This window comes from Bos indicus, chromosome 9 (genome assembly GCF_029378745.1).
Source record: "Bos indicus isolate NIAB-ARS_2022 breed Sahiwal x Tharparkar chromosome 9, NIAB-ARS_B.indTharparkar_mat_pri_1.0, whole genome shotgun sequence".
In the NCBI taxonomy this organism is placed as follows: Eukaryota; Metazoa; Chordata; class Mammalia; order Artiodactyla; family Bovidae; genus Bos; species Bos indicus.
In genome coordinates this window covers 83,296,952-83,414,341 of record NC_091768.1, presented here as the reverse complement: position 1 = coordinate 83,414,341, position 117,390 = coordinate 83,296,952, and the positions used below count along the sequence as shown (strand labels likewise).

At 37.9% G+C, this 117,390-nt stretch overlaps 1 protein-coding gene and 1 long non-coding RNA gene across 7 annotated transcripts; one reads left to right on the top strand and one right to left on the bottom strand.

Moving 5' to 3' along the window:
* Positions 1-10,322: 10,322 nt before the first annotated feature.
* LOC139184842 (uncharacterized) lies at positions 10,323-24,608 on the bottom strand. Its single transcript, XR_011568354.1, has 3 exons — positions 23,490-24,608; positions 19,880-20,053; positions 10,323-11,568 (listed from the first exon to the last, which is right to left on the bottom strand). It is a non-coding gene; the product is annotated as an uncharacterized lncRNA (long non-coding RNA).
* Positions 24,609-24,762: 154 nt separating this feature from the next.
* SHPRH (SNF2 histone linker PHD RING helicase) lies at positions 24,763-116,450 on the top strand. Of its 6 annotated transcripts, XM_070796311.1 has the most exons (31): positions 24,763-24,975; positions 32,765-33,431; positions 36,265-36,394; positions 38,235-38,453; positions 41,209-41,287; positions 41,939-42,089; positions 44,539-44,647; positions 45,090-45,346; positions 47,352-48,011; positions 49,236-49,487; positions 50,261-50,339; positions 55,584-55,747; positions 55,862-56,118; positions 57,600-57,721; positions 61,566-61,654; positions 63,325-63,417; positions 69,154-69,261; positions 71,880-72,022; positions 79,943-80,116; positions 80,439-80,501; positions 81,496-81,721; positions 83,850-83,993; positions 85,370-85,471; positions 88,590-88,661; positions 90,358-90,546; positions 103,747-103,839; positions 104,753-104,839; positions 105,610-105,788; positions 112,755-112,835; positions 114,228-114,325; positions 114,563-114,723. In XM_070796311.1, the coding sequence occupies exons 2-30, from the start codon at positions 32,793-32,795 to the stop codon at positions 114,322-114,324; spliced, it is 5,058 nt and encodes a 1,685-aa protein (XP_070652412.1). In that variant the 5' UTR covers positions 24,763-24,975; positions 32,765-32,792; the 3' UTR covers position 114,325; positions 114,563-114,723. The 6 variants fall into 6 exon arrangements, 5 of the variants coding, with proteins under 5 accessions (XP_070652412.1, XP_070652410.1, XP_019823112.1 ...); XM_070796309.1 differs by lacking the exon at positions 114,228-114,325 and having other exon boundaries at positions 114,563-116,450; XM_019967553.2 differs by lacking the exon at positions 114,563-114,723 and having other exon boundaries at positions 114,228-114,402.
* Positions 116,451-117,390: the final 940 nt, after the last annotated feature.

Here is a 117,390-nt window from a genome sequence, read left to right as displayed (position 1 = left end):
CAACAGAAAGTAAAGCAACAATATAAATCAAATATAATTCAATTTTTAAAACATTATGTTTTCGAGTTTCCCACACAGTAACCTTCAAGGAACCTCTGGAGCTCCCAGTATTGCTGGTCAGGATCCACTGCTCTAATAAACCCTCAGGAGCATACTTTGCAAAATCAAATCATTTTAGTGTTAACCAACTGATAGAACAATTCTAAAACTCCAAAAATCTTAAGTGATACATCACTTTTAAAAACTACTTTTGGTGTTTTCTATTCAAAAACAGGTAAAGAGCCCTAATTTTGGAAGGTAAGAAATGTATAAGAACAATGTGATGTAACATCACCATGGATGACAATGTTTCATTAAACCCATAAGAGCTGAGATGACACCCAGCGGTGGGTCATGGTCAAGAATCAGAGACTACTTGATAGATGCAGCAAATATTGACCTTGGTTTTAAAGGAGAAAAGGAACATAAATGACTGAGTAAAAAGTAAAAAGGTAAAAGGTACAATATCGGTTCTGTCTGTTTATTCTGTTTTTTTAGGATTTCCAAATTAGAAATTTTACTAAGTCCTGGTAGCCTGTTCCAGGATATATAACCAAAAAAGGGAGCGAAAGTCTCTAAGGTACAAAAGAGTTTCAGTTGGCTTACTATTTTCCCTGTGCCTGTAATTTTGTTCTGCTTTGTTTTTGCCAATTACAGATTTCAACATAGAAACAGCCGGCTAAAGAAAACAGTTTCTAGATGTATGTTGTTCTTAATGACTGGTTACTGAGTATTTTCAGATCTTAATTTTGGGTCAGGTCCTTATTGTAATTATTGATTTCACTTTGAAGTTTAAAAATAAAAGAGTTACTGTGCACTCATATATCCATTCCCTTATTCAAGTTATTAAAAATCCTGTCATTTTACAAGCCATGTTATAGACCACTCTAATAATATTGCTCAGTGTCTTTATTTTAACAGAAAGCGCTCAGATTCTGTCTAAGATATAATAAGGCATAATACCAGAAAGTTCAGGAGTTAGTCCATTGAATGACTAAAAGCAGTATACTCAACCATCCTCTCATTTACTCAACAAATATTTATTAAAGATCAAAGCATACACGCGCACACACAGACTCACTCCAAACTCTTTTTGCAGTGATCAATGACTATCAAAACACATATTTTCAGTTCTAATGTGTTGAGCTTTAAAAACTAGAAATAACAAGTGGGTATTTAACTCAATAAAAGCCAATTGAGCTTCATTTCTTCCCAATTTAGATTATACATAATATAAACAGCACACATTGCTCCTCTTCAACAGAGGAAACTACATGAAAATGTCAAATTTACTTGTGGTTTCAATAATCTCAGATAACCCTGACATTCAAACATAAAATTTGAAGCCACAAGAAAAATCCTTCTGAAAAATAGTATATATATATATTTTTTTTTTAGGTGATACACTTATTTTTGTAATAAAAATTGTTATTGCTACTCTATCTCATCCATGTTTTCATTTTTTTATAGCACCTTAGGAAACTCATCATCGGCTCTTCAGTGAAGATATTGAGGATATTGTTTTTGTAGTACATAGTGTTCTTTTGAGACATTCAGGTGACATCTCTTTCTGGTCTTAGTATAAGTGATGTCTATATTTTAAGCAACTAATTAACTTCTACATTATGTTGCCTTGAATTACATATTAAAATATGCTTTTGCTTTGCACTGACTTCTAGAAAACTCAAAGTAATATATTTAATTGATTCCCAGCAAGCATTAATAAGGGCTTCCCAGGTGTTGCTAGTAATAAAGAACCTACCTGTCAGTGCAGGAGATGTAAGAGACCCAGGTTCGATCCTTGGGTTGGGAAGATCTCCTGGAGAAAGGCATGGCAACCCACTCTAGTCTTCCTACCTAGAGAATCCCATGGACAGAGGAGCCTGGCGAGCTACAGTCCATGGGGTTGCAGAGAGTCGGACACAACCAAAGCAACTTAGCATGTACAAGTATTAAATAAACAGAATATAAGTTCCATAAGAATAATTCTTACTCCATGAGTAAAATTCCTGAATTGTATCAGTGTAATACTGATATCCTATTAACTGGGCTTCCCTGACAGGTCAGTTGGTAAAGAATCTGCTATAATGCAGGAGACCCCGGCTGGATTCCTGAATCAGGAAGATTCGCCTGAGAAGGGATAGGCTACCCACTTCAATATTCTTTGGCTTCCTTTATGGCTTAGCTGGTAAAGAATCTGCCTACAATCTGGGAGACCTGGGTTTGATCCCTGGGTTGGGAAGATCCCCTGGAGAAGAGAAAGGCTACCCGCTTCAGTATTCTAGCCTGGAGAGTTCCATGGATTGTATAGTCCATGGATCACAAAGAGTCAGACATGAGTGATTTTCACTTTCATTAACTGCACCAATTTTCCACGTAGTTATATTCCTTGATGCTGAACTTTTAATACTAACCTTCACTTGTTTAAAATACCTTTTCTCCTTTAATATACATTTTCTATTTTCTGTCTTGAGTTTATAGCTAATAACAATTTGTACACACCTCTTTACTTATATAAATACACACTACAGCACAGGTATGAACACAACCGTGTACTTGATATACAAACACAATAACATTTCCATGAGACTGATTTATTAGAGAGTTCACTGGGTTATAAAGATGAAATAATTGGTTTTGTTTTGCTTTCCAAAAAGCTATACAAAACCCCCACCCCCTTGTATTTCATTTTCTTCCTGAGAAACTATTCTGTCATCATGATATCTATATAATTTATTAACCATTTTAACATTTAGAACTGTCTGATTCATTTTTTAAATTTAGTTATTCATTTAAAAGTTTAATTCCATATCTGATTCAAAGACCTTTTTATACTTTCATTCTAACTTAGCTACAATTATCACCCTAGAGGCTGAGATCTGGGACCAGGCTATCTGCTTACCTCTCTCATTTCTCTTGTCCTCTTCACTCTGACTGATTCCTCCATCATTGAGCATACCTGAACCAGTTGAGAAGTGGGGCTGAATAAAATAGTGTCACAGCTCGGAACTTGAGTCTAAGATGCATTTCTCAGTTCTACTTTACTATGGGGTTACTAGAAGCTTGCATGATCATTAATGATGTTGTTCTTGGATGTCTATTCTATTTTTTCTTAGATTGTGGACCTTGCACAGAAACCTAAGTGGAGAGGGGAGAAGAAATAATCTGGATATTCTTGGGACCATAGCTGAAATAGCATCAGAGTAGTACCAAAATAGATCACCATTAACCTCTAAAAACTATGCCTCACAAAACTATTCAGAATCTTTGGGCACATGAGTCAACAAAACCATTTTACATGATAAGCATCTATGCGAAAAGAGCAGAGAAAAGTAGCTAATGTCACAAGTAGTTTTACAAGTTCTCTTGGTTACTTGTGTCTATGTAACCAAATGATTTGAGAATTCACAGGCAGATGTGAGTGGATATTAGGAAACAAAATGCCAATTCCCTTCTTGCAGTCATCACAATCTTCTTGGGAGTTCAAGCTAAGAAGAGAGACAGAACAGCTTCTTTCTGTAAACAAAGCCCACTTACAATGACTTCCCTTATAATGACTACAAGTGACAGGATAGGTGGTGTCAGAGTCTCTTCTTGGAACTGGCAAATCTCAGCAGGTTCTAAAGGATGATGGTCAGCTCCAACTGCTGGTAGGTATAGACTGCAACTGGAGAAGGAAATGGAGACCCACTTCAGCATTTTGCCTGGAAAGTTCCATGGACAGAGGAGCCTGGTGAGCTATAGCCCACAGAGTTGCAAAAGAGTCAGACACGACTTAGCAACTAAACAGTAACACAGGCTATAACAAGTGTAATACTTTCTGCTTTTAATACTAGCTTTGGGTGTTAGCCTTAATTCCAGAACATCAGAAAAAATCCTATTTTATCTCTTGTCAAGCCTTCCATAACAGAATCTTAGTTATATTCAGCTAGCTGGCTAAGATTCCTTGATCTCAGGGAAGGTAAGTCTTTTGCCTAGAAAATGACTCATGGTTAATAAAAACTAGTCGTAGAAATCCCACTATCCCACTTTCCTTCATTAAATATTTTCCCAAATTTCTTGGAGATAGAGGTGCCCATATGACAAGTTATACTCAATGAGACATAAGAGAAAGTCTGCTAGGAGGCTCTGGGGAAAATTTGTGTTCCTATATAAAAAGATAGACTTTGCAAGAAGAAACTTTTATGTCCCAGCCCTTCCTATTCAGGATACTGGTTATGTGGTTTTGGTGGCTGCAAATGCTGCAACTATCTTGAGACAATGTCTAGAGGGCCACTGAGAGCATGGAGATGCTAACAAAGTGAAATGTTATCCTCGAGGTGCTATACACAACCTGCAATCGCCCTCTTTCAGATTTCTTGCCTTTGTTATATAAGCCAAAATCCATAAGGAATTCTTCTAACTGCATATAGATTTCTTCTCAACCGATGATGTTTTAAAAATGCACAGTTAAATTATCAACAATCACGCATTTTTCATTAAAAAATTATATTTACCTCCAGATAATTTCCTCCCAGATATCAGGACATGCAAGCGCACTCTATCTTGATGACAATCTCTCTATCGGTATGAAAGGCTAAATATTGCTTTCAGGAACAATTAATCATTGGTCTCATTATCTTCAATAACTGTAATTTTGAGGGACTGGAAATAAAGAACAATTTTTCTTTAAAAATAACTAAACATTTCCTTGGACTTCCTTGGTAGCTCACATGGTAAAGAATCTGCCTGCAATGCAGGAGACCCAGGTTCCATCCCTGGGTCCAGAAGATCCCCTGGAAAAGGGAATGGCAACCCACTCCAGTATTCTTGCCAGGAGAATCCCATGCACAGAGGAGCCTGACGGGCTACAGTACATGGGGTCGCAAAGAGTTGTACATAACTCAGCAACTAACACTTTCTTTCACTTTAAACAGTCCTATCAAGTTAATGAACCTCTAATTCCTGCAGTTGGAGCTAGAGAGTCAATAAAAAATGAAATAAAGTTCTAAAGAGTGTCACAAATGGAAAAATTAGAGATAGATTAACTTTTAAAGTAAATACGACACAAAAGAATCCCTGTAATTTAAACATCTGTCTTGGCAGAGATATAGATAGTTAAACTTGGGAGAAACCCCTATGTGAGTTTAATACCTACTATTATCTGATGAACAGGTAATTTCAACAAAGTCTTTTAGAATAACTTACAAGAACCATTTTATATCATACATTTTTGCAAGGAAAGCTTTTTAAAAATTAAATTTAGTCTATCATGTATATGACGAGAACAATAGAGTTGGTAATTCATTATATTAATACTTCAGCTTATTTAAATACATAATTAATATCTTTCCGGACAACTATACAACTTTTCATTCCAGATTTACTTTAGAAAGGGAGTTGTATATTCCTATATCCTGAAATTTATTTTTTATATATAAACTTCCTTTCACAACATATGTTCGAGTTACAAAATCATGCTTATTTAATTTTAATAACTGACTAAATGTGATAGATAACTGAAAGAAGATTTACAAACACAGGCCTCCCTCTCTTTCTGCCCGAGAGAGTGATACCATCACTCTTTCAGTTGTCTTAGTGTCTAGTTACTGTAGCTAAAAGTAAATGCCTATCTTCTGGTTAGAGATTTGATATTTCAGGGAGAAACAAAATATTCGCGTGCTTATGCCAGTTAAAGCAGCTTTGCTTCCCACAAGTTATGGAAGACAGATTATTTTTCATGCTACTATTCTCCAGCTAAATTTGCTTATATTTCAACAACAAAACTCATTTGGAATTTTCTTATGCTACCACTAAGGAATCATTAAGTTGTGTATCACAAGCTAAATGTGCACATTTCAAAAAAAAAAAAAAGGGCCCTAGTCTTCCAGTATATCTGTTCTCACTGCTTGCATGGCATTTATCCCTATTGTATTCTCAATGCATAAACCACATACACACAAATCTGGGCATAATTTGAAAAGTAAATAATATTTTCTGTTTCTTAACTGGTGTGTTAACCAACCAAACACACTATTCTCTGATTACAATATTCTAAAAGAGACAGATACAGATGGAATTGTGACTTAGGCAGTGCTCATTCTCTAATGGCTTTTTAATCTCATGTCTGGAACAATTCTTCCTATTTTTCTGTAGCCCTAACCAACAAATCATTAATTCAGCTGGCCACTCTCACAAAAGCAGTTGAGCACGACAGACTCAGCTGGGTTACTGCTTATCATAAGTGTTGTATACACCTTCTTTCCCAGTCCCTGAAGGCTCTACTTTTCCTAGCAAATGTAATACTAATCTAGTTGACTAGGTTTTATTAGGAGAGTCCCCATGCCATTTTCATATTTATTATAATCTGTGAAAACAAATATATTTTTAAAACTCTAACTTGCTATGTAAATATAAGTGGCCATTGTCTTAGTCTATTCAGGCTGCTATAATAAAACACAAGAGAATGGGTGATTTATAAACAACAGGAATTTATTTCTCAAAGTTCTGGAGGCTGGAAGTCTGAAGTTAGGGAATCAGCACTGACAGGTGAGGACCCTCTCCTAGCTTACAAGCTTGTTCTTATCCTTACATGCCATGAGCAGCAAGAGATCTAAGAGCAGTCTCTTTCATAAGAGAAATAATTCCATTCACAAAGCCTCTGCCCTTAGGACCTAATCGTGTCCCAAAGACCCCGTCTCCCAATACCATCACCTTAGGGGGTGGGTTTCAACATATAAATCTGGGGGACACATGAACATTTGGACTTCCCTGGTGGCTCAGTGGTAAAGAACCCACCTACCAATGCAAGAGACGTGGATTTGATCCCTGGGTCAGGAAGATCCGCTGGAGAAGGAAATGGCAACCCACTCCAGTATTTTTGCTTGGGAAGTCACACGGACAGAGAAGCCTGGTGGGCTACAGTCCATGAGGTCGCAAACAGGTCGGACATGACTTTGTCACCAAAACAACATAAACATTTAGACCAAAAGAGCCACCTATGTCCAAAATCCTGCAATTTCTTCAAATAATCCAGTCTGTATTATACCTCTTGGCTTTCATATTCAAGAGGCTCTTTTTACTGAGGATACCTTATCTCTTTGTCTACCTGGTTTGGTTCAGTTCAATCACTCAGTCGTGTCTGACTCTTTACGACCCCATGACAAGCAGCACGCCAGGCCTCCCTGTCCATCACCAACTCCTGGAGTTGACCCAAACCCATGTCCATTGAGTCGGTGATGCCATCCAACCATCTCATCCTCTATCGTATCCTTCTCCTCCTGCTCTCAATCTTTCCCAGCATCAGGGTCTTTTCAAATGAGTCAGCTCTTCACATCAGGTGGCCAAAGTATTGGAGTTTCAGCTTCAAAATCAGCCCTACCAATGAACACCCAGGACTGATATCCTTTAGGATGGGCTGGTTGGATCTCCTTGCAGTCCAAGGGACTCTCAAGACTCTCCTCCAACACCACAGTTCAAAAGCATCAATTCTTCGGCGCTCAGCTTTCTTTATAGTCCAACTCTCACATCCATACATGACCACTGGAAAAACCATAGCCTTGACTAGATGGACCTTTGTTGCAAAGGAACGTCTCTGCTTTTTAATATGCTGTCTAGGTTGGTCATAACTCTTGCTCCTTGGAAGCAAGCAGATGGTGATTTCATGGCTGCAATCACCATCTGCAGTGATTTTGGATCCCCTCAAAATAAAGTCTGATACTGTTTCCACTGTTTCCCCATCTATTTCCCATGAAGTGATGGGACCAGATGCCATGATCTTCGTTTTCAGAATGTTGAGCTTTAAGCCAACTTTTTCACTCTTCTCTTTCACTTTTATCAAGAGGTTCTTTAGTTCTTCTTCACTTTCTGCCATAGGGTGGTGTCATCTGCATATCTGAGGTTATTGATATTTCTCCCAGCAATCTTCATTCCAGCTCGTGCTTCTTCCAGCCCAGCATTTCTCATGATGTTAAATAAGCAGGGTGACAATATACAGCCTTGACGTACTCCTTTTCCTACTTGGAACCAGTCTGTTGTTCCATGTCCAGTTCTAACTGTTGCTTCCTGACCTGCACACAGGTTTCTCAAGAGGCAGTTCAGGTGGTCTGGTATACCCATATCTTTCAGAATTTTCCACAGTTTATTGTGATCCACACAGTCAAAGGCTTTGGCATAGTCCGTAAAGCAGAAATAGATGTTTTTCTGGAACTTTCTTGCTTTTTCAATGATCCAGCAGATGTTGGCAATTTGATCTCTGGTTCCTCTGCCTTTTCTAAAACCAGCTTGAACATCTGGAAGTTCACGGTTCATGTATTGCTGAAGCCTGGCTTGGAGAATTTTGAGCCTTAGTTTACTAGCGTGTGAGATGAGTGCAATTGTGCAGTAGTTTGAGCATTTTTTGGCATTGCCTTTCTTTGGGATTGGAATGAAAACTGACTTTTTCCAGTCCTGTGGCCACTGTTGAGTTTTCCAAATTTGCTGGCATATTGAGTGCAGCACTTTCACAGCATCATCTTTCAGGATTTATAATAGCTCAACTGGAATTCCATCAGCTCCACTAGCTTTGTTCATAGTGATGCTTCCTAAGGCACACTTGACTACCTGGTACATACCTATTAATCCTTCAACACTCAATTACCCTCAGAAAATTCTAACCATTCCAATAGTTTTTCATTTGTACATTTATGCCCTCACAATAATCAGCACTCTACCACAGCACATACAAAAGTTCATTATACTAATTTTAACACAGCTATCTTTTCTTAATAGGCAGTGATAAAAATTGACAAGGATTCTATCTCATTCAACTTTATATTCCCACAACTTGTAAAGAACTTGGCATCTAATTCTGCAAAATATTTACTGAACAGAATATATCATATGTAAAGTAAAAAAAAAAAAAATTGCTGCATGTGATATCTTTATCCAAAGAAATAAATATCTGGTGGCTCAGATGGTAAAGCATCTGCCTGCAACGCAGGAGACCTGGGTTTGATCCCTGGGTCAGGAAGATCCCCTGGAGAAGGAAATGGCAACCCACTCCAGTACTCTTGCTTGGAAAATCCCATGGATGGGGAAGCCTGGTAGGCTATGATCCATGGGGTTGCAAAGAGTCAGACACAGTTGAGTGACTCCACTTTCTTTCACTTATATACTATCAAGTACCAAAGCAGCTGTGAGGGGGATATTTTACTGATAGAGGAGTGGGAAGTTGGTTTTTATATCCTTTAGTGTTAGTCACTCATGTCCGACTCTTTGCCCACCAGGCTCCTCTGTCCATGGGATTCTCCAGGCAAGAATACTGGAGTGGGTTGCCATTCCCTTCTCCAGGGGATCTTTCCAACCCAGGGATCGAACCCAGGTCTTCTGTATTGCAGGCAGATTCTTTACCGCCTGAGCCAGGAAAGCTCTCCTTTAACTATATTCATATTGCTAGTGTCTGCCTAGGGTATATCTGCCTCATGGACTTCATAAATTTTCCTTTGTATTATATAGTAATAATGTAGCAGAGAAGTCAGCTCTACAGAATTGAGCCTGTGTTTTTACCTTGTCTGTGCACTATTTGAAACTTTATTCAAACTAGTAGAGCTTCCTATAATTTTCAGGCAGTTTCTCTACCAAGTCATAGCATTTTCCTTCAAAAGGTGGGTGATGATCATTTTCCTAAAATTTGGTCCTACGTAGAAAAACTCTCATGTTTCCCCAAGAAATGAAAAGATATTAAATTATAAAGAGAAATTCAGACTAAGTTAGGAAATCTGCTTAAACTGATATTTTGATGCTTGCCACAAATGAGTTTAACATACCAGGTTAAAAAAAAAAAAAAACTTCCCTGAAATAGCAAAGAGACCCATATGACATAACATTAATGAAACAATTTTTGTGACTTCCACATAATCATATTTATCTCTAATTAAAAAATAAAGCATATGATACAAGGAACCTAAATTCATTTATATCTACAAACACATTTTTCCATCATTCATTTCACTATTTCGAATTTTCTAATGACTATACAGTCAGCAGTCACTATAAAAATAGTATACCTCTTTTAAGCTCCACTGTAAAGTGGATGAGAATGATGAAAAACTTAACTAAAACTGCTTCTAATTTAGGGCAGAGGAACTTTAATAAATCTGAAGAGTTTTCCAAATACATACCTGTATTCTAGATGACTGAAAATACACAATCATAAATATTCTATTTTACATAAGAAGATGCTTTTTTTGTAATCAGGGTAATAATCACTGATAATTTGGATTTTTTTTTAGTGTTTGATTAAATATTCCATTTCTGCCAGTATATCCACTATGAACTACCCTCCTTAATGACACAAATTTATGCATTTCAAATTGATTTTCATATACTACATTTAACTGGAACAAAATTGAACAAATATTCTGCACAGGAGAAATAGTCATTAAAGCAACAGGACTCCTTTATTGGTTTCTGGTAGAACAGGTGAAATTCCTCCCACCTCTTATCAAACAAAATATAGAAAACACACATTTGTTAAAAATATTTGGTACAGGCAAAGCATTCTAGCTACTGTAATATCGTTTGGTTAAGAATTTCTTCTACATGGATAATTACCTTTCAAAGGATCAAAATACAATGAGATATATAATACCTATTTGATTACAAATGAATCATTTTATGATGAGGGCAGTTCAAACTGTTGAAATTTCTCAGTTACCATTTTTTCAGCTTCATTGAGATATCGACAAATATTACTTGTATATATTTAAAGCGTACAACTTGATGGTTTAATATATATGTACACTGTGACACGATTACTACAATCAAGTTAATCAGCATATCCATAACCACACATTGCTATCACAGTTTTTGTAGTGAGAACACTCAAGATCAACTCTTGCAGCAAATTGCAGGTATACCATACAATATTATTAAGTATAGTCACAGAGAACTGTTGTAGCTCAATCATAAAGAGTCTGTCAGTGGTATAGGAGACCTAGATTCAATCCCTGGGTTGGGAAGATCCCCTGGAGAAGGAAACAGCAACCCACTCCAGTATTCTTCCTGGAAAATTCCATGAACAGAGGCACCTGGTGGGCTACAGTCCATGAGGTCGCAAGAGTCAGACATGACTTAGTGACTAAACCACCATTGTCACACGCTGTTCATTAAATCTCCAGAAGTGATTCATCCTGCATAACTGAATGTGTATACTCTTTGAACAACATCTCCCCGTTTCTCCCATCCCCAAGTCCCTGGAAAACACCTTTTTATTTTCTGCTTTTATGAGTTCAAATGCTTTAGAATCCATATATAAATTACATCATGTAGTAATTTGTTTTTCTGTGTCTGGCTTATTTCACTTGTCCTCCAGGTTTGTCCATTGATGCTTTCGAATTGTGGTGCTGGCAAAGACTCTTGAGAGTCTCTTGGACAGCCAGGAGATCAAACCAGTCAATCCTAAACAAAATCAAGTCTTAACATTTATTGGAAGTATTGATGCTGAAGTTGAAGCTCCAATATTTTGGCCACCTGATGTGAAGAGCTGGCTCATTGGAAAAGATCTTGATGCTGGAAAAGATTGAAGGCAAAAGGAGAAGGGGAAAACAGAGGATGGTTAAATAGCATCACCAACTCAATGACATGAGTTTGAGCAAACCCCAGGAGATAGTGAAAGACAAGGAAGCCTGGCAGGCTTCAGTCCATGGAGTCGCATAGTGTCAAACATGACTTAGTGACTGAACAACAATAACATATATGTACTCACATCATCTTTATCCATTAATCCATTGATGAACACTTTAGATTGTTTCTATATATTGAATATTGTGCATAGTGCTTCAGTGAACACAGGGGTACAGATTTCTTCAAGATATTGATTTTATTTCCTTTGGTTACCTACCTAGATATGAGATTGCTAAATCATATGGCAGCTGTATTTTTCATTTTTTGAGGAAAACCTATGCCGTTTTCCATAATGGTTGTACTAGTTTACATTCTCATCAAAAGTGTACCGGAGTTTATTTTTCCCTATAGCCTTGTCAGCATCTCTTTTGCCTTTTTGTAATAGCTATTCTAACAAGTTTAAAGTAATAGCTCATTGTAGGTTTGATTTCCACTTCTCTGATGATTAGGGATGTTGTGCACCCTTACCTTCATATACCTGTTGGCCATTTGAATGTGCTCTTTTGACAAGTGTGTATTCAGGCCCTTAGTCCACTTTTTAATCAGGTTTGTTTTGTTTTTATTGTTTGTTTTTGCTGTTTGACTGGCCCAATTATCTATATATTTCATATTAAACCACATACCAATTATATGGTTTGCAAATATTTTATCCCATTCTGTAGGTTGCTTTTCCTTGCAATCTCATTGAAAAATAGACAAAATTCATTGTCTGTTTTTGCTTTTGCTCCTGTGATTTGGCATCATATCCAACAAATTATTGCCCAGATTAATGTCAAGAAGCTTTTCCCCTATATTTTAGTCTAGTAGTTTTACAGTTTCAGGAATTATGTTTATTCCTTTAATCTGCTTTGAGGTGATTTTTGTAGATGATGGAAGAGAAGGGTCAAATTTCATTCTTCTCCATGGGGATATCCAGTTTTCCCAATATTGAGAAGAGATTAACTTTTCCTTATTATGGGTAATTAGCATTCTTGTCAAAGATCAGTTGACTACAGTTGTGTGGATTTATTTCTGGGCTCTCTATTCTGTTACACTGGCCTATATGTCTTTTTTTGCAAGGATACTGTTTTGATATAGCTTTGTAATATAATTTGAAATCAGGAAGTATGATACCTCCAACTTTGTTTTCCTTTCTCAAGATTCTTTTGGGGTTCCATATGAATACTAGAATTGTTATACTACTTCTGTAAAGAATGTCATTGGGACTTTGATAGGGCTTACATTGAACCTATGCACTGAATCTATGCAATCTTCCATTGAATCTTTGGGTAATATGGATATTTTATGAATTCTTCCAATCCACAAACAAAAGATGTCTTTCCGTTTATCTGTGTCTCTTGATCTCTTTTACCAATGCTTTGTAATTTTCAGTGTATGTCTTTTGTGTATTATGTCAAATTACATCTAATATTTTATTATTTTTGTTGCTACTGTGAACTAAATTGTTTCCTTAATTTCCTTTTCAGCCAGTTTCTGTATTTTGTGTTGTTTGTGTATAGAAACATGACTGATTTTTGTATGTTGATTTTGTACCCTTCAACTTTACTGAATTCATTTATTAATTCTAACAGGTTTTGTTACTTGAGTCTTTAGAGTTTTCTACATATATAATTATGTCATCTGCAAATAGAGAAAAATTTACTTCTCCCTTTCCAATTTGGATCCTTTTTATTTCTCTTTTCTTAACTCATTACCTTGGCTAAGACTTCCAGTACCATATTGAATAGAAGTGGTAAGAGTGAGCATTACTGCCTTGCACCAGTTATTGAAGGGAATGTTTTCATTTTTTCCTCACTGAATATGATGTTAGCTGTGAGCTTTTCATAAATGTCCTTTGTTGTGAACTTTGGAAGAATGTATTCTGCTTTTGGATGGAATGTTCTGTGTATATTTGTTACATAAAACATATGATCTGATGTTTCCTTAATGATATTCTGTCTAGACGATCTACCCATTGATATAAATTATTACATTTCTATTTCTCACTTTTGTCTGTTAATACATGCTTTATGTATTTAGGTGCCCCTATGTTGGGTGTATAAAAATTTACAAATGTTAGATCCCTGATGTTGGATTGACCCCTTTATGATTATAGAATGTCCTTTTTTGTCTCTTATTATAGTCTTTGTTTTAAAGTCTATTTTGTCTGATATGAGTATAGCTACCCCATCTTTCTTTTGGTTTCCATTTGCATAGAACAGCTTTTTCCATCCTTTCATTTTCAGTCTGTGCATTTCTGAAGTGAGTCTTTGGTAGAAGCATAAAGATGAGTCTTATTTTTTACCCATTAAGCCACTCGATGTCTTTCGATTGAGGAATTTAGTACATTTACATTTAAAGTAATTATTGATATGTATTTATTTACAGCTATGTTGTTAATTATTTTCTAGTTGTTTCACAGCTCCTCTCTGTTTCTTTCTTTTCTTTCTCTCCTCCTTTGTAATTTGCTAACTTTGCTTATTGGTATTTTTTAATTCCTTTCTCTTTAACTTTTGTACATCTGCTTTTTGCTTTGCAGTTACCATTAGGCTTACATATAACAACTTATAAGAACTTAAGTTTGATAACATTCTAAGGCTCTATATTTCTGCTCTCTACCTCCACCAGGTTTTATATTTTAGAAGCTGCATCTTATATCTTTTTATCTTGTATGAAAGTATTAGTCCTTCAGTCGTGTCCACCTCTCTGTGATCTCATGGACCTCTGTCCATGGAATTCTCCAGGCAAGAATACTGGAGTGGGTAGCCATTCTGTTATCCACAGGATCTTCCCAGACCAGTGATTGAATGTGGGTCTCCCACATTGCAGGCAGATTATTTACCATCTGAGCCACCAGGGAAGTCTTATGTATCCCTTAACTAATGATTGCAGTTATAGTCCTTTATCATATGATTCTTTTGCATTATTCTCTAGTACTCTGTATCTCATCTTCTAATTCTCATGAGATTGTCTTTGTACAGCAGATTATTTCAATTTTAAAGAACTAAATCTAATAAATTTAATAAATAATTTATTGTTTTATTGAAAAAAATTAATAAAATAATAACTGCCCAGCTTATCAGTTATTTTTCTTCACAGATTATGCTTTTGGTGTACTATCTAAAAGTACCCCCATCATCACCATACCCAAAGTCTTCTAGGTTTTCTTCCATGCTATCTTTTAAGAGTTTTATACTTTTACATTTTATATTTATAGGGTTGACCAAAAAGTTTGTTCTGGTTTTTTCATAAGACATTATTGAAAGACCCAAACAAACTTTTTGGCTAACCCAATATCTGTCATCTATTTTTAGTTAATTCTTGTGAAGGTGATTTTGGCATTTTTGAAGTATGAAAAGATTTCCAGGATTGGTACCCCAGTTTATAACATTATAGCTATGGAAAATGAGGATTTGGTTTACATGAGCTTGTTTTTTAACCATCAAAGAATCAATTAGTTTTTAAGTTGGAAATCACTTGCTCTAGTGGTTTCTAAATATCTGTGTTTACGTTGGTTTCACTAGAGTTACCTGGATGGTTGGATGGATTTGGTTTATTTTTTTAAAGTTAATTCTTAGGATCTAATAATCAAGAAGGGACTTTAATGCATATGAACATAATTGACGATTATATGCTACTACTGTGTGTAAGTGCCCAATATGCTACTGGAGATCAGTGGAGAAGTAACTCCAGAAAGAATGAAGGGATGGAGCCAAAGCAAAAACAATACCCAGCTGTGGATGTGACTGGTGATAGAAGCAAGGTCCGATGCTGTAAAGAGTAATATTGCATAGGAACCTGGAATGTCAGGTCCATGAATCAAGGCAAATTGAAAGCAGTCAAACAGGAGATAGCAAGAGTGAATGTCGACATTCTAGGAATCAGCGAACTAAAATGGACTGGAATGGGTGAATTTAACTCAGATGACCATTATATCTACTACTGTGGGCACAAATCCCTTAGAAGAAATGGAGTAGCCATCATGGTCAACAAAAGAGCCCAAAATGCAGTACTTGGATGCAATCTCAAAAACGACAGAATGATCTCCGTTCGTTTCCAAGGAAACCATTCAATATGCTGGTAATCCAAGCCTAGGCCTCAACCAGTAATGCTGAAGAAGCTGAAGCTGAACGGTTCTATGAAGATCTATAACACCTTTTAGAACTAACACCCCCCCCACCCCCGCAAAAACAACACACAAAAAAATGTCCTTTTCGTTATAGGGGACTGGAATGCAAAAGTAGGAAGTCAAGAAACACCTGGAGTAACAGGCAAATTTGGCCTTAGAGTACGGAATGAAGCAGAGCAAAGGCTAATAGAGTTTTGCCAAGAGAATGCACTGGTCATAGCAAACACCCTCTTCCAACAACACTAGAGAGGACTCTAAACATGGACATCACCAGATGGTGAACACTGAAATCAGACTGATTATATTATTTGCAGCCAAAGATGGAGAAGCTCTATACAGTCAGCAAAAACAAGACCGGGAGCTGACTGTGGCTCAGATAATGAACTCCTTATTGCCAAATTCAGACTGAAATTGAAGAAAGTGGGGAAAACCACTAGACCATTCAGGTATGACCTAAATCAAATCCCTTATGATTATGCAGTGGAAGTGAGAAATAGATTTAAGGGAAAAGATCTTATAGAGTGCCTGATGAACTATGGACGGAGGTCCGTGACATTGTACAGGAGACAGGGATCAAGACCACCCCCATGGAAAAGAAATGCAAGAAAGCAAAATGGCTGCCTAAGGAGGCCTTACAAATAACTGTGAAAAGAAGAGAAGTGAAAAGCAAAGAAGAAAAGGAAAGATATAAGCATCTGAATGTAGAGTTCCAAAGAATAGCAAGGAGAAAGTGCTGCACTCAATATGCCAGCAAATTTGGAAGACTCAGCAGTGGCCACAGGACTAGAAAAGGTCAGTTTTCATTTCAATCCCAAAGAAAGGCAATGCCAAAGAACGCTCAAACTACTGCACAATTGCACTCATCTCACACGCTAGTAAAGTAATGCTCAAAATTCTCCAAGCCAGGCTTCAGCAATATGTGAACCGTGAACTTCCTGATGTTCAAGCTGGTTTTAGAAAAGGCAGAGGAACCAGAGATCAAATTGCCAACATCCACTGGATCATGGAAAAAGCAAGAGAGTTCCAGAAAAACATCTATTTCTGCTTTATTGACTATGCCAAAGCCTTTGACTGTGTGGATCACAATAAACTGTGGAAAATTCTGAGAGAGATGGGAATACCAGACTACCTGACCTGCCTCTTGAGAAACCTATATGCAGGTCAGGAAGCAACAGTTAGAACTGGACACGGAACAACAGACTGGTTCCAAACAGGAGAAGGAGTACTTCAAGGCTGTATATCGTCACCCTGCTTATTTAACATATATGCAGAATACACCATGAGAAATGCTGGGCTGGAAGAAGCACAAGCTGGAATCAAGATTGCCGAGAGAAATATCAATAACCTCAGATATGCAGATGACACCACCCTTATGGCAGAAAGTGGAGAGGAACTGAAAAGCCTCTTGATGAAAGTGAAAGTGGAGAGTGAAAAAGTTGGCTTAAAGCTCAACATTCAGAAAATAAAGATCATGGCATCCGGTCCCATCACTTCATGGGAAATAGATGGGGAAACAGTGGAAACAGTGTCAGACTTTATTTTGGGGGGCTCCAAAATCACTGCAGATGGTTATTGCAGCCATGAAATTAAAAGACATTTACTCCTTGGAAGGAAAGTTACAACCAACCTAGATAGCATATTAGAAAGCAGAGACATTACTTTGCCAACAAAGGTCTGTCTAGTGAAGGCTATGGTTTTTCCAGTGGTCATGTATGGATGTGAGAGTTGGGACTGTGAAGAAAGCTGAGCGCTGAGGAATTGATGCTTTTCAACTGTGGTGTTGGGAGAAGACTCTTGAGAGTCCCTTGGACTGCAGGGAGATCCAACCAGTCCATCCTAAAGATCAGTCCTGGGTGTTCATTGGAAGGACTGGTGCTGAAGCTGAAACTCCAATACTTTGGCCATCTCATGCAAAGAGTTGACTCATTGGAAAAGACCCTGATGCTGGGAGGGATTTGGTGCAGGAGGAGAAGGGGATGACAGAGGATGAGATGGCTGCATGGCATCATTGACTTGATGCACATGAGTTTGGGTGAACTCCGGGAGTTGGTAATGGACAGGGAGGACTGGCGTGCTGTGATTCATGGGGTCGCAAAGAGTCGGACACGACTAAGCAACTTAACTGAACTGAATGCTACCACTGTGCAGTAGGTAAGGTATTTAAGTTTATTTAAGGAGGATGGCTCAGCTGGTAGAGAATCCACCTGCAATGTGGGATATCTGGGTTTGATCCCTGGGTTGGGAAGATCCCCTGGAGAAGGAAATTGCTTACCATTTCAGTATTCTGGCCTGGAGAATTCCTTGGACTGTATAGTCCATGGGTCACAAATGGTCAGACACGGCTGACTGAATTTCACTTCACATAGGGCCCGGAGGGCCAAAGAATGTTCAAACAACTGTACAAGTGCACTCATTTCACCTGCTGGCAAAGTAATGCTCAAAATCCTTCGAGCTAGGCTTTAGCAGTACCTAAACTAAGAACCTTCAGATTACAAGCTGGGTTTAGAAAAGGCAGAGGTCCCAGAGTACATTGTCACCCTGCTTATTTAATTTATATGCAGAATACCTCATGCAAAATACTGGGCTGGATGGATCACAAGCTAGAATCAAGATTGCTGGGAGAAATATCCACAACCTCAGATATGCAGATGATACCACCCTAATGGCAGAAAGTGAAGAGGAACTAAAGAGACTCTTGATGACCGTGAAAGAGGAAAGTGAAAAAGCTGGCTTAAAATTCAATATTCAAAAAACTAAGGTCATAGCATCCAATCCCACCACTTCATGGAAAATAGAAAGGAAAAATGTGCAGACAGTGAAAGATTTTTATTTTCTTGGTGATTTTTTTCCAAAATCACTGCAGATGGTGACTACAGCCATGAAGTTAAAAGACATTTGCTCCTTGGAAAAGCTATGAAAAATCAAAAAAAAAGAAAAGCTATGAAAAATCTAGACAGCATATTAAAAGGCAGAAACTTTGCTGACAAAGGTTCATATATTCAAAGCTATGGTTTTTCCAGTTGTCTTGTACAGATATGAGAGTTGGACCATAAAGAAGACTGAGTGCCAGTGAATTTATGCTTTTGAATTACAGTGCTGAAGAAGACTCTTGAGAGTTTCTTGGACTGAAGAAAATCAAAAACAGTCAATCCTAAAGGAAATCAACCCTGAATATTCATTGGAAGGACTGATGCTGAAGCTCCAATCCTTTGGCCACCTGATGTGAAGAGCTGACCCATTGGAGAAGACCCTGAAGCTTGGAAAGATTGAGGGCTGGAGGAGAAGAGGACAACAGAGGATCAGATGGTTGGATAGTGTCACTGAGTCAATGGAGATAAGTCTGAGGAAATTCCAGTTGATAGTGAAGGACAAAGAAGCCTGGCATGGTGGAAAAGAAGCCATAGCAGGCCACGGAGTCACAAAGGGTTGGACATGACTTAGTGACTAAACAACAATAATAAAGCAAAAGGGGAATTTAATATGATTTAAAGAAAAGTGGAAACTCAAACCTAATTTTACCATTGTCACCAATATTCACCTAAACAATACACCAATGGTCAAACCTGAGCACAGTGCTGACCTTCTAGTGGATGGAAGCTTTAGAAAGGTACTTTATCCTTTGACAAGCATCATTTTATGCTAACACTACTATGACTAAGTTTCCATGAGAATGTAGACTCTTTCTGAAAGTGCCACATCATGTGTATATTTTAAAATGACACATGATAGTGGCTCTTGAAATATTCAAAAATATTTCAGTTCTGTATTTCTCAAAATTGCATAGTAAATACTACTTAAGTCTAAGCATCAAGAGATTTATCTACAATGTCCCTATTCCTTAATGCTGAGAGGCCATATAGACAGAACCAGTTGGGGGAAACAATATGCCACTGGAAAAAGTAACAACAGGGAATGGAGGTGAGGAGTAACTGAGAAGGGTATCAAGGATACAGGTTATCTTATCTTCATTGATAAAAACTGTATATAATCTCACATCTTTCCTTACCCATCAGACCCAACTTCAGCTTTCTCCTTGAGTTTACCTAATTTACAAGCATTGCTTTATTAACATCCAAAATAAGTACTTACAAAGAAATGGTGAATTCCATTCTCCTTATGTCATAAATCCATGTCCTGTGCAGCATTTGGGGTATAGATTACACGTTTTGCTTTATAAATTATGAGAGGTACAGTTGGCAGTTTACAGGTTGAGCTTGCAGCAGTGGAGACAGAACAAACCTTGGACTTTGAAATAAATTTGACCTGCAAATTATCAAGGAAAAATTAAATTGACAGTTAACAGTTAAACCTATCCATGGTTAGCCAAACAAAATCTTTGAAGTTCTAAATAGGAAGATTTGTGTTCAAGTCACATACTCCTGTCTCCTAATGTATCAGTCATGCTACAGCAAAGCATGCCCAATCTGATACTGTTTCTTATTTGTTTGACCTGGTACACACTCACTTCAACACAGCTGATCACCTCAACCAGCACCAGTTTCCCAAAACAATGCTTCTTCCCTCCACTGTCTGTTATACTGCTGCTAAGTCACTTCAGTCGTGTCCGACTCTGTGCGACCCCATAGACAGCAGCCCACCAGGCTCCCCTATCCCTGGGATTCTCCAGGCAAGAACACTGGAGTGGGTTGCCATTTCCTTCTCCAATGCATTAAAGTGAAAAGTGAAAGTGAAGTCGCTCAGTCGTGTCCGACTCTTAGCGACCCCATGGACTGCAGCCTACCAGGCTCCTCCATCCATGGGATTTTCCAGGCAAGAGTACTGGAGTGGGGTGCCATCACCTTCTCCCTGTTAATACTAGACACATTTTAACAATAGTTTTGGACATTGTAATTCATTCTGAAATAGTGATTTTTGACCCAGATATTTTCACTTTGTCAGAAAGAGGAAAAACAGTCCTAAGGCAGATAGGTAGCCAAGAAAATGGAAACAAAGAGTCCTCTTTGCCTAGCCTTAATAACACTGAGTGGCCATTGGCTTCACTTCCACAGAGTAGGCAAATCTAAGTAGAATATGGAATAAACTTCTCAAGGAATTTTATTAATGATCTTTCTATAAAGGAGAGCTGGGTCTGAATGATCCTCACTGTTGATACACTGTGTCATCACACCTCCTGTCTTTTTTTTTTTTTTTTTTGACAATCTATAAAGTTTGGTGAAAAATTATTTCTTTTTACTTGATAGGCAACACAATTAGTAATAAAGAGGAAACAGCCTAGACAGAGGAGTCAAGAGTTCTAGATCCTCTTATTCCGTTAGAGCTAACCTGTGGCACGTCACTTTTCTAAGTCTCAGGTTCCTCTTCTGTAAGATGAAAAATTAAAATATCTCATATTATCATTACAAGAATCAAAATGGGAAAATGTACATGAATGGGCTTTGCAAGAATAAGGTTCTACTCATAAAGCATCAGTTATGCTGTTTCTGCCTGCAAAGGGATTTAAATTTGCATTTACTCATTTACTCCCTCTCAATCAGTCCTCCTTGAGAAAAACTTGTAACAATCTTTCTAAAACAGAAGACCAGAGTTAGGGGCAAGATTAGAATAAATCTAGTCCCCAAAAGGAATTGTAACTATAAATTTGGCCTAGTGAGACCACACAGGGAAGCAAGTAGTCTGACTTTGACCACATTTACAGTTTCAAGAAGAGGCAGTTGAACTCTATGAACACTGAGTGATACCCTGATCGGCTGATGTCCAATCAATTGATTTCCACTTGAGAATGCTATTACATCTTTAGCATCTAGATGGGTGGATGAATTGAATTCTGCCAGGAGTGAACTGCACAAATGCACTCATCTCACACGCTAGCAAAGTAATGCTCAAAATTCGCCAAGCCAGGCTTCAGTAGTACGTGAACCATGAATTTCCAGATGTTCAAGCTGGATTTAGAAAAGGCAGAGGAACCAGAGATCAAAATGCCAATATCCACTGGATCATTGTAAAAGCAAGAGAGTTCTGGAACATCATCTACTTCTACTTTATTGACTACGCCAAAGTCTTTGTGTGGATCACAATAAACTTTGGAAAATTCTTCAAGAGATGGGAATACCAGACCACCTTACCTGCCTCTTGAGAAATCTGTATGCAGGTCAAGAAGCAACAATTCGAACTGGACATGGAACAACAGACTGGTTCTAAATCAGGAAAGGAGTACGTCAAGGCTGTATATTGTCACCCTGCTTATTTAATTTATATGCAGAGTACATTGTGCAAAATGCTGGGCTGGATGAAGCACAAGCTGGAATCAAAACTGTAGGGAGAAATATCAATAACCTCAGATATGCAGATGACACCACCCTTACGGCAGAAAGTGAAGAGGAACTAAAAAGCCTCTTGATGAAAGTGAAAGAGGAGAGTGAAAAAGTTGGCTTAAAGCTCAACATTCAGAAAACGAAGACCATGGCATCTGGTCCCATCACTTCATGGCAAATAGATGGGGGAACAGTGGAAACAGTGGCAGACTTTATTCTGGGGGGCTCCAAAATCACTGCAGATGGTGATTGCAGCCATTAAACTAAAAGACACTTGCTCCTTGGAAGAAAAGCTATGACCAACCTAGACAGCATATTAAAAACCAGAGACATTACTTTACCAACAAAGGTCCATCTAGCCAAGGCTATGGTCTTTCCACTAGTCATCTATGGATGTGAGAGTTAGACTACAAAGAGGGCTGAGCACCAAAGAATTGATGTTTTTAAACTGTGGTGTTGGAGAAGACATTTGAGAGTCTCTTGGACTGCAAGGAGATCCAACCAGTCAATCCTAAAGGAGATGAGTCCTGAGTTTTCATTGGAAGGACTGTTGTTGAAGCTGAAACTCCAATACTTTGGCCACCTGATGTGAAGAACTGACTCATTTGAAAGGACCCCGATCCTGGGAAAGATTGAAGGCAGGAGGAGAAGGGGACGGCAGAGGATGAAATGGTTGGATGGCATCACTGACTCAATGGACATGAGTTTGGGTAAACTCCTGGAGTTGGTAATGGACAGGAAGGCCTGGTGTGCTGTAGTCCATGAGGTCGCAAAGAGTTGGACACGACTGAGGGACTAAACTGAACTGAACTGATGTGAAGAACTGACTCACTGGGAAAGATCCTGATGCTGGGAAAGATTGAAGGCAGGAGGAGAAGGGGATGAGATAGGATGAAATGGTTGGATGACATCACTGACTTGATGGACATGAGTTCGAGTTGGTCCGGGAGTTGGTGATGATGGACAGGGAAGCCTGGCATGCTACAGTCCATGCGGTAGCAAAGAGCCGGACATGACTGAGCAACTGAACTTAACTGAACTGAGGCGTGAACAGCTGCTTCACAGCTGGGAGCTTCCAGAATGCTAAGGTGCAAAAATGAGTCACGTTTTCTGAAATTAGCTCTGGTGATTCTATATTGAAAAACACGTTACTCCATAGAGAACTATTCAAAGGCTATACTTTGAAAATACAGGACTGAACATATATACCATTGTAAAAACTGTTAAAATCTTGATTGTAAGCATATGCTACTGTATTAGAATTCTCTGTATTACATAAGAGAGTTGAAATAACATCTCTAGATATATAACTGGATCCCTAGTTTACAATTTTTGTACAGGTTAACAATAATGTCTGTAGAGACTAATTACTCGATAACATTGAACAAAAATGAAATGAGGCTGGGCTTATTTTAAAATATCTCTACCTGGCACCAGCAGGACTTGGTAAAATTATGAGCTTGATTTTCTATTCCATTGGTGAAGTGTGACATAAAACTATCAAAGACCACCTGTCGTAGCGCCATATACATTTAAGTATGGAGTTTCAAATTACACTTCCAAAAGAAAAACTCCATTATATCCTGCACTTAATAAAAGGCTTAGTTCTCCAATGAAGGGGGATTCTGCTTGCCTACTCTTCCAGCACTAGGACTACTTTTTTAGCTTGCCTCCGGAAACTCTGGATAAGGTCACTGATTTCCACTGTATTCTAAGTGGTTTTGTTTACGGAAATAGCTTCTCTTAGATTTAGAGGTTTGTCATGAAGTTCGGTACTAAGAATATCGACCACTCTGGACTGTCTCCAAAGCTAACGGATCCTCCTATAGGCAAGAACTTATTTTTGTGCTTCTGTGATCACACAGGCCAAGACGCCCTTCCGCAGCATAATTCAAAGTCCTCATTAGGTACTCAGTCATCGAGTGCCCCATGTCTGGAAGTGTTAGTCGCTTAGCCGAGTCCGACTCTTTGAGATTCCATGGACTGTAGCCCACCAGGCTCCTCCGTCCGTGGGATTCTCCAGGAAAGAATACTGGAGTGGGTTACCATTTCCTTCTCCTGGGGATCTTCCCGACCCAGGGATCGAACTGGGGTCTCCCGTATTGCAGGCAGATTCTTTACTCTCTGAGCCGTTATTTTCCATGCTCTTGGTTCTGAAGCTGCTCAGTGATTTCGGAGTTTACCTAGGCATAAGCCTACCTCCAAGAGAAAAGACTACCACCCAGTGAAGAAAAGGGGAAAAAAAAAAAATAGCTTAAGATATTGGAAGTCCAGCTTCGTCACAATACGTGTAGTTTTTTCCTCATCTTAAAATATTTACTCACATCTCCCTGGAGAGTCTTTTAAAATAACTTCTGAGACAAACTTCAACCGTAACTGATTAGTGGCTGCTTTCTAGAAACAATTTACAAAGTGTACCTGCAGAATTCTCGTCTTTTTATTAAAGACACAGCTCTTAATATCTGTTTCTAGTAGGACCCATAACCTTCAGCCAGCAGCCCCGCCCACTTCTAAATCCGCTTAGAGTGCCACCTCCTCCTTTGACGTTCAGCCTATCACATATTCTCTAATGGCTCAGTGTAGCTATCGCGAGACTCTAACGGTATCTTTCGAGAGTCTTTAACCGTGTGGGCTTGCGCAGAAGAGACTCATGAAGCTAGGGTTGGAGAAAAGGGGCGGGGCGTCCCGACGTGCGCGTTCACCTTGACCCCACGCTCCAGCGCGCGCCCGGCATCTAGGCGCTGTGGTTTCTGGGCCCCCCGGGAACCCCAACACAAACCAGCATAAAGCGCGCGTGCCCACCTCAGGCCGATGTTCAGTGGATAGCGAATGCGTGCCCGGGACCTGCAGGGGCATCAGAGGGCCCTGGGCCTTGGTGCAGAGAGGCTCTAGGGGCTTGGAGAAACAGTCTAGGTAGGCGCTTGGGTGATAGAGGGTCAGGGGTCAGAGGTCGGGGGCGGAAGGCGTTTCTGGACGCATACAGAGGTCTGAGAGAGGGACGACTCCGTTGTTTTGAAGCCTGGGAAACTAAAAGGCTGAGGGGGAGCCGCAGCGCGAGTCTCCCCGACCCTTCCCCATCCCAGACGTGCGGGCCTGGGGACCGCCGCGGCTTGCCCGGGACGAAGAGGAGCCGCGGAAGGGAGGCTTGCTTTCCCCCCGCGGACTGGGGCCTGCGGAGTCTCGTTCGAGCGTCCTAGGGCCCTTGGTCTCGCTCCTCTGCCTCCAGGGAGCTTGTTTGCCCGGCCTGCTGGGAGCGATCGGCGCTGACAGCCTTGCTCAGACTCCTCAAACCGCTTTTGAGTCTTTGGGAAGAAAACTGAGTGGGTATCACCATTCTCCTCAGATATGCCCCTGGAGAGTGGAACTGGGCAGCTGCCTAGCTTATTGGTGTGCGGGATTGTAAATGTAGTAAAGGGGAGGCCGGGGCCTCTGAGTTAAAGTTCTCAGGTACCTCAGGAATCAGGTTAATTACATTCGCATTCAAAACCAGCCTTGCATTTTGTGCCTTTTGACTCCGTGATAGTTTCTACTTTTCTGAACCAGGATATGTTTTCTGATGGTTGACGGTCACTGTCAGATAAACAGGATTAGTAAACAGTGATTTTGTGCCTTTTTTCTAAGAGATTTGACCTTAGCAATGAAGTAAAAACCCTACATGTTTGGTGTTTTCCTTTTTCCGCCTGCATTGTGGAAGACCTGGTTCGATCCCTGGGTTGGGAAGATCCTCTGGAGAAGGGAACGGCTACCCACTCCAGTATTCTGCCTTGGAGGATTCCATGGACTGTGTATATAGTCCATGCTCGCAAAGAGTCGTACATGACTGAGCGAGTTTCACTACTTCTGTTTGAATTAACTTGTGACTTTAATAAACAAAAATACTTGTATTAGAGCTATTTTCAATTATTCTTTTGGGTGATAGCAAGAATGATGAAACTCCCATGAATCGAAATGATCCATGATACCGGTACCGTCACCAGAAAGGCTAGTTGGTTTATGATGAGAAATCATGCTGGAAGCAAGATACAAGTGAGCAGTAGTGGGATAAATGTTCTGTATTGCAAAACATGGCACTTCCTAGAGTTTACAGAATCCACTTAGCCAATAAGCTGGCAGTTGAGAATAAAATGGTTTGAAGGATGCTGGTTATATATATCCTCTTCTTGTCCGGCCTAAAGAACTGTACTTACAGGATTATTAAATCTGTTATTAAGAGTTCAGGCTAGAAAGATTTGGGGGAATAGAATCTGCTGGTGAAAAGGCCTTTTATAAGTATCTGTGACTAACTATATTTTAGAGTTCTGCAGAGGAAAATACTGTCAACCTGCTGGGGTTATCACTAAGAAAAAGGTTGTGGTAATGCTAGGTCATTGAGAACTTCTCAGTCATCAGTAATGATTGAGTTTCACTTGCATAAGACTTACCTTGCAGTGCGATATCTCAAGTGTATATACTCTCTATTTTCCTGGATAGCCTAAATCAGGACCTACCACGGGTTTGTTCTATATCATTCAGTATTGGCAATTATCTTTTAATGAAGAGATAGTAATTTGGAGGGGGGGAAATCTGAATAAGTTTAATTGATATCCATTTGTTGTATTGTCTTAGTAACTTAACATTTTATGTTTGTTTTTCCAGCAGTCTATCTTTGTTTTCTGTTAAAGACACGGATCAGTCAGTTTTCTCTGTTTCACTCTGGGCCAGAAATTGTAAGGAGTAGTTTCACACTACCTGTAGTCTGTTTGAATGTGTTTGAGTGAGATTTCGTCCAAAAAGAAATTTGAGTAAAAGTACTTCTGAGTCCTTGAGAAGAGAGAGAATATTCACAGAGTTAGAGATCTTTATTTCACATTACTTTGTATATCATTTCCATTCTGGCCCTGACCCGGCATTGGGAGTACAGTGCTGAATAGGGTACTGTTCCTGCCCAGCTTTCGAGTAGTTCAGAGTCAAACAGCTGAGAACACTGCAGCAGTTGGAATCAAGAAGGAGAGGCCCTTAACTCAGCATACCTGGTCGTGGAACATTTTGTGGGAGATTAGGATATTGATAGGCCGAAAAGCATGAAAGGGCATTTCAAGCAAAAGGTATTTAAAGGAATGAGAGTGAAAGTGTGGTTCATGTAGGAAACTGTGATATATAATCATGTTACACCCAAACACTGGTATTTAAGGAGGGGAAGAAGAAGATTCATCTGGTATGAGGAAAATAAGGAGAAGGATTTAGAATTGGAATATGATTAGAGATACATGGAATTTTACTGGGACTTGACATTAGCTGCCAGTTAACATTATGGTTTTGAGTAGCTTTGATCAAATAATTTAATCTTCTTTGGTTCAAGAATTATCCCTAGATAAAAGTCTCCTAAAAAAAAAAAAAAAGCGCGTTAACCAAAACAGGGTAGTGGGGCAAAGAGAAGGCAGATCATGAATGTTGGCTCAGTAGAGAACTGACTGAAAGGAGAGCCTGCTAGAAACTGTGGTATTTATTTTTCTTGAACTTATCATTGTAATTGATAAATACTTTGATAATACTGTGACATTGGAAGAATCAAGTTAGAAGCAAACATCGAGTGAATGTGCAGATTATAGTGGTATATATAATTTAGAAGATACTGCATGAGGATGAGTGTTACCAGAGAAAAGAACAAAGAGTAAAAGGAAAGTGTTCTGGTTCAACAATATGTCTATTACAAGACCGTCGTAATAGAAAGGGCACGTATTAACCTCTGTTTGCAATTGATGGCCTCAGACTGGTCGTGGGACTACCACTGATGCACCACCAGATGAGCAGACATTTCCCATCTATGCTGTACTTTGCCGGGAAAGAAATGGATTTCTGTAGGCAGCTAGCTATCCATAACAAGGTTTCTCAAACTTGACTGGATGCTAGAATCACCAAGTGAGAGTGAAAGTGTTAGTCGCTCAGCTGTGTCCAGCTCTTTGTGACCCCTTGGACTATAGCCTGCCAGTCTCTTCTGTCCATGGAATTCTCCAGGCAAGAATACTGGAGTGGGTGGCCATCCCCTTCTCCAGGGGATCTTCCCAGCTCAGGGATTGAACCCAGGTCCCCTGCATTACAGGCAGACTCTACTGTCTGAGCCACCAGGGAAGAATCACCAAGGGAACCTAAAAAAATAATGGAGGTAGTGCCTGGGCCCTGCCCCAGAGATGATAATTTAATTGGCTGGGCTAGCACCAGGGCATCAGGATTTTGAAAATTTCCCCCAGGTGGTTCTAGTGTTCAGTCAAGTTTGAAACACACTGATCTATAGTTCCCCATCCTGCCACTTTGAAGTTTGGTTATTGTAAAGTGTAGTTTATAGTGTTCTCGGGGTGATGATAATAGCAACTACCACTTACTGAATATATGCTAAATTTCAGTTGCTGTGCTCTTGTACATACACAGAGAAGCTAGATAATTTCTAAGTGCCAAAGCTAGAATTAGAATTTAGGACCCCCAAACTCACATTCTCTCATATAAGCCACATTGCTTTGCCAGATGTGAGATTCTATAGCCAGTTGCTTTGGGGGCCATTAGAGTTAATGATTCCATCATCACCATGTTACTAATATGATGGTGGTTAGTGAGCTAGATTGTGTAACTGGCCCAGTTCCCTCCCCATGTCCCCATCTCTTGACTGAGTCCATCTGTGTGAATTTGCTTTGGCCCATGGAACCTTAGTGTTTTTTTTACCCTGACCAAATGCCAAAAAGTACTTGTGTGATTGGATTTGCACTCTTACTCCTCAGTCACTGTCATAATACCATTCTTGGGTTTTCTTGCTGGTACGAGGAGAAGGATGATTATACTTAGGAGAGCCAAGTGGCTTTTCCTGAGACCTAGCCTATATCAGCCAATCCTAAGCTAATCTGCAGATCTGTGAAAATAAATGATTGCTGTCCCCAGGCAGAGCTTTGGGTGATATGTTATACACCATATTTATGATGGTGGCTGACTGATAAACTGGTGTAGACTGACTCAATTCTCATATTCCAACCTGTGCTCTGAGGAGAACTGGACGCAGGCAAGCACTTAGGTTATTAGGGACTTTGTATATCATTCTGATCTCTTATCCAAGGTAATAGAGGAGATAAGATGCTTGAAAAGTAGTTAACTATAGTCAGAGGTTGATTGTAGACCGCCACCGCCATATTCATAAACCAAGCACTGATTAAGGGAATGGAATTCTCGTGATTAACTTAGAACAGCAGTTTTTGATAGACATTTTGCAGTTATGAAAATGTTCGATTATTGTCAGTCCATTACGGTAGCTTCTGGTCACAGTGCTTTTGAGCACTTGAACTATGGCTAGGGAGAATGAAGAGCTGAGTTTAAATCTTTTTGTTTTTAACATAAATACTACCTCTTAAAGTTAAATGCAGCTGTCGGCATCCTTATGGGACTACACAAACAACTTCTTTGGGGCTGTTGAGGAAACCACTCTCCTTTTAAGTCACAAAGCTAACATGTTCCTCAGTAAGAGAAAGGTTCTGTCAACAGGAAATGAGGTAGATCTTAGGTAGATAAATAATACTATTTGTTTGTTTCATGGTTATTGTCCTATTCAGATTTTTCTATTTATTGGGCCAACTTTACTCATTACAATTTGTTAGTAAATTATGTATTGTATCAATACATTTCAAGTTTATTAAAATAAAGCTATTAAGAGTTTTTAATTCCCTTCTATACGTGCTTTTTGTTTTTACCTTTTAAATCAGTTTTATTAAGATAAATTACGTACAATAAAATTCAACAACTTTATATAAACAATTTGATGAATTTTGACAAGCATGTGATCACCTGTGGAACATTTCTGTTACCCCAAAGGTTTCCCTTCTGCTTCTTTGCTGTCAGTCACACCTCTTACCACTTCCTGACCCCTGGAAACCATAATCTGCTTTCTAACGCTAGATTCTTACTTTCTTTAGAATTTCATATAAATGGAATCAGGCACTATATAGTCTTTGACATCTGGCTTCCTTCACTTAGTATAATGTGTTAAAAATTCATCCATGTTATATGTAACAATAGTTAAGTTTATTATGAGTAACATTCTGTTTGTTTATCCATTCATCAGGTGATGAACATTTGGGTTGTTTCCAGGTTTAGGCATTTATTAACAAAATTGGTATTAAATTCAAGTTTAGGTTTTTTATGATTCTGTGTTCTTTATTTCTCTTAGGTAAACACCTGTGAGTGGGATTAATAGGCTGTGCAGAAAATATATATTTAATTTGTAAGAAGTTGACAAACTTTTCCTATTGGAATGTTTGAGAATTCAGTTCTAGTTATTCTGTGTCCTCGGTCTTTAACGTTTTAACTATTCTACTAGATATGTAGTTTCTCACTGTGGTTTATGAGTTGAATTTGCAATGCCTGAATGACTGACATGGGACTTCCCTGGTGGCTCAGACGGTAAGGCATCTGCCTACAACGCAGGAGACCCGGGTTCGATCCCTGGGTCAGGAAGATCCCCTGGAGAAGGAAATGGCAACCCACTCCAGTACTCTTGCCTGAAAATCCCATGAATGGAGGAGCCTGGTGGGCTATAGTCCATGGGGTTGCAAAGAGTCGAACACGACTGAGCAACTTCACTAAATGACTGACAATGGTAAGGATATTTTCATGTGTTTATTTGGCACTTAGAGATCATCTTCTGTGAAATGACAGCAATTTTGTTCATTTTTTAAATAAGGTGTTTCTTAAATACTGGTTTGCAAGAGTTATTTATATATTTCACATATAAATCTTTCATCAGATCTCTGCTATTTTCTCTTTTTATGAAGACTTGACAGTTTTAAGAATAAGAAGTTTGCAACTTTGTTTAAAGTTAATTATCTTTTAAAGGAGTGTAAAAACAAGAGAAAAAGAATATTTTTATGCGGATATTTTTCATTCATCATGCTTTTTTTCTTTGTGTAGGTCCAAATTTCCATCTAATATCATTTTCCTCTGCCTTGAGTACTTCATTTAACATTTCTTGTGCTGTGGGTCTCCACTTTAGGTTCCACTACCAGGTCCCACCACTACCAGCCCCACCACTAAACATGGCAGCCCCCTTGGTGATGCTCTCATGTCTTGTGCTAACACATTCATGCTGTCACTTAGCTTTCCATTCTGATCCCTTCTGTGTCATTCTTCACAAAGACCTAAAAGTTTCTGGACAGCTGAAATGTCCCATCATTTTATATTATCTTAGACAGGGGTAGATTCAGGGCAGAATAATTGAGAATGGGTTGTTAGCAGGGGTAGAGGAGCGTAGACTGCTCTGTGTGCTGATTTTGTCTCCACAAAACCAAACGCAGCTTGATGTTTGTACTGAATTAAATACCGTGGTTTGATCTATACTACTTTTATATCCTCTCCTCAAATACAGAATGGTATTGAATACTTACTGGGGACTCATCCAGTACCTGGCTGGATTTTATTTAAAAAGTGAGATTACTGAGAATATTAAACTGCACTTGAAGCCAAATTTTATTTATACATTCCTTTCTCTTTTTTTTCAGCTACATGCTTGGAATACATTGAATTAGGCACCAACCATCATTGTGACTGTATGATTTAACTTCTCTGAGTTCTGTGTTACATATAGAAATTGGCTATTCTTTTGGGAAAAGGGAAAGGCTACCCACTCCAGTATTCTTGGCTGGAGAATTCCATGGACTGTATAGTCTATGGGGTCACAAAGAGTCGGACATGACTAAGTGACTTAAAAAAAAAAAAAAATATATATATATATATATATATATATATAGTTTAGGGCCTGCCTTATATAGGCTACTTTGAACTTAATTGAAAAGCTTTCTTTTCTTTTTTCCTGTATTTTTAAATTCTTTTCTTTTATTGTCTCTGCCTTATTTCCCCTCATTACTATCTTGCACCATCTTATTTCTTGTCTACTACTACTACTATTAAGTCACTTCAGTCATGTCTGACTCTGTGCAACCCCATAGACCGCAGCCCACCAGGCTCCCCCGTCCCTGGGATTCTCCAGGCAAGAACACTGGAGTGGGTTGCCATTTCCTTCTCCAATGCATGAAAGTGAAAAGTGAAAGTGAGGTCGCTCAGTCGTGTCCGACTCTTAGCGACCCCATGGACTGCAGCGCACCAGGCTCCCCCGTCCATGGGATTTTCCAGGCAAGAGTACTGGAGTGGGGTGCCATTGCCTTCTCCATCTAGCTATCCTCTTACTCTTTTTATCGGCTAATTCACAAAAAGAAATACATTTCCATATTTTCATCTTCCTCTTTTGAAAAAGAATATATGTTTAGAGAAGTGAAGTTTTGTTAACCCTTTGGAATTATAAAACAAAATTAAATCCTGTAGTGATTATATGGGTTTAAGTGTTACTAAAAGTTTTCAAATAAGCATTTCCAGAATATTTGAGAGATTTACCTATATGTATTTAAAACTCATTAAATGTATTTTTAGAATTTATTATAAACAAAAATTTGTCTATATTAAATTTCTCTAAAAAGACCGTTAAAATCATTAGGATTTGTGTCATACAAGAGATTATAGTCAATGTGTTCCATAACTGTATTTGACTTATTATAAACAATTATCCATTGCTTTATGTATCTCTTTAAAGATTTCATGTTATGTGTGGGATTATTATTCTATGTTGAATTGCTCATCTGGGACTATTTTAATACTAAAATCCTCTCTTGGAATGTCTGCTGTTGTGTTTATCTTCTAGGGTTCACATTTACCAAGAGAACTTGAGAATGAGCAGCCGACGGAAACGTGCTCCCCCAGTGAGGGTAGATGAGGAAACGCAACAGCAGCTTTGCTGGAATATGCATGAGGACAGGAGGAATGAACCTCTCACCTTAACTGATGACGAGCAATCCTACCCAGGTCTGGACCCCTCTCCTGCTCACCGCATCATCCTAGATGACAGTCTAAAGGAAGAAGTGGCTCACAGAGAAAAGAAGAGATGTTCCAAAGCCGTGAGCATCTCAAAATCAATTGATAAAGAAGAGACTGGTGGCATTTTTTCCCCTTTGTCTGTAAAGCTGAATATTGTAATTTCTCCCTATAACTTTGATAATTCCTGGAAAGCATTTCTAGGAGAATTCACTCTTCAGCTTCTTCCTGAACAGTGTTTAATTGAAAATTTTTCTGAAAAGAGTTTTACACTGATGAGTCCCAAGTTGAGCAATCAGTTCCTGATCTATGTTCATTCAGGATGTGAAAATATAGAGAAAAAAGAAAGAGGACTCAATGAGCCAGTCAGTATCTGTGACAAGGGAATTCAAGTGGAGTCGTCCTTCAGCAGTGAAATGTTAGAAGATTTGGAATGGCTGCAAAAGAAGAAAAGAATAAAACTTTACCAAAAACCAGAAGAAAATAACATTATCAAGGTATCAATTTATGTGGTGTCCTTTAAGTCTCTTCTGCATTGGATACCCCATTTTGAAATTAACTTAGAAGGAAGCCCTATAAAGCCGGTGTCCTTTAAGTCTCTTCTGCATTGGATACCCCATTTTGAAATTAACTTAGAAGGAAGCCCTATAAAGCCAGCAATAAGCATTTCATTATTAAGTGTCAAAGTACACTTCACTGGGGGCATTCAATAACTATAAAAATATATATACATATATATTTTATATATCATAGCCAGTCATTTCCAGGCTGTACTTCTTTGGGGTCTTCCTGATTCATCCTTTCCAGCTCTACTCTCATCGACTTGTTTGGATCTTCATTATCTCTTTCTTTTCCAGTAGCAATCCTTTAGTCACTGCCTTTTCAGTTCTTTCATTTCGTTTGTCTCTGGGCTGGTATGATACGAATGCAAATGGAATTCTAGTCTATTTATGCCTACAGAATTAACTATAATCTGGAGAAGGCAATGGCAACCCACTCCAGTACTCTTGCCTGGAAAATCCCCTGGGTGGAGGAGCCTGGTGGGCTGCAGTCCGTGGGGTCGCTAACAGTCGGACACGACTGAGCGACTTCACTTTACTTTTCACTTTCATGCATTGGAGAAGGAAATGGCAACCCACTCCAGTGTTCTTGCCTGGAGAATCCCAGGGATGGGGGAGCCCGGTGGACTGCCATCTATGGGGTCTCGCAGAGTCAGACACAACTGAAGTGACTTAGCAGGCATATAAGTCTCTCCTTTGATAGGCCTTTATCTCCTCCAGCTTTATCTGTCTCCTTCTCAACTCTTTATCACTCTGCTTTTTATTCTGTCCCAGAAGCTACAAATTGATTTGTTTCCTGCATACACTCTGATGTCTTTCTGCATCTGTGCTTTCGCTCTCATACGTCCCTCTGCCTGGGTTGTTGCTTCCTCATCCCTCAGAACTCCTGGTCATTCCTCAATGTGCAGCTCAGGGTTTACTTCATCTGGGGAGATCTTTTCTTAAACTCCATGGATGGTGTTACGTGCTCTTCCCCCATAATACCTGATGCACATGCTTATTTTTGCCTTGATCGCTTGTGGTATACTTCCATTTTAGACCTTCCCCCCCGTCACTCAACTATGAAGTTTTTTTAATCTTCACAGCCCAGTAGAATACCAAATACTAAACAGATTTCTAGCAAATGGATGAATAAATTTATGATTCATTTCAGGCTCTGCTATTCACTAGCCAAGTAACTTTTTGCGACTCGTTTAAAGACTCTAATTTCAGCTTCTTTCCATATGAAATGTAAATAATACTCATTCCTTTTACCTCATACAACTGTGCTGAAAATCAGGGGAGGTAATGTAAATGTACTTCAAAAACTATAAAGCAAGTTAATATGTCTTCATGCTAATACTTGAAATATACTTGAATATACTTGATTCAATACTTGAATTCTAAAATGTTAAATTCACTTTTGTTCAGTTGAAAACATCATACATGTGTGTTATACATTTCTCACACTAAAAAGCAGTTATATCAATAGCCCTACTTATAGCTTCAGAATTGACTGAAGGAAAGGAGAAAATTTAGAAGCATTAGATTGTAATTAATTCTTCCCTGTACAGTTAAACTCTGCAACCTAGCATCCCCTCTCTGGTGATTGTGAGTGCCACAAATTGTGGCTCAAGTTAAAAATAGATTTAAGAATTTGTGGTTTGTATGCCTGTGTTCTATCCACTTCTCACCCACATCAAGTCTTGATCTCTTCTGTCTTCCCTAACCCTACTTTTATAAATATTTAAACACTTACTGCTGCAATAGCAAGGCATCTCTAAGCAAACACAGAGCAGAATATAAATAATAATGAAAAGTACTCTTTGCCACTTATTCCAGTTTAATGCTGATTGAATTTTGTTCTTTACTGAAAGAATATGAGACTCTCAGTGATCATGGATCAGGCCCAGCATAATACAGGGAAATGAAGGAAACTGTGTTTGTTGATTATCTACCATTAGGAACTTTTAAAATTATACTAGGTGGGCTATCTCATATAGTTGTCTCTCCATTTTGCAAATGACAACATTTGGGTTAAAATCAATCATTTCGTTTGTTCTTTTAGCTCTTAAATATCAATGCCAGTATTAAAATTCAAGTATTTTGACTGGAAAGCTTCATACTACATTGTTTCACCAAAGTCAAGCTGTACAACCTTAATCAGGGCCTATTTTCCTGAACATTTTAGTGTTTGATCTAGTAGTGAAGTGAAGTCACTCATTCGTGTCCGACTCTTTGCGACCCCATGGACTGTAGCCTACCAGGCTCCTCCGTCCCTGGGATTCTCCGGGCAGGAATACTAGAATGGGTTGCCGTTTCCTTCTCCAGGGGATCTTCCCAACCCAGGGATCAAACCTGGGTCTCCCGTATTGCAGGCAGATGCTTTACCATCTAGTAAAACCTATCTATGCTTAAGAATCTTCTTGGGGAATCTGTATTTTTAACCAGCGTCACTGATTATTCTGATGATCATCTAGCTGGGAAATCATTGACTTGGTAGGTAGAATTGGTGTTCTCATCACAAGCCTGCAGGTTTGGTTCCAGTAGGGAAATATTTTTTTCTAGCTACTTAAATGGTGCATCATACATAGTAAGCACTCAAATTGCAAAATAAATTTGTTATTGAAAGTGGAAATATCTGAGATTTGGTAGGTGTGTATTTAGAGTTTGTGGGGTAAATACTCAGAATACCTTTAAAACTGATGGTGTTAAAAATGTGTTTCTTATATGGTCATAAAAAATGGTGTAGTACAGTCAAAACTTTTTAATGTTGATTAATTATTTGTAGGTTGGAATTTATCTTTTGGAAGCTGGCCTAGCAAAACCAGATTTTCTGAGTGATGCAAGTTCAAGAATGAAAAAGTTCAATCAACTCATGAAGAGAGTGATGGAAAAACTATACAATTTTATTATTCCAGGTAATTTTTAAAGTAAACTTTAAAACTGCTGCTACTGAAGAGCTGTGGATTTCTCCCAAATCCTGTATATAACAACCAGAAAAACAGCTGATAAAACCATAATAAAATTGAACAACCAACATAACATTGCTATATGACAAAATTATATTTATCTTAAATGCCCCCACTACTATACTTTTTGTCTTTTTTTTTTTGCTTAATAATATGCTTAGCTTATAGTGTGTACTCAAGAAATGTTGATGGCATCAATAGGCAGAATATAAAGGGATCTGAGCTGATTGGAATTTTTGCATTATTGCTGTGTTTTTTTGTTTTTTTTGTTTTTTTATTTTGTCATGGCCAGAGATTCTTGGCCGGCCTTTACTCCACCTCTCCTTTGCAGTCTGACAAATAATCTCAAGAGCCTGCTTCCCATAAAGACCAGTTAACTTTGCTACTGTTTCTTGGCAAGAAGTTGCATCCTTGGTCAGGACTGCAGTTTCAGAGTTGTCTGCCATTGGTTCCCAAGGGAGAGTGTGGATGGCTTGCTGCAGCCCATCAGCACGACTGGAAAAACGGCTCAGATTCTCCAAGTCCTGCTCATGGTGGGTCAGCCTTATTTCTGGTGCAAATCAGAACAGTTTTATACTGGGATATCTGGGAAATCAGTTTCTAAGCTTGGTTATTGAGTTGTTTTTCTGCAGTACATTCTTTGCAAAGCTTCATAATACTAATAATAGTAAATCATTTGCATGGTAAAGACATAAAAAAAGGAAAATCACTGGTTTCAGAATTGGAAGGAATGCTTTGAAGTACATCTAGAACTTTTTCAGAGTTATGATAAGAGTCCATTATTCTGCCTTTTAAAAATAATAAAATTGGAACTTTTCAAAGGAAAACTTCAAATTTAATTACTAATAATATGCACCTGCACTAACAGAAATAGCCAAGCATGTAAAGTTTATTGTAAACTTTTGAAAATCTTAAAAGGACATAATTTTTATTGAAAAAAGTTAATTGTGTATTTTGTGGTACAGTCTCTATTTTAAGGCATGTGAGGTACATCCTACAAATGTGTGTAGGCCTGTTTGAAACCATTCAGTAATAAATCATTGGCAGTAGGGGCCTTTTAAATTTTTCAAGAGTTTGAGGGTTTGTTTTTTTTTTTTTTCACATTGTAGGCATGAATCTTTTTCCACAGGGCAATTGTGCCCAACAAATGAATCTGAAATTCTTATGAATTTGTATTGGTGGCGTAAGCCCTTGGTCTCCTAATTGGCTGCTGCTGCTGTTACCAAATACCTATCCTTTTTTAGCATAAGAAATAGAATGGGAAACTTTGTCTTATTAGATGTAGGAAAATTGTCTGCCTGTGGATTTTTTTAATGTTGTAAAAGTAAAATAAATTATTCTTTTACAAACTGCAATAGATATTCACATTCAGTTCCTCAGAGGTTTAAACATCTGCGATGTGCATAGCACATGCTGGCTGCTCTGAGGAGCTATAAAAACAAAAGACAGCCTTTGCTTTCAAAGAGCATTACAGTTCAGTGGGGAAGGGATGAATGAGCACAAACGATTATACTACGAGAAAGATTGCGATGTATTGTTATATCCAATGTATAAGAGTGTTGCATAATACAGAGGAGAGTATTCTGATCAGGGAAAACAAAATGTCATGAAAAAAGTATCAATTATATTATCTTGAAGGGTGGAAGCATAGATTTTTGATCAGTCAAAAGGCACACTAAGCAAAGCCCCAAAGTCAGGAGAGTACATGGTATGTTCTGGGAATAAGAATTGCCTATAGTTATAAATGTAGATCTTGTTGTTCTGAGTACACTTGTTCTTGGATATACAGATGTGTTGGAAGAGGATGAGGAAGGTTCCGATAGTGAGCCAGAGGGACAGGACATTGATGAACTCTATCACTTTGTGAAGCAGACACATCAGCAAGAAACTCGGTCCATCCAAGTGGATGTCCAGCATCCTGCGCTGACGCCTGTGTTGAGACCATACCAAAGAGAGGCTGTCAACTGGATGCTACAACAGGAGCATTTCAAAAGCACCCCTGCTAGTGGCAAGTATAAGATACTTAAAGAAAGGCAAATTGATCAGAGGGATTAGATGAGAGAGTTAGGGTGGAGGAAATCGGTCAGTAAACAAATCATATTGAAAGCATGGGATAGAATAAGTGTGTTACTGTGAACAAAATTATTTTCTAAGACATCCTTCAAAATTGACACCTAGAGAAATTCATTTATGAGTTCCCTCATCCATAAAAGTTTGAGCTGGTTTTTCCAACTAGAGTAAAGGCTGCCTTGATGGAATTTTTAAAAACCAAGAAATTTTTTTTACATGCCTTTCCAACTAAGAATTGCTTTTGTAACCTGATCAGATGGGAATTGTGCTAATACATGAAAGAAACTATACCATTTAATCATGAATGTTAGGGACAGAAAGCAAGTTTATAAAAGTGGGAGACTAACGTGTGACTAATCTCAGCTTCCTAGTTATACTTATTTTCTTTACTCCACAAAATAAATAATAAAATGAAATGTCATCTAGTGTTTTTGTAAAAGTAATCGATTTATGAGAATCATTTGTGTCACTGCTTTATCATTGTCTTTAAAGGGATGGGCACTAGATGAGATTTTTACAGGACCCTAGGAAGTGAAGTGCTAACCATTTCTCCTTTTTCCTATATAGATTTATTTTAATTAGTGATGAATAGCTCTTCCGTATTTCTCCCACTTTTTTATCCAACAAACTTTTTTAAACTTTTTATTTTGGAAATATCAGTTCATAGCCAATATTATTTCTTACTCTTGCTTCTCCCATATTCTGAATTATTTTGAAGTAGTAACCCCTCATGGAGAAGGAAATGGCAACCTACTCCAGTATTCTTGCCTGGAAAACCCCATGGACATAGGAGCCTGGTGGGTACAGTCCATAGGGTCGCAAAGAATCGGACACAACTGAGTGACTGAACAGCAACAATAACCCCACATATTATATCATTTCATCTGTTAATATTTCAGTTTATTTCATTAAAAGATACAGGTTCTTTTAAACAAATATATATATATATATAAAAGGAATTTTGAAAATTAACCTTCCAAATTTTTGAAAATTTGGGTTAATTTTGAAAATTAACCCAAAAATTAACCTCCTTTCTGTTTCTCTCTCTTTAGTTTGTTCAAATATGAAACCAAATAACATCCATATAGTATTGGAATTACTTGGTATCTCCTAAGTTTCTTTTAGTCCATAGGTTTTATTTCCTCTCCTATTTTTTTCTTACATTTGTTGAAGAAATCTTATAGCTCTATAGAATTTCCTACGGGTTATTTTTTTCTCTAAAATAAAATAATTTTTTTTTAACTAAGGAATTTGATTAAGGTGTAACATATACAGTAAATGCATAGATCTTAAGGGCACAGTTTGATAAGTTTTGATAAATCTCTGCATCTATGTAACTAGCAATTCAGTTAAGACATAGAACCAGACTTTCCCAAAAGTAGACACTGGCCCATGCCTCTTTGAGACTTGAAATGTGACTGTCCAAATTATGTGGTGTAAGTTTAAAATACACACTGATTTCCAATAGTGCAAAAAGAAAAGAATGTGAAATATCTCACTACTACTTTTTATATTGATTACATATTGAAATGATAATATATTTGATTAAATTAGACAAAAAGATTAAAATTAATTTTACCTGTTATATATATATTTATATATAAATATATATATATATATATTTGTATCACACAGTGCTGACATAAAATATTTCCCAGCACTTTCCATCATTGCCTAGTCAGTTTTCCTACTTCAGTCCCTTCAGGAGGCAACCACTATCATCATAAATTAGTTTTGCCTGTTTTTGAAACAGACAATGATAAAATATGTCCACTCAGGTGGAGGGAGTTGCCTTCTTTCAACATAATGTTTTTGAGATTCATCCATGCTGCATGTATCAGTAATCCATTGTTTTTTGTCCCCAGGCTAGATTTTGTTGATTAAATCACATGCGTCATATAGTGGTTTTTCAGTTCTCTGTGGTTCCCATAAATTAAAACTTTCTATCTTTTAATTTTTTTCATTTTATAAAACCTATATGTCTGTATTCCTACTTCATCTATTAATCACTGAAGAAGGTAAAAAATGACTAACCGTTTCACTGGAAGTAGAGACATATTTACAACTTGTTGTTTACAACTAAGTTGTTCAAACAGCTTAAAATATTGAGAAGGGATAGTGGAAGATGCTGGTTGACACATACTCAGTACTTCATTGCTGTAGTTTTAGATATTTTTTTCCTCAGTTAACCCTTTCCTCTCCTCAGACCCATATGAAAAGTTAGATCTAAATTAATGCATTAGCCCAGTTTCATTTATCTGTGAAGTTATTTAACGATATAAGGTAACTTCTTTAAGCATGTATAAAAGACAGGCTGCTTTCATTTATTTGGTAAGCCTTGATATGTATTGGTTTTCTTTTCCTGTTAATCCTCTATACTAGTATAATTTGTACATTTTGCTATACTTTGCATAATTAAAATACAATTAATAAGTTAAATTATAAAGTATCCAATAAAATATAATTGCAAGTATAATTTGCTTTAGTTTTTCTGTCTTATCACTTGCTTCTATGGAAAATATTTGTGTGCTAAACACGCAAAAGAATAATATCTGAAGAATGAGAGCGGGGTCCTGGCCTTTTACCCACATGTATGTGTCTTCGCAGGGTATCCTGATTGTGACTGACTTTTATTTTAATGTAATTATCTGGCAGAACGGAAAATAAACAGAAAATGGTTTATTTTTTTTTAGAAAATGCCTTACACTTTCTGTGGCGAGAAATTGTTACATCTGAGGGTTTGAAACTCTACTACAATCCATACACAGGCTGGTAAGGCAAAACTTTGCTTATGTGCTTGATATTGAAAACAAATATTATGAAAACCTGTATGAGATTGATGGCCTATATCTTCAGCCTCGGCAGTACCTCAAAAAGGCATACTAAATTAAAGTCTCATTAGACAGTTTTATAGATAGGATAGACATGGAACTAATAGCACTTGTAAATTTTTGGTAGATAAATGCAGTAGGATAGACTTAAGATGTGTAGTTATTGATATTTAAAGAGATTATAATTTTAAGTAAAAATATCACCTTATTATGGGCCAGTTCATTAAATTTGTTAATTTTATTATAAAAGAGTTTTAGGAATCATTAAATATGATTAGTGAATCAGTAGTTACTGCCATTTTTATTCACAGATTCATAAAGGTCACAGAAGGTAGACATGCTTCCCTTTATTTATGGGAGAAAAACAAATGATGATAGTACCAGTTCTGTTTCTGCACGCTTAAGTTGTCAGCTCAGGCAGCTTTTTATTCTCATAGTTCTTATATTCATGATCTAGGGACTATAATTGTTGCAACTGAAAGTAGAGTTTTAAAAAGCATAAGACTTTTCTGCATTTCTCCCAGTTCTCTTTAGGAACAGTGTGATTTATATTTGCATTCCTATGATGTGTTTTTCTTATATTTTCCTTTAGCATCATTCGTGAGTACCCAAATGCTGGACCACAGTTGCTTGGTGGGATCTTAGCAGATGAGATGGGTCTTGGAAAGACAGTGGAGGTTTTGGCTCTGATTCTGACACATACTCGACAAGATGTCAAACAAGATGCTCTCACTCTTCCTGAGGTAGGAGGAGTACTACAGGGCTTGGGAAAGCAGAGCATATGTTCTCCAGAAAGCATCGTATGTTGAACATTTGGTTGGCACTTAAGTCAACACTTGCAATTTATTCTGTAGCTTATGATTTGTATTAGTTGTTAACTTCACATAGGCACAGAAAATGGGATATTTGTGACCTGGCAAAGTTTTTTAAAGTGATATTGGCCAACCAGGAAGGGGATAGATACGCTGTTAATTTATCAAGCTTCCTTCTAGTTGGCAGAGAAATTCTCTTAGGAAAGTTTGACTACTTCCTCAAATGTTTTGTCACTTCTTCAGATCTCCATATTAATGCTACATATTTTTGAGAGCTATTTTTCAAAAATTGTGCAAATCTCAGATACATAAATCTTGGGGTCAAATAATTAGAACTTTATTAAAGGGTAAATAGCTTAGTAAGTCGGAGAAGGCAATGGCACCCCACTCCAGTACTCTTGCCTGGGAAATCCCATGGACAGAGGAGCCTGGTAGGCTGCAGTCCATGGGATCACGAAGACTTGGACATGACTTCACTTTCACTTTTCACTTTCATGCATTGGAGAAGGAAATGGCAGCCCACTCCAGTGTTCTTGCCTGGAGAATCCCAGGGATGGCGGAGCCTGGTAGGCTGCCTTCTATGGGGTCACAGAGAGTCAGACATGACTGAAGTAACTTAGCATCAGCAGCAGCTTAGTAAGTAGATTTCTCAATGAAATGAACAAATGAAACAAACAAAATTTCTCAATAAACAAAGTCTTTATTCTAAAATGTATGTGTGTTAGTCGCTCAGTCATGTCTAACTCTTTGCAGCCTCAGGGATTGTAGCCTCCCAGGCTTCTCTGTCCATGAGATTCTCCAGGCAAGAATAGTGGAGTGGGTAGCCATTCTCTTCTCCAGAGGATCTTCCCAACCCAGGGATTGAACCTGGGTGTCCTGCGTTGCAGGTGGATTTCTTTACCATCTGAACCCCTGGGGAAACCCTCTAAAATGTATAGTTGTGTTTAAAAATATAGAGTTTATAAGAAAAAAAAACTTCACTGAGACTCATAGCTTATAGCTTATATTTTCAGATAATGAAATTGTCAATTAGCACATTAAATCCTGCCGAAATGAGGCCACTAGTTAAAGACATAACGATAATTACCTGGAGGGTCCATCATGCTCGAAACCTTAGTGGTTATATGATCTTTTGATAGGATAAAGTTTGCAAAATTACCCTTTCAGATTTTTTTTTTTTTACTGTTTCAGAAATAAATTTTAATTAACTGTGGTACAAAAATGGAGTTAAACAGATTTATGTTTATTTTATCAGAAAATGAATATAAAATATTGACCATATATTTATATCTAAAAAAGACTATTTTTCTGTGTGATTTGTGTAGATGTGTATAAATACTCTTTTTGCATTTGTAAATATTTTAATATGTACACATTTTCAGCATAACATTATTTGAATTTGTCATTATTTTCCAGTGTGACTGAAAAGTCACTTTAAAAGAAAAATGCTGTTGACCTTTGTTTTTCTACTTTAGATTTTTAATTTTTCCTTGCATGATATTCAGACTTCATAAGTGATAAAGTTAAAGAATTATTAGTTTCAAACTTCCTGTATTCAATGAATTTTAAATCTAAAATATCTATTATAAAAACTCAGTCTTTAACAATGCTATGTACAAACAAAATTGTAAGATTTCTAAAAAGTAACTTTACCAACTCTCAGAGTTTTCTTGCTGCTGCTGCTGCTGGTAAGTCGCTTCAGTCGTGTTCGACTCTGTGCGACCCCAGAGATGGCAGCCCACGAGGCTCCCCCGTCCCTGGGATTCTCCAGGCAAGAACACTGGAGTGGGTTGCCATTTCCTTCTCCAGTGCATGAAAGGGAAAAGTGAAAGTGAAGTCGTTTAGTCATGTCCGACTCCTAGTGACCCCATGGACTGCAGCCTACCAGGCTCCTCCGTCCATGGGATTTGCCAGGCAAAAGTACTGGAGTGGGTTGCCATTGCCTTCTCCCTTTTCAGATTTGAGTACAGGATAGAGTAGGGAATGTCTGTTTCCTTTGTAGAAAAATGAGTTGGCATGTACAGTTTTAACTATCAGTAACTTCCTTTTGAGGGTTTTCTTCTCATTAGCTGTGTTAATTTTAACTTATTTTGATTGCTATTACAAATTCAGTGGGCTAATACAATTTTAAACAAGCCTTAACATGTTAATTTCAGAAGTTTCACACTTTAATATGCATAATTTTTTAAAATGATGGCTAGCTTTTAACTCTGAAATAAAAAATAAGGTTTATATGTGTGAATAACTTACTTAGCCCTTTCTTTCATAATTTGTTACAACTCTTTTGTATCTTCTTAATAGAAGGAGGGCTAATTTTGTGAAGCAACTCAGAATACTGAAAGCAAAACACTGTGTAACTGCTAAACGTTGTTTATATCAGGGAGAAGTGGTAAATTATTTCATTCCATCACATTATTCTGGCGGAAATGTAAAAAAGACAGAAACCCAGAATATGGAATTTGAACCAAAAGAAAAAGTTCAGTGCCCCCGTAAGTATGAAATCTCTTAAAGATAACACCTTTTGCAGTGATATTTGTTCTAGTTCTTATAATCCTTAATAACAATATATTATAATTGTTATAAATAATTGTTTTTACAGTTGTTTATACTTTGCATAAAAGTTTGGTTACAAGGCATATTATCTTAACAAAAATAAAGATTTATTCTTTGGTTTGACTTGATCCAGATAATTTGTTGCTTAATTTGTAGATTAGCAAATTAATGTAATTCTTCTTAAATAATTTTCATTGCTGTAATTTATTTCTTAATTGAGATAAGCTATTACATATTCTTCAAAATGATATACAGACAGCATGTCTTTAATAAATCTTTATTTTTTACTTAACATGGTTCTTAATGCACATTAACTGAGTTTTATTTTCTTTTCACTTTAATTGTTTTGACTGAGTTAGCATATCCTTTTGCATTTAGCTACACGTGTGATGATCCTGACAGCTGTTAAAGAAATGAATGGAAAAAAAGGAGTTTCTATTCTTTCCATCTACAAATATGTCAGTTCTATATATAGATATGATGTTCAGCGGAACAGGAGTCTTCTGAAACGGATGCTCAAATGTTTAATTTTTGAAGGCCTTGTGAAACAGATCAAAGGCCATGGTTTTTCTGGTACTTTTACACTGGGAAAGAATTACAAAGAAGAGGATATATATGATAAAACGAGAAAGCAGGTAACAGCATTTATCGAGTAGTTGTATGTGATCCTTTACAAAGTAAGTTGACAGATCCCACCTGTCTAAAGCTCTTAGAGCCAGATGATAAAAAAGAAGCATTAGGAAAAGCACTAATGGTTATGACTTCCGTCTTCTACTTTCTGAATAAAAGTTCCAGCAGAGTAGAAACTAAAGTATTAATTGAGTGGATTATACAGTTAGTTTGTAAAGCATAATATAGGTTAAAATAAGTTTTCTTCACCCTCATGCTATTGTCAGCACTCAAAAAGCATGTTCCATACTTTAAAAATGTTAATACATTACATCTGCATAACTCTTTACATACAATTTGAATCTTTTATGTAAGTTCTCATTTTCCCTCGTCATCACCTTTTAAAATATTTACATTTTGTTATAAAACTTCTTCTGGGCCAATACTACAATTTGCTTTCAAGAAAATAGTAAAAAATTTGTGAATATAAATCAAGAAAAAACTGATGACAACAATTCAAAATGTGGAGTTACTAGCTTAGCTACTGTGAAAGAAATGGCAGACCAAGAAGTTCTCTTCCAAGAGTAGTGAGTCTCCAGCATTTTCTCCCCAGCCAGGTTAGAAGACTGCAATGAACTTCTGTGCTTTTAATAATCCTTCTGCTACCAAAAAAGGAAAATCTTCTTCAGTTAATGCCAATCATTCCATGTTAATATCATTCATTCCTCATTCGCCCTTGACTGTGACATCACTTCTAGGAAGGTGCAGCTGGCATCTGCCTCCCCAACACAGCCCTTGTCTGTTATATAACCCCCTTATGCAGTCCTGTAGCATCATTTTAAAGGGTCGTGCTCAGTTGTGTCCTACTCTTTTGCAACACCATGAATTGTAGCCCACCAGGCTTTTCTGTCCATAGGATTCCCCAGGCAAGAATACTGGAGTGGGTTGCCTTTTACTGTTCTCTCTTTTCCAACAGACTCCTTTGAGACCAGGAGCTAAATATACCTCATACTTATATCCCCAGCATCTGACATGTTGCCTGGCAACATTTATTGGCATTCAGTAAATAATTGCAAGAGGGTACACCAGTAGAAGGCAATGGCACCCCACTCCAGTACTCTTGCCTGGAAAATCCCATGGATGGAGGAGCCTGGTAGGCTGCAGTCCATGGGGTCACTAAGAGTCGGACACGACTGAGCGACTTCACTTTCACTTTTCACTTTCATGCATTGGAAAAGGAAATGGCAACCCACTCCAGTGTTCTTGCCTGGAGAATCCCAGGGACGGGGGAGCCTGGTGGGCTGCTGTCTGTGGGGTCACACAGAGTCGGACACGACTGAAGTGAATTAGCAGCAGCACCACCACCAATAGAAAGGAGAAAGAAAGAATGAATTTATCTGTTTATTGCAGTAACTAGTAGATTAATTTTTACTTTGGTTAAAAGCTATATTTTAATACTTGATGTTTTTATAATTGCCCCTGTTGTTGTTTAGTCAGTAAGTCATGTCCAACTCTTTTGTGACCCCATGAACTGTAGCCCATGGACAGGCCCCTGTGTCCGTGGGATTTCCCAGGCAAGAATACTGGAGTGGGTTGCCATTTCCTTCTCCAGGGGATCTTTATAGCCCTGGGATTCAACCCACATCTCCTGCACTACCGCTGGATTCTTTACCGCTGAGCCACTAGGGAAGCCCATAATTGCCCTAGTTTGTATTATAAACTACCAGTCTTTTATTGATTTAGACAGACTGTAAATTATAAGAGGTTGATAGCAAAATTAGTAGCTCCCTTTATTTCTAAGTTTTGTTCCTTCCAAATATTAATTAAACAACAGTAGAGTTTTCTTTTCCTTTTGGGCCTGTGGGAGGAGGAGTTCATAGAGCAATTTGAAAACCACTGATCAGGAGTGATTCTCCTCAGGGAAAGAGTGACAAAGACTGCCTATGAGATTTTTATGTAAAGCACATGAAGTTGGGTGTTTAATTTTAGCTATGTCACTCCATTAAGATAAATAAATAATGTTTTTCATAGGCAGTGGGGAGTCCAAGGAAAACTCAGAAAGAATCCAGAAAATCAGGAAACAAGGACACAGACTCTGAATATTTGCCATCAAACACCTCTGATGATGATGATGATCCTTACTATTATTACTGCAAGCCCAGGAGAAATCGTAGTAAATGGAGGAAGAAACCTGTTCCGTCCACAAAAAGGGAAAAAAGCCAGCTGAACATCAGTCTCAACCCACAGGATCACTGTCCACCTACTGGTAACTCTGAAATTACTGATGTTACTACATCTGAAAGTACATGTGTCTTTGAAGTCAATCAAGAACATTCAGCAAAGGACCAAGCTGAATCTCTAAATCCTGTTGGTGATGACATGCCACATTCTAATATCATGGGTTCCTATAATTCTTCCAGTTATCGCTTTGGGTGCATATGTGGTGAACTTGACCAGGTAGACTGTAAGCCTCGTGTTCAGTGCCTGAAATGCCACTTGTGGCAACATGCAAAATGTGTGAATTATGAAGAGAAGAATCTGAAGATTAAACCTTTCTACTGCCCCCACTGCCTTGTTGCAATGGAGCCAGTATCCACAAGAGCAACTCTGATCATCTCCCCCAGTTCCATCTGTCATCAGTGGGTGGATGAAATCAACAGGCATGTGAGGTCATCATCTCTTCGAGTCTTGGTAAGACAGTTTGCACTCTTTAAAGGGATAGGAAAATGTAAGTGTTTGCTTATGATAATTTTTATAATCTTTGTCACCTTGTTTTTATCCCGAAAATTAACTTAATGAGATAATGATATTAAGTCAGAACTCAAAGAGGAAATTGAGAATAAGAAAAAGTACAGTAGACTGTTTATTCTTTTCTGACATCAGAAGTTAAAGCACTTTGAGTGGAAAGTTATGAAAGTTTTTGAAGAAGTCCTTAATCATATAAGGGAAAAACATCTTTGTATTCAGAAAGAAATGCAGTTCAAAGGCAGCATTGTTTAATAGTTATCTGCTTGTGTGATCCTACATCTTTTAGCTCCAGAATCTTCCTCTGAAGCCTCAGTTACCCCTTCTGTAAAATAAGAATTTACTCATTCAACAAATATTTAGTGAACACCTATTGTGTGCCAGGAATTGTGCTAAGTTCTAAAAATTGTACCCCCCACACACTTTTTGTGAAGATTGAATGATTTGATAAACTGCTGGCACATGGTGAGTGTTCATTTAATGTTATTGTTCACTACTGTTAGTATTTTTTACCCTTTGTGTTCTTCTTTTCTTCTTTCCACACAAATGTTACTGGAGATTTTCTGTATTTCGGCCACTATGATAGGCATGTATAATACAGTAGTTTATAAAACACCAACTTTGCCACTGAGGAGCTCTGTTCTGTAGAGGAGGCAAACCTTGGTTTGTATCTTGACTCTACTAGTTTTGAGTAAGTCCCTTCATGTTTTCTATGTGTGACATAGGACTAATAACAACTAACAGAATTGTTGTTAAAGGTGGGAGATAAAACTCTGCAGTGCTAAAACATAAAAGGCATTCAGTAAATAATAGCTCTTGTTTTACTTTCTCATACCATTGTGCTTTCGCACAAACTATTGATTCCATCTACCCACCTACCTTTTCCCCTTTCTTCCACCCATGAAAGCTCTTGAATGTACTTCAAGATCTACTGCAAATTTGAATTCCTCTCTGAATTTACCTTCTTAGCCATAAAATTGGTCTCCATTGTGATGCTTTCGCATTTACTTCTATTCCAGTGCCTTTCACATTGCTTATGTTTTTAGTCTTCCACAGTAAAATGCATCTTTCTCTAAACAGGTCTGGGATGTATCTTATAGGATGTTTGGTTATAAACAAATAGAAAGTGCTTGGTAAGGGTATAAATGAATGTCTGTGATTATATCCTAGGTATATCAAGGAGTGAAGAAAGATGGTTTTTTACAGCCTCATTTTTTGGCAGAACAGGATATAGTCATCATTACTTATGATGTCCTCCGTTCAGAACTAAACTATGTAGACATCCCACACAGCAACAGTGAGGATGGGCGTCGCTTAAGGAACCAGAAGCGCTACATGGCTATTCCCAGTCCTCTTGTAGCTGTGGAGTGGTGGAGGATCTGCCTTGATGAAGCTCAGATGGTCGAATGTCCTGCTGTAAAAGTGAGAATTTCTGCAGAATTGCTTGAGGGCTGGGGAAGAGCTGGAGGAAACTGTTCATAGGAAATTTAATAGTTTACATGTAGTTTAACCCACAGTATTGACATTCGCCAAAAGTTTGCCTTTGGACACTTTGCATTTGCTTTCTCTTGTGCATGAGCTGTATAATCCTTAAAAATTATTTGGTACTTGGAATCATTGTTCTGTATGAAAAGTTCATGTATATTTGAACAAGATGGTAGTTTTTATGTGATGTAGATCTAAGTAAACTCTACTTAGGTACTTTAATCAGCATTTCTGCCACATGGAGTGCTCACCATACAAGCTCTGGTAACTGACAGCTTTTTATCAGAGACCAAATGGTAATGGGAAAATGCTAGAGGAAAAACTTTTATTCAGACTTCATTGTATGTCTTTATTCTGTCTTCTTTGCCCAGTCTGTGACCTGAACTGAATTAATAAGTCATGCCTGTTAGCACAGTGGTTCTCATCTGGAGGATGGCGTGGTCTAGGAAATGTATCAGTCAGCTGGGGCATTTTCATTCTACCCATACATGAATTTCCTTTCCTCTTTGAAAGGACACATTGCAGCCTCCTGCTAATAAGAGCCCCATACTAGAAGACAGCCCATTGAATATGATGTTCAGTATCTAGTGTGATAACTATTCTGTAAGGGAAAATGCATCTGACCTGAAGCCTGGGCTTGAGAGCTGTTTTCATAAGTAAACGCAATCCTGCATTTTTCTTGTGTCTCTCTTCTCATTCTCTCCCATCAGGCTGCAGAAATGGCTCAGCGCTTGAGTGGGATTAACCGCTGGTGCATCAGTGGCACTCCAGTACAGAGAGGACTGGAAGGTAATGGATGGTTTCCTCACATATCGCATTTATTTGAAAAACTTAAAATTTTTGAGCAAAAAATATTGCTTAACTTTTGCTGAAATCCTTAGGTGATTATGCATATATTAAAATATATTTATATTTGATCCTAATAGTTTCAGACATCTACCTTTTTAAAAGGAATCAAGTGCTTTTTGTTTATATATATGTGAAGACAGATATGTAGTTGAGTAGTCCTCCTGTCCTGACTTGAGCAGGTGTTGTGCCTGCCTGAACACTGTAGACACAGGTCTGAATTGGACTCAAAGATCCAAAATGGTGAGTAGAAAACAGGGAGAACCTGACAAGAAAGAAAGAGGGAAACAGAGAAGAAAAAGGAATTAGTTTCACTTGGCTGTGTCTATAAAGATAAGGACTTCCCCTCACACATTTTAACTGATGCTTCTACATCAGTCTCATTCATATAACTAATTTTTTCCATAGAACATAGACAACATTTTTAAAACTTTTGTCAAAGTTGCAAATATTTGAGACTAAAAGTTTAAATAAGTAAATGTTGGTTTACATAATAAATTTCTGCAAAAACTGTCACTAAAATGTGGTTTAATTATAACAATATAAATATCCTTAGTCCTATGGCAGATGTTTATCTTCAAAACCTATCATTCTTGAAAGTTCAGGTTTTCATGTATCAATTGTTCTTAGCAGGATAACTTACTATTCTGCTAAAGTAAAAATATCAACATCTATTACACTGAACTGAGAAACACTATTTTTTGATGACTATTTTTAGGGGAAAAGAGTTTTTTAGGAAGATGTTTAAGTATATATTTAAATATCTCTGTAATTTTAGTAAGTTACATTAAGCTACATATTTGTAGAATGCTGCTGCTGCCGCCGCTAAGTCACTTCAGTTGTGTCCGACCATGTGCGACCCCATAGATGGCAGCCCACCAGAATCCCCTGTCCCTGGGGTTCTCCAACACTGGAGTGGGTTGCCATTTACTTCTCCAGTCCATGAAAGTGAAACATCAAAGTGAAGTTGATCAGTCGTCTCCAACGCTTAGTGACCCCATGGACTGCAGCCGACCAGGCTCCTCCATTCATGGGATTTTGCACACAAGAGTACTGGAGTGGGGTGCCATTCCCTTCTCCAATTTGTAGAATAATATCAGGCTAATTAAAAGGCCAAATTTAGTAGTCTGCTGTTACATTGGAAACTGTCCAATACGTTAATATTTAGGTGTTAATAACATAATCACGATGGTGTGATCACTCACCGAGAGCCAGACATCCTGGAATGCGAAGTCAAGTAGGCCTTAGAAAGCATCACTACGAACAAAGCTAGTGGAGGTGATGGAATCCCAGTTGAGCTATTTCAAATCCTAAAAGATGATGCTGTGAAAGTGCTGCACTCAATATGCCAGCAAATTTGGAAAACTCAGCATTGGCCAGAGGACTGGAAAAGGTCAGTTTTCATTTCAATCCCAAAGAAAGGCAATGCCAAAGAATGCTCAAACTACCGCACAATTGCACTCATCTCACATTATAGTAAAGTAATGCCAGAGCCAGCCGGCAAAGTCGATCAGGTCCCGAGAATGTGCACGGCGGGGCTAAGAAAGAAACTAAAGCAAGAGACTACAAAGATGGGGTCGAGAGGTTCAGACACGTCACCACGAAGGGACGCAGTCTGACACCAACTTTATTCAACATCTCATATTTATACAGAAAAGCGTGAGAGAGACAAAACAGTTGACCTTTTTTTCTTGGTTAGCCTATACATCTTACAAACAGTCACAAGAAATCTTGAGAGCATGGGAATGGCTCCCTGTTATTATTTCTTACACCAGATAACATTTCTCTGTGCGTGAGAAGTTTGCACAGAACTCCAGGTGCCTGCAGTAAATAAGCGCCTAATCTCTGGGGTGGCGGGACAGAGAGCTATGTTTGCAAGCAAACCCTCAAGGACTGAGGCAGCTCCCAGAGCTGTGTCCTTCGGACAAAGGACCCCGTTCTCACGGGCAGCTCCCCGCAAAGTAATGCTCAAAATTCTCCAAGCCAGGCTTCAGCAATACATGAATCGTCAACTTCCAGATGTTCAAGCTGGTTTTAGAAAAGGCAGAAGAACCAGAGATCAAATTGCCAACATCCACTGGGTCATCGAAAAAGCAAGAGAGTTCCAAAAAAACATCTATTTCTGCTTTATTGACTATGCCAAGCCTTTGACTGCGTGGATCACAATAAACTGTGGAAAATTCTGAAAGAGATGGGAATACCAGACCACCTGACCTGCCTCTTGAGAAACCTGTATGCAGGTCAGGAAGCAACAGTTAGAACTGGACATGGAACAACAGACTGGTTCCAAATAGGAAAAGGAGTTATGTCAAGGCTGTATATTGTCACCCTGTTTACTTAACTTATATGCAGAGTACATCATGAGAAACACTGCGCTGGAGGAAGCACAAGCTGGAATCTAGATTGCTGGGAGAAATATCAATAACCTCAGATATGCAGATGACACCACTCTTAACAGCAGAAAGTGAAGAGTAACTAAAAAGCCTCTTGTTGAAAGTGAAAGAGGAGAGTCAAAAAGTTGGCTTAAAGCTCAACACTCAGAAAACGAAGATCATGGCATCTGGTCCCATCACTTCATGGGAAATAGATGGGGAAACAGTGGAAACAGTGTCAGACTTTATTTTTCGGGGCTCCAAAATCACTGCAGATGGTGATTGCAGCCATGAAATTAAAAGACATTTACTCCTTGGAAGGAAAGTTATGACCAACCAAGATAGCATATTCAAAAGCAGAGACATTACTTTGCCAACAAAGGTCCATCTAGTCAAGGCTATGGTTTTTCCAGTAGTCATGTATGGATGTGAGAGTTGGACTGTGAAGAAAGCTGAGCGCCGAAGAATTGATGCTTTTGAACTGTGGTGTTGGAGAAGACTCTTGAGAGTCCCTTGGACTGCAAGGAGATCGAACCAGTCCATCTGGAGGAGATCAGTCCTGGGTGTTCATTGGAAGAAATGAAGCTGAAGCTGAAACTCCAGTACTTTGGCCACCTCATGTGAAGAGTTGACTCATTGGAAAAGACCCTGATGCTGGGAGGGATTGGGGGCAGGAAGAGAAGGGGACGACAGAGGATGAGACATCTGGATGGCATCATCGACTCGATGGACATGAGTTTGAGTAAACTCCGAGAGTTGGTGATGGACAGGGAGGCCTGGCGTGCTGCGATTCATGGGGTTGCAAAGAGTCGAATGTGACTGAGCGACTGAACTGAACTGAACTGAAGATCTCATTGAACTCCAGAGTTAGCTAAGAAGGTGTAGAGAAAATGCCTATCACAGTTACTTTATTCTCATTTTAATGTTAAAGGAATATGAGCAGTAATTCTGCAGTTCTCTGGGTACTTAATTTGGAATAAATAAGATGTTGGCAGGTGTTTTGAGCATCTGGCACCCTTTAACAAATTTTTGATTAATTTTTTAAACAGCTTTATTGAGGTATGAATGACATATAATGAAACTATAAATATTTAAAATACAAAATTTGTAAACTTTTGACATATGTATTTACCAGGGAGTTTATTTCCACAATCAACATAATGACGCCAAAAGTTTTCTCATGTCCAAGTTACCATAAAAAATAGCATTTCCCGAATGTCTGGAAATTTAGTTTATTTTTCATCTTTGCTTCCGTGATTCTCTGATATCTTTAATGCTATCACGCTTACAATGTATCAGGGTTTTGGGGGGTTTTTTGCGTTAATAGTAACTATGGTGGGAATGTTAGCCTGATGTGACTTCAGTTCAGTTCAGTCAGTGTCACGAATCTCGGTCCATACTTCTTCAGGCACTCTGTCTATCAGATCTAGTCCCTTATACCTATTTCTCACTTCCACTGTATAATCATAAGGGATTTGATTTAGGTCATACCATTCATGGTCTAGTGGTTTTCCCCACTTTCTTCAATTTAAGTCTGAATTTGGCAATAAGGAGTTCATGATCTGAGCCACAGTCAGCTCCCGGTCTTGTTTTTGCTGACCGTATAGAGCTTCTCCATCTTTGGCTGCAAAGAATATAATCAGTCTGATTTTAGTGTTGACTATCTGGTGTGTAGAGTCTTCTCTTGTGTTGTTGGAAGAGGGTGTTTGCTATTCCCCGAAAAAAGAATATGAGGGATGGCCAGATGGGCCTCCTAGGAAATGCTTATCATGCGTTGCATAAGACCCCTAAAGGCCACAGGCCTACTGCTGGGCACCGGGTGGACAGGTACCACTGGGTCAACACACACTGATATGCAGCAGCTGGGCCCTCATGGGCGAGAGCTCAGTGGAGCCACTTTTATATTCTCTGAAATGAAAATGTGTCTAAGCTGGAGAGGCCCAGGAAACAGAAAAAATAACTGCATTAGGGACTAGGGTACATGATGGTGAATCCTCTCATGCAGATCAACTATGTTCTTAACTGTACTTTTAATTGTTTAATTTTACTTGAAATTTTATGTAACACTAATGAATGTACCCTATAAGGTAATAGAATGAAGATACTGACCTGTCATAAGAGTCAATGAATTATCAAAAGTAACAGTTTAAATAAATGTGCTGTGTTTTTAATTTAAAAAAAAAAAAAAAATGCTATGACCAGTGTGTTTCCTTGGCAAAACTCTGTTAGCCTTTGCCTTGCTTCATTCAGTACTCCAAGGCCAAATTTGCCTGTTATTCCAGGTGCTTTTTGACTTCCTACTTTTGCATTCCAGTCCTCTATAATGAAAAGGACATCTTTTGGGGGTGTTAGTTCTAAAAGGTCTTATAGGTCTTCATAGAACCATTCAACTTCTTCAACTAACTTACTATGTTGTATTTGGAAGTAGAAGTCTCATTTGTTTTCTTTTTGTGTTAGACCAGGGTTTCTCTACCTTAGCCCCATTAACATTTTGAGTCAGATAATTCATTTTCATTAGGGGCTGTTCTGGTTATTTTGTATATTGAGCTTTTACACTCCTTATACTGGTAGTGTTCTTGCAGTTGTGACACCCATAATTGTCTCCAGTCATTGCCAAATGTCCCCAGTGGGCAAAATCACACCCTTCCACCCCAGTTAATAGTCACTCTGCTAGAGTGATAGAGATAAATCAGGTTGATGATTTATTAATTAATAACATTTGTTTTTGCTCCATGGTAAAGTCAAAAATTTTAAGTCAAACCATCCTAAGTCAGACTATCTGTATTCTCAACATGCTTTTTTTCTTTCTTTTCAGATCTATTCGGGTTGGTGGTATTTCTCGGTGTTGAACCTTACTGTGTCAGACACTGGTGGGTTCGACTTCTCTATCGTCCTTATTGCAAGAAGAATCCTCATTTCCTCTACAGCTTTATTGCCAAGATAATGTGGAGGTCTGCGAAGAAAGATGTGATTGACCAAGTCAGTAGCATAAGTATTTATTGATTAAGGGTATTAGGAAAAAATTTAAGAAGAAGCAGAGTTGGGATGAAAAGTTAAATTTCCAGGTGACTTTTTTTTTTCTCCTCTGTTTAGATCCAGATACCCCCTCAGACAGAAGAAACCCACTGGCTTCACTTTTCTCCAGTGGAAAGGCATTTCTATCACCGTCAACATGAGGTGTGCTGCCAGGATGCAGTGGTAAAACTCAGGAAGATTTCTGACTGGGCTTTGAAGCTCAGCAGCCTGGACAGAAGGACCGTCACCTCCATCCTATATCCATTGCTGAGGCTCCGACAGGCCTGCTGCCACCCACAGGCTGTTCGTGGCGAGTTCTTGCCACTCCAAAAAAGGTTTTATTATCAGTTTTCTTATACTGTAAGAGATAATAGAGCAGTGATCGACAGTATTGGGGGAAGGAAATGGCAACCCACTCCTGTATTCTTGCCTAGAGAATCCCGTGGACAGAGGAGCCTGGTGGGCTGCTGTCCATAGGGTCGCACAGAGTCGGTCACAACTGAAGAGACTTAGCATGCATTCATGCATAGACAGTATTAAAGCAATTAGCTTCCTAGCCCACAGTTTCATTCAGGGTCTTAGAACTGAGTTGTCATCTGTTTTTAGCAGTGTGGTGATTTCTCTTCAATATGGAGCCCCATTTGTGAAAGAGAACCACATCAAAATTATTTTCATGGTTTTGAACATTTTTTTAGGACTGTTGAAGGGTTTTGTTGTTTTTTTGGGTTTCTGTTTGTCTTCTGCTGCACTCCAGATATGAAACGCTTTTGTTCATTTTGCGTTATATTTTTTGGTTCTGACATCAGGTAATTAGGTAAATTAGATTCCTATTAAATATTTTCCTTATAATTATACTAGCTATATTCTTTGATTATTCCTTTCAATACTCTGTTGTCCCCAAAAATTTGTTGGTTCATCAACTGTGATAGGAACTAGCCTCTTTTTTTTTTTTTTTTAGCACTTGATATTAAAAAGATATCCTTTCAGGCGCTATAAGAAATATAAAGAGGAATTTGACTCTTATCCTTGCCTTTGAGCAGTTTGTAGATAACTAAAGGCAAAGACAAAGATTAGTGAAAGTGTTAGTTGCAAAGTCGAGTCTGACTCTGCAACCCCATGGACTGTAGCCTGATAGGCTCCTCTGTCCATGGGATCCTCCAGGCAAGAATACTAGAGTGGGTTGCCATTCTCTTCTCCAGGGGATCTTCCTGTCACAGGGATCAAACCCAGGTCTCCTGCACTGTAGGCAGATTCTTTACCATCCGAGCCATCAGACAAAGTTTATCGATCTCTATAATGTAAAGAAAACATTGTGTATTTCACAAGAGGTATATATGAATTGCTGTGGGGCTCCCCTGGTAGCTCAGACAGTAAAGAATTTGCCTGCAATGCAGGAGACCTGCCTTCAATCCCTGGGTTGGAAAGATAATCCTGGAGAATGGAACGAATGCCCACTCCAGTATTCTTGCCTGGAGAAGTCCATGGACAGAGGAGCCTGGCAGGCTACAGTCCTTGGGGTCGCAAGAGTCAGACATGACTGAGCGACTTAACCACCACAACCACCACTTTGCACTTTAGGAAGATTTTTCTAGTTCTGCTCTTCACTGACTGAAATGAGAAAAAGTTAAAGAATGAGAGGATCGAAAGAAAGCTTGCTAGAATAGTAAACTAATAATGATAGTGATGAAAATGGAGGTAAACAGATATCAAAGATCACAAAGACTCTATAAGAGACTGGTACTCTTGATCTTATGTAATATTATTCTCTCACTTGGAATCTTCTTTCTAGTTCTGAACAACCTGCCTTTTCTTTTAGCACCATGACAATGGAGGAACTGCTGACATCCCTGCAGAAGAAGTGTGGCACTGAATGTGAAGAGGCGCATCGGCAGCTAGTCTGTGCCCTCAATGGCTTAGCAGGCATCCACATCATTAAAGGTAGAAGGTGATGCTTTGTTATCTTTGATTCTTCTAAATACTTATAATGTAAATCAAAATTATAATTATAGTTATAATGTAAATCAAAGTCTCCCCAGAAAGACACTTTAACACAGTATTAATCATAATTTAAATAGGTCCAACTTAATGGAGAGCAGTTATACAGAACATTTCCAAAAAAAAAGTTTCAATATGCTTTCACCAAACATTTCCACTTCTAAAAGTTTTTCATGTGAACAATTGAAACAACCAAAATAGTGAACAACTGAAACAACCAAAATGCCTAGAAACAGAATGGTTAAATTGTGACACATTCAAGTGGATGTTGGTCATTGACTTACAGAGTAGTATCACTTGTAAGTTCAGTCTCCCAACAAATATTGGAGTATTTGCTATGTGCTGGTTATGATTTAGGTACTAAAAATAATGTAGTAAATAAGTGTCAATCTAGCCTCATATCTGAAAAATTCATTTTTCTATAAGCATTTTATAGTATATATAATACTATTATATTTATATATATTGTTTTATCCTCATGATTACCCAATAGTTTAGCCATTACCATCCCTATTTTATTTGAGAAAATGGGTTCAAAGGGCTTAGTTGCTTTCTCAAGATTACAGCTAGAAAGTGACAAAGAATTTGCCCTGGATCTCTTGATTTCACATCAGATATTTAATTTTTTTATAATCCTGTGTCCTCTTTATCAAATAGGCATTTGTAAACCTCAGTATTATACTATATAGTAGGTTGCAACTCACCATTAAAAATTTCTGATGTTGAGTGATATGTCACTTGTAAATGATCACAATAATAAATTTCAGATTTCCCAACTTGATTATGAACTGCATTTCTCATTTTATTCTGTGTTGTTATGACTCAGAAGCTTAGACAGTAAATGAATTTCTTCACTTAGCCTTTTTTCTAGTCTCCTTGTCAGACTTGTCTCTTTTCCCCTGCTGTGAAATTATGCACAGTATGGGAATTGGGAGGGTTATTCATCTGATCATTGTCCAAACACTGTAGCACTCTAACAGGATCAGCATTTGACTGGCTCCTGTGTGGCAAAATACCATGCTATGATGTAGCAAGAGGTGCATCACTGCTCTTTTCAGGTAGTTCCCACTGCTTTCTCACTGTAGTTATTCGTCTGTGGCTGGAAACTATTGCTGATTGTTAAGAAGAATTCCTATTAGAAAGTCCGTTAATAAGTGGTATGTCTAGTCTCATTTAATTGTAATTATAAACTGAACTGTGGGGGATTAACTACTTTTAGTTTCTAGTTTAATTCATAGTAGTATATTAAATAATCTACATTTTTAAAAGTAACATTACATATTTAACTTATATAATTTAAACTCTTCTAATATTAGAGACCAGATAGTACAGATATGACTTCTAAATGAAATCTAAAATTAATATTAAACACTAAAGGGATTCACATATTACATGCGAATATACATATATATGATATACAGTGTATATTTTAAGGTCCTCACTGATTATGGTGTTAAAAACATGTTATTTCAATTTTGTGTACTATATACATGAAATATATATGTGTGTGTGTATCTACACACACATACACACATACATATATATATATAGAAGTGTTTTAGGTTCAGTTTTCTGAGAAAGAAAGATTTTTTTCCTGATCATCACATACATTTTTCATTTCTACATGTGTTTTTTTGGAAAAAATTAGTTTGGCAGTATCAAACCAGTACAATTTGTCTAGTTGTTAATTTGTTTAGTGCCATCAAGTGGCAAAGAATGGGTATTTCCATATTTGGCTTATATTTGCATAGCTTATTGAATATGGATATTTTATCCATATTGGTCTGGGAAAGACATAAAAATATTTTTTTTCACTATAAAAAATCTTTTTTTTTCACTAAGTAGTGAAAAGAAAACAGATATTATAATGAATAGCTCAGTTTCATCTGCTTTTATTATAGTCTAGTCATTGTACCTTCTTTAAAAGGTATAATAATTATGAAGAGAAAGTTGTTAAATGAATTGTTCTTTATAAATGACAGTATAAATATTAATGGAATCCATATGTCTTTTGAAAAGCTAAAGAGAGCTCATTGTGTGAAGATAATTGTTACTCCTACATTATAATGCAACTTTATTATTGTGAAAGTAATCTGCTTTATAAAAATGAATAGAGATTAGAGGACTTGGCAAGTACTGTGAAAATGTGTGCTTTAGAAAGCTTTATATTAAATAACTGGTAGAACTAGATATAAAACAGTGGTATAAAAGCAAGTGTTTTGTGCAACAATATGAATGTACTTAATGCTGTTGGACTACACTCTTAAAAATGGTTGAAATCGTAAATTTTATTTTATGTATACTTTACCACAATAAAATATACATATATGGAATCAGCTTTAACAGAGAGAAAGTGTGTGTGTTAGTCACTCAGTCATGTCCGACTCTGCAACCCCGTGGACTGTTCTTCTGTCCATGGAATTCTCCAGGCAAGAATACTAGAGTGGGTTGCCATTCCCTTCTCCAGGGGATCTTCCTGACTCAGGGATTGAACCCGGGTATTCCGCATTGCGGGCAGATTCTTTACTGTCTGAACCACCAGGCGCATATATATGTATATAGAATATTCATTATGGCTATGAGCAAAATTCTAAATCCATGATATTAATGAAACTGGTTTACAGTTTAAAATAAGCAAGTGTATGCAACGATCAGGATAAAAGCTTTTTCCTCAGCAAACTGAAATTAGAACATCTCTTTATCTTTTTCTCCCTTGTGTTTCATGATTTTGCTACTGTTAGATTTTCATTTTATTGTATGTATAAATTACTGGTTTCGAGTTTTTCCCCAGGCAGAAAAAAAGATAGGTTGCATTAGTCAGAGCCATTAAAAATGTTTCACCTCTCCTTCACTGAAGTCTAATGAAACTTTCTGAAAGAATCAGGTAGTAAATATTTTAGGCTTTGTGAGCCATAAGATTTGTGACAACTATTCAGCTGTTGTAATACAAAAGCAGCCACAGATAGTACGTAAAGTCCTCATGACTGGGTTCCACTAAAACTTTATTCATGGACCCTGAGATTTAATATCATGTAATTTTCACATGTCGCAAAATAGTTTTATCTTAGTTTTTATTTCAACTATTAAAATTTAAAAATAAATTCTTAGTGTGTAGACCCTACAAAAATACAGTCAGATAAGACCCATGGGCCATAGTTTATCAGCTTGTGCTTTTGTACTTTTTTATGACTTTATTTGTATGAGCTACTTTTTAGGTATAACAAAAAAAAAGCGTAAATCTCTTAGACTAACTGTGAATTATATAACCAGAAATAGAAAGAATTCTAAATTTTTGAAATGTAGTTATAAACTAAATCCTTCTGGCCTAATACCAACAGAAACAATACCTGTCAAGAAGAGTGCATTATTTTTCTGAAAAGTACGTGTACATTGGTCATAGTGTTTTGAATATTTGTTTATAAACACATGTAAGTACCCTAAATTTGTCCTTAATTTCAAACATCCTAATAACTACTGCTTGGAAGTCATTAACTTGAAAAAGAAGAAAAAAACACTAGTTTGTTTGTTTTTTAGCATACTTTTAAAACATTAAATTATTTTATTGGTGTTCTAGTTCTGTGGAATTTTAACCCCCAAGAAAGGGTGCCATCATCAACTTTTTTTACTGGGGCAGTCATATTAATACCAACTCAAATTCCTTTTCGTAAAAAATAAATAAATTAGGGAGTTCTAATCAATGCTGTATTTTTACAGTAGGTGTTTTTAGATGACTTTGAGAGCTAAATACGTGATTTTCTTATTCTTTAAACATATTTTGATTATCCAGGCGAGTATGCTTTGGCAGCAGAACTATATAGAGAAGTGTTGCGTTCATCTGAGGAACACAAGGAAAAACTCAAAACAGATTCACTGCAAGTAAGTAAAACTAAACAGTTTCAAACTGTTTGATCTTTGTAAAATAAATTTTCTGAATATTTAAGAGGACGAAAGGTAACAAGTGGAGTGAGTCACAGTCCCTGGGGATAAAACTTAAAATCCATGTTCTCTTAACAAGCACCCAAGATGTCTTTTTGTATAGACCCAAAAGTTTGAGAAACACTAATATTCTGTCTACTCAGGCCAGTATTGGCCACAAGGCTGACTAGATAAGCCTAACCTACATTAGAAAAGTAGCTCAAAACATTCGTATTTCAAAGAATGGCATCAGTTTTATCACTTTTGCATATTTATATCAGCATATTTATTTACATGATATTCAACAAAAAAAGAAATTGAGTTTCACTCAGCAGTGGAACTAAGTAACAATAATACTTATCCAATGGTCTTCTAATTTAGTTTTTGTAGGTCTCTTAGGGAGATTTGGATATTTGAATTGTAACACTTAAATGTGAAATTTCTTCTTGCTTCTATCAGTGGATCATATAGACAAGACTCTAGCTAAATGGTAAATAAGATCCGTTTTATGAATCCTGGTAAGTTTAGGCTTGAGTCCCAAGTGAGGCTTCTTTTTTACTGTTCAGAACCTAGGCCTTGGAACCTCATGTTCACCTGTGTCTGAGCAGGTGTTAGGAGGAGTGTATGGGGGAGGGGGAAGAGGAGAGAAAATTAAATACTGGTATCCTTATATTATGTATGCATGGATGAGGATTACAGAAGGCTTTGGACCTTAAGCAAATGTGTTTACCTTACGAGAGAAGGAGCAAGTTGGAAGATACTGTGCTCCTGAATAAAGGAAACAGAAGTGGGCAGGTGAGTCCAGTGCGCCTGAGCTCCAGTGAAGAGTAAACCATCAGGCAGCCTGGTTCTTGCTTTGAGTCACAGCAGCTTAGCCTGCTGACCAGGCATAACCCAAGGAATATCTAACTCTGTCCAGTCAAATTAGCCACTCTGCTCTGTTGGGATAAAGGTGTAAACGAACAGAGAGAGAGGTGTTCCTCCCAGTCCATTCCACTAGTTTGTGCAGAATGCAACAGAAGCCTCAGTACAGTCACAGACCCAATATCACAGTGAGATGTCTGGCTTATATTAATATTTAATACAGAGATTTAAGATGGAGTTTTCTCCTTTATTCTACACCATCTGCACCTCCAGCCCCTCCTCTTTTCAGCCCTTAAATTCAACAGATCCAGGTCACAGCCCTGTTTTCTTATGTATTTCATTATCTTTGGTTTTATAATGTCATAAATTGCTAGGCTCATCCAGACTCATTTTCCAGAAGAGGAATAAGTCTATCCAGTCAACCTTTCTGCTTTACTGGACTTACTGGACATATTCATATTTCCCCATATAGACAAGTGCATGTATAAGAGAAGAAGTTACCTATTTAACATACTTTGTTAAATACATAGACATGTTTCATAAGACCATATATTTTAACTGAAAATTTACATCATTATGAATTAAGATAATTACAGTAAAACTGACTCTGAAGAAAGTTGGTATCTAAGTTATTTTTAAAGGAAAAGAATCCGATGATTTGGCCTTAAATGCATTATTAGTGTTCTGTATGCCTTAGTGATAGTAGATTCTCCCCTTAGAGTCCACTGCATTGGCTGTCATAATTGCTGCCTTTTGTGTGTTTGTAGAGACTTCATGCTACCCATAACTTGATGGAATTGTTGACAGCCAAGCACCCAGGGATACCTCCTACCCTGAGAGATGGCAGACTTGAGGAAGAGGTAATTTTTTTTTTTTTTTTCATTCTGCCTATAAAAGAATTTTTTCTCAGAGTTCATGTTCTGGCTAATTGATACATCCTAGGAAATCAAAAGGTAATCATGTTTCTTTGCTGCTTTGATGTTCCAAACTTTGCTTTGATGATTTTGGGTGGCATAGAATAGCAACATTCCATATTATTTTGTTTCTTTGATAATCTTGCAGCTGTGTGGCAACTGCTTGTTGTAGACATGGCTGCTGGTAGCCAACAGCACAGGATGTAAATAAACAACAAATTAAAGGAAATCATGTTGATTTGATGACAGACCTGCCAAAGGTTTAGTTTAGTAAAAATAAAGTTTTCTACCTTTTCCACCCTTCAGTGTATTATTTGAAGCAATAAATAAACTCAAATTTTCACTATTACTTATGTCCTCAAAGAAATTCCTTCTGCAATGAATATTGCCTCTCGTTAGAAACAATGACGTAAAATAGTTTTAATACACTTATGCCAATTCCCCAGTGAATTTTTGCCTCATTAAAGATCAGAAAGATGGCAAACCTAAAAGCAAAAGAGTAGTAGATGTGTTTGAAAACTACTGAACCTGTAAATGGAACCTTTATGTAAATTAAGAGGATAAAAAAATGAGATTTTGTAAGTATGTACTTGTAAGTAAGTATGTAGGTATTTTTTAAGTATGAATCTAGCTAGATGCTAGATAGTAATCTAGCATCAAGTGTATGAAATTTTCAAGTGAAAAAGTATATGAAAACTTGCAAGTGAAATTTTATTCCCAGTGCAGGTGTCTAATCTTTATATGTAATCAGGCACTCTGTTAAATGCTTTCAGTGACAGGAAGCTCTCTGGGAGACAGTCCTATCTACTAGTAGACAGCTCTAATGACCAGCTAATTACAACCAAGGAATTGTAATGGATATTAATTGGAAGGTTGTGACAGGAAGAGGAAAATTGCATCATGAGGTGGAGGGTTCATACTATGTAGATGTATTTCCAAGGAAATCACTTTATCACTTTGGCCTAACTCTTACATGATATGAAGCCTTGATATTTTAAAGCTGGACAAAATTCTAGAAATCATTTCCACCACCTCTTTTTGTAGATGAAGTAACTAAAGCCTAGGAAAATGAATGACTTCATGAAATTGCTGTTGTTGTAAGTCAGGAGTGGTCTACTGTTGGCAATTTCTTATGGCTCGTCCCACTACTGAGTGGAGTATTGGGATTTTCAGTTCAGTAGTCTTTCCAGTTTTTCTCCCACTGTCCACATAGCCTCTGATCATCCCCTTTCTTCATTCATAAAATAGTTTCCAGAGTCAGTTAAGTATTTCAATTAAATGGACAAAAGTGAATTTCCCTAAGTTTCCTAGTGGAAACTTACAGGAATAAAGTTTTTCAGTGTTTCTGTTGCTTTGCAAATAACATGATCCTTTTTGTTTTGAGAAGTTGAAAGGGCCCCAATTTTTTAATCCTTTTTGTATTAATCTTCTAGGACTGCCATAACAAAATACAGACTAGGTGACTTAATAGAAGTTTCATTTCTCACACTCATGGACTGGAAGAATTACTGTTGTTAAAATGTTTATGCAGCCCAAGCCAGTATACACTTTCAGTTTAATTCCTATTAAAATTCCAATGGTATTTTTCACAGAAATAGAATAAACAATCCAAAAATCTGTGTGGAACTCGAAAAGATCCTGAATAACCAAAGTCATCTTGAAAAAGAAGAACAAAGCTGTAGGCATTATGCACCCTGATTTTAAGCTATATTATAAAACTATAGTATTTAAAAGAGTATGATGTTGATATAAAAGCAGATACATAGATCAATGGGAAAGAACAGAAAGAGCCCAGAAAGAAACCCACCCACATATGGTCAGTTAATTTATAAAAAAGAACCAAGATTCAGTTCAGTTCAGTCACTCAGTTGTGTCCAACTCTTTGCAACCCCATGGACTGCAGCACACCAGGCCTCCCTGTCCATCATCAACTCCCGGAGTTTACTCAAACTCATGTCCATAGAGTCGGTGATGCCATCCAATCATCTCATCTTCTGTCGTCCCTTCTCCTCCTGCCTTCAAGCTTTCCCAGCATCAGGGTCTTTTCCATTGAGTCAGTTCTTCACATCAGGTGGCCAAAGCTGGAGTTTCAGCTTCAGCATCAGTCCTTCCAGTGAATATTGGGGACTGATTTCCTTTAGGATGGACTGGTTGGATCTCCTTGCTGTCCAAGGGACTCTCAAGAGTCCAACACCACAGTTCAAAAGGATCAATTCTTCGGCACTCAGCTTTCTTTATAGTCCAACTTCCACACCCATACATGACTACTGGAAAAACTGTAGCTTTGACTAGATGGACCTTTGTTGGCAAAGTAATGTCTCTGCTTTTTAATATGCTGTCTTGCGTGGTCTTAACTTTTCTTCCAAGGAGCAAACGTCTTTTAATGTCATGGCTGCAGTCAGCATCTGCAGTGGTTTTGGAGCCCAGAAAAATAAAGTCTGTCACTGTTTCCCCTATTTACCCATCTGTTTGCCATGAAGTGATGGGACCAGATGCCATGATCCTAGTTTTCTGAATGTTTAGTTTTAAACCAACTTTTTCACTCTCCACTTTCACTTTCATCAAGAGGCTCTTTAGTTCTTCACTTTCTGCCATAAGGGTGGTGTCATCTGTGTATCTGAGGTTATTGATATTTCTCCTGGTAATCTTGATTCCAGCTTGTGCTTCATCCAGTCCAGCATTTCTTATGATGTACTCTGCATATAAATTAAATGAGCATAGTGACAAAATACAGCCTTGACGTACTCCTTTCCCACTTTGGGACCAGTCTGTTGTTCCATGTCCAGTTCTAACTGTTGCTTCTTGACCTGCATACACATTTCTCAGGAGGCAGGTTTGGTTGTCTGGTATTTCCATCTCTTTCAGAATTTTTCACAGTTTGTTGTGATCCACACAGTCAAAGGCTTTGGTATAGTCAATAAAACAGATATTTTTCTGGAATTCTCTTGCTTTTTCAGTGATCCAGTGGACGTTGGCAATTTGATCTCTGGTTCCTCTGCCTTTTCTAAAACCAGCTTGAACATCTGGAATTTTGCAGTTCACGTATTGCTGAAGCTTGGCTTAGAGAATTTTGAGCATTATTTTAATAGCATGTGAGATGAGTGCCATTGTGCAGTAGTTTGAGTATTCTTTGGCATTGCCTTTCTTTGGGGTTGGAATGAAAACTGACCTTTTCCAGTCCTGTGGCCACTGCTGAATTTTCCAAATTTGCTAGCTTATTGAGTGCAGCAATCATCTTTTAGGATTTGAGATAGCTCAACTGGAATTCCATCACCTCTACTATCTTTGTACATAGTAATGCTTCCTGAGGCCCACTTAACTTCACATTCCAGGGTGTCTGACTCGAGGTGAGTGATCACACCATCGTGATTATCTGGGTCGTGAAGATCTTTTTTATATAGTTCTTATTCAGTAGGGAAAGGACAATCTCTCCTTTTTTTTAATTGAAGTATGGTTGATTTGATATGGGGCTTCCTTGATGGCTCAGATGGTAATGAATATGCCTGCAGTGCAGGAGATCCAGATTCAGTCCCTGGGTCGGGAAGATCCCCTGGAGAAGGGAATGGCTACCCACTCCAGTATTCTTGCCTGAAGAATTCCATGGGCAGAGGAACCTGGGAAGCTACAGTCCATGGGGCTGTGAAGAGTTGGACACAACTGAACAAACTAACACTACTACTACTACTATAGTTAGTTTATGAGACAGTATACAGCATAGTGATTCAGTATTTTTATAGATTATACTTCATTATAAGCTATTGCAAGATAATGGCTATAATTCCCTGTACTATACAATATATGCTTGTTGCTCTTCTGTTTTATATGTCGTGGTAGTTTGTATCTCATCCCCAGATTTGTCCTGTCCCCTTTCATCTCCCCAGTGGCAACCAGTAGTAGTTTGTTTTCTATATCTATGAGCCTATTTTTGTTTTGCATATATATTCATTTTATTTTTTAGATTCCAAGTGTAAGTAATATGATAAAATATTTGTGTTTCTCTTTCTGCCTTGTTCACTGAGCATGATATTCTCTGCGTCCATCCATGTTTCTGCAAATGGCAGAATTTCTTTCTTTGATTATAGCTGAATAATATTCCACTATAAATATTTACAGCAGCTTCTTTATCCATTCATCTCTGTTGATGGGCACTTGGGTTTTATCGTGTTAATTGTAAATAGTGCTGCTCTGAACATCAGAGTATATGTATCTTTTTGAACTAGTGTTTTCATTGTTTTTCCATCTGTATACTCAGGAGTGGAATTGCTGAGTCATATGGTACAATATATAGTTTTTTTGAGGAATGTCCATACGGTTTTCCTTAGTAGCTATACCAGTTTACATTCCCACCAACAGTATGCAAGGGTTCTTTTCTCTCCATGTTATCCCCAACACTTGTTATTTGTAAACTTTTTGATATAGTCATTCTGACATGTGCGAGGTGATACCTCATTGCTGTTGTAATTCATATTTCTCTAATAATTAGTGGTTTTGAGCATCTTTTCGTGTGCCTTATTAGCCATCTCTGTGTCTTCTTTGAGAAAATGTCTGTTCAGGTCTTCTGCCCATTTTTTAATTAGGTTTTTTTTTGATATTGAGTTTTATGTGTTGTCTATATACTTTAGATGCTGACCTCTTATCAGGGATTTAGATATTAACCCCTTATCAGGCAGTTAAAAAATAGGCACAGGATAGGAATAGATATTATTTCGAAGAAGACATACATATGGCCAACATGCACATGAAAAGATGCTCAACACCATTAATCATCAGGGAAGGCTAGAAGTCTAATACCAAGGTATCATCAGGGTTGGTTGCTCCTAAAGATTCTCTCCTTGGCTGGTAGACGGCTGCCTTCTAACTGTGTTCTCATATGGCCTTTTCTCTGTGCACTTGCATCCCTGGTGTGTCTTCCTTTTCTTTTAAGGACACTAGTCATTTTGGATTAGGGCTCCACCCTTATCATCTCATGTATGTGCATTTACTCAATCACTTTCTTAAAGACCCTGTATGTAAATATAGTCACATTGGGGGTTCAAGCTTCATCATACAGATTTTGAGGGAACACAGTTCAGTTCACAAAACCTGTGTTAGTGTATATTCTCAAGTGTTCTAAACTAAAGTAATTCCAAGGAATTATGATAACTGAATGAGACAAGAAATTCTAAAATGTATTCCTGCTTTGCCTTATAGTTTAAAATGTTACTGTTCTTCCTCCTCCCATTTTTTTTTTTAATTAAAAAATTAGAATTTGGAGAGCAAATCCTTGGAATTTTTTATATTATATGACTTACAGGTAAATGTAAGTCAAGGTGGCCTCCAGATAAATTCTCTTCAACATACATATTAGGAACTTCTAGCATGGGTTTTTTTAAATTTTTTTGATTTCATGGCATCACTGACTCGATGGACATGAGTCTGAGTGAACTCCGGAAGTTGGTGATGGACAGGGAGGCCTGGCGTGCTGCGGTTCATGGGGTTGCAAAGAGGTTGGACACAACTGAGCGACTGAACTGAACTGAACTGAGCATGGGTTTTACATTCTCTACAGTATACTTGAGTTTAATGCTTAAGTTAAATTAAACAGATTTAAATAAATAAAATAAGCACACTGTTCTAGAATCATACTAGATTATTTTCTTGACCTGGAGCGAAAGTTTATACTTGTTTCATGTTTCAACACAGGCCAAACAGCTACGAGAGCATTATATGAGCAAGTGTAACACAGAGGTTGCAGAAGCCCAGCAGGCTTTGTTGCCTGTGCAGCAGACTATCCGTGATCTTCAGAGAAAGGTATGTATATAATTTTCCTTACTTACATTTTTCTCCACATAACGTGTGAAGACCTTCCGGAGTGCGAAGTCAATTGGGCCTTAAAAAGCACTACTGTTAATAAAGTTAGTGGATGCAATGAAATTCTAGCAGAACTATTCAAATCCCTAAAAGATGATGCCATCAAGGATTTGCATTCATTATGCCAGAAAATCTGGAAGACCCAGCAGTGGCCACAGGACTGGAAAAGGTCAGTCCTCATCCCAGTTCCCAAGAAGGGTACCACCAAAGAATGTGCTAACCATCAAACAGTTGCAGTCATCTCTCAAGCTAGTATGGTCTTACTTAAAATCTTGCACACTAGGCTTCAGCATTATGCGAACCAAGAACTTCCAGATGTCTAGCTGGGTTTCAAAAAGGAAGAGGAACTAGAGATCACATTGCCAACATTCAGTGAATTATAGAGAAAGCAAGGGAATTTCAGAAAAACATCTCTCTCTGTTCATCAACTACGCTAAAGCCTTTAACTGTGTGGATCATGACAAACTGTGGAAAGCTCTTACCTGTCTCCTGAGAAACCTGTGTGCAGGTCAAGAAGCAACAGTTAGAACCCTGTATGAAACAACTGTTTAGTTCAAGATTAAGAAAGGAGTACGACAGGGCTATCTGCTCTCACCCTGTTTCTTTCATCTGTATGCTGAGCACATCATGAGAAATGCCAGACCGACGAGTTACAGGCTGGAATCAAGATAGGCAGGAAAAACAACAACCTCAGATATGCAGATGATACCACTCTAATGGCAGAAAGCAAAGAAGAACTAAAGAGCACCTTGATGAGGGTGAAGGAGGAGAGTGAAAGAGCCAGCATAAAACTAAATATTAAAAAACTAAGGTCATAGCATCCAGCCCCATTACTTCATGGCAAATAGAGGGGGAGAAGGTGGAAGTAGGGACAGATTTTCTCTTCTTGGGCTTCAAAATCACAGTGGATGGTGACTGCAGCCATGAAATGAAAGACGAATGCCTCTTGGCAGGAAAGGGATGACAAATATAGACTGTGTTGAAAAGCAGAGACATTACCCTGTCAACAAAGGCCCACATAGTCAAGGCTATGGTCTTCCCTCTGGTCACGTATGGTTATGAAAGCTGGACTGTAAAGAAGGCAGAACACCAAAGAATTGAGGCCTTCCAACTGTGGTCCTGGAGAAGACTCCTGAAAGTCCCTTGGACAGCAAGGAGATCAAACCAGTCAGTCTTAAGAGAGATCAACCCTGAATATTCACTGGAAGGACTGATGCTGAAGCTGAAGCTCCAGTATTTTGGTCATCTGATGCGAACAGACAACTCATTGGAAAAGTCCCTGATGCTGGGAAAGATTGAGGGCAGAAGGAGAAGAGGGCGTTAGAGGATGAGATGGCTGGACAGCATCACCGATGCAATAAGCATGGACTTAGGCAAACTCCAGGAGATGGTGAGGGACAGGGAGGCCTGGCCTGCTGCAGTCCATGTAGTCTCAAAGAGTCGGACACGACTGGGACACTGAACAACAACAACATTTTGGTTTATGTTCTTATCTGGGGAGAAACTTGAGCTTTCTTATTATCTTGGAATTCTTAGCACCTAGTATAGTGAAGTGAAAGTCGCTCAGTCGTGCCTGACTCTTTGCAACGCCATGGACGATACAGTCCATCAAATTCTCCAGGCCAGAATACTGGAGTGGGTAGCCTTTCCCTTCTGCAGGGGATCTTCCCAACCCAGGGATCGAACCCAGGTCTCCCGCATTGCAGGCGCTTCTTTACAGCTGAGCCACAAGGGAAGCCCATATAGTACCTGGGCCACAATAAAGGTTTATTTGCTGTTAACAGTGTTTATTGATTAAATGAACAGATACAGAGATAAATCACCTATTTTTAGGTTATTCTCTTTGATTTCTTAAGGTATAATGGGGTTTCCTCTACCCTTGGTATATAACAAGTTGTCTTTTGAAGAAATTAGACGTCCACAACCTTCTTTTGATCTTAGATGTGCGTGTTTCCAAAATCTTTCAAGGTTTGGAATATTAGAACTATAAGTATTTTTCTTATGAAATATGTGCCATTTGTCATTTCTAAAATTTCTCTTTCATGAAGTCAATCGCAAAGTTTAAAGAGGAGGCTACACAAATACACTTTTAGTCTTTGATTTCAATCAGTTACACCACGTGTTATTCTTCCTAATTCATTAATTAATTAGTATTCAGGCATATAATTTTATTAATTACCATAGATTATTCATTGAGTAGAATCTTGTTCAATTAGTTGAGGATAAGCATGAAGTCTTTATTATGCTGAGAAATAAACCTGTTACCTTTTCAGATATATAGAGTGAATACTGAATTTTAAAGTATTTTTTTTAGCACAGCTTTGTTATACATGTATGTACAATAAATTCTCACTCATTTAGAGTAATCATGAAATAGGTGTTCTATTTAATTATATATGCAGATGTTGTATTCATTCATTGTATAGCCAACATGTCTATTTGTCTCCCTACTACTATTGTGATTTTCCTGAGAGTGGCATTTATTGTTCCTTTTAGAACCCTTTTCAGTGATAGAAATATAGTGAGTACTGAAAAGATATTAATTATCTTGTTTACAGATTCATTCTAATTCTCCTTGGTGGCTGAATGTGATACAAAGAGCAATAGAATTTGGTATTGAAGAGGAACTTGCTCAAAGAGTGAGAAATGAAATAACCAGCAACTACAAGCAACAAACTGGCAAGCTTTCTATGTCGGAGAAGTAAGAGAGTAGCACAAAACAGGATAATTATATTAGTAGTCATCCCAAATATTCAGATCATTTGGTATTAAGAGTTCCAGTTAAAGATCATAACATACTGCAGTTATGAACATCTGAATTTTATATTTTGTTAAGTGTATATTTCAAATCAAAATATGAGGTATAAATCTAAAAGATAAACCTTTTTTCCTTTATATTAGTCATTTTTAAATGTTTTCTTTTTTAGTGTGCTTTTTTTTTTCTATTTTTTTAATCTGCTTGAAGTATTTTTTTGTATCTTTGTTGGATAAAGTTGCTTAAAACCAAGTTGAAGCAGAGTTTTGAAATAGGTTCTGTCTTGGAGATTTTTGCCCTTGGGGTAAGCCATTCCCATTTCCCTATGTCATTCATTCCCTGAGAGCTAAGCTCATAGTGCCACAGTGAGCAGTTTTATATTTTAGAGTCTTTGTCTTCCCGTCTTTCTTCTTATCAACACTTAAAATTCTTTAAGATAGATATATTGGATTATTGCTCTTGATGTATGAATGGCGAATAATTCTTTCCAAAGAACAGATATACTCTGTCAAAAGTACCTTCAGTGGTTTAACCGAAAGGGATGTCAGCCTAGTGTGGGGAACTTAGGTGTTGTGGCAGAACTGGATTCTGGGTGGAAGGATGTCCGCCTCTCAGATCACATCCCAGTCAGAGGTCAGCCTTGGCATTAAAGCTGGTTTTCAGTGAAAAATTCAGTAAGAATGTCTGTTAAATATTCAAAGCATTTTCCTTTGCTCTTCTAAAAACTTTTCCAAATGTCTACTACCACCCTAAAAAGATATGCTCCATTTTCCATTTGTCACTATTAACTTGGATGTACCTTAGTATAATCATTTTTTTCATCATATAGAATCTGATATACTTCTCATTTCTAAAGTACATGCAGTATTCAGTTCAGTTCATTCACTCAGTCGTGTCTAACTCTGCAATCCCATGGAATGCAGCACACCAGGCCTCCTTGTCAATCACCAACTCCCGGAGTTTACCCAAACTCATGACCCTTGAGTCAGTGGTGCCATCCAACCATCTCATCCTCTGTCACCCACTTCTCCCACCTTCAATCTTTTCCAGCATCAGGGTCTTTTCAAATGAGTCAGCTCTTTGTATCAGGTGGCCAAAGTATTGGAGTTTCACCTTCAACATCAGTCCATCCAATGAACACCCAGGACTGATCTACTTTAGGATGGACTGGTTGGATCTCCTTGGAGTCAAGGGACTCTTAAGAGTCTTCTCCAACACCACAGTTCAAAAGCATCAATTCTTTACAGTCCAACTCTCACATCCATACATGACCACTGGAAAAACAATAGCCTTGACTAGATGGACCACTGTTGGCAAAGTAATGTCTCTGCTTTTCAATATGCTGTCTAGGTTGGTCATAGCTTTTCTTCCAAGGAGCAAGCATCTTTTAATTTCATGGCTGCAGTCACCATCTGCTGTGATTTTGGAGCCCCCCAAAATAGTCTGCCACTGTTCCCCCATCTATTTCCCATGAAGTTTGGGACCAGATGCCATGATCTTCGTTTTCTGAATGTTGAGTTTTAAGCCAACCTTTTCACTCTCCTCTTTGATTTTCATCAAAAGGCTCTTTAGTTCTTCACTTTCTGCCACAAGGGTGGTGTCCTCAGCATATCTGACATTATTAATATTTCTCCCAGCACCCTTGATTCCAGCCTGTGCTTCCTCCAGTCCAGCATTTCTCATGATGTACTCTGCATATAAGTTAAATAAGCAGGGTGACAATATACAGCCTTGACATAATCCTTTTCCTATTTGGAACCAGTCTGTTGTTCCATGTCCAGTTCTAACTGTTGCTTCCTGACCTGCATACAGGTTTCTCAAGAGGCAGGTCAGGTGGTCTGGTATTCCCATCTCTTTCAGAATTTTCCACAGTTTATTGTGATCCACATAGTCAAAGGCTTTGGCATAGTCAATAAAGCGGAAATATATGTTTTTTTCTGGAAGTCTCTTGCTTTTTCGAGGGTGCAGCGGATGTTGGCAATTTGATCTCTGGTTCCTCTGCCTTTTCTAAATCCAACTTGAACATTGGGAAGTTCACAGTTCACATACTACTGAAGCCTGGCTTGGAGAATTTTGAGCATTACTTGACTAGCATGTGCTACTGCTGCTAAGTTGCTTCAGTCGTGTCCGACTCTGTGCGACCCCATAGACAGCAGCCCATCAGGCTCCACCGTCCCTGGGATTCTCCAGGCAAGAACACTGGAGCAGGTTGCCATTTTCTTCTGCAGTGCATGAAAGTGAAAAGTGAAAGTGAAATCGCTCAGTCATGTCCAACTCTTAACAACCCCATGGACCACAGCCTACCAGGACTTCCGTCCATGGGATTTTCCAGGCAAGAGTACTGGAGTGGGGTGCCATTGCCTTCTGTGGACTAGCGCGTGAGATGAGTGCAATTGTGCGGTAGTTTGAACATTCTTTGACACTACCTTTCTTTGGGATTGGAATGAAAACTGACCTTTTCCAGTCCTGTGGCCACTGCTGAGTTTTCCAAATTTGCTGGCATATTGCATGCAGCACTTTCACAGCATCATCTTTTAGGATTTGAAATAGCTCAATTGGAATTCCATCACCTCCACTAGCTTTGTTTGTAGTAATGCTTCCTAAGACCCACTGGACTTCACATCCCAGGATGTCTGACTCGAGGTGAGTGATCACACCATCGTGATTATCTGGGTCATGAAGATTTTTTTTGTACAGTTCTGTGTATTCTTGCCACCTCTTCTTAATATCTTCTGCTTCTGTTAGGTCCATACCATTTCTGTCCTTTATTGAGCCCATCTTTGCCTGAAATGTTCCCTTGGTATCTCTAATTTGCTTGAAGAGATCTCTAGTCTTTACCATTCTGTTGTGTTCCTCTATTTCATTGCATTGATCACTGAGGAAAGCTTTCTTATTTCTCCTTGGAACTCTGCATTCAAATGGTATATCTCTCCTTTTCTCCTTTGCTTTTGGCTTCTCTTCTTTTCTCAGCTATTTGTAAGGCCTCCTCAGACAGCCATTTTGCTTTTTTTGCATTTATTTTCCATGGGGATGGTCTTGATCCCTGTCTCCTGTACAGTGTCATGAATCTCCATCCATAGTTCATCAGGCACTCTATCAGATCTAATCCCTTAAATCTATTTCTCACTTCCACTGTTTAATCATAAGGGATTTGATTTAGGTTATACCTGAATGATCTAGTGGTTTTCCCTACTTTCTTGAATTTAAGTCTGAATTTGGCAATAAGGAGTTTATGATCTGAGCCACAGTCAGCTCCCATCTTGTTTTTGCTGACTATGTAGAACTTCTCCATCTTTGGCTACAAAGAATATAGTCAATCTGATTTTGGTGTTGACCATCTGGTAGTGATCATGTCTACAGTTTTCTCTTGTGTTGTTGGAAAAGGGTGTTTGCTATGACCAGTGCATTCTCTTGGCAAATATTAACTGCTTTTGAGTGCAGTCCCTTTTTCCTGTTAAGCCCAAGAATCACCATCCCCGGACAAGTTATTTACGTCACAATGTTTTACCTCGTGTTAAAGCTATGTCCTAAAGTGTTCTGCCGGCATTGTGGAATCAGCTGATAAAGAAAAGATATTTTTATATGTGTTGAATTTGTTTTTCTTAAATCACACAGAAACTACTTTTAGAAGTTGTAAATCTCCATATTAGAATATACCCCCTATTAAATATTTTGAGGTCTCATGGCTATAAAAGGACCAATCAGTTCAGTTCAGTCGTTCAGTTGTGTCTGACTCTTTGCGACCCCATGAATTGCAGCACGCCAGGCCTCCCTGTCCATCACCAGCTCCCGGAGTTCACTCAGACTCACGTCCATCGAGTCAGTGATGCCATCCAGATGTCTCATCCTCTGTCATCCCCTTCTCCTCTTGCCCCCAATCCCTCCCAGCATCAGAGTCTTTTCCAATGAGTCAACTCTTCACATGAGGTGGCCAAAGTACTGGAGTTTCAGCTTCAGCATCATTCCCTCCAAAGAAATCCCAGGGCTGATCTTCAGAATGGACTGGTTGGATCTCCTTGCAGTCCAAAGGACTATCAAGAGTCTTCTCCAACACCACAGTTCAAAAGCATCAATTCTTCGGTGCTCAGCCTTCTTCACAGTCCAACTCTGACATCCATACATGACCACTGGAAAAACCATAGCCTTGACGGACCTTTGTTGGCAAAGTAATGTCTCTGCTTTTCAATATGCTATCTAGGTTGATCATAACTTTCCTTCCAAGGAGGAAGCATCTTTTAATTTCATGGCTGCAGTCACCATCTGCAGTGATTTTCGAGCCCCCCAAAATAAAGTCTGACACTGTTTCCACTGTTTCCCCATCTATTTCCCATGGAGTGATGGGACCAAGTGCCATGATCTTCGTTTTCTGAATGTTGAGCTTTAAGCCAACGTTTTCACTCTCCACTTTCACTTTCATCAAGATACTTTTAGTTCCTCTTCACTTTCTGCCATAAGGGTGGTGTCATCTGCCTATCTGAGGTTATTGATATTTCTCCCGGCAATTCCGATTCCAGCTTGTGCTTCTTCCCGCCCAACGTTTCTCATGATGTACTCTGCATATAAGTTAAATAAGCAGGGTGACAATATACAGCCTTGACGTACTCCTTTTCCTATTTGGAACCAGTCTGTTGTTCCATGTCCAGTTCTAACTGTTGCTTCCTGACCTGCATATAGGAAACATTAAATGTATAATTCATTACACAAACATGAATTTTAAAAGCACTAGATGTAAATAAAAAGTAAGAAAACACATTTTTGAAGTTAATATTGTTTTAGATTATATGTATTCAGACATCATCTTAACACAGCTGCTCTGGTTTTTAATGAAATTTTTATCTCAGAAACAAAAGTACTCCTGTTTACTTGTTAGTGATTCTTAAGGAATGCTGTTTAGCTTGGTAATTAAGAGTGCAAGTAGGTTCTTGAGTCAAACTGCCAATGTTCATACCTCAGTTCCACCCCTTATTATCTCTGTGTTCTTAGGAGAGTTATATAAGCTCTCTCTGCCTTGGTTTCTTCATCTATAAACCCACAAAGCATTGTTGTTAAGATCAGAAAAAAGTGCTTACTTACAATACTACCTACCATTAGTATGGTGTTTAAGAGTTACCATCTATTATTATCTTTTTTTCTTCATTTAAGACTTGCAAGAGAGAGCATCACTAAGACTTGTAAATGCTAATTTGTAAGGATATTTTTCAGTCCTTACTTACGTGCTCAGATCTGAGTCAGTAAAGAGAATTTTTCCAAACCCACTTCTTCCTGTTGGTTCAAAAGTTAGTTTTTGAAGAGCAATTTAAATTTTTAATGTTACAAATAAAAAACTTTGTTTTCTTTTTGTGAATAGTATTCATAACTAACCTAATTTTAAGTATCTCTATGTAATTTTTTTTTAGCAATACTGAGAAGCTATTCTGTCTATTATACATGTTTTTTAAAAGGAGATATAACCTAATTCTTACCTTCTAACCGTTAGTTTAATGAGAAGACAAGAGTTAGAAGTAATTTGAGAAATATAAGCATGCATAAACAATGTACTGGGACTTCCCAGGTGGCTCAGACTGTAAAGAATCTGCCTGCAACGCAGGAGACCTGGGTTCGATCCCTGGGTTGGGAAGTTCCCCTGGAGGAGAGCATGACAGCTCACTCCAGTATTCTTGCCTGGAGAATCCCCATGGACAGAGGGGTCTGGTGGGCTATAGTTCATGGGGTCACAAAGAGTCAGACACAACTGAGCAACTAAGAATAGCATACCAGTACAGGAGATCTGGATTTGATCCCTGGATCAGGAAGATCTGCTGAGGAGGAAATAGCAGCCCACTCCAGTATTCTTGACTGGGAAATCCCATGGACAGAGGAGCCTAGTGGCTACAGTCCATAGGGTCACAGAAGAGTCAAACATGACTTAGCAACTAACACAGCAACAAAGTACAAAAATGAATAATGTTGTAATAAACTCCATGAACAGAAAGAAACAGACTAATGTGAAATATTGGGAAAGCCTTTTAGGAACAAGAGTAGTCTCTTATGAACAATTTGGAGAATGGTACATGGATTTTAGGAAGAAGGATATCAGTCAGTTCAGTCGCTCAGTCGTTTCCAACTGTTTGCGACCCCGTGAACCGCAGCACGCCAGGCTTCCCTGTCTATCACCAACTTCCAGAGTTCAGCTAAATCAATGTCCATTGAGTCGGTGATGCCATCCAACCATCTCATCCTCTGTCATCCCCTTCTCTTCCTGCTCTCAATCTTTCCCAGCATCAGGGTCTTTTCAAATGAGTCAGTTCTTCACATCAGGTGGCCAAACTGTTGGAGTTTCACCTTCAACATCAGTCCTTCCAATGAACACCCAGGACTGGTGGAAAAAGGAGTTTAGGATGGACTGGTTTGATCTCCTTGCAGTCCAAGGGACCCTCAAGAGTCTTCTCCAATACCACAGTTCAAAAGCATCAATTCTTCGACGCTCAGCTTTCTTCACAGTCCAACTCTCACATCCATACATGACCACTGGAAAAACCATAGCCTTGAGTAGATGGACCTTTGTGGGCAAAGTAATGTCTCTGCTTTTGAATATGCTGTCTAGGTTGTTCATAACTTTCCTTCCAAGGAGTAAGCATCTTTTAATTTCATGGCTGCAGTCACCATCTGCTGTGATTTTGGAGCCCCCAAAAATAGTCTGCCACTGTTTCCCCATCTATTTCCCATGAAGTTTGGGACCAGATGTCGTGATCTTAGTTTTCTGAATGTTGAGCTTTAAGCCAACTTTTTCACTCTCTTTCACTTTCATCAAGAGGCTCTTTAGTTCTTCACTTTCTGCCATAAGAGTGGTGTCATTTGCATATCTGAGGTTATTGATATTTCTCCCAGCAATCTTGATTCCAGCTTGTGCTTCTTCCAGCCCAGCGTTTCTCATGATGTTCTCTGTATATAAGTTAAATAAGCAGGGTGACAATATACAGCCTTGACGTACTCTTTTTCCTATTTGGAACCAGTCTGTTGTTCCATGTCCAGTTCTCACTGTTGCTTCCTGACCTGCATACAGGTTTCTCAAGAGGCAGGTCAGGTATAGTCTTAACCTAAAAATCAAACAAATCCCATTTATATTTTTTTTACTTTTTAATTTCTTATTATTCTAGGCTTTGTTTTTCCTTTCAGAAATGCATACACACACAACCACAAATTTTTTGTCTTAACCTGGTTCATTTACAGTTTATCAGATTGGTTAACAGCTTTTGAATTTAACTCTTAGTTCTGCCACGTAGCTTTCTAACTTTAAATTGCTTTGATTCATTAAGCTTTATCTACATCGTGGGGACCGTGATGTCTTTTGAGGTTAACAGGAGAAGTGCTTGGCAAAGTGGCTGGCATTTAGTAAATGGTTAATTAAAATACATGTGGATATGTACAAGTTCCTGGTAATATGGAAAATAACTGTTGGCCATTTTTCTTCTTTCTTCTCACTTTTCTGTCTTTACTTTTCATCCTGCAGTCACCACCTCTCCACAAAGAGCATCGATGTCAGGTAGCATCAGTCAGAGTTAAAAAGAAAAAAATGTGACAATTCTGATCTTTCACAGACATCAGAGGCAGATGTCTGCCTCTGAGGCAGAACATAGGTTTTGCTTACTGTTTTTTGGTTCTGAGGCCAGCAACTATCAGATGTTTTTGTTATCTTTTATAGTGGACTACCCAATGTTATTATTCTTTGTTTACCAGCTGCATACATGCCTAAGTTAAACTCACCCAGGTGTGACTTGGTAAAACGTTGCAATTTCTTTAACACGTTGCCAACCACTTTTTGAATTTTCAAGAAATTGACCTACTATTCTTTTCTTTGTTGTGTGTGGTGCTGGTGATGGGAATCAGATTCCATGACTGCCGAGGACTTCAGTTCTTACTGACAACACATATGGAAGAGCTCAGTAAGTTCCAGAAGCAAGTGAGAGAGGCTGTAAAAAACCTGGAGGGACCTCCATCTCGGCATGTTATTGAGTCTGCAACAATCTGCCATCTCCGACCAGTCAGACTTCCTCTCAACTGGTGGGTAATAGCAGAAATCACCTGGTGGACAGTGTCATTCCTTTGAGCTAGCTTTCTTCTGAGAGAAGAAACAGTGGCTCACATAAAACTTGTTTTCATTTGAATTCAGATAGAAATAGATATGTGTTGTTAATCTAACTTAAAAAATAAAAACCTCTCTAAGACCACATACCAGAGGACTATGTACTTTTTTTTTTTTCTCTAAAATGGCATATTTTTTTGTAACGAAAATGTGAAGTATAAAATACTCAGCCTCTTTTAGAGATTACCTGATTGCCAGATATGTCTGTGACTCTTTTTCTCATAATTTTTTCTTTTCCAGCTGTGTCTTTTGTAAGGCTGATGAATTGTTCACAGAGTATGAGTCAAAACTATTTTCTCACACGTAAGTTCTCTGATAGAGTAAAATGAACATTTTACAAGAGTTGGCATATTTTGTGGGGTTTTTTTAATATTTATTTTTATTTATTTACTTACTTGGCTGCCCTGGGTCTTAGTTGTAACAGACAGGATCTTTTTAGTTGTGGCATGTGGGACCTAGTTCCCTGACAGGAATCGAGCCTGGGCCCTCTGCGTTGGGAGCTCAGTCTTAGCCACTGCACCACTAGGGATGCCCTAAGACTTGGTACTTTAATGTATAGGATTCATATTTTCCTCAAAGTATTATTTTTTCTCTCTTTTTCGATCAATTTATAAACGTTAGCATTTGACCATGTAACATGCTCAGTTTCCCCTTTGCTGAAGTTTACCCTGTAAATGTTCATGTCTTGTGTTAATAGTAGTATGTGTTAACTTGAAGGGAGGACACAGACTGTCCAGACAACAGATTTGAACTCAGATCCCTGCTCACTAATGCACGTAGTGGACTTCTCTCAGTCTCAAGATCCTCATTTGTAAACTGAAGATATGTATAACCATGACATTAGCAAAATTATCCTGATTTTACAAACATGGAAATTGAGAAAAGGCTAAGTTCTGATTGCCTCAAAAAAAAAAAAAAAAAAAGAAAGTAAGAAGAAAATAGTGTACTTTCAGGTCATCTTATGGCCTTTTCTGTTTGTATGGTTGATAAGTGGTAATTTGTGTTTTGTATTTTAATTCTCAGAGTAAAATTTTAGCCTGGAATTTATAGCCAATTTTTACTGTGCCAGATTGCTCTTAAAAGAACACTGGTCAAATGTGTGATGCCTCAAGGCTCTGTGGTTTTTGCAAAGGCTTGCTAGCGTGATCTTGTAGACATGACATTGAAAGTTGTCAATATTGTTGATGAAATAATTGTTTTTGACCTTGCTTTTCTGTTGATTCTGCCAATATCATTTTTACGGTACTTGCTACCCACTGACAGTAGTTATTGTGGTTTTCTTCTCAAACATCTTCAGAGTCAAAGGCCAGACTGCAATATTTGAGGAGATGATAGAAGATGAAGAGGGACTGGTAGATGATCGAATAACTACCACCAACCGTGGCCTGTGGGCAATAAGTGAGACAGAGCGATCTATGAAAGCACTACTGTCATTTGCAAAATCTCACAGATTTGATGTTGAATTCATTGATGAGGGAAGTAATTCAATGGATCTCTTTGAAGCTTGGAAGAAGGAATATAAGGTAACAGTTATTTAAATCTTCCTTCCACCTCTACATTAATTTTAATTGCTACTTTCCTTTTTCTCTCTTCAATTTTTAAAAATCTGCTTCAGAAAGTTGAGGTGTCATAATTTATCTTTCCATGAAATGTAATGATTGTACTAATTAATAATAAATATACTAAAGAAATAAGCAATTTCTATTTATTAAATTGCTAAAAATAATAACTAAAATGAAATTTAAATGAAACCTTCTATTTAGCCTTGAAAGTATGTTATTCTTGTTTTAGCTTGACCTTACACTGCTATTCTTTGAAATCAGAGTATTACTTTGTTTCCTTTTTTGTTTTGTTTTGCTTTTGTTCTGTAAATAACAACCAAACATCAGCAACCTTGAAGACTGAACTTAGTAAATAGTTCTCAACATACAAGACTAGAAACCATTGCAATTAATAATGCATAAAGGGACCCTTCATATTCATACTTTAATAACTTCATGAAATTCTGTACTTGAGATTCTAGAATTTATTAATTTTGAATTTTCCTTTATATCAATTCAGTTCATGTCCGACTTTGTAACCCTATGGACTGCCCTACACCAGGCTTCCCTGTCCATCACCAACTCCCACAGCTTGCTCATACTCATGTCCATCGAGTCGGTGACGCCATCCAACTCTCTCATCCACTGTTGTCCCCTTCTCCTGCCTTCAATCTTTCCTGGCATCAGGGTCTTTTGTAATGAGTCAATTCTTTGCATCAGGTGGCCAAAGTATTGGAGTTTCAGCTTCAGTGTCAGTCCTTCCAATGAATATTCAGGACTGATTTCCTTTAGGATTGACTGGTTGGATCTCCTTGCAGTCCAGTGGACTCTCAAGAGTCTTCTCCAACACCATAGTTCAAAAGCATTGATGCTTCAGCTCTCAGCTTTCTTTATCTTGATGATCCAAGTCTCAAATTCATACGTGACTACTGGAATTCTTTTTATGTAGATTTGTTAATCCCTTGTCCTATTTTGCAAGTGAGATGGGGAAGGAAATAAATAGGTTTTTGTTTAATTTATGCCATTATAATTCCATTTGATATCTTTTATTCATTTAAAGTTCTTCCTTTTAAAGCAGAATAAAAATTTCTCTCAAGAAAGAGAAGCTGTCTATCAGTTCATGTGTTTAATAGTTTAGGGAATGATACTTCTGTAGAGTCCAAAGTGTTGGTTTGTAGTAATTTTTTTCTCTTCACATTACTCTTCTAAAAGCAAAAGCATATTAACACCACTAATCACAGCAGGTCATGGAAGAAGACAGTACTGTATACAGTTTTCACTTGCCCCTGCAGTCTTCCTTTGAGCTCACATTAGCCACATATTCTGTGTCAGAGGAATGCTTATCACGCATTCACCCGGATCTTCGTACATTTTTTTCTCTGTGACATTGCAGAGTAAACCCTTTTAGACTGTGTAAATGAATGAGATACTGTTTCACACGTCAGGATCTAACTTAGAGCATAATGTTATTGAAGACAGCATATCAAAAAATTTTATAATGACTGATACCATTTTTACAAATTTCAGAAACTTATAAAACCAGATTGTTAAGTATGTGTAGATTAATATAACTCCAGTGAAAAGTACAGAATAATAAGTCCAGCTCAGAATAGTGGTTACCTCATCATTGGGGGTTGAAGGAACAATGTGTGAGGCAAGAGATCAAAGCAGTTGAGAAGGAACACAGAGGCTTTCTAAGGAGCTGACATTCTCTTTCCTGATTTAGATGATGCAGACTCAGTTGTGTATTTTAATATTTTCATTATCCTATATACATATTAAAATTGAGAATGTGAAATATTTTATAATAAAAAGTATTTCTTTAGAAAATAAAGCAGAGATTCCACCAGTCTAGTATTGAGCTCTAAAAATCTTTGATCCTACCAAGAAATCTTGGGATGTGCTGTTCCTTAGATTCTGAAGAAGCAATATACTCTAGTGTCCTGTGAAGATTATCCAGTCACACTTCATCCCCCTAATGGCCCAAGATTGCTTGCACCTTAGACCCTAATGAAAAAACTATTTATGTCTTAAGACCTCACTGAAGATTCTAAGTGATATTAACCAGTTTTAATTATGTGCTCTACCACTGTCTTTTCTGTTCCTTCAGTTGCTTCATGAATACTGGATGGCTCTGAGGAATCGTGTGTCTGCTGTTGATGAACTTGCAATGGCTACAGAACGACTGAGAGTCCGTGATCCTCGGGAGCCAAAGCCCAACCCACCAGTTCTTCATATCATTGAACCACATGAGGTAATCTACAAGTGAATCACAGAAAAGAGCACAGCAAATAGATAGTCACAAAAATCTGAGACACATAGAAGAGATCAGGACAGTGATGTTTTCAATAAATGTTCCCTGACTTCTCTTAGTTTGAGCCCTATGATGTTTCTGTTTTTGTAGGTCAAAGATGAGCAATTTCACATCTATTGTGTGCTTAGCATCACTGATTTGGTACATTTGCACGTTTATGTGTTTCTCTTTCATATTGCATATTCATCTATTCTTGAGCATTTTCTGTGTGCAAAAACCTGAAGATATTCTTGGTCAGTTTTTAGACATGTGTCCTGTTACCCCAGCATTTTCAGAACTGGAAAAGTCTTCCCCAAAGAGTGGCCAAGAACCTACCTTGCCCTGTTTTCCTTTGCTAAATGATGAACAGATATAGACAGGTTCAGTTCAGTTCAGTTGTGTCCAACTCTTGGCGACCCCATGAACCGCAGCACACCAGGCCTCCCTGTCCATCACCAGCTCCCAGAGTTCACCCAAACCCATGTCTATCGAGGCGATGATGCCATTCAACCATCTCATCCTCTGTCATCCCCTTCTCCTCCTGCCCTCAATCTTTCCCAGCATCAGGGTCTTTTCAAGTGAGTCAGCTCTTCACATCAGGTGGCCAAACTATTGGAGTTTCAGCTTCAACATCAGTCTTTCCAATGAACACCCAGGATTCATCTCCTTTAGGAAGAACTAGTTGGATTTCCTTATAATCCAAGGGACTCTCAAGAGTCTTCTCCAACACCATAGTTCAAAAGCATCAATTCTTTGGCACTCAGCTTTCTTTATAGTCCAACTCTCACATCCATACATGACCATAGCCTTGACTAGACGAACCTTTGTTGGCAAAGTAAGATCTCTGCTTTTTAATATGCTGTCTAGGTTTGTCATAACTTTCCTTCCAAGGAGTAAGCGTCTTTTAATTTCATGGCTGCAGTCACCATCTGCAGTGATTTTGGAGCCCAGAAAACTTGACAGGTTACTATCTGTAAAATCCCTCTTTATATCTCAGAATTTAAAAAATAACTTCACCAAACTTTCCTCTTCCTATTAAAAATATAATTTTCTTTATTACTTGTTTTTGTTCCTTATATTTTTAAATCTTGTTTCTGTAAAGCTTGGAGACTGTAACTTAGAAAAACTTAGAAATGTTCATTATATACTATTTCTTCTATACAGCAAAATATATGTATTTTTTAAAATATATTCTCTAGTATCCATTTTGCACATTTGAGTTTTCACACTTAAATATGCTTCTTAAATGTTGAAAGGATGAATTAAAATAGAAGAATTGTGTGTGTTTAGTATAATGTTACCATCTTAGAATAAAGATGTTTTATTTTACTTTTTAGGTAGAACAGAATCGTATAAAACTACTAAATGATAAAGCTGTTGCTACATCCCAGCTGCAGAAAAAGCTTGGGCAGCTTCTTTACCTAACTAACTTGGAAAAGGTATTGTTTTTAAAAGATGTTACTTTTTCCCATATTACACCATCAATAAACCACTTTATTGACTCATTTTATTTAATCTGTTTGTCCCATAATTAATGCTATAGGTGTTTTTTTCATCATTTTTTGTTTGTGTTAGTTACATGTCAGAACACTAGCTATGTCTGCAGTACCTGTGCAGATCAGAAAAGAAGATGACGTCTATAGAAAATATGTTATACAGATAATGTAAAGGGTATGAGTATATACCATGGCACAATGTAAACAGACTAGTTCAAAACCTTGAACAGCGATAGATAGTATTACAGCATACCTCTGGTGAAGATTGCACTGTGTAATACATACACCTGCCTCCATTAATGCATTACAGCATACCTCTGGTGAAGATTGCACTGTGTAATACATACACCTGCCTCCATTAATGCATTACAGCATACCTCTGGTGAAGATTGCACTGTGTAATACGTACACCTGTCTCCATTAATGCATTACAGCATACCTCTGGTGAAGATTGCACTGTATAATACATACACCTGCCTCCATTAATGCATGCACAGATTTTTTTAATTTGTTATCTGAAATTGTGCAGTGTGTTTGGAAACCTACTAAATAAGAGGACATGACAATGAAGTATTTAATGTAATTCACAGCATATTTTCTGAGTAGTAAGCAAAGTACTCTATCAGACATGGATGAATGTAATTCAGCTTTCTGGCAAGCATAAATGTGACAGTTAACAAAATAACTTATCAGAGAAGTTACTTATCAGAGAACTTATCAGAGTAGAAGATTTTTGGATAGGAAAAATGAAGCAAAGAGTAGACTACAATTGGTCCTGAAAAACTGGTGCAAAATAACATTTGAGTGAATGTCATTAAATCTCAGTGATGACAAAATGAAAAACATTCATTATCAGTAAAATAGCATGTCATTCAGAAGGTAGACTCTTGACCTAGACAGTGCAAGCTGGATCATGAAGCCACTATTTTCTAAATATAGGACTTTTTTCAAGTTATTTTCTTCTCTTTGTCCCTTCTGTAAAATAAGAATAGTAATACTCTTGTCAGACTCCTTGTAAGATTAAATGAATTAATATATGTAAATGTTTAAAGTGTTTCCTGGCTTATTAAACCATTTCTAGGTATTTGCTATTAATATTTTTATATTACAATACTATGATTGCTATTTTGGCAGGGGAAAAACAAAAGAGAAAAATTTGAGGTCAGTCTCATGCAAAAATCCAGATGACATAAGATTTCTGTACTTTAAATATGAGGGTCAAAATTAAGAGACAGTTGATCGTTTTTTTTAGTTATAGAATAAGTTGATATCCTCTATATGTTGAATTATTTTTTAAAAGGTTAAAATCCCAAAGATATAATCTATATGGGAAAACCCATTTGACTAAAAATAGAAATAAATAGTTTATAAATGAAGGAAAATAGGAATCCATAAACTACTACACATAGGACAAATCCAACCCATCACCAGTTTTTTTTAATTTTAAAGATTTATTGAAACACAGCTATTGTCATTCATTAAGTATTGTCTGCAGCTGCTTTTGTGCTATGTAATAGCAGAGTTGAGTTGTTGCAACAGAGATCATATGGCCCACAAAGCCTAAAATATTTACTACCAGGCCCTTTATGGAAAAAATGCTAATTCTTATGTTAAGCAAATTAGAAGAGAAAACAAATAGTAGACTGTTTATAAAATAACATAGTAATGCCTTCTCTTCTGTGCATGCTCTTAGTTACTCTGCTCCCACACTGACTCTGGGCTTAGCAGGATGATTTGCTTTTGGCCTTGTGTCATAGCAGAGATTTGAAAAGTCTACGCACTTTGGGGACTTCCCAGGTAGCTCAGTGGTAAAGGATCCTCCTACCAATGCTGGCCACACAGGTTCATTCCCTGGGTCCGGAAGATCCCCTGGAAAAGGAAATGGCAACCCACTCCAAATCCCATGGACAGAGGAGCCTGGCAGGCTACAGCCCATGGTGTTGCAAAAGAAACACAGCTTAGGGACTAAACAACAGTAATGCACTTTGGCATTCTCCCAGTTGTGTTGTTTTTTTGGACTCTCAGACTAAGTGAAGAAGCCCAGGTTCCATTCTTGAGGAGCAAATACCTCAACTTAGCCCTCTCCCCAGACCAACTCTTACCAACTGCTAGACATAAGTGTGGGGCCAGCCCGAGGCAAATCAGCCCATCCCAGAATTACCCAGGTGACCGGTAGAATCAGAAGAAATAAATGTTTTTTTTTAGCCACTAAGGTTTGAGGTGGTTTGTTACATATTACCTGAAATAAATCATTAATTAAAAAGGGAAAGGATAATTCAGTTCAACTTTTTTAAATGCTTGCATACTTACATTATAGTTAATGGAGTTGTTTTAACCATTAGAACTGCTGAATCCATGCACAATTTACTTTTTTTTTCCTGCTTATAAAAGTCAAAGGGTAATCAAGAACAGTTTAGTAATACTATGAGTCTAATTTATTTTCCTTTATCTTGTTGTCCTCAGTTTTAAAACTTGTTCATTTTGATGAGTTTGTTTTGGAAGTCTTCCAGTTTTTAAGGAGATTTTGAAAAGCTATTTTGACATGATTTCCAGGCGTAGATAGCTCTCAAATTAATAGTATTTCTGCTTAGTGAAATTAGAGAAAGGGTCCTGAGAAGAAATCAGCATTAATAAGGAATTATGTGAATAAATGCTGCCTCTTCCCATGTCTGTGATCCTGTGCCAACTGGATATGCAGAATACCTATTTCTTTATCAAAAAAAAAATCTAGCATGAAAGTAAAATTTGAGAATTTAGCTAAATTGTATCAATATTTTGCTTTTTATTTTGCCTTCTATAATCACAAAAAATCATAAATATAGTAATATGACAACTTTCACAAGTGATATTAAAAATTGTGTCCATGTTTTTGTTCACTCCTTAAATAAATTTATTTGTACATCTCAGGATTGATAATATTAGGTAATATATGAATTATTAGGTCATCTCAATTATTATTTTAATTCAATTGCCCATATTTACCTTTATAAATGAGTTGTAAAACATGTATGAGCTTTTAAAATGTAACTAATACATGTTTTATTTCTTCTTTTTTGGACAGTCTCAGGACAAAACATCAGGAGGTATTAATCCAGAACCTTGTCCAATCTGTGCTCGGCAACTGGGAAAACAGGTGAAATTATAATAAATACTGCATACATTTATAAAATACTGTACAGTTTTCAAAGGCTTCTACATACAAATTCCCCTGCTCCACCCTCAAACCTTGCATGCAAGGCGAATATTATCTCTGTCTTAAAGATAGGGCCAGAGGTTAACTAACATGCTTAATGTCAAATATGTTTGAGCAGTGTTTTTTCTCTTAAGTGATGGATCAAACATGTTTCTAGAATAACCCCATCTTTTTCATTAAAGATGAATAATTTTAAGCATTGTTTTCAGTCACTTGACTGTCAGTTTATCATGGATATTTGGGAATTGTACAGAAAATACAATACAATACAACATACACAGATTTATATATGGTATTACAAATTTATAGTAACATAGTTCTTACTTAATATTATTAATATCTAATAGTACCAGAATTTAAAGCACAAATAACAGTAATCCTAAAGGAATTTATGTGTTTGAATATTAGTGTACAAATGTCTAAAATAAATGGTACTGTATTAGTTCTCCTCAAAAAGATTATTTTTATTTTATAAAATGTGATTTATGATACTCTAAGTTCCTACTTTGTGTGATAAATAAATATGTAATAGCGGAGAAGGCAATGGCACCCTACTCCAATACTCTTGCCTGGAAAATACCATGGATGGAGGAGCCTGGTGGGCTGCAGTCCATGGCGTCGCTAAGAGTCGGACACGACTGAGCGACTTCACTTTCACTTTTCACTTTCATGCATTGGAGAAGGAAATGGCAACCCACTCCAGTGTTCTTGCCTGGAGAATCCCAGGGACGGCGGAACCTGGTGGGCTGCTGTCTATGGGGTCGCACAGAGTCGGACACGACTGAAGCGACTTAGCAGCAGCAGTAGCATGTAATAGAATATTCTTTTTTTTTTTTTAATATGAAAAAGTCTTTTTTCTTTTTTTTAAAATGAGTGTCTCTGGCATTTTTTTTCCTATGAACTAAGAGTAAAAGTTCAAATATATGAATTCTGCACTCTGACCATCAGTAACCAGAAAGCACATACCTTTTAGTCTCCATGATTTATGGAGAATATTTAAAGGATATTTTATTGATAATAAATCTTAAAAGGATAGATTGGAAACTGAGCAAAAGAATATTAATCAAGGTAATACTGGAGATTACTGATAAAAAATAAGTGATAAAAACATTTTGACAAAAATTACTATAATAATGGAAAGGATCATAGTGTAAGTAGTTTATTTTAGTTTTGATGAGATTCATGCAACTAGTTTGAGAAATGTTATCATCTTTACCATTTGCATCTCATTTTCTGTATAATAAATGCTTTAATATATAAAAATTAAATCTGTTTAATAAGTTGTATAGAATGTATTGAATATGATATCTCAGTTAATATTGTAGTCAATCTATTACTCTATTAGAGTAATTTGCATTTTTCGTAAATACTGAAATGAGAACACCAACATCTTATGAAATATTGATGACTATTAGTCCTCCTATTAGTGTGAGCAGAACTAAAAACTATGGTTCACTAAAAAATAGTTTAAAAGTATAATTTAGTTTTTATGACTTAAAGGTTTTTTATTATATATCATGAAATATTTAGGAAATGAAATGATGGCACTCTTCCTCTCCTTTTAATAGATTTATAGATTGGAAGGCATCTTTGATAGCATCTTGCTGAGGCATATTCTGTGTGTTTTCTTCTTTAGTGGGCAGTACTGACCTGCGGGCACTGTTTCTGTAATGAGTGCATTTCAATTATTATCGAACAGTACAGCGTGGGGTCTCACAGGAGCTCCATCAGGTGTGCCATCTGCCGCCAGACCACATCTCACAAAGAAATCTCCTATGTCTTCACCTCAGAGAAAGCCAGCCAGGAAGAGGACATCCCTGTGAAGGTAAAGTCGGTTAAGAACATGCATAGTCTGAGCAGTGTAATAGAAGTTAGTATCTGGCAGTGAGAGCATCAGAATCAGAGCAAGGCTGGCTCAGTGACTATGAAGCAACTACTGTTGACGGTAGATACACTGCCTGAAAGCCTCAGTACATCTACTCATTCCTCACGGTAGGAACACAGGAATGCTTTTTCAAACACAGTAATAATTATGCCCACTACAGCAAAAAAGTGACATCTTAGAATTCCAGTCCTGTTTTTTTAAATAGTGTTTCTGAGCACTACAGCTATTAGATAGAGCTCTGATTCACATCCAGGTTTCTTTTCTTCATTCTTCCATTCAGCCCAGTGTATCAGGAAAAAGAAGATATGCCCCACCAAATTGAGGGATAAAATAAATTGATTCCTGAAGTTATTAGTGAAGACTGTCACAAGGAGATAGTGCATTTTTAGATGGCATGGATTGATATTTCAGACTAGCCAAAACTTTGCTTTGTTTTCCTAATTTTTTTTCCCATGCTTCATTCAGAACTTTAAGAAAGAAGACTATAATTTAAAATGCAAATGAAATAAATTCCAGATTTGTTGTTTAGTTGCTAAGTTGTGTCCAACTCTTTTGTGACCCCCATGGACTGTGGCCCACCAGGCTCCTCTGTCCATAGAACTTCTCAGGCAAGAATACTGGAGTGGGTTGCCATTTTCTTCTCCAGAAGCTCTTCCCAACCCAGGGATCAAACCCACGTCTCCTACATTTACCACTGAGCCACCAGGGAAGCCCAAAATCCAAGTAGGATCTGTAACTGGACTTTCTGCCTGAGGGGGTATTTATTTAATGAAAAGCCTTTACTAGGTTTTTTGTTTTTTGTTTTATATAAACGTGCTTTTTCTGTTTGTTTTCCTAACCAAACTTTTGAGGACAATTCAACAACTGAGTATGGTAGAGAATGCAGGCCAGAAGAAGCAGTTGGAAGACTGATGGAGCTGGCTCATAAGCTAGAAGTAGTAGAATATGTTTCATTAATTCCTTCTCCTTCTGGGTCCCTGCTGCTCTCTGCTCACTTATTGTCCAAGGTTATATTTTGTGAGTAAACTTAACCACAGGTCCTTATCAGAGAATAGGAGACCTTTTTTATTATTATTACTATTACTGAAATATAGTTGATTTACAGTATTAGTTTCAGGTGTACAACAAAGTAAATCAGTTAAACATATGCATGTGTCCACTTTTATTTTTTTAAGATTCTTTTCCCATGTGTGTTCTTAAGAGTATTGAGTAAAGTTCCCTGTGCTATGCAGTAGGTCCTTATTAGTTCTCTGTTTCATATAGAGTAGTGTATATATGTCAATATCAGTGTCCCAATTTATCACTCCCCCTGGCAACCATAAGTTTGTTTCCTACTATTGTGACTTGTTTCTGTTTTATAGATTCCACATATGAGCAATATCTTGTGATATTTGTATTAGTTCTTTTCAAAGAAGTTAGGTATTCAGTACTCTAGATGTTACTGTAGAAATGGGTAACTCAGGTGAGGTGGTAGAAGCTGAAGCAGTGAAATTTGAATGTTGAGTAAGTGGTCCAAGTGGAAGGTATATAATATCTGGAGCTGATTATACTTTAGCCTGTTGACCACACAGAGAACTCCTTTCTTTTTCAGTTCACCCCCCTCCTCTCTTCCTACTCTTAAAGTTTTTTCCTTCCTTTCCTTTGCATAAAGTCTTTTTTCTTTCCCTGTCTCTTCTCCTCTGGCCTCAGGCATCCCAGGAGCCACAGATGGCATGCGTGGCTAAGAAGGGCTGCTGACCCTTCAGTGAACACATTCATGACAGTACAGGGAACAAGCATAAGAAGGAACTGCTGTGTCAGACTTCATGCAGTAAGGTTTAGGAAGTGATTGCCCTGGCTACCAGTAAACAGCACCATCTCTCTGAAACTGAGGGCATCAAACCCAAACACCTGTTCATTTTATGGCAACTCTCCTAGACACCTAGGAGAAAGATCAGGACAGTTACATATGCTGTCCTATTGGGACAGGAATATTAGTGTACAAATACTGTATATTATGCTCTGACTTTTTCCTGTCTTTCGTGGATATTGATGAACACATGAATTAATTGAAGGATCTACCAAAAAAAAAAATTTATAGCATTGAAACATGTTTACATTACCATATATAAAATAGATAACCAGTGTAAGTTCTGGGGATAGGGTGGAGAGGGAAGTGGGAGAGGGGTTCAGAATGGGGGGGACACACGTATACCTGTGGCTAATTCATATTGATGTATGACAAAAACCATCACAATATTGTAAAGTAAATATCCTCCAATTAAATAATTTTTTCCAAAAAGAATACAGAATTTATCAAATTTAAATTATCTTATATGTACATATACTTACGTTTCCTTTTTATTAAATACATGACTGAATATTATACTTACTATGCAAGCAAGTTTTATCACTTTTCTGCATTCTCACATTGCTTCTCTCTGCATTTACTTTTTGTTTTCTGTCACCATTTCTGTCTGCCACTTCCACCTTCTGCTGCCTGTGTCCTTTTCTGACTGTCACATTTCTGCCACCTTCTTGAAGCATCTGCTTGTTTTCTCAGACTCTCACTGCACTCTGACCGTCTGAGATTGTCCCACTTAATTGATCACGTCATCTGTCTTAGAGTTGAGGGATATAAAGATGGCTCTATGTAAATACCGAAGGCATTGTTTTGAAATTTATTTCATTAAAGTTTTTATCTGAAATGTTCACTTCACTCTAAGCATTCATGTCCAGACACTCGGACACAGCAAACAATGTAATTTCATACGTGGTGCTTAATCATCTAGCTGATCTCTGGTAAAGGATATTTGGAGAACATAAAAATAGAATTAAATAATATAAGACTTTTTTTTTTCCTACTGGTATTTCCCAGTGTAAGGAATCCTATTGATTGACCACGGAAATAAAATGAATGAAGTATTCATTAGTGAATTAGGGTATGCATTTAAGTTAAAGACTGTCACTACCCTAACAGCAGTGTCACAGTATTCCTAAATGACCCTTGGAACCTCCTGGGCATTTCGCAAAGTAAACAAAATTCCCCCTGCGAGTTCTGACAACTGCCAGGCATTTTAGAGGGTGAAGTAGGCCTCCTGGCAGAACATAGGCCCCACGTGACCTGTTCCCTGTGTCCTCAGTTTGGCTCTCTTTCATACAAAGCATTTTTGTCATTGGAAACCCTGACCCTGTAATGAACAAGATTCTTATGTCATAAGAAGTTTCTATCCAAAAGAGAATACATGGATATAGCCACAGCACAACAGCACCCGCTACACACACAGCACTTCAGCTTCTCAAACTTTTGAGTGCCTAGTGATCAAGTGCTCTGTTTTTTAAATTAAAGTATATTTTCAGGCTGCATTCCCATAACTTTTAACTTGTAAGATCTTGGATCTGGTCCAGAAATCTGCATTTTTAACAAGCAGATCTGCTGGTGAAGATGTTTCATACAACCTTTTTGTAGAGGAAAAAAAATATTGTATTTCTACATTAAAACTCAGAGAAACCTAGCAATACCATTTGTAAAACTATACTATGTGTAGGATCATGTTGTTTCTTTTCCTTTTTTTTTTTTTTTTTTTTCCCAGTTTTTATTCAGTTTACTTGAAGGTGACTTGTAAAGTCTGTCTTGTACTTTCTAACTATAATTAAAATATCTAGGTGGGATAAAACTGACTGTAAAATTCTGACTGAGTTTAAAGTTGACATAAAATAATTTGGTAAATATAATCCACAAGTGGCTATATTTAAATATGCTCCTCTAAGTATTCTTATATAAGATATTTGATATTATCTTGTTGTTGTTGGTCATTCGCTCAGTCATGTCTGGCTCTTTGTGACCCCATGGACTTCAGCACCCCAGGCTTCTCTTGAGCTTGCTCAAATTCGTGTACATTGAGTCGGTGATGCCATTCACCCATCTCATCCTCTGTTGTCCCCTTCTGCTCCTGCCTTCAATCTTTCCTGGCATCAGGGTCTTTTCCAGTGAGTCAGCTCTTTGTTTTAGGTGGCCAAAATATTGGAGCTTCAGCTTCAGCATCAGTCCTTCCAGTGAATATTCAGGACTGATTTCCTTTACAATTGACTGGTTGGATCTCCTTGCAGTCCAAGGGACTCTCAGAGTCTTCTCCATCACCACAGTTCAAAAGCATCAATTCTTCGGCACTCAGCTTTCTTTATAGTCCAACTCTCACATCCTGCATGACTACTGGAAAAACCATAGCTTTGACTAGATGGATCTTTGTTGGCAAAGTAATGTCTCTTCATTTTAATATGCTGTGTAGGTTTGTCATAGCTTTTTTTCCAAAAAACAAGCAACTTTTAATTTCATGGCTGCAGTCACCACCTGCAGTGATTTTGGAAGCCAAGAATGTAAAGTCTGTCTCTGTTTCCATTGTTTTCCCCATCTATTCCATTTATATATAATATCCCCCATAACCTTTGGGTCCAAATAAAATTTTTAACTTTTTTGCAATTGCTACCTTTTTATCTCTTTGAAATAATTATTCAAAATACTTTAAAGAACAGGATATTTTTGTGGCTAAGTGCACTTGTAAAATTTCCCACCTAGGCTGCCTGGGTGGAGTTTCCACTGGACTTTATTGAAGAAACATGTGAAAAGCCCAACCATTCTCCCAGGCAAGAACTTGAAAAATATTCCTGATTTGTGAGATCAATCATATATAAACTGTGTAACTGCACTAAATTGTATCTGTCACTATCAACTTGGGTTTTTAGCATGGTGAACAGGTGCAGACAGAAATAAAATAATGTTAACTGATCTTACTCAGCTAGAACTACTGTGGACAGCACAGGCAAAGTGAAGAGTCGGCTCTACTTTAAAAGGAGCCCAGCATAAAAGTAATGAAAGAAAGTCCCAAGACAGGAAATTACTTCCTCCGTACTGTTTTCCTAAAAATAGGAAACATTCAGGTTATTTGGAAGTTACAAACCAGTAAGAAAACCTAAAGAAAAATCTGTGACCTATTACCAAATTATAGCCCTAGTTATAACTGATGAACGATTATAGTTCTTTTGGGGGCGTGAGGGAGCTAAATTGTATAAATTTGTCTTTTTAAAAGTGATGTTCTTCAGTTAAATGAATTTTCAAAAAAAGCTCTTATCTCAGGATTTTTGAGTCTTATAGTAAGTTTAAAAGACTGCAAAAAATCTATCCAAGTAATAGCTGGAAAATGTAAATACTAACTCTGCTCTGTTTCAGCTGTGATTGTCCCATTTCTAACAAGGCTGACACTCCTTTCCTGTTGCAGCTAACAGAGGCAAGGCACCCATTTGACCCTAGAGCAGTGAGAGGTGCTGTAGGTACAGTATTACACAGCACTAGAGTAATGGCGTAATTCAGAAGACCAGTTCATTTATAATAAAATGTGTGTTAGTTGCTCAGTCATGCCTGACTCTTTGCAACCCCATTGACTGTAGTCTCCTCTGTCCATGGAATTCACCAGGTGAAAATATTGGAGTAAGTAGCCATTCCCTTCTCTAGGGGATCTTTCCAACCCAGGGATCCAACCTGGATATCCTGCATTACAGGCAGATCCTTTACCATCTTAGCCACCAGGGATGTGTTTATCACTTATGATAAACACAATCCCAATTGTATCACTGATACAATAAGTTTTTAAAGTTCCCAGAATTACAAGTTTCCCACACATTCCCTTAAAACCCTTATTCATCTGTCAAAAATCAGTATAATGTTATTTTTTAGTGGAAGTAATTTATACAAAAGATTAAAATAAATGAGAATGAAATGAATGGCGCAGAGTGAAAACTAACATTCTCCTTCATCCATCCTACTTTGCCTTGCCACTGTGAACAATTTCTATTTTTAGTTACAAAGATCACCTCTGTGATTCTCAGTAATATACATCAATTTTGTTTCTTAAAGTACTAGCTTTAGACAGTATCTGCTGGCTCCTCATTTTAAAATAGGAGAAAATTAATGCATCTATTCCTCCTTTCTATTTTTGTGATAGTATCATTTTTATATTATAATATTTATACATCCACATTTTGTTATATAAATACTTTTCATTACGGAACCAAGCAGAGTGATTGAAGTCATGCAGAAAGGAGCAGAATCCTGATCCTATATCGTTTAAATTTCACTTTTCAGTGAAGAATCCTAGTCTAATAGAAGTTCTCATTTTTTTAGCTAACTTCCTGCACTTCTGTGTCAGCCTTATCTGATATCATTATTCATGTAGTCCTCATTCTTTGATTCTTTTTTTCACTGTGCTATAACTGCATCAAGAAATTTTAACATGATGAGCATGTGAATGGCAAATCAGTTTTTGCACTTCTGAAAATGACTTTATTCAGCCTTCGCTTTAGAGTCATAAGTGATTGGCCTCATTACTATGAGACATTATTTGACATGTCTTGTATATCTTAGTTTGTGTGTATTTCACATGTATAGAATATATATACTAATATGGTGGCTCAGACAGTAAAGAATCCACCTGCCATGCAGGAGACCTGGGTTCAATCCCTGGGTTGGGAGGATTCTCTGGAGAAGGAAATGGCAATGCACTCCAGTATTCTTGCCTGGGGAATCTCATGGACAGAGGATCCTGGTGGGCTACAGTCTGTGGGATTGCGAAGAGTCTGACATAACTGAGCAACTAAGCACACGTAAGCACACAATGTAGTATGAAGATATGTTAAAGATAATATACTAATACACAATCTCTATAGAATCTCTAAGGATATGGTCTGCCTGTAGAATCTATTGACATGAATATTTCCTCTGATGTTTGATGAAAACTGAATACATTCATCATCTTCATTGTGTTGACTTTTTTCTGGTGCTCTTCAGAACACAGCAGACACTGTAGCCTTTAATTCTGCCAGTGGAGCTGAGCCTGACCATGAGAATCCATAGATACTACGAAGGAAAAGGTGTGGGAGAGGCAGATGGACAGATTTAACAGAGGAAATAAAAGAAGCCAAAGGAAGGAGGAAGGACTAAGACCAGTGAAGAAGGGTTATAACAGGCAACGAACTGTTGGTTCAGTCGTGGATTGTCAAGCCCTGCTTCAGAATCCACAGTTTCCACTTTTATTGTATAAGTCACTGAAGAAAAAATACAAAGCAGTACTAACTTTCTAGTCATGCTGCTGCTGCTGCTAAGTCGCTTCAGTCGTGTCCGACTCTGTGCGACCCCACAGACGGCAGCCCACCAGGCTCCCCCCGTCCCTAGGATTCTCCAGGCAAGAACACTGGAGTGGGTTGCCATTTCCTTCTCCAATGCATGAAAGTGAAAGTGAAAGTGAAGTCGCTCAGTCGTGTCCGACCCTCAGCGACGCCATGGACTGCAGCCCACCAGGCTCCTCCGTCCATGGGATTCTCCAGGCAGGAGTACTGGAGTAGGGTGCCATTAGAGCACTGTTTTTCTTTTGTTTATATGAATCAAGTACAAGTAGCATTTTGCTGCTCCATTTGGAACATACCATGTCTGTTCTCCCTTCTCAAAGTCAGGGGTCTCAACAGATAGGACATAGATGTGGAGGGAATAGTGTGAAGCCAACTGCAGTCTGTCTTCTCTACCATACTCATGGATTTTTCTAAGGTGCACCCTCTTTCCCCAGTCGTAAGATCTCAGGGAATAAAAAGCAGTACCTCTCACCAAGTTGCATTGGTAAAATATTTAGACCCATTCTGGAGGAGAGGGGTTGATCAAAGTCTAAATAAATTAAATATTACTTGATTGCTTTATTGTTAGAATTCTTTTAGTCTCCTACATATATGATAGAAACAAAACTGAGTTTTCTATCCTTCTAACACATTTAACAGCTTTTAACGCAGAGTCTATGATTTCAGAATTTTACAAGAGCCTGAGAGTATAGAACTGCACACTCCAATCAAATTTAACTCTGATTTTAAAAAATGTTAATTATACCTGCTTACAAGCAGAGACATTACTTTGCCAACAAAGGTCCGTCTAGTCAAGGCTATGGTTTTTCCTGTGGTCATGTATGGATGTGAGAGTTGAACTGTGAAGAAGGCTGAGCACCGAAGAATTGATGCTTTTGAACTGTGGTGTTGGAGAAGACTCTTGAGAGTCCCTTGGACTGCAAGGAGATCCAACCAGTCCATTCTGAATGAGATCAGCCCTGGGATTTCTTTGGAAGGAATGATGCTAAAGCTGAAACTCCAATACTTTGGCCACCTCATGTGAAGAGTTGAGTCATTGGAAGAGACTCAGATGCTGGGAGGGATTGGGGGCAGGAGGAGAAGGGGACAACAAGAGGTTGAGATGGCTGGATGGCATCACTGACTCAATGGACGTGAGTCTGAGTGAACTCCGGGAGTTGGTGATGGACAGGGAGGCCTGGCGTGCTGCAATTCATGGGGTCGAAAAGAGTCGGACACCATTGAGCTACTGAACTGAACTCAACAATAGATAAGAAGCTACATGACCTTTCTGATTTTAGTTATGCTAGTAGACAGCCTCTAGGCCAGATTTCATGAGAAATTTTTTGTTAACCTTTATTGGTAATGGAGCCCTACTTTTTTTCATTGCCTTGACCCAGTGATCTGGAGCTTTTAACTTTGTATTTAATTTTCCGAAAAGTGAAAGACCTGTGTATGTAGCTTCGAGATCTAGTCTGGTTTTGCTCATTAAATTATAATCAGGTGAGCAAAAATCTTCATAAAGAATATTTTATAAGATCCTTCTGTTGTAAAGAAGGAAAATTCCAAATTCTTTTTCTTCAGTATTAACTATTATAAAGCTCTTGGCTGCTTACCACATGAGAGGAAAACCAGGAGAGGCACTGGCTTGGTCTGCATGGTTGCACTTCATATGTCTCTTTTCATAGTTCCTCGTTGACCTCAGAGAGAACTTGTGTCTCAGAGAGAATGGCCACAAAGATCCAGTGTAGAGAGGCAGAGGACAAATGAAGGGTCTCTATTCCAGAGCTCGGGCTTGGTCACTGATGTTTCAGAAACAAAAACTGAGCATTAATCATAGAGTCAGGGTTGGCAGATATGTATCTGGAAAAACTAGACTATCAAGAAAGGATAGGAATGAGGAAAGGGACAAAACAATAGAAAAGGACAGAGGTGCTATAATTAAATGCAACTTTATCAATCTCATATATTAAGGAATAATCTAGCAGTAGTGGGGGGGGGGGGTTCTATTCCTATGCACCCTCCTAATTCCAGCCTAACTTTTCATCTGTGTGTTGACTGACATGGCTAAAACATAAGCTGGGTTGGATTAAGGCTACCAGTTTACATGTCTTGAGAATATTTATACTCTCTTAACACCTTGCACAGGGATAGATTGACATCCCTTTCTCCTCTCCCATATCTTTTTTTGCCTTTTCTGTGATCGCCTCCTATACAGATATAACCTGTATATAATCCATCACCTTCTTCCTGTTTCAGTCTGTTCAACAAAATGAATGTTTCTTTTCTGTAGCAGTGACCACATTGTGTAGTCTCTTCAGAAACTGGCAGATTTGAGCCAAAGTTCATTTATGTATATGAGATAAAAAGAAACATTAAGAAGAACAGTAGAATGTGGATAATGTTTATTAAGCTGGTATAATAAAGCGTTCACTTAAGTCACTTCCAAGCCAGCCCAGCAGTATAAGATTTTCCTTTGCTTCTCTCCATATTCTGTAACATACGTTAGACTGTATGCATTTGGGAATAAGGGAGTATCTTCATCTTTGTACATCCAGTGCCTACTGTAGTTCTTGTCACTTAGGTGCACAGAAAATTTTTGTTGAATGATATAAATAATCAAACGTGAACTTACCTGAAATGTTGGAGGGATTGAATGATAGAAGGATGACACAGAAGAAAGTCTGCCTATCTCTTTGATTACTGTTATTGACTCTGCTCTTAGACCAACCATGGTCTTTTCAGTATTATTTTGGGACTTTTGCTTTTCACTTGGAAGGGAAAAAAAGGCACAAGCAGAAAAGAGAAAAGAAAGTTAAGAATAAGGATCTCTGATTGTAAGGATTTGAACTAAAAGTCCACAGGGTTTGCTGACTTTATTAACCTCTCCAATCACTGCTGATAGGTAAGTGAAAAAAAATGAGTTGATAAACCTGAATGAAATGGTACCACCTTCCAATCAGTGACTTCTTTTAAGACCAGTTCCCTAGATTTCATTACATATTACTAACCCAAAATCCTCCTCAAGCTTGCTTTGTGTTAGATTAAATTTGCCTGTCTTTCATGACTGTTCTTACTTGAGTCTGTCTGGGAAAGTGATAGAGATCAATCACAAGATTTGATTTGGCTATTGTTGATCATTCTGAATGAATAAAAAAATATGTTGAGAGTTTTAAATTATATTCTAACCTCTTGTATTTTCATTTTATCTGTATTGTTTTACTCAGGTTTGTTTGGGATTGAGAACTTTAAAAATACATATTAAATTTTCTTTTACATTAAGTAAATTGATTGAGTGTATACTATTTATGGAAGACCATGCACAGCTCTAAGAGATATAAAAGTAAATGCCATTTAGTCCTTGTTTTCAAGCAGTATATCAACTGATAAATGACAGAAGTATTCTATACTCAGGTTTGATATCGTATCAAATGATACCACATAGAACCATCGCAGGGCAATTAATTAAGGAAAAAGCTGTTCCTTTCCAAATAAAATCTCTCATCTTTCCCTTATGAAAGACAAATTTAAATGTCAAACACAGAAAAGCCTAAAAGTCAGAAAACATCTAGTTTATAAATCCACATACCATTCATCAAGCATTTGTGAGTTACTGAAACTAATATAATGTGTTAATACAGCACTTTTGCTAACATTATTGCATTTAATACAATTAAATGTGAACTACATATAGAAAGGTAGGAAAATATTTACAACAAGAATTTAACATGTGCAGTATTTGAGTGGTCCTACAAACCGGTTTATTTTTATTGACAAGGAATATGAACAGACAGTTCACAGAAGAGAAATTCTGAATGGCCAGCAAGTGATATTCAAGCTTATTCTCAGGAAAATGCAGATAAATGAAAATTTGGTTCCTCATTTTACCTATTCTATTGGCAAAAAATTGAATTTTAACAAGTGTACTAAGAAGCAGGCACATCTAAACTGTTGATAGTTTAAAATTCTAGCATTTCTAGGGTCAGTGTGATAGGGAATCTACTGCAATCCAAATAATCTAAGAACTTTTTTTTAACCTTGACCAACAGTTCCACTTAGATGTGCCTATCCAACAAAAACTCTGTGCACACGTACCCAATCCTCTAAGTATAGTCACTAAAGTACTGTTTGTAAGAACAAAAAAGAATGAAATTAATGTAAATGTATATTAATAAGCAAATGTGAGAGTTGGACTATAAAGAAAGCTGAGCACCAAAGAATTGATGCTTTTGAACTGTGGTGTTGGAGAAGACTCTTGAGAGTCCCTTGGACTGCAAGGAGATCCAGTTAGTTCATCCTAAAGGAAGTCAGTCCTGAATATTCATTGGAAGGACTGATGGTGAAGCTGAAATTCCAGTATTTTGGCCACCTGATGCGAAGAACTGACTCATTTGAAAAGACCCTGATGCTGGGAAAGATTGACGGTGGGAGGAGAAGGGGACAACAGAGGATGAGATGGTTGGATGTCATCACCGACTCTATGGACGTGAGTTTGAGTAAGCTCCGGGAGTTGGTGATGGACAGGGAGGCCTAGTGTGCTGCAGTCCATGGGGTCGCAAAGAGTCGGACATGACTGAGCGACTGAACTGAACTGAACTCTAGTCTTTTCCTTCAGATTACCACTCCAGGTTGGAATTTTGCTTATAAAAGGTTATTCTGTTTTCTTTTGAAATTTTTGTTAAGAAGCAGCTTAATTTTAGAAGAGTTCATAGTTATCCTGGTGTTTCACCTGAAAATATCTTTGAAAATGAGACCTTTCAAGGAACATGGAAGTTTCTTACTTTATGCTAATTTCCTGTTTTATTTGAGATGGTTTTGCTCTTATTTAAGATAATTTTTAGATTGAAATAGGTCCCTTATACTTTTTAACCTTTCAAGTATAATTGAAAGTCTACATATCCAGAAAAACAAATGTAGATATAGGACTTTAATATGAGAATTTAAAAATCTTGCTTAATTCTTTGTTGGTGACTGTAAACTTAATAAAGTTTTCTTCCTTATTTGTTTCTATTTTTACCTTTAAGTATCTCTGTGTAAAAGTAGTAAGGGGGCGTGATGTGAGGGCAATAGTAATATGGGAATATTTTTACTTTTTGGTAACATTTACCCCTCTTGTAGGGTGATACTATGTCTCTGAAAGGTTACCAAGTGTCTACTATTTGGAGTACTGGGCTAAACGCTTTGTACACATTTTCTCCTTTAACCATCACAGCAACCTTTGGAAATAGATATAATGATCATCCCTGCTTGACAAACTAAGGTTTAGAAAGGTTAGAATCTTTATAACTAAGGAGCTGCAGAACTGGCAATTAAATTTCAATTTATCTCACTCAAAATCTCATGCCCTTAAGCTCCATGTCATACCATCCTCCCACAGCATTCTAGGAGGAAAACTTTCTCAATGAAGGCTTCAAAAACATTTGTGTTATTTCTTCATTTTCTTATTCCTTTATCTTAGAAATGGTTATGCAGAGTACAAAAAGCAGTTTTTAAGTGTTTATCTAGCTTTGTATAAATCTGCCTCTGTCCAAGTGGACATCATTGGTACCTCTGTCATTGTCCTTTGTAATGCCCCTTTTAAAAGAAAGGATTTTTTGTGGGTTATGTTCTTTACTATTTGCTTACATTAGAGTTTTGATTCATTATATTCTGAACAATTTCAGTGCTGTACTACCTAAAGTGATGAATGTTTTTTAATATATGTTCTAATTATCTAAAATAACAAAGTTTTGTAATTGCAAAATATAGCCACTTAACTAAAAAAGCTTACCTTAGGGTCTTATGAATTTCTGGAGTGCTTTTATATATTTGATTTTCTTGGGGTATAAATCTGTAACTTCTGCAGTTTGAGGCTGAAGAAAATTTCCAGCAAATATGAAATGAAAAAGAATAAACATATATGTACCTATCATACAGTTTTGATGGTGTTTTACCCTGACTGTCCATTCCCTTGTTAATTGGATTTTATTTGATAATAATGGGTTTTCTCCTTTGTGTTCAAAGGGCAGCCATTCTACAAAAGTGGAAGCTGTGGTCAGAACTCTGATGAGAATCCAGCTTAGAGACCCAGGGGCGAAGGCACTTGTCTTCTCAACGGTACAGTCAGCATCCTCGGTGTTAACTCGGACTGGCTGTCTGTTTCCAGTCAGTTTATATCTGAGAATGAACTGTTAATGTTCTGATGTAACTGAGATTTAGAATTACTGATCGACTTTTCCTTGTTAAATTTTTTTTCCTATATCCATTGGATAGAATTGTTTTTAGAGAAATTTGATGATGCTTCACAAAGCAATTCCCATAGCTGTATTTTTATATTAATTTTACTTAGGGATTTTCTTATATTACTATTTTAAAATTGAAATCTATAAACTTGAAAGTCATTTCACAAATGTACTTGGTTAAGGAAAAGAAAATTAACCTGTTGAATAAAAGGTATTGAGTAGAACATGGACAGAGGAGCCTGGTAGGCTGCAGTCCATGGGGTTGCTAAGAGTCGGACACGACTGAGCGACTTCACTTTCACTTTTCACTTTCATGCATTGGAGAAGGAAATGGCAACCCACTCCAGTGTTCTTGCCTGGAGAATCCCAGGGACGGGGGAGCTTTGTGGGCTGCCATCTCTGCGGTCGCACAGAGTTGGACACGACTGAAGCGACTTAGCAGCAGCAGCAGCAGCAGCAGAACTTCTAGTTTTCATTTTTGAAAGATAAATAGCCACATCTATTTATATATTCCATAATTTATTTTCTATTAATTATGTTTATTTTAATTCATTTATTAAAGATGCTCATTTTTTTACCCTGTCTTTAACCAGCATTTGATTTAAAATATCTTTCAGGATAGAAAATAATACTAATGGTATTACGCTTGAAGTTTTTGTTTTTGTTTACTTAATTCTGAGGTATGAAGCTGGTTTTGGTTAAGCTTACTTTGGTTTAGTCCCTTTTCAAATACTTTTTACATGAAAGCTATGTGTAAATATTTGGTTTTCTGTTTTCTCTGTTCTTAGTGGCAAGATGTATTAGACATTATTTCAAAAGCTCTCACTGACAACAACATGGAATTTGCACAGATCAGTCGTGTTAAGACATTTCAGGTATGTCAAGAAGACTTTACTCATGTTTTTTGGAGTGAATTCAGTTACAAACTGAAACTGCTCTTAACTAGCTTACTTGCATTTATTGTCGTGTGTCATATAAACCACAAAAACAGTTTGAGTTCTTGATTGACTATAAGATTAACATTTAAAGGCAAAGTAAACAAACTGCATTTACTTTACATCTATTCAGTTATACCCATGGCAAACCATATTTAAAGATCTTATGACTTGAGGTCCGTTTCTTTAACATAGGAAAAGATGGCCTATAGTATACCTTTTGAATGGACAGAGGCCTCATGCCCCTAAAATTAAGTTCTAAAAACACTGCATTAGGCAAAACTGCATATGGTCAAATTGTGCTTACCTCACCCTCAGCACAATGACAGATACAAACCTAAGAGAAAAACACCAAAAAAAGACCAAGTGAAAATATAGCAGATTCATGTCTCTTATACTCACTCTAGCGCTTTCTCTCACTCCTTCTTTCCTCTAAGCTCATATAGTTTCATTTGCATACATCACATACATGTATCTTGTGATTCTTCTACGTATTATACAGAACACAAGAGGTTGTGTGACGCTTTTTTTTTCTTAAAGTCAAGCCACATGATTTTGTTTTCTAAAAGTTGTCATCTTACATTTAATTTTCTTAATTATTGCCTTTCACAGTGACCTGGATACTGTTAGGCATTTTAGCATGAGCTGTAGTATCCTGCTTTTATTTTTAACTATCCAGCTAAAATTTAAATGTACCTTTCTTTTTTTAGGAGAACCTGTCAGCATTTAAATATGATCCCCAAATCAATATTTTGCTGCTGCCCCTGCACACAGGTTCTAATGGATTAACTATCATTGAAGCAACTCATGTTCTCTTGGTGGAGCCCATATTGAACCCTGCCCATGAGCTTCAGGCCATCGGAAGGGTGCACCGGATCGGACAAACAAAGTAAGGACTAAAGTTAACCTCAGGCACATTTGCTCTTGTTTCTAAGATACAGATCAGCATTTAAACTCTTCATTTATGTTCATCTTAACCTATTCATTTTTAGTGACTTACTTATATATTAAATTTTCAATTCTTAATATATGACCAGAAGATATTTTGAGATTTCCAGTGACTCTCCTCCAAACAGCAAATCCCCAAATTCTCCCAGATTTTTGTCTTTCCTTCTTCAGAAGCTACCCTGGTCACTTCATCAAGATAGTTTCTTAAAATACCTAAGACAGCTATTAAGCTGAAGGCATCTGTCATTAACTTTGAGAAGAACTGATTGTTGATTGGCTAAAGTAGCCACTATTTAAAAGAAGCCATATCTCATGCATAACTGAAAACAAATAGCTCTTTTATAAATGCTTCCCTTTAGGAAAGTACAACCTTCCCGATCTAATATAAGAGATAATTATTTAAAGTAAACCTAATAGTAAATATTATGTAGTATGTACTACTTTTATTCAAATCTCAGAATGGATAATTATCCTTTATACAGCCTCTCAGATGCACTACCTCCTGGATGTTAGATGCTTTCAATTTGTTCTAATGCATGCATACTCACAAATCAGTCCTTTAGTCGTGTCCAACTCTTTGCAGCCGCATGGACTACAGCATGCCAGGCCTCCCTGTCCATCACCAACTCCTAGAGCTTGCTCAGACTCATGTCCATCAAGTTGGTGATGCCATCCAACCATCTCATCCTCTGTCGTCCCCTTCTCCTCCTGCCTTCAATCTTTCCCAGCATCAGAGTCTTTTCCAGTGTTCACATCAGGTGGCCAAAGTATCGGAGCTTCAGCATCAGTCCTTCCAGTGAATATTCAGGACTGATTTCCTTTGTGATTGACTGGTTCGATCTCCTTGAAGTCCAAGGGACTCTCAAGTGTGTTCTCCAGCACCACAGTTTAGAAGTATCAGTTCTTCAGCACTCAGCTTTCTTTATGGTCCAACTCTCACGTGCATACATGACCACTGGAAAAACCATAGCTTTGACTGGACAGATCTTTGTTGGCAAAGTAATGTCTCTGCTTTTTAACATGCTCTCTAGGTTTGTCATAGCTTTTCTCCCAAGGAGCAGGCATCTTTTAATTTCATGGCTACAGTCACCATCTGCAGTGATTTTGGAACCCAAGAAAATAAAATCTGTTACTGTTTCCATTCTTTCCTCATCTATTTGAAGTGATGGGACCGGATGCCATGATCTTCATTTTTGGAATGTTGAATTTTAAGCCAGCTTTTTAACTCTCCTCTTTCACTTTCATCAAGAGGCTCTTTAGTTCTCTTTACTTCCTGCCAAAGGGGTGGTGGCACCCATACTAAGCACTTGTTAAATAAATATTGATTGAACACTTGCTGTATGTCAGATATTATTCTAGACACTGGAGGCTACCCTGGTGGGCTCACCAATAAAGAATCTGCCTGAAATACAGGAGATGTGGGTTCAGTCCCTGGGTCCAGAAGATCCCCTGGAGGAGGAAATGGCAACCCACTCCAGTATTCTTGCCTGGGAAATCCAATGGACAGAAGAGCCTGGCAGACTAGAGTCTATGGAGTCACAAGAGTCCACCATGACTCAGTGACTAAACAATGATGACAAATATGCTGTACCCTGAAGATTCAAATTGAATAAGATATAATCTTGTTTCCCCAAGGAGATCACTATGTAATACAGGAAACAGATGATTTAACATATTATAGTAGAATGTGCAAAAACAGGAATACTGTGATAACAAAGAAGAGCGTGCACTCTTGTGCCCTAGAGATCAGGAGAGGCTTCATTAGACTGAGTCTTGAAGGAATAATTACTCCAGAGTTGGCCTAGAGAAGGGTGCTCACACAGCAGAGAGTTGCTTGTGCAGAAACACAGAGGAGAAAATCAACATGATGTTTCTCAGGACCTTCAGGAGTTTGAAGTTGCTGTGGTATAAAGTATGTGCAGAGGAGTGGCAGGAGGTAAGGTCTTGTATGCCACACTCAGAAACAGCCTGCTCTGTAAGCAGTGGCTGAGAGAGCAAATGATGACTTTAATTTTAAGCAGGAAAGAGACATTCATCAAGCAAAATATGAAAAAGTAATATAATTGTAATAAATACAAGATTGTTCTAAAGTACTACCAAGTAACATTTAAATTGTCAGTTCAGATCAGTTCAGTTCGGTCGCCCAGTCCTGCCCGACTCTTTGCGACCCCATGAATCACAGCATGCCAGGCCTCCCTGTCCATCACCAACTCCCGGAGTTCACCCAGACTCACGTCCATCGAGTCAGTGATGCCATCCAGCCATCTCATCCTCTGTCGTCCCCTTCTCCTCCTGCCCCCAATCCCTCCCAGCATCAGAGTCTTTTCCAGTGAGTCAGCTCTTCGCATGAGGTGGCCAAAGTACTGGAGTTTCAGCTGTAGCATCATTCCTTCCAAAGAAATCCCAGGGCTGATCTCCTTCAGAATGGACTGGTTGGATCTCCTTGCAGTCCAAGGGACTCTCAAGAGTCTTCTCCAATACCACAGTTCAAAAGCCTCAATTCTTCGGCGCTCAGCCTTCACAGTCCAACTCTCACATCCATACATGACCATAGGAAAAACCATAGCCTTGACTAGACGAACCTTCATTGGCAAATAATGTCTCTCCTTTTGAATATGCTGTCTAGGTTGGTCATAACTTTCCTTCCAAGGAGTAAGCGTCTTTTAATTTCATGGCTGCAGTCGCTATCTGCAGTGATTTTGGAGCCCAAAAAAATATAAAGTCTGACACTGTTTTCCCATCTATTTCCCATGAAGTGATGGGACCAGATGCCATGATCTTCGTTTTCTGAATGTTGAGCTTTAAGCCAACTTTTTCACTCTCCGCTTTCATTCTCATCAAGAGGCTTTTTAGTTCCTCTTCACTTTCTGCCATAAGGGTGGTGTCATCTGCATATCTGAGGTTATTGACATTTCTCCTGGCAATCTTGATTCCAGCTTGTGCTTCTTCCAGCCCAGCATTTCTCATGATGTACTCTGCATAGAAGTTAAATAAGCAGGGTGACAATATACTGCCTTGAGGTACTCCTTTTCCTATTTGGAACCAGTCTGTTGTTCCATGTCCAGTTCTAACTGTTGCTTCCTGACCTGCATACAGATTTCTCAAGAGGCAGGTCAGGTGGTCTGGTATTTCCATCTCTTTCAGAATTTTCCACAGTTTATTGTGATCCACACAGTCAAAGGCTTTGGCATAGTCAATAAAGCAGAAATAGATGTTTTTCTGGAACTCTCTTGCTTTTTCCATGATCCAGCGGATGTTGGCAATTTGATCTCTGGTTCCTCTGCCTTTTCTAAAACCAGCTTGAACATCAGGAAGTTCACGGTTCACATACTGCTGAAGCCTAGCTTGGAGAATTGTGACATTACTTTACTAGCATGTGAGATGAGTGCAATTGTGCGGTAGTTTGAGCATTCTTTGGCATTGCCTTTCTTGGGGATTGAAATGAAAACTGACCTTTTCCAGTCCTGTGGCCACTGCTGAGTTTTCCAAATTTGCTGGCATATTGAGTGCAGCACTTTCACAGCATCATCTTTCAGGATTTGAAATAGCTCCACTGGAATTCCATCACCTCCACTAGCTTTGTTCGTAGTGATGCTTTCTAAAGCCCACTTGACTTCACATTCCAGGATGTCTGGCTCTAGGTCAGTGATCACACCATCGTAATTATCTGGGTTGTGAAGATCTTTTTTGTACAGTTCTTCTGTGTATTCTTGCCACCTCTTCTTAATATCTTCTGCTTCTCTTAGGTCCATACCATTTCTGTCCTTTATCAAGCCCATCTTTGCATGAAATGTCCCCTTGATATCTCTAATTTTCTTGAAGAGATCTCTAGTCTTTCGCATTCTGTTGTTTTCCTCTATTTCTTTGCATTGATCGCTGAGGAAGGCTTTCTTATCTCTTCTTGCTATTCTTTGGAACTCTGCATTCAGATGCTTATGTCTTTCCTTTTCTCCTTTGCTTTTCACTTCTCTTCTTTTCACAGCTATTTGAAAGGCCTCCCCAGACAGCCATTTTGCTTTTTTGTGTTTCTTTTCCATGGGGATGGTCTTGATCCCTGTCTCCTGTGCAGTGTCACGAACCTCATTCCATAGTTCATCAGGCACTCTGTCTATCATATCCAGGCCCTTAAATCTATTTCTCACTTCCACTGTATAATCATAAGGGATTTGATTTAGGTCATACCTGAATGGTCTAGTGGTTTTCCCTACTTTCTTCAATTTAAGTCTGGATTTGGCAATAAGGAGTTCATTATCTGAGCCACAGTCAGCTCCCAGTCTTGTCTTTGCTGACTGTATAGAGCTTCTCCATCTTTGGCTGCAAAGGATATAATCAATCTGATTTCGGTATTGACCATCTTGGTGATGTCCATGAATAGAGTCTTCTCTTGTGTTGTTGGAAGAGGGTGTTTGTTATGACCAGTGCATTTTCTTGGCAAAACTCTTATTAGTCTTTGCCCTGCTTCATTCCGTACTCCAAGGCCAAATTTGCCTGTTACTCCAGGTGTTTCTTGACTTCCTACTTTTGCATTCCAGTCCCCTATAATGAAACGGACATCTTTTTTGGGTGTTAGTTCTAAAAGATCTTGTAAGTCTTCATAGAACCGTTCAACTTCAGCTTCTTCAGCGTTACTGGTTGGGGCATAGACTTGGATTACTGTGATATTGAATGGTTTGCTTTGGAAACGAACAGAGATCATTCTGTTGTTTTTGAGATTGCATCCAAGTACTGCATTTTGGACTCTCTTGTTGACCATGATGGCCACTCCATTTCTTCTGAGGGATTCCTGCCCACAGTAGTAGATATAATGGTCATCTGTTAAATTCACCCATTCCAATCCATTTTAGTTCACTGATTCCTAGAATGTCGACATTCACTCTCGCCATCTCTTGTTTGACCACTTCCAATTTGCCTTGATTCATGGACCTGACCTTCCAGGTTCCTATGTAATATTGCCCTTTACAGCATCGGACCTTGCTTCTATCACCAGTCACATCCACAGCTGGGTATTCTTTTTGCTTTGGCTCCATCCCTTCATTCTTTCTGGAGTTATTTCTGCACTGATCTCCAGTAGCATATTTGGCACCTGCTGACCTGGGGAGTTCCTCTTTCAGTATGCTATCATTTTGCCTTTTCATACTGTTCATGGGGTTCTCAAGGCAAGAATACTGAACTGGTTTGCCATTCCCTTCTCCAGTAGACCACATTCTGTCAGATCTCTCCACCATGACCCGCCCGTCTTGGGTTGTCCCACGGGCATGGCTTAGTTTCTTTGAGTTAGACAAGGCTGTGGTCCTAGTGTGATTAGACTGACTAGTTTTCTGTGAGTATGGTTTCAGTGTGTCTGCTCTCTGATGCCCTCTTGCAACACCTACCATCTTACTTAGGCTTCTCTTACCTTGGGCGTGGGGTATCTCTTTACGGCTGCTCCAGCAAAGCGCAGCCATTGCTCCTTACTTTGGACGAGGGGTATCTCGTCACCGCCACCCTTCCTGACCTTCAACATGGGATAGCTCCTCTAGGCCCTCCTGAGCCCGGCAGCCACGGCTCCTTGGACATGTGGTTGGTCCTCCCGGCCAACGCCCCGGCCTCAGGCTTGGGGGCGTGGGGTTGGTCCTCTCGGCCGCCGCCCCTGGGCTCGAGCTTTGGGGCCTGGGGTAGCTCCTCTCGGCCACCGCCCCTGACCTCGGACATGGGGTAGCTCCTCTCGGCCGCGCTTAGTGCGCCGGTTGCAGCCGCCTGCGCTTAGTGCGCCGGTGTAGTTATGTCTTACTGGGTCTTTTCTTTGTTTGATTTGGGCTTTTGTTGGGAACGGGGGTAGTTTTGTTTGATTTGGGGCCATACCACACTGCATGTTATCTTAGTACCCTGACCAGGGAGCAAACCCATGCCCCCTGATATGAAAATGCAGCGTCTTAACCACTGGACCACCAGGGAGGTCCCTGTTTGTTTTCGCCTTGTCTTATATTTTTAAACACTGACTTGTTACCTAATTGTTTTCTAAAGCATACAGTTGGCTTATCTCAGATGTAAGATCACAAGTCTATAAAGGCCACTCAACACTGCTTAACAATCCTACTTTGCTTCCCTAGTATATAGATTTTTCTGCTTTCTAAGGAGAGGATCTGCAGTCTCTCTGTTCCTCCTCCTTGTTGAGGGAGAAAAAGGAAAACAGCTACAGAGTAGAAGTAACTCATCTTTCCATCACCAACTTGAACTGTCTACCTCCAACAGTATCCACATTGTTCATTCAGTAAATTTTTATTGAGCTCCTTCTGTATGCCAAGCACTGTTCTAAGTACTTGAGACGCCCTTACCTAGCTTAAATACTAGTTGTAGTGGATCGGTAGAGACAGATGGTAAACAATAAACATAATAAATAAATACATATACTATGTTAGGGGCAGGGTAAGGAGGATTAAGCCACCCTGCAGGTGGCTGGGCAGGAAGGGAATCCAACCTCCGTTCCCCTCGCTGTATGCTTCGTCCCTGCTAGCCTTATTTCTGCCTCTCAGACTTTTGAATCTTGTGCTCGGACTTGGCACTGATTTACTGCTGCTTCTGTCAGCTTCTGTCTGCTCCTGCCTCTCCTCCTCTGCTTATAGGCACCTATTCTCAACAGTCATGTTTCCGGTCATATGTCAGCCTCCTCATGACCTTGTCTGTACCTGCAAATGTCTTACATAGTGTGTTTTTACTACGTCTTCCCTCAGTAGATACTGTAGATATCGATTCATTGAGATTAGTTTGTTGTATTCACTGTTGACCAAACCCCCTCACCCCAGCACCTGGCTTAGTACCTGCCACAGCAGATACTGACTGATAAATATAGCATGTAATATATGAAGTTTATTCATTCTAAATTGTTCTACAGGTGTTTTTAAACTTATCACTGTTATGTACCTTCTAGACCCACTATTGTACACAGATTCTTAATAAAAGCGACAATAGAAGAAAGAATGCAAGCAATGCTGAAAACTGCTGAAAGGAGGTAGGTAACAGTTCACTTCAAGTGGATGGCAGAAGTTTTCCTGTTCATATAAGGTTGTAAGTGTGTAGAACTTCTTCACCTAGATGATCACTTAGTCAACCAAAAGATATAAGTGCAAATACTTTTTATAGAGCAAGGTATGACATTTTACCTATCCAAAATTTCCCAGCTAATACTCCATGCATTCTATATTTGACTTAATTTATTAATAGGGATTATAAGTTTGAGCAAACTCTGGGAGATAGTGAAGGACAGGGAAGCCTGGAGTGCTGCAGTCCATGGGGTCCCAAAGAGTTAGACACGACTTAGAGACTGAAGAACAACAGCCAATACATAAAAAAATATTTAAGTGATTCTACTGTTAAAGAAACTTTATTTCAGAGCTATTATACTTTGAAAGTATAATATATATTTTGCCAGCAGAGGGCTTTGGGAGAACTATCCTACATTTCCTTGCCACGCTTGATTACTTGTTAAATGAAATGTCTCTTTATGCCCAACCTAAAAGCCTTGGTCTGAAATCTGTAACATGAAACTTACAGCACACTTGTTCGTTAATGCAAGTTAAAAGGTGTGGACTTAAAACTAGGCTGGTAATTGTATTATTACTCTTACAGGCAGAGCAGAAGCAGGAAGACTAAAACAGCCTTAATTTTAAAAACTTAATTTTGGAATCATAAAATTTCCTAATATTTACTTCCTAATATATTTTTTTTCAATATATGTTTTCTTTAAACATAAACTAATGCCTAACTGAATTCTGGTGAGATAGGTGTGATTGGAAGATAAACTCAGAAGAGATGATTGCCTTGGAAGGGATGGTTTCTGCAGAGGTATTAGTACTTTGCACAGTAAAGCAGCCATTGGAAACCAGAAATTCTTTTTCATTGGTGGTCTGTGGAAAAGAGGCTGCCACAAAAGCTTTTTGCCTCAAACATGAAGGCTTTTTCTTGGTGGTATTTCCAAATATAACAGAATTCAGTGATTATATTTAAGCTGCCTCAATAAAAATAGTAGCTTGAATTTTTCTTGAAATAAATGAACTTTGGATACTGAGAAGGCAGGTTGTAAGGTGAAAGCCTTAGTAGTAGTTGGCAAGGAGTTTTGTTTATTACGTCTACAGAGGAAAACATTTTATGGCAAAGCTTGAAAATGCTATATAGAAATCTTTCCTAATTTTAACAAGTTGTAATAATGATTCCATCATCTTCTAGGAGTTTCTTATAACTCAATTACAAAAACTTAGGAACATACTCTTATATTAAAAATATAATATTAATATTTTTTTATGTCTTACATTATTATGAGACCAGAACAGTATATAAAGACAAACATAATAATTTATTTCTTGGGGTTTCTTTCTGATTTTGCTCACTTGGAAAAATCCTGCAGTCACACGAACCCTTCCGCAAAGCATTCCGAGGCCTCCGTCTTGACCGTGGCTGACCTGGCAGACCTGTTTACCAAAGACACCGAAGACCTTGAATGAAGTACACTTGATTCAGTCCAGACTTTAGTGTATTTTAAATTTTTCATAGTTTATAGAATAAAGTTATAAGTAAAACAATCCAGTAGATGTCAGTAAACACTGTTCTTAGTTGAATGAATTTATCGCTTTTTTGGTTGTACAGTCCAGTAGTTTTTGAGTCCTTTTCAATATACTATTTCCATAATAGCTATCAAGATCTTTAATTTTACACTGCTAATAAAATGTTTGGGCTCCCCAGGTGGCACAGTGATGAAGAATACACCTGCCAATGCAGGAAACATGGGTTTGATCCCTGGGCGAGGAAGATCCCTTGGAGGAGGAAATGGCAACCCACTCCAGTATTCTTGCCTGGAGAATCCCATGGACAGAGGAGCCTGGCTGGCTATAGTCCACAGTGGTCACAAAAGAGTTGGATACCACTGAGCAACTGCACACGTGCACACACACAAAAAAATACTTATTTTTATTCCAAAGAATATCTCTATCTGAGAGAATTAAGAGAGGTATTGTGTACTTTTCTTTTGATAAGATCAGTCTTAAAAAGAAGTTAGAATAAGAGACTAACTCAACTATTCTAGTTTTATATGACTCGGTATACTCAACCAACATAGATCTCATTTTTGGAAGAGCCTTCAGTATCTTTAGCACAGGATTCACCAATATCTTATTAGTAATATTTTTAAAAGATGGTGAATTATATTAGCTCCCAGTTCTTTGAGTAGTTATAGACTGTAACTCCATAAATAGTAACTTCAGAGTAATGTAGCTCCAACAGTAAGTTAATATTAGACAATTACTTCTTTTCTCTGTATCTTGCTACTAAAAATTGAAACACTGAACACTTTAAGTATTTCTATATGTTAAGTATTATCAGTGTAAACGTAGTTTTATTAAGTGTATTAATGTTTAATTAAAATTATCTGTTTTCTCTACTTTTAATTTGTGTTACTAAATGTTTACGTTTTAAGATTGATCTGTAAATATTGCAGTGTCTATAATTTCAGTTTTTATGATTATAACAATATGGCAGGGTTTTTTTGTGTGTGTTTTTTTTTAACCATTATTACATACTAATGTCTTAGATTCTTTTTCTTTCCTATGTTCTTGTGTAACTAGACTTTTTAGCCACTAATATCTAAATTTATGATAGGGTTTGTTATTTCATTCCACTAGTACTTCCCTCAAGGATTAGCATTTGATCTTTGTAACAAGAGAATGTCATATTCACAGAAGCAAATAATTGCAAGTGATAATAACCCAGTGTTTCTTCTGTGAAGAATTAATGGACTTTGAAATTGTTAAATAAGGAGTAGCTTGTTGTATCCTAGCCATTTGATGTAATACAAGTGTTCTTGATTTATTTTCTTTGAGCCTTCAGAGTTTCAAATGACCCTCAGGACTCATTAACTCCTACTTAGTTGTCCAGAAAACTAGCAGGAATTTACCCTGGATCTCATTTGTCCAAGAGGCTTTGGTGCTTAGTTAAGGTGCATTTTCTTATTCTGGTTTATAGAGTGACATATCCAACTGAAGAAAACACACACACACTTCTGGTGCTTATTCTTCAGTTGAAGGAAGATATGCATTGATTCTTTTATATGAAATTAGACAAAACTATTATTTTTGTAGCTCTTTATGTGTTATAAAGAGCTTTCCTATACATTTATGTGTTTTAATTTGCCCACCAGTCCTGTGAAGTTGATGAAATTTATAACATTCCTGTTTTAAAAGTGGAGAAGTGAGATTCAGAAATACTGAGAAATATGCCTATGACACATAGCAAGTAAACAGTGGAGCCCAGGTCCTTGGCTCCAAATCTCATGTTCTTTCTCTAAATCATAACTTGCTGCAATTCAGAAGGCCCTTGGTTCTAATTTAATGATGAACATGTTTCAGTATTTCTTTCTGTTTCCTAGTATTCTTTTTTGCGCTACAGTTTTAGGGAAAGTAATTTGATAATGCTTCAATTTTGTATAAAGAGAAATATAAAAATATAAATAGATAAATATACCTATCTGTATTAGAGAAAAACTGCTCTTATTTATTTCTGTAAAATGTCATCAATTAAATAAATATTTTAGTGTAAATTGAAATTCGGGCATTTATTAAATTTCTGATCCATAGAACATACTGCTGGGTTTTCATTTTTTGTTTGTTTTGGTCTTTCAACAAAAGGTGTCAAAATTGTTTAAACCACAGAACCCTATATTTTATAGACATTCTTTCTTCAAAATAGTTCTGACAGTTCAGTCACTCAGTCATGTCTGACTCTTTGCAACCCCATGGACTGCAGCACTCCAGGCCTCCCTGTCCATCACCAACTCCCAGAGCTTACTCAAACTCATGTCCATTGAGTTGGTGATGCCATCCAACCATCTCATCCTCTGTCATCCCCTTTTCCTCCTGCCTTCAGTCTTTCCCAGCATCAGGGTCTTTTCAAATGAGTCAGTTCTTCGCATCAGGTGGCCAAAGTATTGAAATTTCAGCTTCAGCACCAGTCCTTGCAATGAATTCAGGACTGATTTCCTTTAGGATGGACTGGTTGGATCTCCTTGCTGTCCAATGGACTCTCAAGAGTCTTCTCCAACACCACAGTTCAAAAGCATCAGTTCTTCAGCACTCAGCTTTCTTTATAGTCCAACTCTCACATCCATATGTGACTACTGGAAATACCATAGCTTTGACTAGACGGACCTTTTTTGGCAAAGTAATGTCTCTACTTTTTAATAAGCTGTCTAGATTGGTCATAGCTTTCTTCCAAGGAGGCAGCATCTTTTAATTTCATGGCTGCAGTCACCATCTGCAGTGATTTTGGAGCCCAGAAAAAAAGTCTCTCACTGTTTCCCCATCTATTTGCCATGAAGTGATGGGACCGAATGCCATGATCTTAGTTTTCTGAATGTTGAGTTTTAAGCTAACTTTTTCACTTTCCTCAAGAGACTCTTTAGTTCTTCACTTTCTGCCATAAGGGTGGTGTCATCTGCATATCTGAGGTTATTGATATTTCTCCCGGCAATCTTGATTCCAGCTTGTGCTTCATCCAGTCCAGCATTTCTTATAGTTGTG

Excerpts from the sequence above, each read along its gene's own strand:
- SHPRH (XM_070796309.1), top strand. The coding sequence starts at position 32,793 with ATGAGCAGCCGACGGAAACGTGCTCCCCCAGTGAGGGTAGATGAGGAA. Across the intron at positions 55,748-55,861 it reads AGAAAGATGTGATTGACCAA|ATCCAGATACCCCCTCAGAC; the intron begins GTCAGTAGCATA and ends TCCTCTGTTTAG. Across the intron at positions 69,262-71,879 it reads TCCGTGATCTTCAGAGAAAG|ATTCATTCTAATTCTCCTTG; the intron begins GTATGTATATAA and ends TCTTGTTTACAG.